The sequence below is a fragment of the Hyla sarda genome, chromosome 11, assembly GCF_029499605.1.
Source record: "Hyla sarda isolate aHylSar1 chromosome 11, aHylSar1.hap1, whole genome shotgun sequence".
Taxonomy (NCBI): Eukaryota; Metazoa; Chordata; class Amphibia; order Anura; family Hylidae; genus Hyla; species Hyla sarda.
Genome location: NC_079199.1, coordinates 31,507,405 through 31,634,943, shown reverse-complemented (window position 1 = coordinate 31,634,943; position 127,539 = coordinate 31,507,405). Strand labels below are relative to the sequence as shown.

The window sequence follows — 127,539 nt, the reverse complement described above, 5'->3', positions numbered from 1 at the left end:
TTGTTTTTATTCCTAGTCTAAGCATAAAGTTGCCCATATACTTTAGATGTCTGCAGCAATTCCTCCAAAATGGATCCAGAAATATACATGCAGTTTCTTTTTAAGAGGGGAAGAAGTTGTCGGACTCATCTGGCAGCTGTTTATCTCCCACAAGAATGAAGGATCAGGCATCTTAAAAATTCAAGTTGCCTGACACCAAAACTTCTCTGCCTTAAAGCAGTGGTCTCCAACCTGTGGACCTTCACTTGTTGCAAAACTACCACTCCCAACATGCCCGGACAGCCGTTGGCTGTCCGGGCATGTTGGGAGTTGTAGTATTGCAACAGCTGGAGATCCACAGTTTGGGAACCACTGCAGTGGAAAAAAACGTATAAGGTCTGATCACGGGTGTCCGACTGCTGGTGCCCCCTTGCGATCTTCTGTATGGGGCCCTGGCTCTGCCTCTCTAATGTGCGTATCTTACCCAGCACAGAAGCTGGTCGAAACGTGTCCCCTCCATTCATCTCTTCGCCTCTCCCATAGCGTTGAATGGAGGGGGCGTCTTTCGACCAGCCTCCATGCTGGGTGCAACACCTCATTACAGAAGCAGAGCAGGGGCCCCCATACGGAAGACTGCGATCAGACACTCATACATTTTTTCCGCTGCATATCTCTTTTAAAGGGGTACTCTGGTGGAAAACCTTATTTTATTATTTTTTTTTTTTTAAATCAACTGGTGCCAGAAAGTTAAACAGATTTGTAAATTACTTCTATTAAAAAAATCTTTATCCTTCCAGTACTTTTTATCAGCTGTATGCCACAGAGGAAATTCTTTTTCTTTTTTAACTTCTTTTTTGTCTTGTCCACAGTGCTCTCTGCTGACACCTGATGCCCGTATCAGGAACTGTCCAGAGCAGGAGAAAAATCCTCATAGCAAACCTATGCTGCTCTGGAAAGTTCCTGAGGTGTCAGCAGAGAGCACTGTGGACAAGACAAAAAAGAAATTCAACAAGCAAAGCATTTCCTCCGTAGCATACAGCTGCTTATAAGTACTGGAAGGATAAAAAAAAATTTAATAGAAGTAATTTCCAAATCTGTTTAACTTTCTGGCACCAGTTCATTAAAAAAAAAAAGTTTTCCACCGGAGTACCCCTTTAAGTTTACTGTCTAGGTAGAGTCATCAGACACTTATTTTTATAGACCATTGCCCTTATACATTCTACGGGAAAATTCTGTCTAATATACAGGATGAGATGAAGCATCTTTTTTGTGGACCCTCCATAATATAAAAGCAAATTAAATATTTTATCAGCACAGATTTAATATTAATAGTGGATTTTGTTTTGCACCAATGAAATTGGAGAGGATGGTTAGAAGAATTGCACCTAAGGCACATGCGTGTTGTCTGAATACATTTTCTTTTTATCACTTACGCTAGGTTCACACTGTTGAATTTCTGGGCAGAATTTCTGCCAGAGAACAAGCCGGCGGTACTAGGACCGCATTGCCGTCCCCATAGATATCAAAGCATTTCTGAGCAGATCTCCCAAAAGATCTACCCAGAAATGCATTGCCGTCTATGGGGACGGCAATTCAGTCCGTGCGGTCTTAGTGCCGCCGGCTAAATCTCCAGCAGAAATTCTGCCCAGAGATTCCGTAGTGTGCATTTTTAGGTTGTGTGTTTGTTTTTAGTCTTTTTTTGTTTTTTCATTTTTTTTATAATTTGCCTTTGATAAATGTTGTTAAAACTATATTTACAGCTTCATAACACCCAATTTTCTTAAAGGGGTATTCCAGGCAAAATATATATATATATATATTCAACTGGCTCCAGAAAGTTAAACAGATTTGTAAATTACTTCTATTAAAAAATCGTAATCCTTCCAATAGTTATTAGCTTCTGAAGTTTTCTGTCTAACTGCTCAATGATGATGTCACGTCCCAGGAGCTGTGCATGATGGGAGAATATCCCCATAGGAACTGCACAGCTCCCGGGACGTGAGTCATCAGAAAGCAGTTAGACAGGAAACAACAACTCAACTTCAGAAGCTAATAACTATTGGAAGGATTAACATTTTTTAATAGAAGTAATTTACAAATCTGTTTAACTTTCCGGAGCCAGTTGATATATAAAAAAAAGTTTTGGCCTGGAATACCCCTTTAACTTACTTTTTTTTTTTTCTTGGAGTAATAAATCTCTCTAAATGTTTCTTGTGACATTTGATGTGAAATTTCCACCCAAATCAGACATAACTATAAAAATAAAATGTGCGTCCATGGTTTATGCCAAGTGACAAGCTCTACTCCAGGATATCTTGTGTTTTAGTTTCTTCACCTATAGTTATGTACACAACTTACGCAGCGTATTTCATCGCCGGGCAATGCGCTGCGCATTCTCCGGAGACAGTCCTATGTGTTCAGTGATGTTTGGAGGCGGAGCCGCGCATCACATTCACACCGGCGCGCAGCTCCGCCTACATTCTTTACTGAAAAAATAGGGCTGCCGCCGGCTAGTAAGTCAGTGGGAAACGGATTATGCTGTATGGCATACAACAGCATCCATTTTAAGAATCTGTTCAACGTATCCATTTACGGTAATTATTATTATTATTATTATTATGATTTTTTTTTTTTAAACATTTTAACTCGATACAAAAAACATGGTGTGAACCTTCATTCTCATGGTATTTGTTTACAAAACAAGTCCAATTATTAACAATATTAATAAAGCTTAATATATTCTTCCACCTTTAAAACAGAATGTACAGTATAAATGGCTAATTTTTTTAATAAAGAATTTAAGGGAGGTTATCCCATATTAAAAAGATATGATTTATCCATAGGATAGGGCAGTGAGGGAGCTGTAGTTTTGCAACAGCTGGAGGCACGCTGGTTGGGATACACTAGGATAGGGGATACCTATCTGATCAATGGGGGTCCGACTGCAGGGACCCCGTCAATAACTGAGGTTAAAGGTAAAAGGTTTTTTTTAAATCAACTGGTGCCAGAAAGTTAAGAGATTTGTAAATTACTTCTATTAAAAAAATCTTAATCCTTCCAGTACTTATTAGCTGCTGAATATTACAGAGGAAATTCTTTTCTTTTTGGAACACAGTGCTCTCTGCTGACATATCTGTCCATTTGAACAGTGTGAACAGTGCAGCAGAGTCCCATTGAAATCAATAGGACTCTGCTGCAGCGGATTGTCCGTGTAGAATTTCCCTGTGGAATTCCGCACGGACATTCCGCCGTGTGAATAATACCCATAGAAGGAGATACCTGTTGCTGTGGACATGCTGAAACCTATTAATTCTCCATTATATTGGAGATTTTTAGTCTGCTCTTGTTTTCTATCTTGCAGTAGAGAAGTGCAAATGTTATCCTTTTTGGTCACTTGGGGGAGCATTACTAATTTATATGCACTGGTTACAGACAATGGGGTAGATTTGTTAAGATTTTTTTTTTTTTTTTTGGGCAATAAAGTTAATTGCGCCAAACTTTGGCACAAGCCTTTTCATATGTAACACATTTATTTTGTGTTTAAGATGCACTTGACAAGGCGGCATGGCTTGATAGGGAGGAAGTGGCTTACAATCCAACACACTGCGCCAACATTTTGACATAATTTTTATGCCACCCTCATAATTGGCATAAAGTTACTAGACAATTTTGCGCCAATTCTGCGCCAATTTGATGAAATAACCTAAGCCACTGTAATAAATTTTCCACATCCTTGGCCTGTCTGGTTTCAGTTTACACTGACTAAGGCAATGTTTTGCAAAACTACAACTCTCAGCATGCCCGGACAGCCGAAGGCTGTCCGGGCATGCTGGGAGTTGCAGTTTTGAAACAGCTGGAGGCACCCTGATTGGCGAACACTGGAATAAGGGTTAAACAGCATTAAAAGGGTTATCCAGGAATTAAAAAAAGACTTAATTTCTTTCAAAGAATCATTGGCCCAGATTTGTTAAAGGGGTTATCAAAAAACAGAGAATTTATTTCAAAGACGGCTCCCTCTCTGTCTCCACTTTGGATGTGGTTTTACAACTTGGCTCCATTCCCTTCAATGGAACTGAGCTGCAGAACCACACCCAACCTGGAGACAGAGAGGGAGCCGTCTTTGAAATAAATTCTGTTTTTTGATTTTTGGATAACCCCTTTAACAAATCTGGGCCAATGTTTCTTTGAAAGAAATTAGGTCTGTATTTTTTATTCCTGGATAACCCCTTTAATGCTGTTTAACCCTTATTCCAGTGTTCTCCAATCAGGGTGCCTCCAGCTGTTTCAAAACTGCAATGTATAAAAATTGAGTGTGTTAAAGGGGTGTCCCTAGGACTATGCACATGAATCCTACATCCTGTTACTTTTTTGGGAGGGTCGATATAAATAATACGACCAGTTCAGTTTATTAACCTGCTATAACATGGCTTTTATTTAACCCCTTTCATGCCTCCTTTCCTCACACCAGCACGGTGCCAGTCATATGAGTCATTTAAATGTAGTGTGTAACCTTGCAGAGTATGGACAGTGGTGGTCTTCATGAGACAACCCCTTCAAGCCTCTAAGATAGGTGATCGATGATACGCTTCATTATCAGTAGTGTTTTTCTCCCAGGTCCCAGAAAGATCTTAAATGGGCACTGTCAGATTGAAAAACATTTTATATGTTGTACATCTTGGCAAAACATAAACCTTTCTAATGTACTTCATAAGAAAATGTTATTTACATTTTATAAAAATCATGGCTTATGAATAAAAAATAAAATAAAAGACCCCATACCATCCAAAACATAATCCTGTCCGGGTGCAGCATCATCTTTGTCCAAGCTAAAGCACAGGCATGGACAAAGTCAAGTAAGTAAGGTTGGACTAGCACTCCTCTGTGCTCACTCCTGTCCTGTCAGACTGCAGCATGCAAAAAAAGGGTGGAGGGTTAAAGAGCAGCCTGCAGTGATTGGATGTAGTGACTCAGCAGGGAGGGAGATGAGTCATGCAAACTGAGGAAACACCCCCTCCAAAGCACAGAATGAAAACCAAGTGAGCAACAGATAGAAGGTATTTGTGAGAGAAATATAGGTGCTAGACACATAATTATATGTACATGATCAGGATTAGGTACTGGGTAACAATTTTTTTGTTTGTTTGTGGAATAAGATAGTACCCTTTAATCAGTATATATATCACTGATTATTACTTCAGTAAAATATTTAGCATTATTTGCTTTTTGCAGCTACATTTAAGACTATTTTCCAGTGTTCCCTGTGAAATCCTCTTACAGCGCCTAGTAGGATTAACAGGTGTCGTGTGTATAGGCAGGGAGTATTCCAGATGAAAATTATTGTCACTTTATGTCTTAGAGATAATCACTTCCGAGTCTTCTGTTCATCCCTCTGATTTACTCCTGATAATTCCTTTTATATGTCAGGGATAGAAAGTACGGTAAATCTTGATCTCACAATAGAAATGATTCTGTCTGACAAGCTGTAGTACAGTATATTTTGCCTAAAAAAGTCCTCTGTGATATACGGTACTGCAGAACATCTTCTATAGGAACATACTCTCTACGTACTGCAGTTATATATCCGAACTTTGTCATTTAAAGGGGTACTCTGCTGCTCGGCGTTTGGAACAAACTGTTCCGAGCACTGGTGCCGACACCAGGAGCTCGTAACGTTATAGCTCATGACGTCACACCCTGCCCCCTCAATGCAAGTCTATGGGAGGGGGCATGACAGACGTCATGCCCCCTCCCATAGACTAGCATTGAGGGGGCGTGACGTGACATGAGGGGGCGGGGCTATGACGTCATGAGCTCCCGGCTCCAGCGTTCAGAACAGTCGTCACGCCCCCTCCCATAGACATGACATGAGGGGGCGTGGCTATGACATCATAAGCTCCCGGCTTCAGCGTTCAGGACAGTCGTCACGCCCCCTCCCATAGACATGAATGGAGGGCGTGGCGTGACGACACGTCCCCAGTCCCGGAAACCTGGAGGTTTCCGAAACTGGAGATTCAGCACCCGCATAGAATGCGGGTGCTGCAGGGAGATTGTGGGGGGTCTCAGCAGCGGGCCCCCTGTGATCAGACATCTTATCTAGAGATGAGCGAACTTACAGTGATTCGATTCATCACAAACTTCTCGGCTCGGCAGTTGCTGACTTTATCTTGCATAAATTAGTTCAGCTTTCAGGTGCTCCGGTCGGCTGGAAAAGGTGGATACAGTCCCAGGAGAGAGTCTCCAGCCCACCGGAGCGCCTGAAAGCTGAACTAATTTATGCAGGCTAAAGTCAGCAACCGCCGAGCCGAGAAGTTTGTGACGAATCGAATCACTGTAAGTTCGCTCATCTCAAATGTTTTTGCCTGGAATACCCCTTTAAAGTACATACCCACCACATCCAGTGCAGCCACTCCAATCCTCCCTGCTTCATTTCTCTGTAGTAATAATGTTTTCTTATACCAATGTTACCGCTTCAGCCAATCGCCTGCCTCAGTGGCCCTGCGCCATATACCGGCGGCTGTATCGGTGACGTGGGTATACAGGCACATCATCACTACAGGGAAGTAAACAAAGACAGGAGAGGACCGGGGTGGCTGCACTGGACATGGCAGGTACTAAAGGGATTATCCAGGAAAAAACTATTTTTTATCTATCAACTGGCTCCAGAAAGTTAAACAGATTTGTAAATGACTTCTATTAAAAAATCTTAATCCTTTCAGTACTTATGAGCTTCTGAAGTTAAGGTTGTTCTTTTCTGTCTAAGTGCTCTCTGATGACACGTGTCTCGGGAACCGCCCAGTTTAGAAGAGGTTTGCTATGAGGATTTGCTTCTAAACTGGGCGGTTCCCGAGACACGTGTCATCAGAGAGCACTTAGACAGAAAAGAACAACCTTAACTTCAGAAGCTCATAAGTACTGGAAGGATTAAGATTATTATTTTTTTTTTTATGGAAGTAATTTACAAATCTGTTTAACTTTCTGGAGCCAGATGATATATACATTTTTTTTTCCTGGAATACCCCTTTAAACAGGTAAATATATTTAATAAAAATGAGATAACAATAGAATTTTTTGTCCTTCCGTCTATCACAAAAAGGTCTTTAGATGTTCTGTATTTATGTGGAGCTTCTGGCATAGAAGAGACTGTGCTTTATTTGAAGCTTTGCACAGCTGACTTATAAATAATACAGAGAGATAAGTGACTCCTTAGCTGGCCCAGTGGTTTCATAACAATTCAGTTTGTGGGAGTAAATGGGACGTGTATTACTGGTGATTTAGCAATACGGCGCAATGCTTTATATGGGTAATATCTGCTGTGCACATAAATTATACAGCACTGGAAAGTATCTGGTGTAAGAAGGATGCACCCTACAGTTACGCTTTATCTTGTGAAGAGTAAATTACATTATTTGTGTGCACGGATACTGCAGCTTCTGCATCATTTTATACCCTGCGTGAATCTATAGATTTGGCAAAGTCAGAATACAGATGATGTTGCCTTTTTTTGTGCGTTCATCGAAAAGCAATTCTTTACAATCCTTGCTTTATCCTAACAACCGGCATGAAATATATTTATAGGGCAGCAGTCAATAAAAGCTTGGCTGATGGTTTCACAACCCCATCTGTTATCCGTGTCTTCACTGGAGACCACAATTTGTAGAATAAAGCCAAAGGGTACGTAAAGTTTATCAAAATGAGACAGCATTTCAAGCATTGTGAGAAGGCTGCTTAAAGGGGTATTCCAGGAAAAAACTTAAATATATATATACACACACTGGCTCCAGAAAGTTAAACAGATTTGTAAATTACTTCTATTAAAAAAAATCTTAATCCTTCCAATAATTATCAGCTGCTGAAGTTGAGTTGTTGTTGTTGTTTTCTGTCTGACAACAGTGCTCTCTGCTGACACCTCTGCTTGTCTTGGGAACTGCACAGAGTAGAAGAGGTTTGGTATGGGGATTTGCTTCTAAACTGGGCGGTTCCCGAGACACGTGTCATCAGGGAGAACTTAGACAGAAAAGAACAACTCAACTTCAGCAGCTCATAAGTACTGAAAGGATTAAGATTTTTTTTTTTAATAGAAGTGATTTACAAATCTGTTTAACTTTCTGTCACCAGTTGATTTAAAAAAAAAAAAAAAAAAAATTCCATGGGAGTACCCCTTTAAGGGTAGGGTCATACACAGCGCATATGCAGCATATTTTACACTGCGCAGTGGGAAATATGGTAAATATCTTATCAGCGCTCACACAGGGCTACCCACAGCAGCCCTGTGTGTGCAGTGAGGTTTGGAGGCGGGGCCAGCGTGCCAACATAATTGTGACACTGGGGCCCGCCTTAAAACCCCACTGCACACAGGGAGAATGCGCAGTGTATTTCCTGCTGCAGATAGATTACGCTGCGTATGCGCTGTGTGTGACCCAACCCTAAACTGGATTCTACAACTGCACCCAGTGCATTGTCATTAGTAGGAAAGATGACATCTGATAGGTTTACTATGCAGGCATGGGGTATGCGCACTGCAATAGAGAAAACAGTGCATTATTTTAGCTCATAAGCCACTATATATTACACTGCATTACACCATCTATAGCAGTGGTCTCCAACCTGCAGACCTCCAGATGTTGCAAAACTACAACTCCCAGCATGCCCGGACAGCCAACGGCTGTCCGGGCATGCTGGGAGTTGTAGTTTTGCAACATCTGGAGGTCCGCAGGTTAAAGACCACTGATCTATACCCATATGGGCAGTTAAAGGGGTATTCTGGGATTTATTATCTTTAAAGGGGTTATCCAGGAGAAAACATTTTTTTATATATCAACTGGCTCCAGAAAGTTAAACAGATTTGTAAATTACTTCTATAAAAAAATCTTAATCCTTTCAGTACTTATGAGCTTCTGAAGTTAAGGTTGTTCTTTTCTGTCTAAGTCCTCTCTGATGACACGTGTCTCGGGAAACGCCCAGTTTAGAAGCAAATCTCCATGGCAAACCTCTTCTAAACTGGGCGGTTCCCGAGACATGTGTCATCAGAGAGCACTTAGACAGAAAAGAACAACCTTAACTTCAAGAGCTCATAAGTACTGAAAGGATTAAGATTTTTTAATAGAAGTGATTTACAAATCTATTTAACTTTCTGGAGCCAGTTGATATATAAAAAAAAGGTTTTTTTCCCGGATAACCCCTTATAACTCTGCATAACAGGCATAATAGTTTAGTCAGTCATACATTTGTTTTACCAATCTCCGATGGATCGTCCACTTTTTGATGTTTCTATGCCCCCCCCCCCCCCCAGGTTCAGCATTCTCGACGGTATAGATGACTGTTGTCTCGAGCCTTTCCCGCAATCCTGTTCGGCTCGAAACAACAGCTGATCACAGGGGGCTTGGCTTCTTTTTTCTTCCCTGACAAGCCAGCCCTCTGATGACGTGTGCGCTCCATCTGGACACCCCGAAGTGCCAGCGTCACATGATCTCCGCAGCCGGCAGAATACTGGGCCACTGTGAACGTGTCACGTCGGGACGTCCAGATGGAGCGCACAAGTCATCAGAGGGCTGGTTTTTCAGGAGAGACCAGAAGAAGCCAAGTGCTTCCGGTGATCAGACGTTGTCTGGAGCTGAACAGGATCACGGGAAAGGCTCGAGACAACAGTCATCTATACAGCCGCGAATGTTGAACCTGGGGGGACCATAGAAACATTGTGAAGTGACAACCGCCAGAGATCGGTAAAACAAGTAAATGTATAACTGCATAACGGGCATGATAGCTAAAGGTTAATAAATCCCGGAATACCTCTTTAGGGTACGTTCACACGTATGCAGAATTAATGCGCAGGATTTTCTGCTGCAGATTTCAATGTAAACTAAATGACTGAGATAATCGACAGCTACAAATCCTGCGCATCAAATCTGCGCAGGATCCGGTATGTGTGAATAGACCCTTAATGTGGCTTTATTGATGCATTCTATGGTGTTTTTATGGTGTTTGTGTCCCTGTTTAGGCTTCAGGGAAGTGTATTGGAATTGTAAACATCTGGAAAACACCCTACAAAAAAATATTTTATGTGTTAATGCTAAAATGCCATTATGTTACTTCAAGCTATAAACTGTTTATGAAGTTGGCACAGTCCTAGCGTACACGCAGTGTGAAATATCTCAGAATAAGTGAAACTATATCAAGTTACTGATGCTGCACCCAAAAGGATTTTTGCCTGGCTGGAGATCACAGCAAAGCTGGATACATCCCGCAAATGCTTAATGGGCTTAAAAATAAAACTGTTGGTACAGTGATCCCTCAACTTACAATGGCCTCAACATACAATAGTTTCAACATACAATGGTCTTTACTGGACCATTGTAAGTTGAAACCAGACTCAACATACAATGTACGACAGTCCAGATCTGTGAAACGTGTCAATACCCGGAAAAACTGACCAATCAGAATGGGCAATTTACTGGTAAAACCCCTGTATTACTGAAGCGTATGCACTGACTGATGTCTGGTAGCGCCCCCTAAAGTACAGAGAGGTATTACAGGGTTACCAGCTCCTTTGGACACCAGTTACTTTTTTAGGACATGTACTGTCCAGGACCCTGAAGAAGCTCCTGTCCTCTACATAGACCAGTGTTTCCCAAGCAGGGTGCCCCCCAGCTGTTGCAAAACTACAACTCCCAGCATGCCCGGACAGCCAAAGGCTGTCCGGGCATGCTGGGAGTTGTAGTTTTGCAACAGCTGGCTTGGAAAACACTGACATAGACAGTGATTACAACTCCCAGCAGATCTTTCTTACTTTTATATGTAAGGATTTGCTTTATCTATATTTGTTATCTACTTATTTTTCTTTAATTCTCACTTTTTCCTATTTTTGGATGACATTTTGGGGCTTTAGAAGCAATTACCAGGTTTCCATAGAGTTATGGTCTCAACATACAATGGTTTCAACATACAATGGTCGTCCTGGAACCAATTAATATTGTAACTCCAGAGACCACTGTATATGAATGTCAATAAATACAGTCCTTACCTACTGTTGACTCCTTCTTGGGGGTCATCGGATGAGCCTTACATCGTGGGGGCAGTCTAGATGACCATTTAGTGTACAGTCACAGAAAAATAACAGGAACATGTTTTTATAACTTTTTGAGAGTCCTTGGGCTGTGATCATTGTAATTACCTGAAAAACAATTGGTCATATTATATGAATATTTGCTTTCACTTTAATGTGTCCCTGTCATTTAAAGGAGTACTGCAGCCATAGAACACATCCCCTATCCGTAGGATACTGGATAAGTGTCTGTCTGTGGGGGGTTTGACCGCTACCATACATATTGGAGTCGGGCTTCGACAAACAGTTGCCAAATGTGTCCATACCTTACAGATCTTACATATAGGCCATCAATCACTAAGTCTTGGGAAAACCTCTTTAAAGGGGTACCATGTCCCTAGACATCTTATTCTTTATCCAAGGACCGCACGCGATCGCTGGGCTGCCACCTCGGCATTCTGAACATCATGTTAAGACCGCCGGCTTTGGGTGGCTGTGGTTGTGATGTCACTCACCCCCCCCCCCTCCATTTATGTCTATGGGAGGGGGGCGTGACGGCCGGGGTTGCCGACCAGACATCCTTTGGATAAGGAATAAGAAATTTAGGGGCAGAGTACCCCTTTTACATTATCCTATACAAACACTCATTTACTCTGAAAAAGCTGTTAGGTTCAGTTAACTTATATATGTTCTGAGGGCTGTTCTTTTCTGGTCTAAAAACATGGGGGATGTTTTTTAAGTTTGATTTAGGGACATTTCATCCCTGAGAAGTCTTGTACCCATTCTGCTGGCTTAGAAAAGGACGAAAACAAAAACCATAGTCACATCCGTCTTTACCTAGGCACAGGAAACATATTTTTTTTTAGTTTTTTTACTGCTATGGCGGGAGCAGATACAGCTGTTTCTACAACAAAGCAGTTTTGCTTAGGGCAGAGCCTGAGGGGGGTTTTGTGTGACTCAGGGATATGAAATACTGCTTGTGTCACGCAGCGCCCCCCAGGAAAGGCAGTAGGCATAACGTCTACTTTATTTATTTGATTTAGAACAGTGATCTCAAACTGTGGCCCTCCGGATGTTGCAACACTTCAATTCCCAGCATGCCCGGACAGCCAACGGCTGTCCGGGCATGCTGGGAGTTGAAGTTTTGCAACGTCCGGAGGGAAACATTTTGAGACCTCTGATTTAGAAGAAGGGATAATTAAATTCTACTCCTCTGCATCCGCCATGTACATTGCTCCTTGAAGAAACTGATGTCGGCCTCGCCATTTCAAGTTGTTACTTTAGATTTTCAATCTCTGTTATTAGTGCGACGCGTTTTTCTACCTCAGGCTTTCTGTTCCTATTTCTGGATTTTAATGAGTATGAACATCTATGTTAATGCCTTCCTGTGGCTAATACTGTTGTATTATTAAATAGAAGTTTATTTGGACTCTCAGCAGTGGATATACAAAGTACTACTTAAACCTTGGTTTGCCTTGATCATTATGCATTGACTGGATGTGCGGGGAAAACATTGTATTAGGCAGACAGAAACGGGGAAAATGTTAGTCGAAGGATGAAAGAGAACTGAATGCATATTGATTGAACTGCGTTTGTTTTATGATTTTTTTTTTTTTTTTTATCAGTTAGAATTGTCTACAATTCGCCATTTTTTTTTAGTGATGTTATAACTTCTATTCAGATATTTTATTTTTACTTTTGTTATAAGATCAGCACTGTAAATGCAAAACATGTTAAAAGTAAAAGGAGAACACCTTATTGATCTTGGCTGCTTATTTTGTTGTTTGCAAATTTGTTAAATATTTGTACATTTTATGCTCCCGCATCCAAAAACACAGGTGTATGAGCAGGTATATGGTCTTTTAAGGGAGCGTTCACATGCTATTACTAGCAGCGCGTTTCACGCTGCGGGAATCCAGCTGCGAGTTACGCAACCATTGATTTAAATGGGTCCACAGACAGTCCCCAATAGTATCCGATTTGTGGACTGTCCGCGGACCCATTGAAATGAATGGTAGCGTAACTCGCAGCGGGGAAACCCGCTGCTAGTTGCTAGCGTGTGAACGCACCCTAAAAAAGGGTTGTCCAACAATTTTACAGTTGCCTCAGGGTAACAAAAAAATACAAAAGAAAGTCCTACTCCCCATCCCTGATCCTCCGCCACTTGTTGCTGGTTCATGTGTTGCATCAACCCCACAGGAACTGCCTATTCAGCCAATCAGTGTTGATATGCTAAGCAAGCAGTTCCTGTGGGTTCTACGTGTCACAGGAGCCAAAACAACAACCAAAAATATGAAAAAATAAATAAATAAAAAAAGGGGGGATTGAAGGATGATATGAATGGTAAAGACTGACTGGGAGAGAGAAAATGAGCAAGGCGGTTGGGTCCGGATCGAAAGTTGGATTCTGAGGGGGAGAGGAGATAAATGTTATTTTTCTATTATGTTTAGTTCTAGCGATAGGAAGATTTATTTGGGTGGGGAGGTAGGTGGGGAAAAGGAGGACAGGTAGTATTAGATAAGATAAAAGGTATATTTAGAGGGCGAGGGTCGGAAAGGGCACTGGAACCGGATTGGAGAAATGTATAGGGGGGGGGGGGGGGTGGAGGAAAAAAAATTTCTGAAATATCGATAATAGACAAAGAAAAATGGAAATGCGATTTTATATATGGAATGTATAATTGCTGTTGAAATTTGGAGAAAAAAAGAGTAAGCCAGGAAGGCCAGGTGTGGGGGATTGGGGCAGGTGAGTATGACAATTTTTTTTTTTATATCACCATGAGCCAATTTAACATTATTTTGTTGGGACTGGACAACCCTCTTTAACAAAAAAAGCACCTTTTGTATACAAGAAATTACTCTTGCAAATGCACCACAAATCTGGCTTATGTGACTTGTATCACATTTATGAGACATGAGTTTATACATTACGTTGTACATTTCTCAACAAGGGGATGTGATTTACAGAACATGGGCGTAGCATGTGTGAGACAAGGTTGTGGCGGAACATTTTGGAACTTGTAAGACAACTAATAGTTGGTCTAAACTTAGACTAGACAATCTAAAGATATGCCAGATTCATCAAACAACCTGAGTCAATGTGGGAAATCCGGTGCATTTTTTTTGGACAGGCTATCCTAAGTTTGCACTTAGTAGTGTGCAGGTTAGGGCTCTGCACACTCCATATTTTGTGCTAGATGGGATTCTGCCGCTCAGTACATGTTATGGAAGTTCTGTACAGGAACTTCCGTCGCTGATCTAAATTCTAATGAAAGAATAAACATGGTCATACTTTTGGCGGAAAAGCCAAATGTCAATTGGGTTTAACTGAAAATTTCGTAACAAATTAACCCTGATTCTAAGGTGCGTGAATCCGCTGACTGAATTTAGCAAGGAAATTCCTCCCTGAATTTCCATAGTGTGCATGGGTCCTTAGATATAAGTAAATCTGGGCATGAATATAATTATGCTTTAAAAGGGGTTACCCCAAGATTAAAAGTTACCCACAGTATAGGGGACGGGGATCTGACCACTGGGATCTCCACAGATTACAACAATGGATGTCACTTGTCCCCCGAATGAATTAAGTAGCAGCGCCCATGCTCAGCTACTGCGCCTTTTATCCTCTATGGAGCTTATGAACATTGCCGAGCGCTGAAGTCCCATAAACTGCAGGATCTTTATAGAGAATAATGTGTACATAAGCTGCAGAGATCACGTGTCCAGATAATGTTTTATAAAGTTTCCTCTACCTAGAACAATGTCATAATCTGCAGCCTCACTGATAACATGTTCGGAATGTAGAAGAGTCAGAAAAATCTGATTCACTATATAGATTTGTTATGCTGTAAATATTTGGCCTTTAGATGTTTTTGTTGGAAAAATGGTGAAAAGGGATTACTGATTCAGCACACAGCAATACTATAGTATTGCAGTGTACTGTCAGATCTACTAGTACAGTCTGTCTGGAAGGCTGGAATAGTAGCTTTTACATGGCAACCACAGGGATTAGAGATGAGCAAAGTTACAGTGATTCGATTCGTAACGAACCTCGCGGCTCGGCGGTTGCTGACTTTAGCCTGCATAAATTAGTTCAGCTTTCAGGTGCTCCGGTGGGCTGGAAAAGGTGGATACAGTCCTAGGAGACTCTCTCACCGGAGCACCTGAAAGCTGAACTACCGTATTTTTCGCCCTATAGGACGCACCGGCATATAAGATGCACCGAATTTTAAAGGTGCAAAATCTAGAAAAAAAAAGATTCTGAACCCAACAGTGATCTTCAACCTGCGGACCTCTAGATGTTGCAAAACTACAACTCCCAGCAAGCCCGGACAGCCGTTGGCTGTCCGGGCATGCTGGGAGTTGTAGTTTTGCAACATCTGGGGGTCCGCAGATTGAAGACCACTGGAGGAGGTAATACTCACGTGTCACCACCGCTCCGTACCCATCATCGCTGCCCTGAATGTTGCTCCATCGCTGTCACCGCGTCCCCGTGGTGTCCCCGACGCTCCAGGATCCACGCTCTCCGTCACCGTCATGACGTCGCTACACACGGCGCTCCTATTGGATGACGGGACGGCGTGCATGACGACGTCGAAGCAGAGCGCCGGCCATGCAGGGGATCCCGGCACGGAGCAGACACCGAGGAGGCAGGTAAGGTCCCTCCCGGTGTCCTGTAAGCTGTTCGGGACGCCGTGATTTCACTGTGGTGGTCCCGAACAGCCCGACTGAGCAGCCGGGTTAGTGTCAATTTCCCTTCAGACGCAGCGGTCAGCTTTGATCGCCGCGTCTGAAGGGTTAATACAGGGCATCACCGCGATTGGTGATGTCCTGTATTAGCCGCGGGTCCCGTCCATTGATGGCCGCAGGGACCGCCGCGATAGCTGTGTGTATTCGCTGTATAAGACGCACCAATTTTTCCCCCCCAGTTTTGGGGAAGAAAAAGTGCATCTTATACGGCGAAAAATACGGTAATTTATGCAGGCTAAAGTCAGCAACTGCTGAGCCGAGAAGTTTGTGACAAATCGAATTACTGTAAGTTCGCTCATCTCTAAGGCTGGGTTCACACTACCATTTGAACTACGGTTCCCGTATACGGCTGGGAGGAGGGGTGGGCGGGGCTTAATCGTGGCACCAGCACTCAGCCGTATTCGGGAACCGTAGTTAATGTATGTCTATGAGCCGACCGGAGTGAACCGCAGCCTCCGGTCTGCTTCTTTTTCGGCTGTATGCGGTTTCCCGACCGCAGGCAAAAACGTGGTCGACCACGTTTTTGTCTGCGGTCGGGAAACCGCACACGGCCGAAAAAGCAGCCGACCGGAGGCTGCGGTTCACTCCGGTCGGCTCATAGACATACATTAACTACGGTTCCCAAATACGGCTGAGTGCTGGTGCCACGATTAAGCCCCGCCCACCCCTCCTCCCAGCCGTATACAGGAACCGTAGTTACAAACTGTAGTGTGAACCCAGCCTAACAGGGATCTTCAGAAGGCCTTTGTCTGCCACAACAAGACATCTCAAATGCCAGTCACTGCCCATGACCTGCATGTTTGGCGGGCATAGGGTGCTAACAGTTTAATATAACAATTCTGGGCCATCTTTTTCTTTTTACATTGTGTTATTACTCTTGGAAATGTATGAATATATTTTCAACTGGGCATTAACATTTCCCCGATAATACAATATTCTAATATTATTAAAATGGCTCCATGGTGAAGTCTTATGTAACAACTCGTCCTCTAAAATGGCCACTGTAGAAAGTAGAGATGAGCGAACTTACAGTAAATTTGATTCGTCACGAACTTCTCGGCTCGGCAGTTGATGACTTATCCTGCATAAATTAGTTCAGCTTTCAGGTGCTCCGGTGGGCTGGAAAAGGTGGATACAGTCTTAGGAAAGAGTCTCCTAGGACTGTATCCACCTTTTCCAGCCCACGGGAGCACCTGAAAGCTGAACTAATTTATGCAGGAAAAGTCATCAACTGCCGAGCCGGGAAGTTTGTGACGAATCAAATTTACTGCAAGTTCGCTCATCTCTAGTAGAAAGACTACTTTATATACTAAATAAGAAAATAAAACACAAGGAGACAGACATAAAATTACTTACAAAATGAAGCAGGACACAGGCGACACAATCTGTTGTTGCAGCAGCAACTCAGCCAATTTGTAAAATAAACTGTGATAAGTGTTATGCGGTAAAACAGACATTGTGAATAGTGACTGGAAGGACCATATGCCATGAATCTAATATTCTATATATATATATATATATATATATATATATATATATATTGTGCTGAATCTATGTGCGCTCCTTCCTAGGTGGTCGCACTAGAACTGGCACCAAATAAATAAATTCAGCAATGCAAAGAAAATTTACAAATATAGGAAGAAGGTGAGTTAAAGTTTATATTTGCAGCCCGGGCACAGGAATACAGAGTACAGTACAGCGCAGCGACTGATAATTAATTGGGGGAGGGGAGAAATAGCGCTCGCGGGTCACATATGATTGGGGGGGAGGGGGGAACTGTTAAATACCGTGGAACCGCCATAACTTACAAAAATACAGCGATACACGTTTTTTGGTCATACCGCCCAGCACTAGGATGGATGACTATGGGTGACAGATGCCACTGTATGGCGTCCATCATGGCCTGATGTATTTGTTAAATCAGACCATTGCACAAAGTGAACAGAGCCTTAGTTACAATATTACAAGCCAAACCACCAATGCCAGATATACATGTAATTAAAAAAGAAAAAAGGCAGAGCACCACATAGGGTAATATAGTTATAATACATAGATTTATTGCTACAAAAAAAAACAATATGGCCACTCACCTGGGTGAGCCACAACACCGTGCAGAGCCGATCAATCCCACTTTGGGGAAAACATGTACTCCAGAAGGAATACTATAATGCCGAGTCACAACCAATATAATAATGTTGGCACCCCTGAAATTTTTCTAGAAAATGAAGTATTTCTCACAGAAAAGGATTTCAGTAACATGTTTTGCTATACACATGTTTATTCCCTTTGTGTGTATTGGAACTAAACCAAAAAAGGGAGGAAAAAAAAAAACAAATTGGACATAATGTCACCAAACTCCAAAAATGGGCCGGACAAAATAATAGGCACCCTTTCAAAATTGTGCAAAAATAAGATTGTTTCAAGCATGTGATGCTCCATTAAACTCACCTGGGACAAGTAACAGGTGTGGGCAATATAAAAATCACACCTGAAAGCAGATAAAAAGGAGAGAAGTTCACTTAGTCTTTGCATTGTGTGTGTGTGTGTGCCACACTAAGCATGGACAACAGAAAGAGAAGAGAACTGTCTGAGGACTTGAGAACAAAAATTGTGGAAAAATATCAACAATCTCTAGGTTACAAGTCCATCTCCAGAGGAATAGATTGTTCTTTGTTCACAGTGCACAACATTATCAAGAAGTTTGCAACCCATGGTACTGTAGCTAATCTCCCTGGGCGTGGATGGAAGAGAAAAATTTATGAAAGGTGTCAACGCAGGATAGTCCGGATGGTGGATAAGCAGCCCCAAACAAGTTCCAAAGATATTCAAGCTGTCCTGCAGGCTCAGGGAGCATCAGTGTCAGCGCGAACTATCCATCGACATTTAAATGAAATGAAATGCTATGGCAGGAGACCCAGGAGGACCCCACTGCTGACACAGAGACAGAAAACAGCAAGACTACATTTTGCTAAAATGAACTTGAGTAAGTCAAAATCCTTCTGGGAAAACGTCTTGTGGACAGATGAGACCAAGATAGAGCTTTTTGGTAAAGCACAATATTCTACTAGCAGGTACAGAAGGAAAAAATAGATCAGCTCACCCCTTGAATATGGAGGCCCCAGACACAGGTAAATGGTGATATGGATGCAGGGATACGCCTATTCCCACAGCATACAGGCAGAAAAAGAAAGGAAAATCCAGCTTCCAAAGGTGCAAGTACAATAAATCTTAATGTTTACTTCATCCAATTAAAAATAAAGGATCATAGTGAAGGTGGGTATTGACAGGTTTACCGAAAACGCAATGAGGCCTACATGGTTACTGAAAACGTAATGAAAAGAACACAGTACCTACAGTGAAATATGGTGGAGGTCAATGATGTTTTGGGGTTGTTTTGCTGCCTCTGGCACTGGGTGCCTTGAATGTGTACAAGGCGTCATGAAATCTGAGGATTACCAACAGATTTTGGGTCGCACTGTACAGCTCAGTGTCAGAAAGCTGGGTTTGCGTCCGAGATCTCAGGTCTTCCAGCAGGACAATGACCCCAAACATACGTCAAAAATCCCCCAGAAATGGATGGCAACAAAACGCTGGAGAGTTCTGAAGTGGCCAGCAATGAGTCCAGATCTAAATCCCATTGAACACCTGTGGAGAGATCTTAAAATTGCTGTTGGGAAAAGGCGCCTTCCAATAAGAGAGACCTGGAGCAGTTTGCAAAGGAAGAGTGGTCCAACATTCCGGCTGAGAGGTGTAAGAAGCTTATTGATGGTTATAGGAAGCGAATGATTTCAGTTATTTTTTCCAAAGGATGTGCAACCAAATATTAAGTTAAGGGTGCTAATAATTTTGTACAGCCCATTTTTGGAGTTTGGTGTGACCTTATGTCCAATTTGCTTTTTTTCCTCCTTTTTTTGGTTTAGTTCCAATACAAACAAAGGGAATAAACATGTATATAGCAAAACATTTGTTACTGCAATCCTTTTCTGTGAGAAATACTTCATTTTCTAGAAAAATATCAGGGGTGCCAACATTTACGGTCATGACTGTATATAAAAAAGTACAGTTCACCAAAGATGTGTCTCGAGGCGCTTAAATGAATCTTATATCCGATTGAATATAGTAAGATTCGCTTTATTAGTCCAAAATACGAACGCGTTTTCGGAGTAAACCTCCTTATTCAAGTAAAAGGACACAAATGAGCTCACACTACATATGATTCCCATGCTTATATACACACTTAATCCACAGTAAAGTCACCTTTATATAATTATAGTAGGTACAAGCAAGTCGAACCAGCTCTACCCCAGGCTTCAGCGCACGGACAGGACCAGGACTGGATCCAGAGAAATGCAAAAGAAGAAGAATGTCCAGCACACACACGTATAAAACTGAGCTGCTTTATTGCATAGTTGCCATGGGAAACATCGGACACTCAGGTAACGTGACGCGTTTCGGCCAGCAAGGCCTTAGTCATACACATGTTACAAGCACTTAGATCGTTTATATATGCAGGGTGGTAGTGTCCTGGGCGGGGCTAAGCCCCGAATCATGTGACATCCCACCTGCACATATAATTACAAACAATGTTAAAACGTACGTATCAAATCTTTATTTCATCACATTTATGCTTTTCAGCTTTTCTTCTCCTGAAGCCAGTGAATTGGATTCGGGCGAGTGTGATACCAACCTCCATTCCACGATTCCGAATGCCGCATCTTCACCCCTGCTGACTCCCAGAAACCCCAGAGTGCAGAATAAACAGCAGTCAAAAAACGACGTGCGGGGAGGAAACACCGCACCAGAAAAAAGACTCACACGCCAGAACAAGAGGTAACCTGTATCCCTATATTCAATTTATCAGCTACCGTTATTACTCAGACTCAGTTATCTTTGCTTTCTCGGGGACTATCATTTTCACCTACCCACAGACTGGACTTTTTCCAAACTATGCTGGACGTGAATCGTTTTGTTAGAAATATTACTATACGTAAACACTTTTCATGCATAGAGAGTAATTGTATTTCCGATAATGTGTTGGATGTCTCTACACCATCGATAAATGATTTGCAGCAACAAGCTTTGCATGAGGGTGTTGATTATACTTACATTCCAACAGGTGTATGTGGGTCGGAGTTCAGGGATCTAGTAGTCAGTACGCAGCTACAGGAGTTATATGATGGTAATTCCGAATATAGGGTTCCTGAATTCCATACCTCCAACCCTGGCTTCTACCCCATTGCCTCACGCTCCCCGGTATTGGACTTGTTCCAGGAGTCCGTGGAGCGTGAGATACTGTTGGTTCTGTCTGATAACAAAAACATCCACCACAACCTAACCGCACAAGAACGTCTGGCTTTAACTGAACTACACAAATTAGACCAGATTGTGATTAGGCAGGCCGATAAGGGGGGGGGGGCTGTGGTGATTCTGGACAGTGGTCTGTATCATAAATTGAACATGCGAATGTTGGAAGATATTGATACATACAGACCCCTGTCCAGTAATCCCACAGCCCAATTCAAAAATCACCTTATGTCTCTTGTGCGCCTTGGGGTCGAGAGTGGATGTATGACTGAAAAGATTGCAGATTACATTATTATTCAGGATCCGGTCATACCTATATTCCACTCCCTCCCCAAGGTGCACAAGGACACTTTTCCTCCCCTGCTTAGGCCCATTGTGGCAGGCATCTCGTCATTGAACGAAAGATTATGTGAATGGGTTGATTCTCTGTTACAGCCCCTTATACCCATGATACCTGGCCATATTAAGGATACTAAACATCTCTTAAGCATGATGAATTCTATACAGTGGCGACCTGAGTGCAGATGGATCACAGCTGATGTGACCTCCCTGTACTCGGTCATTCCACATAGATTAGCCATCAGTGCACTTACATGGTTTCTAAACACTTATTCACAATATCCAGTCAACTTACGTGAATTCATAATTTTGGCCGTTGAATATCTCCTTGGTCACAATTTCTTTATGTTTGATTCTAAGTTCTTTCTGCAGGTGACAGGAGCGTCTATGGGGGCGAAGTTCTCCCCCTCTCTCGCTAACATTTATATGTGTTGGTGGGAGAGGGGGATTCTCTTCGCCCCCACTAACCCCTTCTCCCCTGGTTTGTTGTGGTATGGCCGCTACATCGATGACCTCCTGTTTATTTGGGGGTCCGATGTGGCGGTCATACAGGGGTTTGAAGAGTTTATGAACTCAAATGAGCTTAACCTCCATTTTACAATCGGCCTGGGGAGTAGTGTGGTAAATTTTTTGGATCTTACTTTGCGAGGTGACAGCGATACCGGCAATATCATTACATGCACATTTAGAAAATCTACTGCAGTAAATTCCATTCTGCATGCCGGTTCCTGTCACCCCTCACATGTAATCGAGAACTTACCCACAGGAGAAATGATCAGGGCACGCCGCAATTGCTCGCTCGATGAGGATTTTTCGAACAAAGTGGTTGCTATTAGCAACAGACTCAAGCAACGCGGCTACCCTGAATGGACTATTAAAAAGGCCCACAATATTGCCATTAAAAAGGGTCATTGTGATCTAATAAAAGAAAATACCCATAGCAAGAAAATCCATAGCCTTAGTTCACCTGTGGTCTTTTCTACTCAATACAGTACTGAGTTCAAAGCAATCAGCAACATCATTAAAAAGAATATGCCGATTATACACACAGATCCTGAGTTTCGGACGGCATTGAAGGGGGGCATTAGGTGTGTATCCAGGAGAGCCCCAACTTTGGGCCAGACTTTATCCCCCAGCCTCTTCTCTACCTCTCCGAAAAAAAACCTCTACTTGGCTTAATTGCCAAGGTACATACAAATGTGGATCTAGAAAGTGTATTTGTTGTAATTACATGAACAATTCAGTGTCATTTACATCTACTAGCAACAATAAGATATTTAACATCAGACAATACATCAATTGCAACACAGCTGGAGTTGTATATTTGTTTACTGCAATGTGCAATATGTGGGTTGCACTATCAACCCACTAAAAATTAGAGTACGAAAACATCTATCAGATATTGCACATTTTCAGGCACGGCACGTATCAATGGTCAGCAAGCATTGTGCTGAGGTACATGGTGGAAATACCTCTAGTCTGGTGGTACAAGGTATCGAGAGGGTGGACAAACCACTGAGAGGTGGCAACCTGAGACAGAAGGTGTTGGATCGTGAAATATACTGGATTCTCACCCTTGAGACTAGGATACCACTAGGTCTGAACAGGAGACTGGATACGATCTTGCACTATTAAATGAGTGGGTTGTTATGACCGTGGCACTATCATAATCCGAATACTACTATATATGTCTTAGTTGCTTCACGTTTTCCAGTCACCTGTTCAATATCTCTCTCCCCTTTTTTCATATTTACATAGGTGTAAAAAAATAATGATTAAAATAACCCCTTTTTTGTATCTGTTTCTGTCATGAGATTTAACAAACTGCATTCCTTGCTCTGTTAAATAACCGTTCTCCCAGTTCAGCATTATAATTCTTCAGGTCCTAGTGCTAGTTGTGTATCACCGTCTGATATATTCTTAAAAGGATGGAGTCTGGTTCTCTAGGTTTTGAACCAAACATATACAACTAGTGCATAATATTTATTTTAACAATGTCTTAAAAAATTTTTTAGACAATGAATTTTGTTATAAATGTGATGAAATAAAGATTTGATACGTACGTTTTAACATTGTTTGTAATTATATGTGCAGGTGGGATGTCACATGATTCGGGGCTTAGCCCCGCCCGGGACACTACCACCCTGCATATATAAACGATCTAAGTGCTTGTAACATGTGTATGACTAAGGCCTTGCTGGCCGAAACGCGTCACGTTACCTGAGTGTCCGATGTTTCCCATGGCAACTATGCAATAAAGCAGCTCAGTTTTATACGTGTGCGCGCTGGACATTCTTCTTCTTTTGCATTTATATAATTATAATTCAAAATCTATACAGAGATCATAATATACCTGGTTGAGCCGAGGTCACATGTTAAACATAAATGTACAAACCTTCACAGTCATATCAATCCATCATTAACCATATTAATAGAAGAAATCTACATGTTTATTATTTACTTACTCAGGTTCTGTATATGAGGACGCCATCATCTGGCCGGTCATCCGATGCGTCACTTTGTGGAACGTAGAGCGCAGTAGCGCTTGCATTCCCCTTTGGACGCATGCGTTCTATACTGAATTAGACTTCCCGCCGGCTTGTGTTCCACCTCCCAGTGGCGCAGCAGGAAGATCAGCCAGCTGATGGCGTCCTCATATACAGAACCTGTGTAAGTAAATAAGAAACATGTAGATTTCTTCTATTAATATGGTTAATGATGGATTGATATGACCGTGAAGGTTTGTACATTTATGTTTATCATATGTGAGCTCGGCTCAACCAGGTATATTATGAACTCTGTATAGATTTTGAATTATTTATATACAGGTGACTTAACTGTGGATATAAGCATGGGAATCATATGTAGTGTGAGCTCATTTATGTCCTTTTACTTGAAGAAGGTTTACTCCGAAAACACGTTCGTATTTTGGACTAATAATGCCAGCTAAAGATAGCTAAAATAAAAATAAATTATTATATAGGAATTATTATAAGAATGTATAAAACATTGCATTGTGTATATCTTACACACATGATGGAATAAACATAGAATGATACGATTTGGAAGAAATAGCCGCTGCATCCCATAGTGTAGTCCCTGACCTAAAACAACCCAGACTTCTAGCTGAGCATTCTCTGTGCTGCCTCTAGGCACAAACCTGCCCTACATAACTGGCTTAATACTGGACTGCTACTGCAGAGAGGTAGGAGACCTGAGGAGGCAAAAGAAATGTGTTACTGAAATAGTAAAGAGAAGTTTACAGAATAAAAGAAATACAAAGGGAGAAGGTTGTCAAAAATAACAAAAAATTGAGAAGTTACCCATAGGATTCAGATCCCAACTTAAAGTCTTTTTGACAAACTAAAGCAATGAATACACTTTGGCTTTGCATCATTTTTGATAAAAATCCCCAAATGTGTTTGAAAGTGAAGCCAATAACGACAGATCGTTACGACAAAGACAGGTCAATGGAGAGACACAAAGATACATAGACAAGCATAGAGAGACGTACGGTAAATAGAAGGGGTGCACTGGGGTTAAAAAGCAGCCCTGGCATGTGCAACCCGCCTGCCCACATACAATATCACCTTCTCCCAGATCATACAAAAAATGATGCAAAACGCAGGTTATGCTTTATTTATTCTAACCACTCCCTTAAAACATCAAAGTCATTTGAATAAACGATTTGTTCAGACAGGTGAAAAGTTTAGATAGCACCAGGTCTATCTCAAGACCAAGTGCGATCGCAAGTTAGATCTGGATGAAGTGCGAGGATCTCTTGACTCCCTCTTGGCTGTCACACAAGTCCAACCCTTTCGCTGCATAAGTCTATGGAGTAAAAGATAAAATGGAGCTGCCGGCCAGGGAGTAAAGAGCACTGCTGAGCACTTCACCGGGTTACAGCTTGCCAGACGATCTCAGGAGCAAGATATGTCTGGACAACATGTCCTTCCACAGCCAGTGATTGGCTGAGTGGCAGTATGACACTCTGGGCCCCAACATCCCGATTTCTGACGGGAAGAGGATCGCAGCCGGGAACCTGAGCGACAGCTATTCTGAATTTTTCAAGATGCCTTCTCCTTTTGATAAATGGTGACTAATGTTCACACGTGACCTGGAGCGCACGTCAGTAAGTCTGTTGCGTCTGTCTGTGTCTGGCCATTGTACACTGTGCCACTTTTGCAAAAGTCACACATCATAAATCAGTGTGTAAACTATGCGCCTAGAAAAAACATGCTACACTTCTACTGGATGCACTGGTGCAAAAAGTCTTATACGTATCATTAATGCAACACACACTGTGAGCCGAAACTTATATAGGCCGCTTTGGACTGTGATAAATGACACCTAAAGATGGCATAGGTAAATAGACACCAGATGGACCGGTACAGATAGTAAATAATCCTATAGACACCTGTAGTCTGTCTAAGACCAGGCAGTCTGAAGATATGCCAAATTTCCAAATTTATTTTGGTGTCCCGGTACCGTACATTGTACCATACCTTGTGTGCTAAGTCCCCAAAGTCAGAGTTCCTGCACACCGATAGGATCCTCCTAGTGGGATAACCCCTTGTCACCTCTTTCTTCTTTAATTTTATATGTTTGGTGTGTATAATTTGTATATCTGTATAGTACTTCCAGGACCTTAGGTCACATGACTACTAAGCCTACTGTTAGGTTAAGCTTAAGGACCTTCCAGGTCACGTGAGTGGGTCACATGATGTACCACAATGCTTTGTGAAAGGACTGACAGTTGGTGGGAACCAATAAGCTTTTAGCCTGCCCCTTTGCCATATAAGGGCGCTGTTACCCAAAAATCTCTCTCTTTGTTTCTGTACTGCAACTCTCTTGGGTTCCGGACTAGCAGATAGAGAGAAGCTCCGTGCATACCTTAAAGACAAATCTAGGCCTGAAACCTTCTTCAGCCGAATACAAAACCGTGAGTTCAACTAAACTCAATCCTAAATCTAAGTGACTACTGAACCTAAAACTAAACCCTAAATTCAGTGGAACAGCATAAAGCAAGCCTCAGAACTTATTCCCTACAAGGTCCCAACCAACTGTGAGGAACCTAATGTCCGATCCTCTGTAAAGACTGTTACTACTGTTAACCTGCATGAAAGTTGCAGTAAAGTTATTTCCAGTTTACTAAACCTCAGGTTGTGGACACCCTACCTAACTCATGCAAAAATTGTTGTTGAAAGCACTTTTTCTAGGCAAGCAAAATAATTGTGTAGGCTTACCTAAAAAAAAAGTCATGCATTGCGCAAAAATTAGTGCCTAAATATAAAAAGGATCAGATCTTAAATACATTACCACTGCAAAAAACACATACACCATGTGAAAAAGGTGAAAAACTTGTGAAAAAACTTTTTGTACACAATTTGCACCGAATATAGACAACATAAGTGCACTACTGCTAATGATAAATCCCCCCATTGTGTAGTGGTTGCACCAAGTTACTGCAGCACAGCTTTCATTCACTTCACTCAAAAGCTGTGCTGCAGTAACTTGCCGTGGCCACATACTATGTACGGAGCTGAGGGTTCCGGCTCCGTACATTGTTTGTTTACATTTTTATTGACCCCTTAAGGATGCAGATGATTTGACCTTTACTTTGTAATGACACCTTTCAATTTACCATAAAATGTAGAGACTCTCTCCTAGGACTGTATCCACCTTTTCCAGCCCACCAGAGCACCTGAAAGCTGAACTCATTTATGCAGGATAAGTCATCAACTGCCGAGCCGAGAAGTTTGTGACGAATCGAATCACTGTAACTTCGCTCATCTCTAGATCTGACTAAAAGCAGCAATTTTTGACTATTTTTTTTAAGTTACCTTTATGCTACTCACCATATGGGAACATTCATATTTTATTTTAATAGTTCAGACATTTACGCACGCGGCGATACCAAATATGTTGATTTTTTTGTTTAACATTTACGCCATTCACTGTACAGGATCAATAACATTTTATTTAAATAGTTGGGACATTTAGGCTGCATTCACACTACGTTCATGTCATACGGGGCTCGCATTTTCAGTCCGGCCAGAAAACCAGATAGGGGGCAAAAGTGAGCCGATCACTCACTATCTGACTCCGGTCGGCTCATTCAAATGGGGGCCAGGTCCGGCTGGGATACGGTAGAGCCCGGTTTTCCCATCCCCCAGCCGGATCTGGTCGCCGTATGGAAAAAACGTTGCGTGAACCCAGCCATACACACATGCTGATACCAAATATGTTGAAGAAGAGAGCAGCAGCTGGCTGGAGCAGGTGAGTGGAGCTTCGTTGGCCGTCTTAACACATCGGACCACCGTGTTTGCACCGCAAGGGTTATTGGCGCACATCAGCGCGATTACTCAGTGCTGCCTTTTCAGTGAAATGATGAGTCCTGCCCAGTATATAAGCTGGAGCCTGAACCGTGTGCCATCTATCCATAGGACTGGCAGCATTTGACCTTGAAATATCCTTTTCTAGAAAGCCAATTAAATGTCCTAAACCATAGCGCGAATCTAATTCAGTCTTTAGACCGATTACCAGCGGCAAAATGGAAAACCATGAAACTGGACTGTGATCCATCAGACGGAACTTGCCAAAAGGGATGTTGAGGAACAGAGAAAATATCCATCGAAATTGTAATTTTTCACTGTACAATATCTCATTTCTACATAACGGGTTGAATGTTAAAGGCAGTGATGTCAGATTTTATGCCCGAGATGGTGTCGGCCTGAAGGTATAATGATGCTGAGGGGTATCACAGTATACGCAGGGATTTGGGAGTGCATATTGACTGCTCCACATTATACGACATTTACAGAGACTGATTAATACTGAAAGAATGGTTGTCACAAGCTGACCGCTGCCTTTCATCCGGTAGTCAGAGGGGCCGCATTACCAACAATGACGTTATTGATGCTGACAGGTGATAGTTGCATTACAGCAGTGTTTTCCAAACAGTGTGTCTCCAGCTATTGCAAACTACAACTCCCAGCATGCCCGGACAGCCAAAGGCTGTCCGGGCATGCTGGGAGTTGTAGTTTTGCAACAGCTGCAGACACACTGTTTGGAAAACCCTGAATAACATACCTGTAGTTTCGGGATGAGCAATTTGACAGCCAAAAAAGTAACAACTCTGGAACCATCACTAAATAACGAAATCATCTCGAAATTTACTGTATACAGCTCTTACTATGGACTCAGTAATACATCTGTATACAATATGACCCCCCCCCCCTAGAAGCCAGCATGTTATCATTTAACTATATGGCCTATTCAATGTGCATTTTTGTATTAAAAGGGTATTAAAAGGGGCTTGTATTAAAGGGGTACTCCGGCGTACAAATCTTATCCCCTATCCAGAGGATAAGGGATAAGATGTTAGATTGCTGGGTCCTGCCGCTGGCAACCCTGACATCCGGGTCACAGAGCGAACGACGCTCCATGCCCGATGACTGGCAATGCAGACCGCCATGCCCCCTCCATTCAAGTCTATGGGAGGAGGCGTGACAGCTCAGTACTTGCGGTCACGCCCCCTCCCTTAGACATGCATGGAGGGGGCATGGCGTGATGTCACAAATGCGGAAGCTGCAAGTTTCCGTGTTCCGGATGCTATAGCTGCCGTCCCAGAAATTGCGGGGGTCCCCAGTGGTGGGACCTCCACGATCGAACATCTTATTCCCTATTCTTTGGATAGGGGATAAGATGTGGGCGCACAGTACCCCTTTAAGGCCTCCAATCTCAGACTCGCCTAGGGAATAGAAATCCAGATAAACATGATTACTATTTTTTATTATTATTCTTTATATAGCACCAACAGATACTGCAGCACTTTACAATTTTGAGGGCACAAATAAAGACAAAAATCTGAAATTAAAAATTTAGGGTAGGGTCACATGCGACGCATCCAAAGCGTATTTTACTACGAGCTACGGGAAACACGTTGCAGATTCTGCTATGAGCAGACACACGGGGTTTCCCTGCCGCAGCCCTGTGTGTGCAGTAAGGTTCAGAGGCGGGCCCACGCATCACACTGCCTGCCTCCAAACTTTACTGCACACACAGGGCTGCAGCAGGGTATCCCTGTGTGTCTGCTCATAGCAGAATCAGATGTGCTACATGTGACTTTACCCTTAAGTGTGTAATATTGTAAATAAGTGGAGAGAGGGCCCTGCTCAATCTATGAACTCCATGATGCAGTTTCATTTGGTCGTTATACTCAAACCGGGATTTGCAGCAGTAATAGGAGCGCGAAATTATCTCGATAATAAATAGAAGCCAAATATTTATATGGTGGCAAAAAAAAAAAGTTGAAATAAAGTGGACATGGCATCTGATTAGAACTTCTGACCCAGAGAAACGCTGCACCCAATTTGTAGTGAACGCAACATGGACGGCACTTTCAATTATTGTGTCCGCTTGCTACACAGCAGAGTAGTGATAATGCTTTACTGTGGATGTGCATTTTATGTTGTGTAAACTATGCCATACAATAATATCTATCTATATACATACATACAAGACCAAAAGTGATCAAGTTTGCCTCTATACTGCCATCTTAACTGGTACATGGAACAAATGCTCTAGCTAATAAATAGGTGCAGTACATTGCAGACAATGACTTCCTTAGTAGGAAAGGATCCAGCATTCGTGAGGATAATGACCACAATAATAAATAAAATGTTCTTTTTATTAGAAATCCATTAAACGTACAGGAACACTTCACCACATGGTTTAAAAAAGGTGTGTTAATGCTGAAACGTTTCTACCCTGCTGGTTATAGCATATCTAGAATCAGCAAAGGAATAGAGAGGGCGCAACCTAGCGCATTACCACTTACAAAATACAAGGGTGAACAGAGGTAAATACAATGCTCACCCAGGATGTTACACTCGCCAAGTGTAACAATGGAAAAAGGCTTGTGTGAAAGTATGCCGGCAGCCGGTCCACCTCAGAACAGATAGACAAAAAGCCAAGGAGCCTCAAAGGGAGCGGCGGACATCAACAGGCGCTGGACACACTTGTGGGGTAGAATACACTTTAATCACCCATCATGCAACGCGTTTCACAGATTATCTACTTCATGAGGCATACTCAGGTGAGTACAGGCATGCTATATATAGGGAGCTGGGTGGTTAACCCTCCAGGTGAGCCCATGAGGGAATTGACTGGTAGAGAGAAGATGATAAATGAGTGAGTATGGAAAAAATTATAAATAAAGACAGTAAAAAAATAAAATAAATAAATTATTATAAAAATGAAAATAAAAATAATAAATAAATATAAATAAAAATAAATATAAATAAAAAAAATTATAAAAATTGCATTTGCATTGAAAATTTATACCCTGCTGGTTACAGCATATGGTTCTGGGGCTTCTTTCCTATAGGAGAGACTGGTGCAATTCATAAAACAGATGGCATTAGAAGGAAGAAACATTATGTGGAGATATTGAAGCAACATCTCGAGACATTGGCCAGGAAGTTAAAGCTCTAACCGCATAGTGATCCCAAGAGTAATAGTGACATGCTATTGTCTTCCTTCTGACAATGTACTCTTATGGGCACATTTAATGTGTACAGGTAGTATGAAGGAAGACGAGCGCACTCACCACATCTGTTGTCTTCCTGCACATTTGACTCCATTCCTGATGCCGTGATAACAGATCAAGCAACATACCTGGTGAGTGCGCTCGTCTTCCTTCATACTACCTGTGAATATCGCTTTGTCCTCCTGCCAAGCCTGCACCACCGGAGTTGCCAGTACACGGAGCGGCTGCTTTAAGTGTCATAAGAAGGTATCCACATATGGTCTTATACGGTGCGGCAGTGCCGGGTTCTCTTTCCATTGAACTTCGTACATTTAATGGGTATAGTGCGAGTCTGCCAAATGTACAAGCTAAATGTTTAGAGCTTCTGATAAGGTGAGGTATGCATCATAGATCATCCCCATTCATCCCTATTAATGATAAACAAACGAATTTGTAGACACTGTGCTGAGTTTATACTTTGTTGCCTTATCATACACTTCCAACCAACACAATCAGACCTGCTGGACCCTACGGAGTTAAGGTATTTATGCCAGACGATGGATCAGGAGATGGTATTTTCAAGTCCTTGAGTCTAGTCTACAATAGGAAACCAGAACAAAGTATCCACAGAGTAATTCTTCTTATCTGAAAGGCCATACATCATAATATGTTTATGAGACAAGAAGAAATTTCTGGAATGTCTGCTTAAAATGAAAATGGCAAAGTAATAAAAGATTAAATGGACTTGTCCACTGTGAATATCCCTGAACGCATTTAAGTCAATGCAGTATGTTCTCTCCACCTGCCTTTTATTAATAAGAGGTCATTCATCTACAAGCACAGATTTTTGCAGTGGTCGGTGATTTTATCAACTGCGTCTTTGAGTGTTGGTGCAAAAATATTGCAACAATTTTTAAAAGTTTTGTGAAATCTCACACCAGCCTGGACCACACTCTACACTATTTAGCTATTTATGAAGAACGTACTTCTATTTGAAATGTCGGGGAAGTACACGACATACGCCAAAGGCAAATGGGAGGGGAAATAACTTACACAGACAATGATAAATTGCCCCTCCCCCACCTTTTTATACAACCATTTAGAAATGTTCACACCTAAAAGGGACTTTCAGGCTCTAGTTGCTATATAGCTACCCATAGGATATACAGTAGATGTATTACGACATGTGTTTGACAACTATACTATGGTTTATCTGTAGGGGCAGAGAAGTAAAACATGAAAGATGCAATCATCTATCTGTAACACATTTTGCTATTAAAGGGGTACTCCGGCGCTAAGACATCTTATCCCCTATTCAAAGGATAGGCGATAAGATGCCTGATCGTGAGGGTCCCGCCGCTGGGGACCACCGTGATCTTGCACGCAGAACCCCGTTAGAATCAGTCCCTGGAGCGTGTTCGCTCTGGGTCTGATTACTGGCGATCACAGGGGCGGAGCGTTGGGAAATCACGGCTCCGCCCCCTCAATGCAAGTCGATGGGAGGGGGCTTGAAAGCTGTCACTCCCCCTCCCATAGGCTTGCATTGAGGGGGCGGAGCATGATGTCACAAGGGGGCGGAGCCGTGACGTCACAACACTCCATCCCCGTGATCGCCAGTAATCAGACCCGGAGCAAACACGCTCTGGGGACTGATTTTAAAGGGGTGCTGCATGCAAAATCAAAACCTTTGGATAGGGGATAAGATGTCTTAGCGCCGGAGTACCCCTTTAAGGGTAGGGGCACACGTGCCGTATTTTGCTGCTGCGTATTTTCCTACCCATTGAAGTCAAAGGGTCGCAAAATATGCAGCAGATTTTGCTACTTATTGACTTTAATGGGTAGGAAAATACGCAGCAGCAAATATGCAATAAAATAGGCAAGTGTGACCCTACCTTGAGAGGGAAGGACAAGTTTACCAGTCCCTGTATACACTTCAGTGTGATGCTGGGGTCCGGAGTGACGTTGGGGCCCAGTCTGTCATACTGCCACTCACTGGCACAGGTGGAACATTGCTGCGGCCAGTGATTGGCTAAGCCCAAGTACGACACACTGGGCCAAGAGTGCAGGACACCGGAGGCAGTTTGGGATCATTGGAGGAAAGTAAAGGTTTATTTTTTTTATATACTGTAGAATGGGCATTGCTTTTAAAAAAAAAAACTTTACAAAAAACCCTTCTGCTAGATAACTCCTTTAAAGGGGTAGTCCAGAGGTGAAAAACTTATCCCCTATCTTAAGGATAGGGGATAAGTTTGAGATCGCGGGGGGTCCGACCGCTGGGGCCCCCTGCGGTCTCTCTGTACGGGGGCCCGGCTCTCCGCCGAGATAGCGGGTGTCGACCCCCGCACGAGGCGGCGGCCGACACACCCCCTCAATACATCTCTATGGCAGAGCCGGAGATTGCCGAAGGCAGCGCTTCGGCTCTGCCATAGAGTTGTATTGAGGGGGCGTGTCGGCCGCCGCCTCGTGCGGAGGTCGACACGCCCCCTTCCCGCGGGCTGTCGGGGCTCCGTACAGGAGATCGCAGGGGGCCCCAGCGGTCAGACCCCCCGCGATCTGCAACTTATCCCCTAGGGGGTAGGATAGGGGATAAGTTGCTCACCACTGAATCACCACTGGACTACTCCTTTAATTCTCTCTTCCCCATCCCTAAATGTTCTTATCCTTTTTCTCCAGCTATGGGGGGGGGGGGGGGTGTCTATAAACATAAACTCATGTACTGTCACTTAATCCCTTTCTCTGTTCCTGCAGTGATACGTTACAAATGCAGAATTTTATGCCTGAAATGAAAATTTCTTATTTATATCTTCCCTGGAAAAAAGCCCCCATGGCTACTGATTGTGTGAATATGCATGTTTCTGCAAGATAAGCCCCTGGCCAGTGATATTTCCCCGCTCAATGGCTTAAGCAGCTATTACAGTTGCACTAGCCAGGTGGAATGGATTTTTATCTATACTGCTCTGCATCTATTACAGTGTGGTTAATTACTGATATATTACTATTAATTACTTTGCACATTTTTCATATTAGACTGTGTCATTAAAATTAGCATCGATGAAAGTGAAGGGGCTAAATAGTCCTATTAAAAGGTCACATATGTGGGCAGAGGTGAAACGGTTGGGATGTGCAGTTTTTTGTGCACCGGAGACTCATGTAGTAGAGGTGGATGAATGTCGCATAAAACATCCTAGGTTTCCACACATCATTCAGTCACACTATCAAAAAAAATCGAGGGGGGTTTTGATTGCAATAAGTAATTCAGTTGCATTTCAGCAAAAATTACAAATCATAGACCCAATGGGATGGTTTATCATTTTGGTGGGATTTTTTTTTTTTTTTTAACTCTGTAACATATACGCTCCAAATAAAAAGCAAAGAGATTTTTTTGCGTAAAGTTATTAAGAAAATAGAGAAATGCAAAGAAGGCCAAAAAAACTTCCATAGAACAAATTACGTGGTCAGACCACGCTTCTATAATACTCTCTCTTGCTGAATCAGGTAATGCCTTTCCCACCTATTTATGGCGTGCAAATTCCTTTATTGTTCATCACCCAATATATTCTCAAAGCATTAAAAAAGGATATAGAGGCATTTTTTTTTATATAATAAATGATAGTGGGAAGTGAAAGAGAATACATTATGGAACACACATAAAGCATTTATAAGAGGGTCATTTATAAAATTGGGTCATCATCTTAAAAAAGCCAGAACGGTGGAAATTGATGGACTCCAGAAATGAAAAGAACTGGAGAAGCTAAATAATGAAAATGGGTCAGAAATAAAGAAGATTACGTAATAAGCTACTTGAATGCTTATATGAGGTACATGAGCGTCATCTTAGGAGAACAAAGGTCACCTATTAAGCACTTGATAACAGGTCAGGTAAAATACTTGCAGCAAAGCTTAAAAATAAAAACATTTAAAAACCAAAATACTATTTCTGTGGACATCTAATAAAAGAGGTAAATTGATATCTTCTAAAGATATGGGAAATAAGTTTAGGGAATTTTATTGTATATTATATAACTTACAACGAGATTGTGAAATATCCAAACCCGGGAAAGAGCCAGATGTCCCAGCCAATTTTATGCCCATATCTCTCCTGAATTTTTGCAAACGGTCTAGCTCCTATCATACCAAAATTAATATCTGGAGATCAAACAGGGTTTGCAAAAGGGAGGAATGGCTCCGATAACACCAGTAAGATACTTAACATCTTGTCGCATGAAGAAAGGAATAACATCCCTGCCCTTTTTCTAGCTTTGGAAGCCGAGAAGGCGTTTGACCGGATATTCTGGCCTTATGCCTTCTCGGCATTACAGAAAATGGGATTTTGGGCCCAGAGTTTAGGGCCCATCAAGGCCTTGTACTCTGCACCATCTGCTAAGGTATTTATTTATCAATGGGGTACTGTCAGATAAATTAGAAATTACCAATGGAACCCGCCAGGGTTGTCCCCTTTCCCCCCTTATTTTAATTTTAGCATTAGAACCATTGGCACAAGCCATAAGAACTCATCCACAGATCACGGGTATTAAAATAAGCTCTAATAGCCATACTATATCAATGTATACGAATGATATCATACTTACCTTGGCTGAACCATCTAAGCCATTAGATATAGTGCTTTATTAACTAAATTTAGGAATCCCTCTTACTACTCTCTTAATAAAACAAAGTCACAGGCCCTTCCCTTGAATCTGGAACCAACTATACTAGCCTCTTTAAAAGCTAAATATCATTTAGACTAGCAAACTAAACATTTTTATACTTAGGAATCTCCATTACTAGCACATTTAAAGCATTATACTCCACTAACTTTCTTTCATTTTTGGGGAAGATGCAAATAGATCCTGAAGGATTCGATAAGGTAGAGATGTCAGGGTTAGGTAGATTGGTGACCTTCAAGATGATGGTGCTTCCCAAACTTTTATATGTATTTTGTGTGTTGCCTATACAGATCCCGCTCTCCTTTTTTTGTGCAACAAGATCTATTATAGCCCGTTATATATGGCATAACTCTAAACCTAGAGTCTCATATTCGTTGATGAAAATGGAAGAAATAATAGCAATAGGGTCGGGATCGATAAGGGTCTTTTATCAAAAATGGGTAAACTGGATAAAATATATGTCAATAAGGGAAGGCATAAATACATAATATGGTTAAATATGTTTATGTATTAATCTCTTAATAGCAATATAGAGAGAAAGTAATATTACATTAATAAGGTCGGTAGGTGAAGGAGAATACTTATTTATGTATTTTATTTATTCTTGTTTCCTTTTTTCTTTCTTTTAATTTTTTATCTTTGTTTTTCAGTTATGTTTATAGATATATATATATATATATATATATATATATATATATATATATATATATGTATATATATGTGTGTGTGTGTTGTATTTGATAATTGGGATTAATAATTGACATCCTGATTATATTAATTGTAATCCATTAAAATACCAATAAAAATGCTATAAGCAAAGAAAAGCAATCTTACAATTTATGTGTATGGATAATGAAACGGTTCCTGAAATACCCTTTTTAAGTAGGTTACAAAAACATAATGCTCAATATGTACAGGATAAGCAAAAGATATAAAAACACATGTAAAGCAATTAAGGAAATGTTACCCTTATCACAACTTGATCTGTATCTGCATCTTCAGGACGCAGATCCAGCTGAAAAATATAGTAGTGGAGAGGGCCACTGGCTCCACACCCTTCAGCTTACTCTTGTAGGCCTGCAGCCTACGAGGTGTATTGTTCAACCATTTAGAACTGGGTAAGGAGGGCTGGAAATATGAGGGGCCAAAGATGAATGTCTGTGCAGCAAATTCTGCAGACAAGTTACATCTGGATAGATGTCTAGGTGGGATGGAAAAGAAAAGGGAAAGTCATCTGCTTCATATAGGGCATTGCCTACGATCACTTAATTTAACCCCTTAAGGACCAATACAAATAAACCTGTACGCCCCTGAAAGACCAGGCCTGTTTTTTCAAATCGGGGATATCGGACTTTATTAGAGAATAACTCTGGTAACATTTTGCCAATCACGATAATTCTGAAACTTTTTTGTCACAAATTGTCCTTCATGTACATAGTAAAATTAAGCCAATATCATTTGTAGTTTTTTTTGTTACAATGCAAAAAATCATGAAATAAAAAAATAATGATTTCTTGGTATTTTAACACTAATAGGTTGCATATATTTATACTTTCTGACCAAATAGTTTAGGAAACGTATACTTTCAGATGTCTACTTTATTTTGAAAGCATTTCTTTTTTTTTAATTAACATTTTAAATTAATTAGAAGCCTAACAATTTAACTTGAAATTTTGAAAAGTACATCTTTTTTTATGTGCTGCAAGGTTTGCAGAAATTTTAAAGGTGGTATAACATAGGACCCCCCCCCCCCTCCCACCAAATGACCCCATTATAAAAACTAGACCCGTCAAGGTATTTGCTAGGGGGTACAGTGAGTATTTTAACACCATAGTATTTTGGCAGGAATTATTAAAAAGTCAGTGTTAAAAATTCGAAATTTGCTTTTCTTTCACAAATGCGTCATTTGGGGGGGGGGGGGGCATATTTTTTGTACATCGCTTCTGATATTGACAGAAATGCACACTATATTTTATTAAGCTGCTCGGCCCGTGTTTAGAAATACCCCCACTTAGGCCATATTTGGTTCCTTGGCCGCGTAGTAGGACCCTGAAGGAGAGGAGCCCCATTTGGCTTTCAGGGCATCATTATATGAATAGTCCCCATTCATACTGCATTTCTGCAGTATAGGTGTCCGTTGTCATGCCAAAAAAGGGATGCCAATGTATACTGTAGCCATCTCATTCAGAAATGAATGGAGCTGCTACAGTATACGTCAGCATCACTTTTTTTGACGTGATGCTAACGGATTCCCCTAGCATACTGCGGAAACGGAGGGTCACAGAGCACATCCGCAGCATTTTTCACACCACGATTGCCCCCCCAGCAGTCACAAGGGTGAAATCACTGCTGCGGCTGGGTAGCTCAGTGTGTCAGCTCATAACTGCTAGTGGGAAATCTGCCGCTATGAGTGGACACACAAAGCTACCCAGCTGCAGCAGGGAGCTCATTATTGTGACTCCTGGTGGGCATCTGCAGCATGTAATATCCTGCGGATGTGCGCCATGTGATCCTACACATTAGGCATTTTTATTTTTCATTATATTTATTTAATAAACATATTTTTATTTAAAAAAATTTACACTTAAAAAAAATTTTACATTTTTATTTACACTTTTTTTTTTACACTTTTATTTTATATTATTTTTTTTCACTTTTTTTTTTTAATGCTTTGGAATACTTAGTATTCCAAACCATTGCAGTTATACGCTGCCTGCTAGTTTTACACAGGCAGGCAGCATATCAGGACATGCCTCTGGCAGGTCCTGACAGGCAATAAACGGGGCAGACCTGGGGGTCCTTGTAAAGAACCCCGGCTGCCCAGGTAATATGCAGCACCCTGTGATCGTTGCGGGGTGCTACAGGAGAGAGACAGAGGGAGCCCACTCCCTCTGTATACACGTCCATAGTCGTTCGGGGGTTAAAGGGGTATTCCGGCCATAGACATCTTATCCCCTATCCAAAGGATAGGGGATAAGATGACTGATCGTGGGGGACCTGTTGCTGGGACCCCCTGCGATCTCAGTGCAGCACCCACATTCTATGCTGGGCTGCTGCTCCAGTCTCGGAAACCTGTGTGTTTCCAGAACTGGAGACATGACTTCACGCTACACCCCCTCAATTCATTGCTATGGGAGGGGGCGTGATGGGCGCGATCAGACATCTTATCCCCTATCCTTTGGAAAGGGGATAAGATGTCTATGGCCGGCATACCCCTTTAAGTGTAACCACTGAATTGCTCAATGTGTAAGGTATATACCTATTATACCTGCTAATATACATATTTTTTGGCAAATAAAATTTTGTTCTGATAATACATAATTTCCATTTTTCAATGAAGCTATTTTTCCTAGCTCAATATGGTCTCCACCTGAAACTATTACCTTACAGATTGTACTTCCGGTCATGCTGGGAGTTGTAGTTTTGCAACAGCTGAAGGCACCCTGATTGGGAAACACTGCACCGGAGCCATGCTTTCTTTAGCTTGCACTGAAGATAACGGATGCACATTAGATAATGCATCTGAGGGTCTTAGACAGTTCCTCCTCCACATCTTAACAGTGACCAAGTGTTTCATTTCCTTGTACTGGACGCCGTCTTTTCTTCTTTCTTTCACAACAAGATTTGATTTCTAGGATAAAAGATGTCTGGAACATGGATTATCGCACTTCTAATCTCATTGACATTTTTCCTATATTCTACCTAGGGCCCATGGGATGACTATTGGGTTTCCCTAACTGATTGAGGTCTAATTTATGTTTTATTCCCATTTTGGTCGGACCCAAATTCCTTTTTTTTTTTATTTCTACCTTATTTCCTTGTTTATCCTGAATAACTGTTATTTACCTATTTTGAGGTTATTGATTATCCAGCCTTCCCTTCATCACCTCTGTTTTGACATGTCCTATGAGACCTTCTCTTACAATAGATCTTCTACTGCCCTATGAACCAGCCTTATTAGGGTATGTTAACAATGAGAAATTGGCAAGGAATTGACGAGAAATCATTTTGGTCAGGAAATTTAGCAAATCAGCCATTTTTTGCTTGGGGCAGAATTGGCACGGAATTTAATGCAAAATTTTTAGGAGGAAATCCGGAGGAGGATCAATTCTACAACCACCAATGGGGTGGCTCTAATTTCTCCTTTAAAAATTCAGCTTCAACTCCGCTTTTCTGCTCCAAACTCATTTAGTCACGAAAAATAAAGTCCCATTGACTTCAATAGTCTTTTACCCACAGATTACGCCAAAAGGATGAACATTGTAAACAGAGCAGCAGAAAAACCATTAAAGGAGTACTACCATTACTGGAGAAAACTAACTTATCCCCTATCCACAGGATAGGGGATAAGTAGCTGATTGCTGGGAGTCTGACCGCTCGGGCCCCCCGCAATCTCCAGGATGGGACACCCTGCTTTCTCAGTGAGGACCGTGTCATCTACTGGTAGACGGCATACGCTCCATTCAATGGAGCACATGCTGTCTGCAATACGTGCTCCTCACTGAGCGCCAGTTCTCGTCCCAGTGATCGCAGGAGGCCCCAGCAGTTGATGATGCCCTGTTGAGGGTATTCCAACAAATCCCCACAACAGGGACCATAAATGGGACCTTACAACAGCAGTTAGCTATGTTTGCATGGCTTCACGAGTGGTCCTAAAATGGTGAACATCCTTGTTTATGGAATATGTTATAAAAGTGGCGACATTACACATTCCTTACACATGTGCATCCCCATGACCATATAAGTAGCCATATCGTTGCAGGCGGCACAGATGAACACAGGACATGATTATCTTTACTATATATACAGAGCTATCTGACCCTCCAATTTTTGCTGATTTTATGCATCCTCTCTTCCAGCAGATATCTGTTCTTTTTCTTTTGAAAGATTTAGGAACGGCGGCTGTGGCAGCAGCGCTCCGGTTGTGTCCTCACAGAATGAAGGTCACTTATTGTGTTCATTTTCTGGTGCACCACCTCACTGGAGATAATGTCAGGAGAGACACAGCTGCCAGAGGCTTGATAAGAAGCCAGCCAGCAAGATCTCTCTGATGTCTGCATCTAAGAAACCAAGTAATTAATTAAGAAAAAGTCCCCAAAATACCTCAACGTGAGCCTTCTACTCCTCTGTGTCATACAGATTTCTTTTTCTTTTCTTCTGATGAGTCACGTTTTACTTTTTGATAGCGCATTCGGCATAATTCTGTGCAGCCTTAACACAGAATGTCAAGCAATAATTGATTTTAGCCAATTTTGGTTATATTAAACTATCTAAGAAAGACTATGTGGGTGTAAAAACAAAAATTAATATATTGCTACATTAATAACTCATTTCTGCAATAGCATGCACCAGTCCTCAATGTGGAACATTCAGCTATTTTACTGAACATAATATCCCTTGTAAATAAAATAATTTCTGAAAACCTGATCAGCTGCTATCACCAAGCATCATAAAATATATAGAATGTCACATATGGGCAGGGATACAGTGCTCTCTAGTTCTACCCAGAACCCCTGTCTCTGCCTATTGCGGAGTCGCCCTAAACGCCAATGCCACAACTTGAAGACAGCTCTGAATATGTGCTGGGCCATCACAGGTCAAAATAACAACCAACACGGTCAGGTCAGGGAAAGAACAGTCAGAACATGATAGGTAAACATGTACTATACACAATACACCCAGGGAGACAAATTAACAAAAAAGATTGTCAGAAAGCCAAGAGGACAGCAGATGTACAGAATAGAGTATCAAAACTCGATCAAAACCTGAGCAGAGGAAAAGTTGATTAGTTGCCCATAGCAACCAGAGCACTTCTTTCATTTTTAAAAAGAAGCATTATGATTGGTTACTATGGGCAACTAGTCAACTTTTACTCTACACAGATTTTGCTCAATCTCCCCCAAAAGTCTTTCCACAAGCAAGGTCAAATAGCAAACAGCAGGCTTAAATTGGCCAAAGAAACAAAACTCTGGATAGGCTAGGGTATAACCACAGCAACCACAAGCTCTGCACACAACCAGGGAAACTTAAAGAGATACAGAGACTGAATGTGCCATAGGGGTGCTGTTAGTGGTTCTCCTCCGTGGGTTATCGAAGGGAGCCCTCAGAGGGAAGACACTTTCTCAATAATGTCTATTCACCCCAATATAGCAAATAGAAAGGGGCTGTCCACTCAAAACCTGTCTACATACCCTGCTAGGTCTAATGAGCATAGAAGGGGGAACTGATTAAAAAAAGAGGTCTAGCCGCTGCAACACCAATATGCTATATCATCTATTTGCATGATTATGTATTAGTATTGTGGAGGTGCCAAGTCCTCTAGAGCAAAAAGTGACTCTTTACTATATATGGGACACACCTTTAGAGTGGTGTCCATATACCCAATTAGACCATATGGACATAATGGGGGGGGGGGTCTACTGTTCAGGGCTCCTTGGTATGAGCCACTATCGGCTCTAAATGACTAGCATGACCATGAAATACACCAGTGCTCGGAAAACAGTAGGCACCGGCAGCTTCCTCACAAAATATCAGCTTATTGGTAGGAGATAATGCAGGCAAACCTCTCTTTAAAGGGGCACTCCGGCCCTAGACATTTTATCCCCTATCCAAAGAATAGGGGATAAGATGTCTGACCGTGGGGGTACCGCCACTGGGGACCCCCGCAATTTCTCCTGCAGCCCCCCAGATCGCTTCGTGTCTGATGATTCACGATACAGGGGCCGTGGCGGCCGTCACACCCCCTCCCATAGGCTTGCATTGAGGGGGTGGGGTGTGACGTCACAAAAGGGCGGAGCCATGACATCATGATACTCCGGGCCCCTGCATCGTGAGTCATCAGACACGGCGATCTTCGCTCCGTGAGGCTGATGACAAGTGGGTACTGCAAAAGAGATTGCGGGGACCCCCGCGATCTGACATCTTATCCCCTATCCTTTGGATAGGGAATAAGATGTCTAGGGCTGGAGTACCCCTTTAAGCCAATGCCTACTTTCAGCTGCCTGTATACAAAAGATAGCTGGCAGCAACATGATATTTTTCCCCCCATTACCAGAGCTCACTATAAGAAGAGGAGGATAAGCTGATGCCAGACACCTCAGTGGGTCCTTATCCCCTAAGTACATAAAGGATTCAGGTATACTGAAATCCCCTGCATGATTTTCTTATATCATATTAAAAACACTAACAAGATATGAAAGCAAACAAATATGTATGTCCATCAGCCATAACGTGATGTTCAAACCCTCTGCCCAATATTGTATACCTTGACTCTTTACAAAAATTGTTCCAGAATTCTTTAACATGGAATATTAAAATGTGGCAGGGTAAATTATCCAAAAATCCACAGCCATTAGGAATACTGCTGCCAAGAAGGGGTAAACGTTATCTGAATAGGATTTTAGGTAGGTGGTATGTGTCACAGTAGCATCCACATGAATGCCAGGACCCAAGATTGCCCAGCAAAATATTGTCCACCAGTTTGCCTTCTTCTCATGATACATTCAGGTGCCCTCTCTTCCCCAGGTAAGTAACACACATGCCCCTGGCCATCCACATTATATAAAAGAAAATGTGGAAGAAAGGCCAATCACTCTGTTCCATGGAAATAAAAGTTGTACTTTTTTTTTTCCCTTAACCATAACATTGAGCAGAAAATATCTGACATGTTTTGGACCGGTGAAAAAGTTATAAGGATGAAGTGTCCGAAAGGCATCAGAGCTTTTTTTCACAAATGAAATTAAATGTTCGCTGAGTCCATCAGTCCTGGACTGGTACTGTTCTCTAACCTAAAGAGGGAGCTGAAAAACAAATTGGTCAACACCTTACATATAAAGTTCATATGGATGTTGAACCCACATTATGATATGCAACAGAAATAATACAAATTTGTGTTCTCACCCAATCCTGATGGTTCACGTGCAGCGATGTCCATTGAAATGCCTGATGAGTCATTGTTGACCAGGACTACTGTTCTTCAGACCATAACTGTATTTGATAAACTGATACAGTACAGACTACTGGACAGCACACTTTAAAGGGATAATCTGCTCCTAGACATCTTATCCCCTATCCAAAGGATGGGGGATAAAATGTCTAATCGCAGGGGTCTCGCAGCTGGTGACCCCACGATCTCACTGCTGCACCCGGCGTTCGTTTCGATCGTCGGGGGATAAAATGTCTAATCGCAGGGGTCCCGCAGCTGGTGACCCCGCGATCTCCCTGTTGCACCCGGCTTTCGTTTCGATCGTCGGGTGCAGTGCCAGAGACTCATGACATCACGGCCAAGCCCCGCTCGTGACATCACGGGCACGACTCCTCAATGCAAGTCGGTGGGAGGGGGCGTGGTGTCATGAGCCTCCGCACGCATCGCCAGTCATCCGGCATGGAGGGAAGTTTGCTCCACGCACCGGATTGTCTGGGTCTGCCGCAGCTGAGGGGATAAGATGTCTAGGGGTGGAGTACCCCTTTAAGTGTGATATTTCCAAGGGAGAAAGAAGGGGTCATTGATGCAAGAGACCTATTACAGTTCCTCCATGGGGAACAGAGGCTAGCACATGTAGTCTGATCTTACAGAAGGACCACTATAGGACAATCTAGCACCCCCTTATTTGGAATCCTACGCGTTTCTTTCACATTGTTGGATTCGTCAGGGGTTAAAAAGTTTGGGTGTGAACTAGTCTGGCAGAGAGAACAATTGGGGTGTGCTGTCTAATCTAATATATCATAATTTGAAATCTAGTGGTTGGCACTTCCATAGGTAGCGGTGGTGCTTGTGGAAAAACAGTCCAATGAAGAATAGTAAAGGCCCAGCCCTCACCAAGTAGCTGCAGCTCTGCAGAAAGGTGAATTTTATTCAAATCAGTGGTATAACCGGACGGGTTTCGGCAGGATACCTTCCTCTGCTGTCAGACAGCAGAGGAAGGCATCCCGCCGAAACATGTCCTGTTATCATACTCGACACATCTAGAATTTGTTTTGAACAGTTATGTAAAAATAAAAATTAAAAAACATTGACAGAAAATGTTAAGTATACAGATATAAAGGCAAAACTGCAGTGTTCTTCACGTCACTAGTGGTAATTGGATTGCATCAGACCAACTAATCCCACTGGTCTCCAAATGTATCAGATCTGCTTAAATATTCTCTACTTCTCTAGTTAATCCACTGGGAGAGATTGCGAGCAAGAAAACATTACGATTCTGGCTTCCATCCCAATATTTTTACATGAGATGATTGTTCCGATTTAGAACTTATTACATCAGATAAATACTAAATAAATATCACATTGTTCATCTGATTGAGAGGAAATCCTGTATACTTATACCCACAGTTATAATTATCCCATACTGGAAAAATAGTTTTCTAAATTATGAACAACCTACAGAGGTTGTAAAGGAATCAAACCTGCATCCTGAAGCTAGTCGCATATTTGCTGCAACATTGAATCCCGTGTTCTACTAAACTTTTAATGAACCTTGCATCTAGACCTGTGGTTGCAGCATCAGCATACCCCCATCTAGTGGTGGATTCAAGTCAATGTCATATACAAGTATGAGAATGGTCAACTTATAGACTAATATTATTAGACTTGCTAAGCTGTACAAATTGTAATACACTGTAGATCAGTGGGCTGTCCGGGCATGCTGGGAGTTGTCCACAATACAAGTATTTAAACACCAGGTACTGATATGATTGGCAAGTCTTTATTTATCAGACACTATTCCTTTAACAGAAGCCATTTGTTTGCTGTCAGGCTAATGGCGCTGCTCATCCGTAACAAAGACATTGGCCCTCATTTACTATTCTAAACCAGACTTCTTTTGTCGGGTTTTTTTGGCGCATCTTTGTCTGCGCCATGTCGCAGACATCGTGCGCCAGTCTGCGACACGATGCAACATTTTTTCCCGAGGGACCCGATGTGGATTCTCCCAAACCCGAAAAAGGGGCGTAACCCGACATTTCTGAGCTTTCCCACTTATTTATAAAGGTTTCCAACCGAATTTGTTGAATTGTTGTGGATTTTTTCCCGACAACTCAGAGGAGTTGGAAACCAAAACCCACGTGCGACAAACAGGATGCGACATATTAATAAATACCAGGGGAAAAATGCAGTCGGGTAAGAAAGCAACATAGACTTACAACCCGATTTTCTAAGTAAATGAAGGCCAATTTATAAGAATTACATCCAGAGTGAAATGAAATATGGGGCACTCACTGGTCTGAAGCTGTAACTTTGAGTCTAAAGACATCAAACACGAGGATGTGGGGGGGAGAGAGCAGGGGTTTCCATTACGACACTTCCTCGGGCCTATGTGTTCACGTGTTCTGGCTGACAATCCAGTTATAAATAAGTATACACAACTGGTATACAGGTGAAGAACCTTCTCTGTTCCAGAAGGCTGCCTTCTACTTCTCTTTAAGCATTGATGCAGGGCTGGTGAAGTGGCCACCATTATTTTATAAAGGAATGGATGTATTCATCTACTGCTGCTAAATCCTTTGTATACCTTTTAAAACAATACAATTTTTAGGGTCACAACTTTATGCCGATTTCTTTACACAACTCTGCAAATATCACAGTTCTATTTCCCCAATGCAGAGCTCCAAATCTCCTGCACAAACTACTACTTGTTTTAATAAAGAGATCATCACATAACTGCATATAACAAACAAACCTCCAAGAGCTGCGGGATCAAGACAGGCGCTGGGAGTCTTCAGCTAAGAACAAGTTTATTTACCCCATATTGCGACATGTTTTGTGGAAGTTCCGCTTTATCAGGGCTCATAACTGGGTGACGTTTGGCTTGTTTCACATATTTCCAACCTAAAACTCGCCAGAACTAATGACAACATTCATCAGTTGGCATCAGTTGTTTAGAATCTGGCGTTCAGAAATATTTCAGCAAGATGCTTTCCCCCCCCCCGCCCGCGTGGCATGTCCAACCATTCGGAGTCTAATTGAGATGCTGGATGAAGAAGGAGGAACTGACCCATCCGAATGAATAGAATCAGTTCTATCATGAGTTTCCTTCTGGCACAATTTCTACAACGCCGGAGGAAAACGCCACCCGACAATGGACATATGTGAAGGGGGCTTTAGTGCCAAAAGCCATTAAAAAAGATATATTAGCACAATATTATAAGACGTTTCATTTAAAAAATGGTGTTCGAGAATGGACATCAACTTTAAGGCTGGGTTTACACATAGTGTATTGGTCAATATATTTTTTTTAGCCAAAACTAGTGGAGCAAAAAAAAATAAATAAATAAACTGTAATACAAAGATTTGCATCTTTTTCTGCATTTGGACCCACTCTTTTGTTTTGGAAAAAATACTAACTGAAATACAATGGTAAAACTTATTTTCGACTGTCTAATAAAAACATATATTAGTAAAGTTATTTTACCGCTCCTCTATTCTTTATATTACCAACTTCCTGTCTGGATTACATACTGTAACTGATTTCCTGTTTCTGCAGTACACTCTAGCTAGGAATTCAGCCAATGCTATCTCCCAAAATGTGGAAGGTGTCTGTGGGTTTAGTAGGAAGGCTTATATTAAAGAATGTGTAGTGGAGGGGCGATATAGCTGGCCTAATTCAAAGCTAGAGTGTAATGCAGTGACAAGAAATCCATTTGAGGATGCCAGACAAAAAGAAAGAACAGAGCAGACAGTTTCTATCAAAAGCTGAAGGGAAGCATAAAAGACCACAAAAAGGTAGTAAAATCACCATTTATGTATGTATCTTTTTTCATTACACAGATGAAAATAGATTTCATCTTCAGGAAAAACCCCTTTACAAAGGATTTGTCAGTTGCCTGTGGAAGTTAATAACTAACATTAATAACTAGCATATTCTTCATAAAATTCTATAAATAGACCTATAAAAGACCATATAATTTCGCTTTTGACAATGTGATGGGTTCAAACAATGTCTGACACATTTTTTTCTCACCTCTTTCTTACAGACTGTAAAGAATAAGAATTAGAGCATAATCTTACTTTGCTTTGACTTTTCTTCTTTTACAAACTGTTTTAGTAATGGAAAAACATGTATTATACTTACATGTACAGGTAAGATATTTCTTGGGTACACAAATATTTACTAAAACGGGTTCAATAAAATGAATATTCCATATGTGCAATGCTCACATATATGTTACATTGGCTCACCTACTTGTTCGTTGTAGCTAAATGATACAATGCAACAACTTAAAAGGGGTTATCCAACATAAGGTGACTTTAGTACTTACCTACCAGACAGTAATGGACATATGCTTAGGAAGGATCCGTGCTTGTCTTGGGGCTAAATTGCTGTGTTGTGAGTCCACCATAATGCTGCTTTTTTTCTTTAATGAAATAGCTATTTCCTGTTTGAGTTCCCTGCCTCCAACTACAAGTCTCATGATCCCTTGTTTGTAAGTGTGAGGTCACTTTTCTCCCTTCCACACAGCCATGCCTCCATTACAGTACAGCTGAGCTGCCTTGCATGTTGTGCTTTGTTTGAAACTACAATTCCCTGCAACCCTGTGGAGTATGATCTCCTTCCCACAGGCTCCCTTTCAACAGCTGACTAGTGATGTAATGTCTTGGGCCGCACTGCAACCCGGGAAAACCAAAGACCACACATTCAGTATGTTGGTAAAAATGAACATCCAGAGCAAAGAACAACATAAGATTGCAAGACACCATCAAGCACAGGTACAGACACAATATTATGTGCTGCACTAACTTTACAACCCCTGTAGCACAATCAAATAAAAAAAAATCCTGGAATACCCCTTTAAAGGAAGCAAATACATTATTTTTTACTTTTTTTTTTTTTTAAAGCCCATACCTTGGCTGTAAAACCCAAAAAAATTAAAGACATATAAAGGAGTGTTTAACCATTTTATTTATGGTCTGTGTGCTCTAATATTCAGACCAGGCCTAGGGCAGCTCATCAGATATAAGAACATTTCCAGTTGCACCAAGCCGGCTTGGTAATCTTCATTTTAATATTAACATACAAACCAAAATAAAAATGAATCCCATTAACATCTGGCTCCAATTTAAATACTTTGACATACAATAATTTAATTTAAAAAATGAAGAAAAGAAAAAACAAAAAACAGTTTCCAAATAATAAAACAGGTTACACTCACAGTAAATTGGAAATAGTCAAAAGGAGGGGGAGGGAGGGGATGTTTGATGACAGACGAACAGTAGGATTTGCACAAATCTTAACCCCTTCTCTGCTGAAGAGGTTCCACTTTGTGGGCTAGAATCAATATATATTGTCAAATTGGCCAATATACAATGAAGGCCCAAGCTACATAGTCATGATGTATTATAAAAGCAGACCATCAACTTTTATAACATTTGTTTTTGTCATTTAGAATAGCGTTCTAACAGTTTGTGAGATTTCACAGCTAGCAAGCGTGCAAACTTGAAAATAATGAACAAAATATACATTATACATTCTGGAGATGTAAAAAAAAAAAAAAAAAAGCACAACCCATACAGTGCATACTGCCCTACTCCACACCCAAATAAATCCTGGATATGTTTGGTCAAAAGCTATAAATTCTGCATATAAAATGTCAGGGCCATGAAATAAAGCAGGATATTTAACCTGAGACTATGGAATCTATAAGCTTCTTCTCTAGCATCTATATAAAGGTGACTTTTTTTTGAGGCTCATCCCCCAAAGCATATCTATACAGCATATCAGTAACCCATCTTGGGCAGCACTTCAAAACTTTGTAAGAGAACCATAGAAGAAAACTGTGTGTCTTGAGAAATTACATATTTGGCTTTACAATTAGATTAGTCATGGAACCTCATCCTCCTTAATACTCAATACACCCCATATAAGAATAAGATACATGGCCTTTGTTAGAATCTACAGTTACCAAACAATTGTATAGATAGACTTCATCATCAAATGACAAAGACTTAGGCTGGGTTCACACCACATTTCTTTAAATAGGGTTCCCGTATACGGTTGGGAGGAGGGGGGGCGGAGCTTAATCACGGCACCTGCACTCAGCCGTATTCGGCAACCGTATTTAATGCATGTCTATGAGCCGACCGGAGTGGTCGACCACGTCTTTGCCTGCGGTCGGGAAACCGCATACGGCCGAAAACAAAGCCGACTGGAGGCTGCGGTTCACTCCGGTTGGCTCATAGACATGCATTAAATACGGTTCCCGAATACGGCTGAGTGCGGGCGCCGTGATTAAGCCCCGCCCCCTCCTCCCAGCCGTATACGAGAACCGTAGTAAACAAAACGTGGTGTGAACCCAGCCTTACAAAGAATAAATGCACCTTCAGGTCTTGTTCACACAATGCAGTTTAAGTGAAGTTTGTAAAAATTTATTTTTTAAGCGATTTTCCAGAATTGTTATCTTGATGACCGATCCATTGGATAGACCATCAATATCCAATCGGTGAGCATATGACTCCCGGTAAACCTGCTGATCGGCCTCTACGAGGCATCTACATTAATCATACAAGTGCTGCAGCCTCCTCACTGTCTGCCAGGCATGGTAGCGGCTATATTAGGTATTGCAAGTAAAGCTGCTATTGTAGAGCTGTGGCATGTAGAAAATGAAGATGTTCAATCAATCAGCTGATTGCCAGTGGGATTGCCAGGAGCGGGACCCCCAGATATTGGAAATAAAAGTTCTGGAAATGTATGCTTAACCCCGAAGTGGATCCAAAAGAAAGAAAGCATGTGTATGAAAAAATTAATCCTTTACTTTTTTGGCCTAGTCCAAATTTTGGCACAATAATTTCCACTAAAACGACTCTATGTGAACAAGACACAGAACAGTTTAAGTGACTTGAAGCTTTATAGAATATGAGGTCCTAAGCCAACCTGTGGGGCAACAGCAAGCCATAGAAAAAAATTGGCCCATTCAATGAAACTGTCCAGCTGCTCTATATAGACAAAATTACATGCTAAATACTGAACTGTATGGTCTATGCTCCAAGACGATAGACAAACATCAACTCATGACAAAACATATAAAAGGCAGCAGAGTACAGACAAATATCTACATAAACATACGAAACATTGACACAACAACACAGGCAGCTTCATTTTCCTCTTACAATGAAGAAAATTAGATTAAAAGAACATGAAGGATATCCAAAAAGTGGTGTCATATGAGAACATAGTAATACCTGCAAATTCACAAGCCACAATGATACCAATACAGTCAGTGCATAATAAACCTCTCAAAACACTTAAAATACAATTAATTTTCAGTAGGACACATTATAATCTAGAAATCCAACATAGCATCGGAGAAAACTAGTTTCTTGTTTTTTGGTGGTTTGTTTCTATCGGCTCAATAGCACTCAGAGAGGAGTCAAGATCTGATAAAGTTTGGTAGTTGCGGAAGTTTTCCACACTCACATATTTTAGGAATGTAGCACCATGGTACAGACTGTAACTTACTACTGTTAAGGGGGTTTCAGGTCAATAGTTACATTTGCCTGCACCCTGGAAAGGTCTCACAGGGCATATTAAAACAATACAAGTTTAAAGAATGAACACCAAATCTTAAAGCTGAATGATAGAAATATATTGAATTAAAAATTTTGCTAGTGGGTTCAACCAATTATTTATAGGGGCGTTCAGACCTCCAAATGGCAAAGAAGGACATAAATCAGACGACTTCTAAGTGAACTTATTCTTTACGCTATCATAGGGCAAAGTCCTTGTCATTTAAATGTAGGGCGTATTCTGATGAATATCGTTCCCAGTCACAATAAAGGCTTCCAAGGAACATATCAAGTCTCACACAAAAATGTTATTTCTAAGGGGAATTATTAAAGTTTTACAGTCTGTATTAGACTATGATTCAAGGAGTCAAGAGCTGTAATACCCAATCCTGATCCCGCTACTAAGCCCAAGAGTACAGGAACACTACAATGTATTTCAACTTTCATTGTTTGTTTGTAATCTCATGAAAAAAAATACTGCTATACAATGCTAAAATGCCAACACAAAAAGGTTGGTGTACAAAATTGTAAAATCCAAGAACCCAATCAAATCATACTGTATATTAGATATGCAGAGGCGCACAACCTAAAAACAGACAAATGAAGCCTCCAGGTTGTATCTTCAGACACCATTTTTGCAACAAAGTCTAAGGATAGTAGCTAAAAAAATCAAGACAATAATGAAGAAACAGAAAGGGAACAAGGCCTATTGTTAACATCTACCCTGCTCCAATGTCTGTAAGTAGTATAAATACACAGAGGTGACTCTACATGAGGACTTTCACACAAAATGTATTGGCAGCTTAAAAAAGGTTGTCCCATTAAGACCTTTTCCCTATCCACAGAATAGGGGATAATAGGGGAATTAGACTACTGGCCCCCCTGTGATCTTGAGATGAATGTCCCAAGTCTTCACCAAAATAGATGGCTGGTTCTTCATTGGATATTCATTCTGCCCTTAGGAGTCCAGTGGGTGGCTCTAATGAATGACTGACAGCTATATCTGAATGCATGCCTATATAGGAAAGCTTATTAATCACTGAATGAGACCACCTACTGTACTCCTAAACTCAGAATAGTAGGGATTAGGGATCGACCGATTATCGCTATGGCCGATATTATCGGCCGATAATCACGATTTTGGGCATTATCGGTATTGGCAATTACCTTGCCGATAAGCCGATAATGCCCGCCCCCCCCGCACCGCACCGCCCCCCCCCCCGACCCACCGCACCCCCCACCGTAGTGCTGGGCGGTATACCGGTATGAACCGGATACCGTTTTTTTTTCTCCCACGGTATGGATTTTTGCCCATACCGCTATACCGGTCGGGCCCCTCCCCCACCCTCCGAGTCAATAACAAAATTAAACTTACCTGTAATGGGGGTGGTCCGGGCCATCCATCCTTCCTGTAGTTTCCGGCGGCATTCCGGGTGGAGGGTGAACCGGTCCGGGCTGTCCTTCTCTTGGGGTCCTCTTCTCCACTCCGGGCAGGCTCCGGCCTAGTAACGCAGCATAGACGCCGCTGCGCAGTGACGCCCGTGCGCAGCGACGCACCTGACGTCACGGCGTAGCGGCGTCTATGCAGCGTACTAGGCCAGAGCCTGCCCGGAGTGGAGAAGAGGACCCCCGGAGAAGAAGGACAGCCCGGACCGGTTCACCCTCCACCCGGAATGCCACCGGACACTACAGGAAGAATGGATGGCCCAGACCACCCTGACAGGTAGGGGGAGAGAAGCGGGTGGTGGCGGCGGCGGCCTATGGCACCGCAAAAGCCACAGCAGTGCATTGATTTAAAGCGCCCACTTTAAATCAATGATCTGCAGCGGTGTCGCGGGGGGATAAATAGCCGATAACTTATACCGGAATATCGGTATAAGATATCAGCTATCGGCCCTAATCTCCACAGAACATCGGTATCGGCCCTAAAAAAAACATATCGGTCGATCCCTAGTAGGGATTTCCATTAACACATTTTATGAATTTTTTTTGTATCTTACCTATTTATTTATTTATTTATATTTTACACAAAACTATATAATTCTGCTCCTCCTGCTCTATAACATGATTTTGATAGACTGGACTGTATGCTCCCAGGTTTTTTCACAAAAGCAAATTATTGAGCATTACAGCATTTATAGTAGCTTTACTTCCAGAACAAAGTCAGTCATCTTTGTCAGGCAGAAGTATTTCAAGACCTAATGTTTCAAGCCAAAGGCCACCTGTGTTTAAATGACATTTTCTAAACCAAAACCATACATATGGTCTTTGGAATTTTCCTAAAATGTATGCAGGATTATAATGCATCCATTCACAGGTCTCTCTGTACTCTATTATAGCCTACAATTAAAATGTAAGTTTTTACTTTTCATGTTAAAACTTTTTTGGGTTACACAATTATATAATAGCCAACATAAACTAGATTTGATGAGCATATTGTACATGCAGCCTGACACGGCTCATCTTTTAGGAGCCCTCGTGCAAGATATAGTTCATAACAGTATATGAATATTATTCTAAAAACACAATGGTTGGTATAATTTCATCCATTAGGATACATATGGCAGGTGTTTGCATTTATTTAGGCAACAAACAGAATAGCTTGGATTATTGAGGGGCAGAGATAGAATGAAGGCTAATACACCATTCTGAATTGTAGTAATATCATATTGACAATTTACATGGATGTCTTTGTAGTAGGTAGAAAAATAAATAAATAAATAAATAGGGACATAGGTCTTTACAACCATGTTGCCTCTTCGTCCTGCAAACTCTGTCTTCCCATGTGATACAAGTTTAAAGGGGTACTCCGGCCCTAAGACATCTTATCCCAAATCCAAAGGATAGGGGATAAGATGTCTGACCGCGGGGGTCCCGCCGCTGGGGACCCCCCTGCAATCTTGCATTCGGCACCCACCTCTTTGAGCTGCCCGTCGCCCTGCCAGCTCACAAACTGCCGACCAGGGGGCCGGAGTATCATGACGACTTGACTATTCAAGTCTATGGGAGGGGGCATGACCCCCGCGGTCAGACATCTTATCCCCCTATCCTTTGGATAGAGAATAAGATGTCTTCGGGCCGGAGTACCCCTTTGACATGTCAAAGTTAAAATATTGATATATATGCATAGTAACTAAAAGATGGTCCTAGACTTGAATTAGACTAGAACAAACTTCACATTCTTTCAGACCGATAAAAACCCACTCCATCATTCCAAAAAAATATTTCAAAAAGTGGTTTGGTGTCTGTAATAAAGGACACAAAAGTCTAAACCAGAAATATACATGCTCCAGGCTCGGTGCAATTACTTGTTGGCAGTGCCACTGAGAATTACACATTATACAAGCTAGGGTAAGTATTACTCATTTCCATGCTGTACATCTGGATGATCCATCCTGAGCAGGCAAGGACAGGAGTGTTCAGATTTGTTCCATCATTATAAATCAATATACAACTATAAAGAAGTTTGGTTAAAGTTGTCAAGTTTAAAAGATACACTCAATGTTATACTTTTTAATGTTCTGTCATTTCAAACTGATCAATTCTAGAATCTCAGCATAAGGCAGCACTTAAGTAATGAGGGGTCTGCTGCATAGAATGGTGGTAAATGTAAATCCAGTGCTTTATCAAAAAGTTGTTCCATAAATAACTAAGGGCTAAGAACAACATGCAAGATACAAAGAGGGGCTCTTTAGGAGACTTTATTTTAGAATGAAGTGGTCTTTTGATAAATAAATGTTATTTGAACAACTCCAGAACAGATTATGGGGGCGCTAATAAGAATTAAGGATCTCTCACTGCTAAAGGTCTGATTTTTGTAAAAACCTTAAAAAAAAAAAAAAGAAGAAGAAGTGGTTAAAATAGAAATGTAGACTTTTTAAAAGTATCCACTGCACCTTCACGGAAAATGTAGATGAATGGCTGACCCCCACACTTCAGCATCTCCCTCCAGCATATTGTTGGGGATCCCAAACAAAGAAACCCAGAGTAATCCTAAATAGGATATCAGGTTTAAAAACCCATTTTGAAATAAGATATTGGAGGACAGTAAGGAAACAGGGGAGTCAGCCATCTATTAGAGTAAAAACAGGTTAAAAAAGAAGAATCTCTTGCATTGGAGGATCCAGTTTGTCCAAGCATTACATGGACAAACCACTCATTTCTGTGGAAATGGTCTAATATTTTAACCCCCCAGCGGTGGAACTGCAGAACCGAGAATTTCTTAATTTCTCTAGAGATTACCACAAGTCACAAAATGTCCCAGCAATAGAACACCCTGGGATCATTTTAACGTCAAAGAACCCTTCTAACTACGGCAGATCATCCAGAGAAGACAACCCTCGTAGGTTAGACTGGCTGCTAGAAACGCACCGCCTGACAATCCTTGGCTACAACTGTTATGCAGTATTATGCAGCAGACATCAGAAAAGATCCATCATTAAGATCTCAATATCTGATAAATACATGTTGGTGGATAATACTCTTTATGAGAAATCATAAGGTTGCAGACCCCCACAGAGCAGACAGTTTAGTTTTACACTTCTAAAAAAGAATTAAAAAACCGGCTAAAATTTGACAGCTTGAAAAACAATGGATATGTCAATACTATAATTAGAGTTGGGATTATGCTGTCACTGGAAAAAGAGAGGATTTAGAAAAAGATGAAGAAATATGCAGCAAGTTTGCAGAAACCAATCTAGAAATAATGGCCCACAGCAATAGATGAAGGGATATCTACTAGGATGCCGCTTTTCATTGCCTTGCTGGATAATTCAAGATAATTAAATTGTCGTAAATGGGATATTGATTGTTAAATTTTCATTCTGCAGTCAAAGGGAAAACATGATTTTAGAGTCTCAATAAGTAGAAGTTAATGTGATGGCTGATGACTTAAATCCAAACTTTTCTTCTGATGGAACACGGCCACAATCCATATTCTCTTAGTGATGCTCATCTGAGTCACTTTAGTGTAGGCTCACTTCTAAACAGAATTTTATATTTACTATACAAGTATAAATTTACATATTTTTCTTTATTATTTACCATATACTCATCCTAAATAAGTTTGTATTATTGCCTACTCTCATCCTCAACACCATGTGGAAGTTCGATGGCCCGCCGAGCCTAAATCCTCCAAGCAATCCCTACTTACTCTGTGTCTGTACTGATCTTGACCTACAGATTTGGCTTCTGCAGACTGAACATCAGGTACCTAAATTATTCTGGTCAAAGACAGAAAACATGAGTTGGGGAATGTTTCTGTTGGCAAATGGACTGGTTCGACAACTAGCAGAATTATGAATCCAGCTGTAGGCTATATATCAGGCTGTGCGTGTTTTCATACAGAACAGGCATAACCAGAATATAAAAGTACATATACGGTTTTAAAGGGTACATTGAAGGACCGCAATATTTGCGTCTTTTAGTTGCAATAACATCGAGCTTGACTAACTAAAGAGTTCAAAAGACCGGATGCTTCCATGAAGAACCATCTGAGGGTGCATTCACACCACGTGTTGGCAATACGGCAGCTGGATCCCAAACGTGGTGTGAATGCACCCTGACAGCACACGCATCCGCCTGTAATGGACCATGAAAAGACATCTCAAGAAGAAGTCTCCAGCAGCAGTTTAAGTCATTAGAACGTTGCTACTTAAATGGAAAGATACCAGCATTTATGACATCTATAATATATTCATTAAAGAGTTTCTAAAGGGATTAAAAAGATCCTTTCTGCCTAATAAAAAGGTAATTCTTAAATATAATGTAGAAGCTCTTGTCTATGCCCGTTTTAGTTGAAGTACCATTTTGTTTCATATTTTGCCTCTAATTTGGTTTGCCTAGTCCAGTCATAAGTGTGGCCCTGTAGCCTACATTTCATCTGGCTTTCTTATCACACTGTACTTGCTAATTTTTATCTAAGGGCATTAATAGCTACTGAGCTCTGTAGCAGATCTGCAGTGGACTCCTATCACATAGCTATGGCAGATAACAGAGACAGGCAGTGTGGGTCAGGGGAGGTGTATAACTCATACATGGATGAAATCACCTACTATATCACTACACCGCTGGTCCTTTAGGTAGGAAAGATATTATATCCCTAGGCACAAAAAAAAACATACAGAGAAACCAAAGAGAACCATGCATGGAGAGCTGTCAGGCAAACTTGATAGATGCCGATACTGTTGAGCTGTGTCCTTTACAGGAGGTACTCCACAAAGAGGAGAATGACTTTAAGGAAAGTAAGCACTTGGCTAATAGTCAAACAGGTATAACATGACACAGGTGCCCATAATGAAAAATATTCAAATTGTATTGATGCAACTGAGCTGGGATGACACATATTACACTGGTAAAAAAGCACTATTACCCAGATTTATCATTCTGTCTTAGATAAAAAAAAAGGATTTGTCCATAGCAAACAACCACAGCTCAGCTTATATATTTTTTTCTACAGCATGTTGATAAAACTGGAACAACACGTTAAAAGAAAATGCTGGAGTGCTTCTTTAAATAAGGACACCTTAAAAGATACTCATAAAAAAGAGACTGGAGGAAGGAGCTGGTTAAATTAGAAGCAGTTTTTTTTTTTTTTAGAAAAGAATATTTCTGAATGGTGCTAGGTCACTTAAAGCTTAATGCTGGCCAACTACGAGTAAACCCGAAATAAGATAAATAAGACACAAATATGTTCACCTTAACAGTGCAAGTATAGAAAACTATGCAAAGATGACAATGTGAGAAAAGTGCTTATTTCAACATTAGCCTCAAACATCTAAAAATAATTCAATGCATGAAATATTTTCCAGGGGAAAAGCCAAATTGGGTCAGTGTGGGCGACTATGACAAACATTTCTTAAGCCCTTATGTCAATTCAATCACACGTATGCTCTATAATTCACAGACTCCTGTAAAACTATGTTTAACAGTCAGGTCCAGCATTACAGAAATCCCAACCCCATCACTTATCTCTGTAGCATGCTGCTTACCACTATTCTACTCTATTAACTACATTAGAAAATTGGATAGGGACTGGTCAAGCGATATCTAAGCTTTCTCTTCAACACTTTGCTGGCAAGGCTATATGCAAACATTCTGTATTCTAGTAATAGCTTTGCACTGCAATTCTTTTCAGGAGTTCAGGGTTTACTTAGAAAGCCCAAACCCCCTCCCCCCAAAAAAACTAAATGGCACGTTCTGGTATTTAAACAATAGGAAAATCATGCAGATATGGAGAATAATTTTCAACAGCATTACGATACGTTTGCCAAAGACAAGCAATTTTGTCAAAGCCTCAGGCTACACAAAATGTAACAATTTTTTTTTTTGTTTTGCGTCAAAGTGTAGGTTTGATACTAAGATACAGCATTAGTATTGCCAATATAAAAAGGCATGGGAGGGTAATATACATACTGATGAACATTAGAGGTCACTTTCTCAGAAGTTTACCACAATAAATACATAGAAGGGCAAACATTTGCATATATCATTGAAGACATAAAACAATCCTTAACATGAAAAAGAATCAGGACAGTGTTTGACTGGAATGAATGGAGAAAAAAAAGTGGAATGTCAACAAAATAACGACAGACGGACAAAAAATAAAATAATTTTGGATACTTGTTTTAGATCTTTTTTCCATCTAGGGGAAGTTAAAATAAAATCCAAGAAAGGAGTGCTTGTTGGATTGTTGAAGTTTCTGAATATTAAAGTATTGCAAAGTCTTCGGGATGAAAAGGCGCATTTAAGGATAATCAGGGCGAGCAGCATAATGACTAAATTTCATATTGCCTTCCAGTGATCTTATGAATCCTCAAAGTGCATTCAGTGCAAGATACGCGATCAGGTCACGCTTCTGCTGGCTGCAGACAGACATGCCACTTTAAGACCAGAACTCATGTTTTTGTTCACAGGTTGTTGTTTTGTAGGTTTTATGTTTGGTTCTGCATAGCGGAACAGTGCTATCTTGACTCTGGCCTTCAACATCCACGTCTAGTAGTGTTCGTTCAGCTACAGGGTGCATCACATGAGCAGGGATGAAGCCAGAGAATCCTGGCCTCTCCTCCACTGTGCTCCCACTGCTACTAGCAAAGCAGGAGTCCATGTTACTTGGGGTTTCAGTGCATGAACTATTAGCGGGGGATTCCCCACGGTTTCTACTTGGGGATACAAACCACCATGAGTCGAGTCTTTGCCTGTTGGTGGAAGGTCGGGGTCTTGGAACAAACTCTAAAGTTTTGGGTCTTTCCAGTGTAGAATCTTGCTGAATGTTCCAGCGCCGTGGTGTTGGGGGGAACACCAAATTAGGATCAGGAAGACGGGGAACTTCATGTGGATCTCGGTTTGGGGACACAACACCTAAAGTAAGAGAAACCAGAATTTCTATTTGAACATATGGCGATATGTATTTATTAGATCATGAACTCCTGACAATGTTAGGCCACACATTTGGCTTGCGTTAGACTGATGGCTGTAAAGGCAAGAGTGTAAAAACTTAGCATTCTCAGGCATGGTTCAGTCGGTTTTACTACAGCTTTGTGTAGAAGGAGTCGATATAAAGTCATGGTCGTAAATGTTGGCACCCCTGAGATTTTTCAAGAAAATGAAGTATTTCTCACAGAAAAGGATTTCAGTAACGTTTTGCTATGCACATGTTTATTCCTTTTGTGTGTATTGGAACTAAACCAAGAAAAATGGAGGAAAAAAAGCAAATTGGACGTAATGTCACCAAACTCCAAAAATGGGCTGGACAAAATTATTGGCACCCTTAATATTTGATTGCACACCCTTTGGAAAAAATAACTGAAATCAGTAGCTTCCTAGAATCATCAATAAGCTTCTTACACCTCTCAGCCGGAATGTTGGACCACTCTTCCTTTGCAAACTGCTCCAGGTCTCTCTTATTGGAAGGCGTCTTTTCCCAACAGCAATTTTAAGATCTGTCCACAGGTGTTCAATGGGATTTAGATCTGGACTCATTGCTGCCACTTCAGAACTCTCCAGCGCTTTGTTGCCATCCATTTCTGGGTGCTTTTTGTCATATGTTTGGAGTCATTGTCCTGCTGGAAGACCCAAAATCTTGGATGCAAACTCAGCTTTCTGACAGCTGTACAGTGCGACCCAAAATCTTGGTAATCCTCAGATTTCATGATGTCTTTCACAAATTCAAGGCACCCAGTGCCAGAGGCAGCAAAATAACCCCAAAACATAATTGAACCTCCACTATATTCCACTCTAGGTACTGTGTTCTTTTCTTTGTAGGCCTCATTCCGTTTTCGGTAAACAGTAGAATGATGTGCTTTACCAAAAAGCTCTATCTTGATCTCATCTGTCCACAAGACGTTTTCCCAGAAGGATTTTGGCTTACTCAAGTACATTTTGGCAAAATGTAGTCTTGCTTTTTTATGTCTCTGTGTCAGCAGTGGGGTCCCCCTGGGTCTCCTGCCATAGCATTTCATTTCATTTAAATGTCGACGGATAGTTCACGCAATGATGCTCCCTGAGCCAGCAGAACAGCTTGAATATCTTTGGAACTTGTTTGGGGCTGCTTATCCACCATCCGGACTATCCTGCATTGACACATTTCATCAATTTTTCTCTTCCGTCCACGCCCAGGGAGATTAGCTACAGTGCCATGGGTTGCAAACATCTTGATAATGTTGCGCACTATGGACAAAGGCAAATCTAGATCTCTGCAGATTGACTTGTAACCTTGAGATTGTTGATATTTTTCCACAATTTTGGTTCTCAAGACCTCAGACAGTTCTCTTCTCCTCTTTCTGTTGTCCATGCTTAGTGTGGCGCACACAGACACACAATGCAAAGACTAAGTGAACTTCTCTCCTTTTTATCTGCTTTCAGATGTGATTTTATATTGCCCACACCTGTTACTTGCCCCAGGTTAGTTTAAAGGTGCATCACATGCTTGAAAAAAATCTTGTTTATCCACAATTTTGAAAGGGTGACAATAATTTTGTCCAGCCCATTTTTGGAATTCGGTGTGACATTATGTCCAATTTGCTTTATTTCCTCCCTTTTTTTGGTTTAGTTCCAATACACACAAAGGGAATAAACAAGTATATAGCAAAACATGTGTTACTGCAATCCTTTTCTTGAAAAATTTCAGGCATGCCAACATTTACGGCCATGACTGTAAAATTAATTTTAAATATCTCAAGTCCTTTAAAAATCCAAGTCTAGAAGTCAGCTATTTCTTTGCCTTCCCATCTCAGACATGACATAGCTACAGGATATGCTGCTCCCACCTCTGGTCACAATTTCAAAGTTACAAGAACCACAAAGTCCATTAGCATTTATAAGAATTATGTAAACTGCATAAAACAGCTTGTTCAGCTGTTTTCAGCATCGCAACCACCTCTGGCCACCATAATGAGGTTGGAAAGGACCCCCGTTCTTGAGAAAGGTGTGGGATCCAGAAAGGGGGGTGCATCTATCAGACATTAATGTTTAAGATGGGAATACCCCTACGACGAATGTGCAGCCACTTCTATATCTGGAATGAGATCGGTACCCCACTGGGCATGTGGGAAAGTTTGAAAGTCTTTCAATGGTTATAACATATACAGCATAATTAAATAAACACTAAGGGCCCGTTCACACTATGGAATTTCTGCCCAGAACCAGCAATTAAAGGGGTACTCCACTGCCCCAGTGTTCAGAACATTTGGTTCCAAAAGCCCATTTAGTTCCGCCAAGCCCCCTCAATGCAAGTCTATGGGAGGGGGCGTACGCCCCCTCCCATAGACTTGCATTGAGGTGGCGTGGTCGTGACATCACGACCACGCACCGAGCTTTGGGAACTAAAAGGTCTGAAAGCTCGGGCAGTGGAGTACCCCTTTAATCTCCCACTCACTACAGTATAGTGCCGGGACTTTTCTGGTGGATTCCATCAGTAGAGTCAGCATGTTCAATCTTCCAGCAGAATCAAATTCTGCAACAGAAGTTCCGTGACCAAACTTCAATTATGTGAACTGAACAGCAGAATCCTACTGAGATCAATGGGATTCTGTAGCAAGCAGATTTTCCTCAGGGAAATTCTGTGCTGAAATTCAATAGTGTGAACCAGTCCTAAATGTTAAAACTAATAGATCAAGTGATACAGCACTAGAGTATACACAAGGAGAAACTAGATAAGAACTAAATAATACATCAATAATATGCAAGTCTTTTCACATTCCTATACTACCAGGTCTCCCACATATAGCTAGATTCTAAACTTACATGTTGCTGATACAGTCTCCATTGATCTACAACAATTTTTAAAAATGGACCTAAGCTATTTCAAGATGCAAGATACATGAAAAAAAAAAAAAAAGTCAATATAACTTACTCGATCCTGAAGAGCTTACTAAGCAACTATTGGGTGAAGTCCCATTACTAATGATTGGCATGACTTTAATGGCACCATCGGAAGGGGTCCTTCTGTGTTCTTGGTGAGCTCGGGAGTTTAGAGTTACATGAGTTGGAGTAAGGGACTGATTGGGGTCCCGTTTAAAAGTTTCAATTTTAGTGTTCACCAATGGATTGCAGACAACTGGTGCCTGCTCTTCTATGGGAGTGCTTGGCATCTCATAAACTACTATTTCATCACTATCCGAGCGCAGTAGGGAACGAGTGGAATTACATTCAGAAATGGAAGACAGGGACTGCATCGTGATAGATGTTGTTGGCTCTGCCGGATGAGATGGAGAATCCTCTTTCCGAAAAAGTTTTTTAGATGGTGGGCTGGTGCTTCTCCTAGGACGGGCGGCACGCTGGAATAAGCTCTCCTTTTTCTTCTTCTCTTCTTTTGGTTCAGGTTCATCTTGACCTAAGTTGCATTTACCTGCTTCTAATAGGTCAAAGCCTAACCCAACAGTGGCAAGAAGAGCTCCACAGCCTAAGAGAACCATTGAACATCTCTTGTGCTGAGAGCCACGCTTGAGGCTATTGGTTGGAGTAAGCTGTGGAGTGCTCGTAGCAGAGTTCACAGGTGTGGGATTGTCACTGGTATCACTGAAAGGTCCCTCCACATCTTCTCCTTTGTGGAATGGTATGCAGAGGTAGGATTTGTTTGGAGTGGGTGTTTGGGAATCTTTGACATCCACCTGGTTCACAATTGGGTCAGCAGCATTTTCAGCTTCTGCTCAAAGCAAATACAAAACACATACAGACCATAATATTCACAATATTAAACAACAGTGAAAAAGTTAAAATTAGAGGGCACAGAGATGGCATCTGCACAGGGTGCTAAACTCTCTCAGCATTTACGGGATGCCACCTGGCCACCCTGCTATTCGATTTCCCTCCTACTATGTCCCTCTATCCCCTGCTCTAGTCTACACACTCAGGAGGACAGCAGTAGACAGCAACACACACTTGCAACTCCCAGACCCTATACAACATCAGCCCACTCCTGAAAGGTCCTCAGGGACTAACAGAATACCTATTTGTGCAGGAGTTTATACTTTCCTATGCGCCTAGATGAGTATGTGCATGTGCCTTAGGTGACAGCTTAACTCCCATTGAAAACAAAAGGACCTTGCTTGTTGTTGAAAACCAACTACCCCAACCCATATTTCCCCATTAGGTAAGAGGTGGGACACATCTTTACCCATTAGATTGTTGACATGCAATTAATTTGTATGGCCATCCTAAAGGAGTTATTCCAAGATTAAAAGTTCTGCCCTATTCACAGTATAGGGCAGTGGTCTTCAACCTGCGGACCTCCAGATGTTGCAAAACTACAACTCCCAGCATGCCCGGACAGCCATCGGCTGTCCGGGCATGCTGGGAGTTGTAGTTTTGAAACATCTGGAGGTCCGCAGGTTGAAGACTACTGGTATAGGGTATAACCCCTGTCTCTTGAGTGAATGGATTCATGGTATGCATGCCCAGCATTGAGCACACCTACCAGGACTTCCAGACACCGCCCAGTTCAGTGTTGATAAACTGCATAGAGAACAGGTCCAGCGGTGCTCAAGGATGTCTGCTGCTGCTCTATTTAGTCTTGGACAACTGAGCTCCATTCCCAGGATAGGTGGGGGGTCTCAGCAGGACTCCCCCCGCCTCCAACCAGTTAGTTATCTCCTGTCATGTGGACAGGGAATAAATTTTAAACTTCGGATCATTCCTCTAAGGCCAACCCTCATAAGACATCTCAGAATGATTTTCTCTACTTTCCCTTTCCCACCTTTATTGCAGAAGCAACAAAATATGTTACATATAATTCTAACTGAGCAGATCTCACCTTCTTCAAAAACTCTGTAGCCCTTACAGTCCTATAACATTATACATAATATGACTATGTAATTACTGTATAATATTCTCAAACTTGTAAGGAAGATGGGAGCCAAAGGCTGTGAGTAGAGATGAGCGAACTTACAGTAAATTCGATTCGTCACGAACTTCTCAGCTCGGCAGTTGATGACTTTTCCAGGCATAAATTAGTTCAGCTTTCAGGTGCTCCACCTTTTCCAGCCCACCGGAGCACCTGAAAGCTGAACTAATTTATGCAGGAAAAGTCATCAACTGCCGAGCCGAGAAGTTCGTGACGAATCGAATTTACTGTAAATTCGCTCATCTCTAGCTGTGAGCATAAGAGCCAACTACCTAAAAAGACCGGGCTAAATGTTGATAGTATTGTAAGTGTAGGTATGGATGCCAATGAAGAGAGTCTCACACAGGGTGCTTTGTAATAGCTATTCCTTCTGACTTGCCATGTGCATTCAGCTCAGCTGAGCGCGCATTAATAAAAAAAAATAAAGGAGTGGAATAAGTCATTGTTGAAATCTAACTGCCCAATCCTGCTTTACCCCAACATATGTCATTATGTTAATATCTGAACAGTTCCATGCACTTCAGATGGTCAGCAGGTTCGATATTAAAGGGGTTATCCAGTAATAGAAAAACAGAGCTAATTTTTCCCAACGGCACCACACCTGTCTGCAGGTTGTTTGTAGTATTACAACTTAGCTCCATTCACTTCAATGGAATGGAGCTGAAAACCCACACACAACCTGCAAACAAATGTGGTGTGGATATTTGCAGAAATCAGCTCTGTTTAAATGCTGGGTAATACCTTGAATTCTTCATTCCAGCCCAGAAAAACGTATAGACCTAGTGAGATTCTAGCTGTGTATGAAATGATAACAGTACTTGGAAAGGACCATTAAATAAGTATAGTGCTTAGATTGGCTAGAAGACACGAAATGTGTGAATCTCTTCTCTAAAATAGACAGAATAATAAATAGACATATACAACTCACTTCTCACCTGTCACATGATGGAATGAAAGACAAGTCTCATTTTGCATACCTGTCTCAGTCACAGTAGTGAACCCAGGTGCAGCAGAAGTTTTGATCGGCTTCCCATGGTTTGATGTACTTGAAGAGCAAGACTTTGAACTTTCTAGAGATATCCTGCAGATTAAGAAAAAAAATATGCTATCGTTTCTGTTTTACAGAGAATTCAAAGATTGCGAGAATAAATAGGTTCACACAAAAGCTAAGTGAATAGATAATGTTTACTTAAAAGGAGAACTCCGGAATAGGAAAATTATCGTCCATACTGCCGGTAGTAAAAAAATAAACAGGTACATACCTTGCTTCGCTCCACCCAATGCCTCCGGTAACAGGCTTAGGCCTTCGCCTCGATCCTCTTCCTTGTTGCCGATGGTCGGCGAGTCATACTGTACTCAGCCAATCACCGGCCGCAGCGAAGTCCTGACTCTGCCGGTGATAGGCTGAGCGGCAGGGTGACGTTTTCGGCCCCGGCACCTGCTGCTGGAGCCGAAAACGTCACACTGCCGCTCAGCCTATCGCCGGGCAACTCGGGACTTCGCTGCGGACGGTGATTGGCTGAGTGCAGTATGACTCACCGGCCACCGGCAACCAGGAAGAGGATAACGGTGGAGGCCGGAGCCAGTTACTGGAGGCCCTGGGGGAGCGAAGGAAGGTATGTACCTGTTTATTTTTTTACTGCCGGCAGTATGGACGATAATTTTCCTATTCCGGAGTACTCCTTTAACCCTGACCAGACAGATTTTTTTACATTTTTTTTTAGCATGTGCAGATTTAAAGAGTCTTCTCGTTTGAATATTTAAATCATTTTTATGCAATTTTTTTCTGTGATACATCAGGTTTTCTTTTTATGTTATCTATATTTTAGAAAATGTTAAATTGTTTTGTAATATTGGGAAGAAAATATAATAAACAAAGAGTGAGTAGTTAATTTTTTCTTAGTTAAAAGCACCAAATGACATTGAGCTAGAAATTTTCTGCAGAGCTGATCTGGAACCTCTAAGGAAAGGTTCACATGTTGAAATTTCTGAGCGGATTTCCGCAGGAATATTCTGCTTGGAAATTCTGCTGCAGCAGGGACCTATTAATTTCAATGGGATTCTGCTGCACTGTGCACGTGGTGGAATTGCGGAAATCCCAATTCTAGCATCCGCAGAAAGAATAGACATGTTTATTCTTTCTGCAGATGTTGATGGGAAATGCAGTGCTGTCTATGTGACAGCACATTTCCGAGCGGCCCTAACACTCACCAGAACATTCAAATGTGTGAAACGTCCACACATTTTCGGCCATTTGAACATGGCCGAAGACCCAGTAGCTCCTGTAGATAATAGACATTAACGAACATAACACTGTCCCTGCCTTCTTTTAGGCGTACCTGTCAGATCCCCTCCCAAAGAAAAAAAAAACTGTAATATGTTGCTCAGTACCTCATCCTGATCATGTACATCTAATTTCTACATGTCTACAACCTATATTTTTCTTAGAACTACCTTTATTTACTTGCCATCATTGCTCAGTGAGGTTTCTGTCAGTGCAGAGGCATGGGGCGTGTCCCTCTCTTCTCCTCACTGTGATGACTCCTCCCCCTCCCTCACTCTGCTCTGACTCACAGAGGGCCATGAACAAGCACAGCAGCTCTGGACCAGCCTGCAGCCCTGTCAGTACCTCATGGTGCCCATGACGTGTCAATGACCAATTGACACTGCAAGACTGGTATGTGTCCCAGGAGGCAGGGGGAACCCAAGTGACTACTTTTTTGACTGGCTTTTTCAGTATGAATTACTGAAAGCTTCCTTATAAAAGCAATTGCAAAACATCTTGTTTTGCATGCTTTATAACGTATCAAAAGTTATTGTATCTGACAGTGCCCATTTAAACCAGCCGTGTACTTAATTGCTGACCTCCTGGAAAAATAAAGTCGACAAGTGATAAAAATAAAGTCAAACATACAAAGACATAACCAGAAATAAAACAAAACTTACATTGCTATACAATAGTGGTTCCCAACCTTTATCGACTCAGGGAACCCCCTCGGAAGAAAAAAAAAATGGGGGGGCGCCGACGGTGCTTAAACAGCCGCAGTGTACAACATCAATTTATCTGTTGGCAATGTAGCTTGCAGTGCTGCTTTATACAGCAACTCACAAGTGACGTCTTCTTCTAAAATCAACGTCGTACCCTTCTCTTCTTTGGGTCGTCATAACGATTTCTTCCAGCCACAATTCTTCATTGTTAAACCTGTAAAACAAACCTATTAGGTTCTGCACTTTTCCTGCATCAGTCTCCAGATTCCCCTTTTACAAGTGAGGAGGAATACAGGGGCATATAGGTGTAAAGGGGTGACAGAGGGGCGTAGAAGAGTGTACATGGGTGACAGAGGGGCGCAGAATAGTGTACATGGGTGACAGAGGGGTGTAGAGGAGTGTACATGGGTGACAGAGGGGTGTAGAGGAGTGTACATGGGTGACAGAGGGGTGTAGAGGAGTGTACATGGGTGACAGAGGGGTGTAGAGGAGTGTACATGGGTGACAGAGGGGTGTAGAGGAGTGTACATGGGTGACAGAGGGGTGTAGAGGAGTGTACATGGGTGACAGAGGGGTGTAGAATAGTGTACTTGGGTAGAGGGGTGTAGAATAGTGTACATGGGTAGAGGGGTGTAGAATAGTGTACATGGGTAGAGGGGTGTAGAATAGTGTACTTGGGTAGAGGGGTGTAGAATAGTGTACATGGGTAGAGGGGTGTAGAATAGTGTACATGGGTAGAGGGGTGTAAAATAGTGTACGTGGGTGACAGAGGGGTGTAGAATAGTGTACATGGGTGACAGATGGTTGTAGAAAAGTGTACATGGGTGACAGATGGTTGTAGAGGAGTGTACATGGATGACAGAGGGGTGTACAATAATGTACATGGGTGACAGAGGGGTGTAGAATAATGTACATGGGTGACAGAGGGGTGTAGAGGCGTGTACATGGGTGACAGATGGCTGTAGAAAAGTGTACATGGGTGACAGATGGTTGTAGAGGAGTGTACATGGGTGACAGAGGGGTGTAGAATAGTGTACATGGGTGACAGAGCGGTGTTGAGGTGTGTACATGGGTGACAGATGGTTGTAGAGGAGTGTACATGGGTGACAGAGGGGTGTAGAGTAGTGTACATGGGTGACAGAGGGGTGTAGAATAGTGTACATGGGTGACAGAGCGGTGTTGAGGTGTGTACATGGGTGACAGATGGTTGTAGAGGAGTGTACATGGGTGACAGAGGGGTGTAGAATAGTGTACATGGGTGACAGGGGGGGCGTAGGGGGTGAAGAGGAGTGTACAGGAATGACAAGGAGGTAACAGAGGGGTGGTAAACATGGGTGACAGGGGCGGACAAGGTGGACATGGATGACAGGAAAGTGGACAAGGGTGAAAGGGGGTAACAGAGAGGTGACAAAGGGGGGTGGACAGGGGTGACAGAGGGGAGAGGGTGCATTACCTTAATTAAGCTGAGCTGTTTTTCAATGTCCTTCTGCAGGGGACTGGGAGGATGGATGGTCCTGGGGTCGGGAGGATGGATATCATGAGGCCGGGAGGATGGTCCAGTGGCCGGGAAGATGGTCCCGCACACCATCGCACACCATCCACATTACATATATCCCTTTCCCGGCACGCCTGTGACTCACTCATGGCGCCGCTGGGGGGAAGGGGACGCACGCAGGCTTCACTTCCCCCCTGCACCGCCGTGATTCACAGGAGGGCAGGCCGGGACGGGAGATTAAAAATAATAATAATAATTGCTGGATCGTCACAGTACCCCAGGCAGAGCCTGACGGGACCCTGTAACCTTGGTTGGAAATCACTGCTATACAACATGGATCTCACAGCAATCTGGATGTTGAATATCCATCAGCACATAACACCCCCTCCCCCAAGATTGCTGCAAGATTCTAGCTTTATTGCCAAGTATGCCTAGCTCTTAAATTTTTTTGTATCCTGTTGCTTGGAATTTGGTGCTATAAAATGAATCTACTCACTTAGCTGTTGTGTGTGATCCTATTTATTCTCACTATCTTTGAATCTACTGTAGAATAGTTTCCGTGAGACAAGTTTATCATCAAATTGTCAAGTAGCTTCAGCATTTACACCTCTGAAGTGTTCTCGGTACAAATCTCCCTTCTGGCTCAATATCTGCAGTGTTTGCTCTGATGATTTGTATTCTGGGAAGTATAATCTATATACCATGTCCTGTAATCTGATGTAGGGGAAAGCAGTCTCCCAACAAACAGCACTGAATCTTTTACATTTAGCAAACCTGTTCGCCCCATCCATCAGACAAGGCTATTTCTAAGTCACATTCCAAGGAACCATAACTTTTCCATTAACATAGTTATATTTTATCTTTTTTTTTTGTTCATGTTGCCAAATGAGGATTTTAGGATTTTATATATTTCCCCGAAAATAAGCCCTAGTTGTATTATCAGGGTTGGCTGCAATATAAGCCCTACCCCGAAAATAAGACCTAGGCCAGTGGTCTTCAACCTGCGGACCTCCAGATGTTGCAAAACTACAACTCCCAGCATGCCCGGACAGCCAACGGCTGTCCGGGCATGCTGGGAGGTGGAGTTTTGCAACACCTGGAGGTCCGCAGGTTGAAGACCACTGACCTAGGCAATGCCCGGGCTGCAAATATTAAAAAACACATTTTAACTAACCTTCGTCCTCCATTCCCCCGTTGCTAAGGAACCGGCCTCACTGTTCTCCGCTGCTCTTGCTGCTTCCTGGTGTTGGGCCATCTCAGAGCCTTAAATGTTGTTCAATGTACATATGGTACCGTAAATAAATAAGCCCTACCCTGAAAATAAGTCCTAGTGTGTTTTTGGTGACTAAAAATGAATATAAGACCCAGTCTTATTTTCGGAGAAACACGGTATAATTTACTTATATATCCATATTAGGATATATATATATATATATATATATATATATATATATATATATATAAAATTAACCCCAAGAGGGTACAGCACAATGCAATTGTGTCCACTATATAATGCTTTAGTAGAATCAGTGCCTGTTTGTAATGTATTGACAAAGCCACAGCCTAATAGGCAAACTACTAAGGCAGGCATGAGGTCCTTGTTAGGCCTCTAGCTGTCATGGCAGTTAACTGGCACCCTGAGAAAATTTTCTGGGCACCAATGGGGTGACAGAAGGAGCCCCTTCCTTACATCTACCCACCACGGTTGCTACCGACCACAGTTTCTAGGGGTTAAACAGCAGGGATTAGATCTCTAATGTCAGCTGATGCAGCAGGATGTCACTAGCTGCTAATAAAAAATGGACACAACTCTTCTACCACATCCATCCCTGCAACTTAAATATATATGTCTTGGTGCTAGAAATAAGTTCAAACTACGACTGTTACCTTATGGTGCACGAAGTTGTTAGGGATGTGTGCGACAACAAACTGTTGCAACTATACATTACGATAACTAAGGATAAAGTATGTACATTTTTTTAAATTAATGGATTCTTTATAGAAAGATGAAATAACCTAGAGACAATATATTGCGTTAGGGTTTTGCACAACACTTGCCTATCCTCGCCAGCGCTGGAGTCTTTACTACCCAGAGTGGCTGGGACCCAAGGACGAGACTTTTTCTTCGACTCTTTCTTCTCTTCGTCTTCACTTTCATCCTTTTGGCCCCCAGTGCTCCGGTTTCTGGATTTATTTGAGTCTCCTGGAGTCACTTCACAAGAAGAAAAATATTTGGTCAGATTAACTTAGGGCAAAACATGCTTGAAGACAACATTAAAATTATAAACTAACCTATGAAGATATTTCAATGTCTATGTTACTGTTACACACTACTGAGAGGGAAGAGTGTTCCCTTAAAGGGGTACTCCACCCCTGGCATCTTATCCCCCAATGCAAAGGATAGGGGATAAGATGTTAGATCGCCGCGGTCCGGCTGCTGGGGTGCCGCCATCATTACTGCACAGAGCGAGTTCGCTCTCTACGTAATGACGGGCGATACAGGCATGACATCATGACATCAAGGCCCGTCCCCTTAATGCAAGTCTATGGCAGGGGGGCGTGACGATCGCCACGCCCCCTCCCGTAGACTTGTATTGACGGGGGCGGGCCGTGACATCACGAGGGGCGGAGCCGTGACGTAACGATGCTCCGGCCCCTGTATTGCCCGTCATTATGTGCAGAGCAGTAATGATGGCGGGGTGCTGCAGATAGAGGATAAGATGTCTAGGGGCGGAGTACCCCTTTAAGGAGACTGCCATATTGGTGTATAGAGTCTTATAGGCAATGCAATGCTGCAAGCGAAAAAAGTATGCAATAAGTCTCTCCCCCAGAAGGAGAAAAAAAAGCATTTTTTTTTTAAAAGTCACATAAAAAGTTGCAGCTGTGGCTTTTTATGCGACTTTTTGCGCAGCTCCGCTCCCCGGCCACCCGCCCACTACTTGCTGCAACTACTTCTCCAAGCATGCCCTTACAGTGAGGACATGTTGGGAGTTGTAGTTTTGCAACAGCTGGAGAGTCATAGGTTGGGGGATTGTTGCCCTAACATGTGTCTCTCTATATGGTACACAACTACAACTCCCAGCACCCCCTGAGTTTAATAAATGTGAATAAGCTCCATTTTCTAAAAAAATAAAATAAATTACCCTATTTTCTCACTGTACAAATAAAAAATAAAAATAAAAAAAACAACGTAAAACTATTAAATATATAAACATATTTGGTATCTCCATGAGTGGAAATGTCTAAACTGTTAAAGTAAAATGTTGCGCTGAACGGTTTAAATGTGAAAATGTGAAAAAGTACAAAATTGCTGATTTTCTGGTCACATCACATCCCAAAATCACCACAAAAAAAGTGAAAAAAGTGAAAAATGTCACATACGCAAAAGTTATACCGCTAAAAAGTACAGATCATGGTGCAAAAAATGAGCCCTCATATAGACCCATGTACCCATGTATGGAAAGATAAGAAAATTACAGGGGTCCGCAGAGGGTCAACAATACAATACAGCAACACGCAGCACTTATCACAGACACTTTCGAAAGGGACGGTGCTGAGGTAATTTTTCTTACCGTATATACTCAAGTATAAGCCGACCCGAATATAAGCAGAGGCCCCTAATTTCACCCCAAAAACCCAGGAGTTATTGACTCGACTATAAGCCTCGACTATAACCCTTAAAGTTATTGACTCGACTATAAGCCTAGGGTGGGAAATACATCATCCCCCCCATGTCATCATCCAGACCCCCGTCATCATCCAGACCCCCGTCATCATCCAGACCCCCCTCCATCAGTGGTCTTCAACCTGCGGATCTCCAGATGTTGCAAAACTACAACTGCCAGCATGCCCGGACAGCCATTGTCCCTGTGCGTCGTCGTCAAGGTAACGTTACTAGTCCGGGGCCGGCCCGGAGCGCGGAGAAGAGGGCCCCCCGGGTGAAAATGGACAGCCTGGAACGACTAACCCTCCCCACCGGACGGTCTCTGGAGCATAGATGGCCCGGACCAGTTCACCCTTCCTTCCCACCGAGGGGAGGTGAGTAGAAAACAAAAGGGGGTGTCTGGATGATGACAAAAGCCGCAGTGGTCTTCAACCTGCGGACCTCCAGAGGTTTCAAAACTACAACTCCCAGCATGCCCGGACAGCCAATGGCTGTCCGGGCATGCTGGGAGTTGTAGTTTTGCAACATCTGTAGGTCCGCAGGTTGAAGACCACTGAGAAGGAATTGACAGGCGGAGAGAGCACTTGAGTATAAGCCAAGGGGGGGCATTTTCAGCACGAAAAATCGTGCTGAAAAACTCGGCTTATACTCGAGTATATACGGTAACTGTGTATTGTACAGACAGATTTATCATACACTCTGTGCCATGTCATAAATTTGACATATGTCAGCACTTTCACAGCTAAAAAGTATTGACTGTAAAACACGTCTACCACAGACAACAATGATAAATTTCCCCGTCTTTATATTCTCTGTCCTGTTCCTTCTAAAATGAGAAGCTAAGAATGAAAAATCCACCCAAAAAGCCTAGTGTACTGTTAGGAACAATCCAATAGATCATAGATTTTCTACATGGACAGATGATTTTTAAAGTGTTTAGTGTAGATCTCTCATAGACATAAAATAGCAGCGAGTTAAAACAAAGGATTTCTCCATTACCAGGCACACTCAAGGAATAAAGGGACACAAAGTAATAGCACCAAACAGGATAACTGCAGAGGTAAAGGAATGGTATGGAAATACCATATCATTTAGGTTTCACTGACAAAAAAAAAAACACTTTTTACCGTATATACTCGGGTATAAGCCGACCCGAATATAAGCCGAGGCCCTTAATTTCACCGCAAAAACCCCGGAAAAGTTATTGACTTGACTATAAGCTTAGGGTGGGAAATACATCATCCCCCCATGTCATCATCCCCCCCCTGTCATCCAATAGGAGCAGCGTGCGTAGCGACGTGATGGGGGCGACGGATAGAGAGGATGCCGGGGAAGCAGAGGCCTTGCCGGACCGTCGGGACAACCCGGGGACAAGGCGACAGCGATGGAAGGCGACATCCAGGGCAGCGGTGACGGTCCGGAGCGGCGGGGACAAGTGAGTATAACCTCCAATACCAGTGGTCTTCAACCTGCGGACCTCCAGATGTTGCAAAACTACAACTCCCAGCATGCCCAGACGGCCAACGGCTGTCCGGGCATGCTGGGTGTTGTAGTTTTGCAACATCTGGAGGTCCTTAGGTTGAAGACCACTGCGGCCTTTGTCATCATCCAAACCCCCCTTTAGTTTTCCACTCACCTCCCCTCGGTGGGAAGGAAGGGTGAGCTGGTCCGGGCCATCTATGCTGCAGGGACCGTCCGGTGGGGAGGGTTAGTCGTTCCGGGCTGTCCATCTTCACCTGAAGACCCACTTCTCCGCTCCGGGCCGGCCCCGGACTAGTGACGTTTCCTTGACGACAACGGAGGGACGTTCATGCGCAGGGACATCACGGACATCTGCTGCACACGGACGTCCCAGTGCGCCGTCGTCAAGGCAACGTCACTAGTCCGGGGCAGGTCTGGAGTGGAGAAGTGGGCCTCCCGGTGAAGATGGACAGCCCGAAGCATAGATGGCCCGGACCAGCTCACCCTTCCTTCCCACCGAGGGGAGGTGAGTAGAAAACTAAAGGGGGGTCTGGATGATGACGAAAGCCGCAGTGGTCTTCAACCTGCGGACTTCCAGATGTTTCAAAACTACAACTCCCAGCATGCCCGGACAGCCGATGGCTGTCCGGGCATGCTGGGAGTTGTAGTTTTGCAACATATGGAGGTCCGCAGGTTGAAGACCACTGAGAAGGGATTGACAGGCAGAGAGTTCACTCGAGTATAAGCCGAGAGGGGCGTTTTCAGCACGAAAAATCGTGCTGAAAAACTCGGCTTATACTCGAGTATATGCGGTAAATTGCTTATAAAGCCTCCACCCCACTACAAATTTTCCCTGCAACAGCCCCTATCTAAAAAATACTGGTCCTGACAGCTCCCCTTTGAAGAGAATATTCTCAATATGGAGTCTATTTACAAGCTTGCTCTTATTTTTAGTAACCAATTCTATTCAATGCAATTACCTGAACGCCTGAGGGGACATAGAGATAAAGAACTAAGTTAATATTTGCTGTCTATTGAAATGGGATTGGTCTGCGCTTACACTTGGTGGAGATAAGAAAGTATTTAACAGAGTGTGCATTTAAGTGTCATTTAACATGTCTTATTTCATTGCCTAGAGACCTGTCAAAAGTTTTGACGGGTTGGGAACAGAGTACTTCTCTCCCTGGCTCCCTGCAGGAGATGGGCTCCATAGACTTACTAGACAATCAATGTCATGCAGCAAAACAGGGAGAGAAACACTCAAGCAAGCGCTTCTTCTTTCTAGGGATCAGTGGGGTCTGAATACCAAGACCTCGACTTTTGACATATCTCTGTGACATTTGGTATGAAGGTTTAAAACTGATACAGATGTGATGGCAGAAAAATTACATAAAGAAATGCACCAAAAAAAAAAACAAAGTCTAGCCATATCTTAATACAGTGGTCCCTCAACATACGATGGTAATCCGTTCCAAATGGACCATTGTTTGTTGAAACCATAGTATGTTGAGGGATCCGTGCAATGTAAAGTATAGGACAGTGGTCTACAACCTGCGGACCTCCAGATGTTGCAAAACTACAACACCCAGCATGCCCGGACAGCCGTTGGCTGTCCGGGCATGCTGGGAGTTGTAGTTTTGCAACATCTGGAGGTCCGCAGGTTGAAGACCACTGGTATTGGAGGTTATACTCACCTGTCCCCGCCGCTCCGGACCGTCACCGCTGCCCTGGATGTCGCCTTCCATCGCTGTCGCCGCGTCCCCGGGGTGTCCCCGACGGTCCGGCAAGGCCTCTGCTTCCCCGGCATCCTCGCTATCCGTCGCCGCCATCACGTCGCTACGCACGCCGCTCCTATTGGATGACGGGACGGCGTGCGCAGCGACATGATGAAGACGATGGAGAGCGCCGCCGATGCAGGGGATCCCGAAGAGGACGCGCCGGAGCCCCAAGGACAGGTAAGTGATCGTCAGCGGACCACACGGGGCACCATAAACGGCTATCCGGCGGTAGCTGAAGCAGTCTGTGCTGCCGGATAGCCGTTTATGCGATGGCCCCGACATACAAAAGCATCGTATGTTGATGCTGCCTTCAACATGCGATAGCCTCTGAGAGGCCATGGTATGTTGAAATGATTGTATGTCGGGGCCATCGTAGGTTGGGGGGGATCACTGTAGTGACTACTCACAGTGTTAAAGGGTACTCCGCAGCTCAGCATTTGGAACAAACTGTTCCGAACACTGGAGTAGGGAGCTTGTGACATCATAACCCCGCCTCCTCATGATGTCATGCCTGGCCCCCTCAATGCAAGCCGTCACACCCCCTCCCATAGACTTGCATTGAGGGGACGGGGCGTGACGTCATGATGGGGGCGTGGTTATGACGTCACAAGCTCCCACCGCCGGCTCCAGCGTTCGGAACCGTTTACCCCTTTAACGAAGAATAAAATACAAATAGCTAACTAATAAGCTGTGATCCCATAGAACTCACTAAGTAAGAAGCATGTGATGAGCAGATCCAGAATTAAGAGCTGTAACAAGCAGTCTTTTGCATGGCTACTTACGCTGAATGGCTCGGAGCCGCGGGATAATGGTGGGACTTGCAGGAGGGCTGAACTTTGTGCTTATTAAGCTCTTTCTTTTATCCATGGTAGGGGAAGCCTGTACAGTGAACTTGTGTTGAAAATCTGTAAAGCATATCATAAAGCAGAGGAGTGCCGCTCAGCAAAAATACATGTCAATGGCTTTTTGTGGTCAATTAGTATAGGTGCACATTCAAAAATCCACCACCTATGGCGAAATCATATATAACATTGTAGATAAAAGCAGAACAATCCGCATAGTAGGATCCAAATTTAGGGTACGTTCAGACGAGCGGATTTTCGCAGCGGATTTCGCTGCGTATTCGCCGCTGAAGGACCTCCTATATGCTGGCTTTACATGTGCCTGCTCGGAGCGGCAATACGCCGCTAAGAGCAGACACAATGTGATGTGCGAGTCGCCGCGTGCATGCGCAGTATACTCGCACATCGCGGCAGCTCTTTCAGCAGGGGGAGCGACCGTGATGTGTGCACGAGTACACCCCGCATGCGCGCCGACTCGCACATCGTTTCAGTCTGCAGTCTGTCTGCACGTAGCGGCGTATTGCCGCTCCGAGCAGGCACATGTAAAGCCAGCATATAGGAGGTCCTTAAAGGGGTACTCCACTGGAAAACATTTTCTTTTTTAAATCAACTGGTGCCAGAAAGTTAAATAGATTTGTAAGTTACTTCTATTAAAAAAAATCTTAATCCTTCCAGTACTTATCAGCTGCTGTATGATCCACAGAGAAATTGATCTTTAACTACTATCAATATTCTACAGTTTCATAGATGAACAAAACAAATGCTTTAAATGTATCCTAGGGGGTCAGTTGGGTAAAAAAAACAGTTTAGGAGGCGCTGCACAGATAGTTGAGTAACGAAGCAAGACACAAGCAGCGCAGGACACATATTTTTTATTTTTTGATAATAGGGACAACGCGTTTTGGCATTCACTAATGCCTCCCTCAGGTCTGGACGTCCTGTCGGGTGGCTGTGCTGCTGCGGTCTGTCAGACCGCAGCAGCACAGCCACCCGACAGGACGTCCAGACCAGTAGACCTGAGAAAGGCATTAGTGAATGCAGAAACGCGTTGTCCCTATTATGAAAAAAATAAAATAATATTCGTTGCCCTGTGCTGCTTGTGTCTTGCCCCGTTACTCAACTATCTGTGCAGCGCCTCCTAAACAGTTTTTTTTTTCTAACCCCACTGACCCCCTATCATTATATATCATTCTCCAACCATGGAGCCCAATACCGGTTGGAGCGCAGTAGCCAGCACCTATACTCATCTCTGCCATTACCATTGTTGCACTATTTGGTGCAGCTACTACTACTAAGGTCGGTATATCACTTTGGTGTGGTGGAGGGTGCACGCCAGTGAATATATATCTACAGGGAGCGCCCCCTTGTGTTTTTTATATCTCTCCTTTCAGACTCTTAAATGTATCCTAGAAACTCCTTATGTGAAATGTCATGTAACCACATTATGAATAATATCCACTGAGCAGCACACAAAAGGACGCACCTGATGGCAGACTGATGATGTTTCCATCTTTTAACTTAAGACGGCTCTTCTTGAATTTGCCTTTGCGTTTCTTAACCTTGGGTTTCTCTTGACAGAGTTGGTGGATGATGATGTTTAGTTCTCGTTCCAAGATGTCAATTTCTCGCTCTGCCAACTCTTGTTCCCTTCTTCGAAGAAGTTCCTCATGGTTCTTCTGCTCAAGGGCTGCCCGGGACAGCTCCTCCTCCCAGCTCCGTAACTCCTATAAAGTAAAATAAGAATATTGCTACTTATATCTCTGCTCTGGTCCTATGGAGTATAAAAGCAATCACAGAGTGCTCTGCATGTAGAAAAGCACAAGTCACCCGTACCTTTTCCTTTGCCCTTAGCTGGTCAAACATTTCCTGGATCTCCTGCTTCCAGTCTTCTTGCAATGAATGGAAAGAATCCTTGGGCATCTCGAAGAACCCAGATTCCTCTATTGTGGTCAGCTGGAACAGGATGTTTGTAAATGAGGGGCGACAATGTGGATCTGGGTTCCAGCAATCTGTAAAAAAAAATGTAAAGAAAAAAATATTGCAGCAAGTTACTGACTGTTTTGAAGGCTATGGACAACTTTGCATAGTTTTTAGTACATGGTACGTATCATGTGTAATAAAACATTTCAGAAATAGTTCCTCCCAATTTCAGCAACTTGCATGAAGTACAATACACTGCAAGCTGCTGAAAAGATTCTAAAGATTAGCTTTAGTCTCAGTCCTGACATTTAGCAACCTGTCGGCTCAGACTCTGGCCCCTCTATCTTTTCTCATAAATGTACAAGCTCAAATGTGACTTAACATGACACAAAAAGAAAATGGTAACTGGGGACTGAACCAACAGGCGGCTGGCTGTCAGGACTGAGACTGAATGGAACCAAACAGCTTGCAATGTATTGTAATAAATGCAAGCTTCATAAGAAAACCAGAAAAAAAAAAAATAATAATAATAATAATTACCGTATATACGCGATAAGCCGACCCGAATATAAGCTGAGGCCCCTAAATTCACCCCAAAAGCCCAGGAAAAGTTATTGACTCGACTATAAGCCTAGGGTGGAAAATACATCATCCCCCCCATGTCATCATCCAGACCCAGTCATCATCCCCCCCCCCCCCCCTTCATCATCACCGCCTATCAATCCCTTCATCAGTGATCTTCATCCTGCGGACCTCCAGATGTTGCAAAGTTGTAGTTTTGAAACCTCTGGAGGTACGCAGGTTGAAAACCACTGCGACCTCCGTCATCATCCAGACCCCCCCCCCCCCCCCCACCTTTAGTTTTCTACTCACCTCCCCTCGGTGGGCAGGCTGCGAATGAACGTCCCTGTGAGTCGTCGTCAAGGCAACGTCACTAATCCGGGGCAGGCCCGGAATGTGGAGAAGAGGGCCCCCCCGGTGAAAATGGACAGCCCGGAACGAATAACCCTCCCCACCAGACGGTCCCTGCAGAATAGATGCCCCGGACCAGCTCACCCTAACTTCCCGCCGAGGGGAGGTGAGTAGAAAAATAAAGGGTGGGTCTGGATGATGACGAAGGCCGCAGTGGTCTTCAACCTGCGGACCTCCAGAGGTTTCAAAACTACAACTCCCAGCATGCCCGGACAGCCACCGGCTGTCCGGGCATGCTGGGAGTTGTAGTTTTGCTACATCTGTAGGTCCGCAGGTTGAAGACCACTGAGAAGGGATTGACAGGCGATGAGTTCACTCGAGTATAAGCCGAGGGGAGCGCTTTCAGCACTAAAAATCGTGTTGAAAATTTCAGCTTATACTCGAGTATATACGGTACAAAGAGGTTTTATTTCACATAACACACACAATGTAATAAAGGTGCAATATGTAAGGTGTCCCCAGCTTTAAATGACCTTTCAGCTTTAAAACCCATTTTAAAATATCCCACTAAAAGGTAATTAAACGGGATCCCTCTTTCAGGACCTTCATATTTTGTACCTATATAGAGTATTCAGTAGCTTAAAAGGAAGATTCTCTTTTTGGAGCACAGAATTTGCATGTGCCTGAACTATGTAGGTAGCCTACTGAATTTTTTGGGCACCTTCAAATATTTAATTTCCCTACGTTACTGTCGCAGGGTAAGTGAACACTTGTTATCGGAAAATAATTCCTGGTTAAGACCGAAGTAACCAAAGTCGAGCATCGAGTGAATAGGTGGTGGTGATGGTCAAGACACAATCCAATGCATTTGTAAAGAACGTTATGATCCTGAGGAAATGAATAGAAGAAAACTTCAAGATCTCCACATTATGTGGTTGGTGGAATATTGATCTTAACTTTTAATCTTTGGATAACCCCCTTAGGGTACAACTAGCTGACCGGTGAGAATCTGACTGCTGGGACCCCTCATTGATCTCTAAATGGAAGTCCGCAGAATGAATGGAGAAGCAATGTGTATGCTTAACTAGGGCTGGGCGGTATACCGGTTCATACCGAATACCGAAATTTTTGTGCTGCACAATATGAATTTTAACCCATACCGCAATACCGGTTTGGCCCTTCCCCCCCAGGAATGAATAAATCAGCCCAGCACAGCGCTGTCCCAACTAATCCTATGTGACCTGCGAGCGCTGTCCTGCCCCCCCCCCCCCAATTAATAATTAGCCCAGCCCAGTGCTGTCCCGATCAGGGTACTACTCACATGTCACCCGCATGCACTGCCCTCCTCGTCCTGTTTGTTGCGGCCGCTGGCGCTGACACTCTATACCAGTGGTCTCCAACCTGCGGACCTCCAGATGTTGCAAAACTACAACTCCCAGCATGCCCAGACAGACGTTGGCTGTGCGGGCATGCTGGGAGTTTTAGTTTTGCAACATCTGGAGGTCCGCAGGTTGGAGACCACTGCTCTATACTGTGCGCTATCCCTATGCCCGGGCTGCAAAAAACTAAATAAACTTTAACTCACCTCCCGTTGGTCCGGTACCGGCCTCACTTGTTTTCTGGGGACGGAACGTCGGACAGCCATCAGCCTATCACCAACCGCAGTGATGTTACACCTCGGCCGGTGATAGGCTGAGCCCACTGTCATGTAAGAAGCCCATTTCTTACATGACAGTGGGCTCGGCCTATCACCGGCCGAGGCGGAACATCGCTGCGGCCGGTGATAGGCTGATGGCTGTCCGACTTTCCCGTCCCCAGCGTAAGGCCGACGTAGGTGCGTTAAAGTTTTTTTTTTATTTACTATTTGCAGCCCGGGCATAGGGTTACCGCACAGTATAGAGTGCCAGCACCGGCGGCCGCAACAAACAGGACAAGGAGGGCAGCACTTGCGGGTGATATGTGAGTATTTACCCCAATGGGGCTGATAATTAATATGGGGGGGGGCTAGGAAATACTGTTATTTAGTGTGGAACCGCCAAAAATTTGGTCATACCGCCCAGCCCTATGCTTAACCACAGCTCCATTCTACATGGGACTTCCAAACATTGCAGAACAATAAACCTGGCTATGTTCAGGAGTTCCATAGGCAGTGAATGAAATGGTGACGGAGCATGCATGGTGCACTAAATTCATGCTTGTGACATCCATTTTCACGACTGGTGGAGGTCCAAGCAGTTGGACCCCCACCATTAAGCTACTCATGCCCATAGAATTACTAAAAAAAAACTAAAAAGCATTGTCCAATTGTTGAAAAATGATGAAGATGTCTTCTGCATATTAATGACTGGCATCCACCTTGTATGGGTCTGATGCTGCAAACAGTACCTTACCTTCCATAAGTCTTACAAAGGGTTCTGGACAGGTGGAAGGGATTGGAAGGGACAGCTTATTCATGGCAACTCCGTAAGCTACAGCCAATCCATCAATCCCCCGAAATGGGACTTCTCCAGTCAACAATTCCCATAGCAGGACACCATAACTGTAGTGAAGACAAGAAACCAAGTTACTTCAACCATCTGTAGGGCACAGGTCACACGTGGGTTACAGAATCCGTATGTACATAGCTAACAGACTGCTATATAGCTAATAAACATTGACAATAATAGAAAACAGACTAGAAAAAAAGACTTATAAATGTTTTTCTATCTTGCTAGTACTAGTACGGAACATCCTCTCTAGAACAGGGGGAAGTTGGAGCAGGCTTATTGTTTTTGACAGCAAAGTCAGTGATTTTAATGCACATTATGTAAAAACCTGAGGGGGTCACTTGTACAGTTTTCCCATACAAAAAATATATAAAATAAAAATTAAAAAAAAATTTAAAAAATAAAATGAAATTCTGCAGCTAAAAAACTGTTTCATACATCTGAATGGGGGCAACGTGGGCAGGGGTGTTTAAAAACCTAATTCAAAATGTATGAATCAACCAAACACATCTACAACATGACCTCTTCCGATCTCCTCCATAAACATGGACACTAAGTCGTCAGGAGGCCATCACCCACATTAGAGCAGTGTTTCCCAACCAGGGTGTCTCCAGCTGTTGCAAAACTACAACTATCAGCATGCCCGGACAGCCTTTGGCTGTCCGGGCATGCTGGAAGTTGTAGTTTTGCAACAGCTGGAGGCGCCCCAGTTGGGATACACTGTATTAGAGGATTGGCTGGTACCAGCAAAACAGGTAGTTTTTTGCCATCACATAACTAGTATGAATGCCTAGCTTAAATGGGTACCCCGTAGCTAGACATCTTATCCCCTATCCAAAGGATAGGGATAAGATGTCTGATCGCGGGGGTCCCGCCACGGTGATCTATGTGAAAACTAGAATCGCGCAGTTTGGAAGGCAGTGGTCGTGACATCACACCACACCCCTCGTGATGTTATGCCCCCTCCATTCATGTCTATGGGAAGGGGTGAGATGGCTGTCACGCCCCCTCCCATAAACATTAATGGAGGGGGCATGGCGTGACTTGACGACCGAGCATCCCAAACCCAGCGTTCTGAACATATGTTCAGAACGCCGGGTGTCTGCAGATCAGACACTGGATGGGGGATAAGATGTCTAGCAATGAAGTACCCCTTTAAAGATGCCCAAAACCGCCATAACTCCTGCCTCCCCTTGACAGATGTTGTCAGGGATGTTGGATTTCAACCAGATCCGCCCGATTATAAAGCAATGCTGGATAAACACACACAAATAAAAAAAAGAGTCAGCAACTGCTAAACTGGTTGTTGGTAACACATAAACACTGGACTTTACATATCTTTAAATCCTATTAACAGTGATCCCATAGATTATCTTATATTCTATATCTAAGGGCTCGTATACATTACCGTTGTGCTCCGCTATATGGAGCTGCGTCGGTAAGTCTATCGCAACAACAGGAGTTTAGCGCAGAAAAAAAATAGTGTACGCACAATTTTTTTATGATAAACCACAGGATCCCCGACAGACCCCATTCAAGTCAATGGGATCAGTTGGGACCCGGTGGTGTCAGTTGTGCTCCAACCCATTTTGGGGCCGTTCTGCGCAAAAATAAGAGCGGAATAAACCCAGAAAGGGGAAGAGCACAACGGCCATGTGAACCTAGCCGAACATTAGCATTACATAAAAGGTGGCAAAGAGATCATACCTCCATACATCACTGCCTTTCGAGAACATAGAGGAGCGGATCACCTCTGGAGCCATCCAGGCATACGTCCCTGCTGCACTCATCTTGGTGGTCCTGTGCCATTCCCTTGCAAGGCCAAAGTCTGTGATCTTCAAGACCTTGTTGCTGAGGTCGGCATTCTCCACCACTTCCAGAATTAAAACTGTGAAATAAAACAAAAAATGTTCAATGTCCCAACACAGAAACAGATGGTTGCCAGTCTAAATAGCATCAGCGGACATCGGTCAAATATAGTGAGGAAGAGGTTAACACCTGAAAGTATACACACAGGAAGCCAGGGCAAGTATCACATATAAATAGTCTGGGGACAACACTTCTGTAATAAAATAATAAAATCTTTAAAATAAATAAAATTTGGCAGAGTTAATGTTGCAGGGTGAAAGGTTTACAGCTGCATTGTGCATACAGGAATTCTACAATCCTTAGAGAAGTGTTTCCCAACCTTTTTCGGCTGGGGTCACCCCTCTGAGAATTTTTTTTTTTTTAACAGGGCACCCCTTTCGAAGTTGACGAGCAAAAAAAAAAAGGGAAAAAGCCGCAATGCACAATATCTATTTATCTGTGGGTATGTAGATTACAGTGATGCTTTAGACAGCAACTCACAAATGACGTCTTCTCTAATCCGCGTCGTTCCTTTTTCTTTTCCATCTGGTCCGGGCCATCATGAAGAGTGTACACGGGTGGAAGAGGGGTGTACATGGGTGACAGAGGGGTGTAGAGGGATGTACATGGGTGACAGAGGGGTGTAGAGGGATGTACATGGGTGACAGAGGGGTGTAGAGGGATGTACATGGGTGACAGAGGGGTGTAGAGGGATGTACATGGGTGGCAGGTGTGTAGAGGAGTGTACATGGGTGACAGGTGTGTAGAGGAGTGTACATGGGTGACAGGTGTGTAGAGGAGTCTACATGGGTGACAGGTGTGTAGAGGAGTCTACATGGGTGACAGGTGTGTAGAGGAGTCTACATGGGTGACAGGTGTGTAGAGGAGTCTACATGGGTGACAGGTGTGTAGAGGAGTCTACATGGGTGACAGGTGTGTAGAGGAGTCTACATGGGTGACAGGTGTGTAGAGGAGTCTACATGGGTGACAGGTGTGTAGAGGAGTCTACATGGGTGACAGGTGTGTAGAGGAGTCTACATGGGTGACAGGTGTGTAGAGGAGTCTACATGGGTGACAGGTGTGTAGAGGAGTCTACATGGGTGACAGGTGTGTAGAGGAGTCTACATGGGTGACAGGTGTGTAGAGGAGTCTACATGGGTGACAGGTGTGTAGAGGAGTCTACATGGGTGACAGGTGTGTAGAGGAGTCTACATGGGTGACAGGTGTGTAGAGGAGTCTACATGGGTGACAGGTGTGTAGAGGAGTCTACATGGGTGACAGGTGTGTAGAGGAGTCTACATGGGTGACAGGTGTGTAGAGGAGTCTACATGGGTGACAGGTGTGTAGAGGAGTCTACATGGGTGACAGGTGTGTAGAGGAGTCTACATGGGTGACAGGTGTGTAGAGGAGTCTACATGGGTGACAGGTGTGTAGAGGAGTCTACATGGGTGACAGGTGTGTAGAGGAGTCTACATGGGTGACAGGTGTGTAGAGGAGTCTACATGGGTGACAGGTGTGTAGAGGAGTCTACATGGGTGACAGGTGTGTAGAGGAGTCTACATGGGTGACAGGTGTGTAGAGGAGTCTACATGGGTGACAGGTGTGTAGAGGAGTCTACATGGGTGACAGGTGTGTAGAGGAGTCTACATGGGTGACAGGTGTGTAGAGGAGTCTACATGGGTGACAGGTGTGTAGAGGAGTCTACATGGGTGACAGGTGTGTAGAGGAGTCTACATGGGTGACAGGTGTGTAGAGGAGTCTACATGGGTGACAGGTGTGTAGAGGAGTCTACATGGGTGACAGGTGTGTAGAGGAGTCTACATGGGTGACAGGTGTGTAGAGGAGTCTACATGGGTGACAGGTGTGTAGAGGAGTCTACATGGGTGACAGGTGTGTAGAGGAGTCTACATGGGTGACAGGTGTGTAGAGGAGTCTACATGGGTGACAGGTGTGTAGAGGAGTCTACATGGGTGACAGGTGTGTAGAGGAGTCTACATGGGTGACAGGTGTGTAGAGGAGTCTACATGGGTGACAGGTGTGTAGAGGAGTCTACATGGGTGACAGGTGTGTAGAGGAGTCTACATGGGTGACAGGTGTGTAGAGGAGTCTACATGGGTGACAGGTGTGTAGAGGAGTCTACATGGGTGACAGGTGTGTAGAGGAGTCTACATGGGTGACAGGTGTGTAGAGGAGTCTACATGGGTGACAGGTGTGTAGAGGAGTCTACATGGGTGACAGGTGTGTAGAGGAGTCTACATGGGTGACAGGTGTGTAGAGGAGTCTACATGGGTGACAGGTGTGTAGAGGAGTCTACATGGGTGACAGGTGTGTAGAGGAGTCTACATGGGTGACAGGTGTGTAGAGGAGTCTACATGGGTGACAGGTGTGTAGAGGAGTCTACATGGGTGACAGGTGTGTAGAGGAGTCTACATGGGTGACAGGTGTGTAGAGGAGTCTACATGGGTGACAGGTGTGTAGAGGAGTCTACATGGGTGACAGGTGTGTAGAGGAGTCTACATGGGTGACAGGTGTGTAGAGGAGTCTACATGGGTGACAGGTGTGTAGAGGAGTCTACATGGGTGACAGGTGTGTAGAGGAGTCTACATGGGTGACAGGTGTGTAGAGGAGTCTACATGGGTGACAGGTGTGTAGAGGAGTCTACATGGGTGACAGGTGTGTAGAGGAGTCTACATGGGTGACAGGTGTGTAGAGGAGTCTACATGGGTGACAGGTGTGTAGAGGAGTCTACATGGGTGACAGGTGTGTAGAGGAGTCTACATGGGTGACAGGTGTGTAGAGGAGTCTACATGGGTGACAGGTGTGTAGAGGAGTCTACATGGGTGACAGGTGTGTAGAGGAGTCTACATGGGTGACAGGTGTGTAGAGGAGTCTACATGGGTGACAGGTGTGTAGAGGAGTCTACATGGGTGACAGGTGTGTAGAGGAGTCTACATGGGTGACAGGTGTGTAGAGGAGTCTACATGGGTGACAGGTGTGTAGAGGAGTCTACATGGGTGACAGGTGTGTAGAGGAGTCTACATGGGTGACAGGTGTGTAGAGGAGTCTACATGGGTGACAGGTGTGTAGAGGAGTCTACATGGGTGACAGGTGTGTAGAGGAGTCTACATGGGTGACCGGTGTGTAGAGGAGTCTACATGGGTGACCGGTGTGTAGAGGAGTCTACATGGGTGACCGGTGTGTAGAGGAGTCTACATGGGTGACCGGTGTGTAGAGGAGTCTACATGGGTGACCGGTGTGTAGAGGAGTCTACATGGGTGACCGGTGTGTAGAGGAGTCTACATGGGTGACCGGTGTGTAGAGGAGTCTACATGGGTGACCGGTGTGTAGAGGAGTCTACATGGGTGACCGGTGTGTAGAGGAGTCTACATGGGTGACCGGTGTGTAGAGGAGTCTACATGGGTGACCGGTGTGTAGAGGAGTCTACATGGGTGACCGGTGTGTAGAGGAGTCTACATGGGTGACCGGTGTGTAGAGGAGTCTACATGGGTGACCGGTGTGTAGAGGAGTCTACATGGGTGACCGGTGTGTAGAGGAGTCTACATGGGTGACCGGTGTGTAGAGGAGTCTACATGGGTGACCGGTGTGTAGAGGAGTCTACATGGGTGACCGGTGTGTAGAGGAGTCTACATGGGTGACCGGTGTGTAGAGGAGTCTACATGGGTGACCGGTGTGTAGAGGAGTCTACATGGGTGACCGGTGTGTAGAGGAGTCTACATGGGTGACCGGTGTGTAGAGGAGTCTACATGGGTGACCGGTGTGTAGAGGAGTCTACATGGGTGACCGGTGTGTAGAGGAGTCTACATGGGTGACCGGTGTGTAGAGGAGTCTACATGGGTGACAGGTGTGTAGAGGAGTCTACATGGGTGACAGGTGTGTAGAGGAGTCTACATGGGTGACAGGTGTGTAGAGGAGTCTACATGGGTGACAGGGGGACGTAGTGGGTGACAGAGGGTGTAGGGTGTGATAGATGGGTGTACATGGGTGATGGAGGGGTGTAGGGGGTGACAGAGGGGTAGAGGAGTGTACATGGGTGACAGAGGGGTGTAGAGGAGTGTACATGGGTGACAGAGGGGTGTAGAGGAGTGTACATGGGTGACAGAGGGGTGTAGAGGAGTGTACATGGGTGACAGAGGGGTGTAGAGGAGTGTACATGGGTGACAGAGGGGTGTAGAGGAGTGTACATAGGTGACAGAGGGGTGTAGAGGAGTGTACATGGGTGACAGGTGTGTAGAGGAGTGTACATGGGTGACAGGGGGACGTAGGAGGTGACAGAGGGTGTAGGGTGTGATAGATGGGTGTACATGGGTGACAGAGGGGTGTAGAGGGGTGTACATGGGTGACAGAGGGGTGTAGAGGAGTGTACATGGGTGACAGGTGTGTAGAGGAGTCTACATGGGTGACAGGTGTGTAGAGGAGTCTACATGGGTGACAGGTGTGTAGAGGAGTCTACATGGGTGACAGGTGTGTAGAGGAGTGTACATGGGTGACAGGGGGACGTAGTGGGTGACAGAGGGTGTAGGGTGTGATAGATGGGTGTACATGGGTGACGGAGGGGTGTAAGTGGGTGACAGAGGGGTGTACGTGGTGACAGAGGGGTGTAGGGGGTGACAGAGGGGTGTAGGGGGTGACAGAGGGGTGTAGGGGGTGACAGAGGGGTGTAGGGGGTGTAGAGGAGTGTACATGGGTGACAGAGGGGTGTAGAGGAGTGTACATGGGTGACAGAGGGGTGTAGAGGAGTGTACATGGGTGACAGAGGGGTGTAGAGGAGTGTACATGGGTGACAGAGGGGTGTAGAGGAGTGTACATGGGTGACAGAGGGGTGTAGAGGAGTGTACATGGGTGACAGAGGGGTGTAGAGGAGTGTACATGGGTGACAGAGGGGTGTAGAGGAGTGTACATGGGTGACAGAGGGGTGTAGAGGAGTGTACATGGGTGACAGGGGTGTAGAGGAGTGTACATGGGTGACAGGGGTGTAGAGGAGTGTACATGGGTGACAGGGGTGTAGAGGAGTGTACATGGGTGAAAGGGGTGTAGAGGAGTGTACATGGGTGACAGAGGGGTGTAGAGGAGTGTACATGGGTGACAGAGGGGTGTAGAGGAGTGTACACAGGGGTGTAGAGGAGTGTACACAGGGGTGTAGAGGAGTGTACATGGGTGACAGGGGTGTAGAGGAGTGTACATGGGTGACAGGGGTGTAGAGGAGTGTACATGGGTGACAGGGGTGTAGAGGAGTGTACATGGGTGACAGGGGTGTAGAGGAGTGTACATGGGTGAAAGGGGTGTAGAGGAGTGTACATGGGTGACAGAGGGGTGTAGAGGAGTGTACATGGGTGACAGAGGGGTGTAGAGGAGTGTACACAGGGGTGTAGAGGAGTGTACATGGGTGACAGAGGGGTGTAGAGTGTACATAAGTGACAGGGGGCATAGGGGGTGACAGAGGGTTGGACAGGCGTGACAGGGTGGTAACAGAGGGGTTGGCAGGGGTGAGAAAGGGACAGAGGGGTGAATAGGAGGTGGACATGAGTGACAAGGATGTGGTCAGAGGGGTGGACATGAGTGACACGGGGATGAAGCAGAAACGGCTGCATTGGGCAGAAAAAAACATGAAGACTAATTTTCAAACAGTCGTCACGCCCCCTCCCATAGACTTGCATTGAGGGGGCGGGGCTATGACGTCACAAGCTCCTGGCGCCGGCTCCAGTGTTCCAAACGCTGAGCAGTGGAGTACCCTTTTAATTAGTTTTTTTAATCTGAAATACCCAGGGGAAACGCATACAAGCATGGCATGATGAGAGTTGTAGTTTTTTTAACAACCGAAGAGCCACAGGTTGGGAAACACTGCTGTATACAGAAGAACTCCTATACTGAGGATTGCTCGTTCTGTATCCATGGGTATCAGTATTTCTCTTGGCTGTGGAGCGTGAGGCTCAGGAAGACAAAAGCTCAGTGTTGTTCTGGCCTTATCTTTCCCACGAGCCCAGCAGGCCAGGAGTACATGTGATCCGGGCTTTTGTTCTGCTGCCGCATATGGAATGTAAGGACCTGCTCTATTATAGGAGACAAGAGATGAGATTACTCCCAGGAATTGTGTGGGGTCTTGGAGCACATGACTGTACAGTCATCTATGAAGCTACAAGCAATGACCTGTGTCACATCCACCTAACACAAAAGCTTGAATAATGTGCACAGGACGCCTGGTGGATGAGCAGACAATCGGCACAAGAGGTTTTCCCATTTTATACAGTAATATCACAAAGTTACTATCCTTATATGATCAACGGGGGAGCTACCTCCCCAACCTACCCTCCCGATACTAAGAAAAAAGGATGGCAGCCCTGCTGTATCACTGATTCACCTTGGTGGGTTTATCTCCCGCATGGCGGCGTTTTTCGTTTTAACCCATTTATTTTTGTTTTTTTATTTTTTCCTCTCCGTCTTTTAAAAGGAAAACTGGTAGCGGGTTCACCCGCACTAAAAAACGTAATACACGGGGTTATAGTGCAGGTGTACCAGAATAAAATGATTTACTACTCACCTAAATCCATGGCCCGGTTCCAGAGATACATGCTATATTGGCCCCCAATGGTCCGCACTGGAGGAGGGAGCCGGGGTTCTGAGCTTCCCAGTCATTGTCCTGTCTGCTCCGACATGCCAACCCGCATAAGTATTAATAACATGGGCAGGCATATGGGACCACATAGCTCCCACCAACACTGTACAGTCAGGGTTAAATACCATATAGCCCTGTGTGTTGGGTTTAGCGCGGGAGAACCAGCTGACAGTTTCATTTAAAGAACCAAAACTAAAATTTTTCTATTTACTTCAAAAGAGAAACAAAAAGTTATACGGTATGTTAAAAGGGGTACTCCGCTGCTCAGCGTTTGGAACAAACCTTGTGACGTCATAGACCCGCCCCCTAATGACATAACGCCCTGCCCCCTCAATGCAAGTCTATGGGAGGGGGCGTGACGGATGTCACGCCCCCTCCCATAGACTTGCATTGAGGGGGCGGGGCGTGACTATGAAGTCACAAGCTCCAGGCACCGGCTCCAGCGTTCGGAACAGTTTGTTCCAAACGCTGAGCAGCTAAGTACCCCTTAAACTGTATTAATTAGATTGGTACAATTACAAAATTATGCGATTTGAATAATTTTTTTAAATCATGTTTTACTACTATAAATAAATACTAAATTTAATTATTTTTTTTTAACCCCTTTTTTTTTAAACATCTGCGACACTGTGAATACTGATTTTGAAACTACTTACCCCAAATCTGCAATATTTGCAACATAATTTGACATGTTTTCGGGTACATCCACACTACGAAATTTACATACTACACGTAAAAGAATGATTAGTGTTCATTGTTTTGGCAGAATCCACTTGGATACTCACTGCAGTCTATGGTGACGGTGCATTTCCGAGCTCGTGACATCATAGCCCCACCCACTCAATGAGAGTCTATGGGAGGGGGCATGACGGGTTTTAAAGGGGTACTCCGCTGCTCAGCGTTTGGAACAAACTGTTCCGAGGCTGGGAGCTCGTGACATCATAGCCCCGCCCCCTCAATGCAAGTCTATGGGAGGGGGCGTGACGGCTGTCACACCCCCTCCCATAGACTTGCATTGAGGGGGCTAAGTGACGTCATGAGGGGGCGGGGTGAGATGTTCCAAACGCTGAGCAGAGGAGTACCCCTTTAACCCCTTAGGACACAGACAATTTTCATTTTCTGAAGAGTGTATGTGATATAAATATAATATTTATATTAACCAGTCCTCTAAAGTACTATAGATGAAGAATAGATAGGAGATAAGAGATGAAATGTATATAAACAATTTATTAATTAATTAAGGTAATATATCACCCCACGCAAGGGCCCTGCTAGAACCAAAAAACTCAATTTTTCTATTTACAGAGCTATTTGTACTTCAAAATAGAAACAAAAAGTTATATGTTAAAAGGGGTATATATAGCAACCAATCAGATCGCTCAGCAGGGCCCTTGCGTGGGGTGAACGGCAGTATAACTTAGTATGAATGGGATATGATAAAAAATAAAATATTAGCAATAAAAGCAATAAGGTAATAAAATGCTCAAAAGTATCACAAAAGTATCACAATTTGTGTCACAATTTGTCAAGAAGTATCAGTTTGTCCATTGCACTTGATCCCCTAGTATTGTGGTTCACCAGTCTTTATATTGTACTATATCTGTAGGTGATACAGTTTATGTATTTGTATACTTTTTGTATACTTTGTATTCAGTTCATTGATGGTGCAGTTTTAGATACAGTTCACTGGTGTGCTAGTGCCAGGTAGCAGAATGTCTTAAACAGCGCGGTGTTACTGTAGCGCTTGTAATGATGGTCGGTGCACAGCACCACTCGCCCTCCGCAGGATATACTTCTGCCCGGGCTGGTACGGCTGTCGCGGCTGCGTCTTGTGTTCTGCCCCATCTGGGTGGAGGGTGAGCGGTTCTCCGGCAGTCTGTGGGTCCCGGGCTGACTGGCAGATGTCCGGCCTGTAGCGGTATTGACCGGGACTCACGCAGGTAAGCCGGGGCTGTGGAGGTGAATCGGAGCTGGGTCGGAGAAGGCGTTCCACGTGTGTGAACGCGGCACTATGTGCGCGCGTGCTGCAGTGGTCTCCAAAGCGGGGGTATCCAGCAGTTGCGAATGACGAGTGTCATAAGGTAATTTTGGCAGTCTGGGGGTTGTTGTGCAATAGTGTATAGCGTATATAGTATATATATAATATAATATACTATATACGCTATTGCACAACCCCACACAAGGGCCCTGCTGAAGGTGACGACATATTACCTTAATTAATTAATAAATTGTTTATATACATTTCATCTCTTATCTCCTATCTATTCTTCATCTATAGTACTTTAGAGGACTGGTTAATATAAATATTATATTTATATCACATACACTCTTCAGCTATAGGCCTTTTTGGGTGAAGGTAACACCGTTAACCTCAAGTACTTAGATCTTTATCTCAGGTGAGCTACACATACTATTCAATTTTCATTTTTTGCCTGTTGCCTTTTAAGAGCCATAACTCTTATTTTTCCATCGAAGTAGCCATATCATATCATATTAGGGCTTGTTTTTTGCAGGACCAATTGTACTTCGCAATGACATCTTTCATTTTACCATGAAATGTATGGTAAAGCCAGAAAAAAAACATTTCGGAGGGAAATTTGAATAAAAACCCATGCAATATATTTTTTTTACGTTTTTTTTACCCTAATTCTGTCAATACGAATAAAATGATACCTATGGTTACATGCTTGTCTATTATTGTGCTACTTTTAAAAACAGTCAAACCCACCGACAACTACGTTTTGCCTACAGATGCCATGATCGCTGATGTCCGCCATTAGCGGACAGGTCCCGGCTGCTGAAAGCTCATGGCACCATGATGAACATTAAAGGCGTTATCCAGGAAAAAACTTTTTTTTTTATATATCAACTGGCTCCAGAAAGTTAAACAGATTTGTAAATTACTTCTATTAAAAAAATCTTAATCCTTTCAGTACTTATGAGCTTCTGAAGTTCTTTTCTGTCTAAGTAATCTCTGATGACACGTGTCTCAGGAACCGCCCAGTTTAGAAGAGGTTTGCTATGGGAATTTGCTTCTAAACTGGGCGTTTCCCGAGACAGGTGTCATCAGAGATTACATCAGAGACAGAAAAGAACAACCTTAACTTAAGTACTCATAAGTACTGAAAGGATTAAGATTTTTCAATAGAAGTAATTTACAAATCTTATAAACACAATGGAGAGGCTCCTGTCTATCTGACCGTCACTAAAGACCCGAGCGACCCAACAAACACCTATACCCACGGTGTAAAAAATAGGGACAATATATTAAAACCAGATATCTTTGACCTTTGAGCCCCATTTACTTTTAATTTACAAATCTGTTTAACTTTCTGGAGCCAGTTGATATATATAAAAAAAAAAAAAAGTTTTTTCCTGGAATACCCTTTAACGTCATGGATACTCTAGGGGTTAAAGTAGATCAAATAAAAATCTAAGTGAATATATTTATTTTAAAAAAATGTTTTTTTCAAAATCTGTTTCTGGGGCGAACATGCTGATTAGTGGGGGTTGAACCGCTGATCACGGGAACAGAGGTGAAATGTCCTTCAGAATATAGTGCACTGAAATGGCATTTGGCAATGTTCAGAATCCCTGCAGCAAATAAATTGAGCGCTGCCAACGCACATGTGGTATGCTCTGTTCATTCTGGGGGAACATTTCAACTTCGGTCCCCTGGGATTTGAAAAGAGGACTTTTTCCATCTTGAAATAACCCCTCTAAAGTCAAAATCAATATCTCCCCCCCCCCCCCCCCGACAAAATAAATAAATAAAATAAATAAATAAATAAAATAATAATAATAAATATATATATATATATATATATATATATATATCTCAAGACGTTTCATTCTGAGTTTCAATGGGATTGTGACATTCTTTATAAATACATGGAATTCTGTCATAATGTCTAAGGAAATTTAAATGAAAATCATAATTTTGCAAATTTGGGGGGGGGGGTGGTCGTTTACACGCTGTACACTTTACATGTTTTCTTTATTCTCTGGGTCAATACGATAAAAATGATACCCATGATTACATACATTTCTATTATTGTACTGCTTTTAAAAAATCTCAAACCTTTTTTTTTTTTTTACAAAATCAGTATGTTTAAAATTGCCCTATTTTGACCACCTCTAACTTTCTTATTTTTCCCGTATTCAGAGATGTGTGAGGGTAAATTTTTTGTGGCATGATCTGTAGTTTGTTTTAGTACCATGTTTGCGCATTTGTGACTGTTTGATCGCTTTTTATTAAATTTATTTGCAGTTTGATGTGACAAAAAAAGCTGAAATTTTTGTCTTTTTTTTACGTTTACGCCGTTCGTCGTAGGGGATCGCTAACATTATATTTTTATAGTTCGGAAAAGGGGTGATTTAAAACTTTATTGGGGGAGGGGCTTTTTCACTTTTTTAAAACTCTTTTTTTTACAATTATTTTACACTATTCATACAATTTTACGTTTATTTTACACTATTTATAGCAATCAATAGCTTGCTAATACTCTTCAGTGCTATGCATTAGGCATAGCACTGATCAGCATTATCGGCGATCTTATGCTCTGGTCTGCTGGAAGGCAGATCAGTGCAGAAGACCCCAGGATACGAACGGAGGCAGGTGAGGGGACCTCTGTCCGCCATTTGGCTGATCTGATCCCCGCCATACAGTCCTAGGAGGGAGTCTCCTAAGACTGTATCCACCTTTTCCAGCCCACCGGAGCACCTGAAAGCTGAACTAATTTATGCAGGAAAAGTAATCAACTGCCGAGCTGAGAAGTTCGTGACGAATCGAATCACTGTAACTTCGCTCATCTCTAGTGGGGGGGGGGGGGGGGGGGGGGGCATTATCTTACAACCAGCATTCCTGACAATGTGTCAAATGACATTTTAAACCTTTTTCACTTAGCCTTCCGATTACGGTGACCAGACCCAAACGAATATGAACAAGACCTTTAAAGGGGTACTCCGCCCCAGACATCTTATCCCCTATCCAAAGGTTAGATAACATGTCTGATCGCGGGGATCCCGCCGCTGGAGACCCCGTCCACAACCCTGCTGTCATCACTACAGAGCAAACTGGCTCTGGGCGTGATGACGGGGCGATGCAGGGGACGGAGCATTGTGACGTCACGGCTCCGCCCCGCCCCCTCCCATAGGCTTGTATTGAGTCGGTGGGGCGTGACATCACGATGCTCCGTCCCCTGCATCGCGCACACGCACAGAGCCAGTTTGCTCTGTAGTGATGCCGGCGGGGTGCCGCTGCTGAGATTGCCGGGGTCTTCAGCAGCGGGACCCCGGCCATCAGACTTCTTATCCCCCTATCCTTTGGATAGGGGATAAGATGTCTGGGTCAGAATACCCATTTAAGGGGAAGGAAATCCTTGGAAGAGGTAAGGAATGAAGGAGTTAACAGCTGACACCGCAGATCATTCAGCCTCATGGACAGCACAGGAAAGCAGATAATTGGCTTCCTGCGGAAAAGCTGAAAACGTACTTGCATCCAGCGGTAAACCCCCCCCCCCCCCCATTTCATTTACACATCTGACTCCGTATACAGTGTATTCAGTCAGAATACATGCAGCTTGATGCATTACATATAGAAAAATACTACGAAAATTAGGAGTCAGTGAGTTCACTTGAGGCAGATTTGTTGCAGAAATTTTGGCAACTTTTGCTTGTTTGTCACTGATCGGGGGACCTATTAAACAAGGCAAAATTGGCCCATTCGGTCGATAGTTGTGCCATGTAATAGCGCCCTAATTTAAAGGAAGGACCCGCACCTATCAGCGATTGGCTGCAAAGAGTCTCTTGTACTGGAGTGCCCAAATTTATACATTTTACCCCATGAATTTTACCATAAATTGCTGCGATTTTTGCATACACAGTTTTCACAGGTGAGACATGTTTTACCTATAAAAACCACAAAGTAAAATCATGATAAACCATTGTAGAACGTGTGGTTTTTGCTGCAAAGTTTTCCACCATGTGGCAAACCCGCTCCGCTCGTGAATACTTCCTATGTTCTGGCTTGCAGTCTGTACTACACCACAGTTGCTCATCTGCTGGGAGCATTCAGCATTCACTAGGAACGTCCCCCTGATCCTCCATACCCATGCCTGGGACGTTATAAGCTGGCGCTGACCCCTGCATTAAATGGGTACTCCGCCCCTAGACTCAGCCCCCTGCGATCTCCCTGCCGCGACCCGAAGTTCGTTTAGAGTGTCGGGTGCAGCACCGGAGACTCGTGACATCACGGTCCGCACGTGACGTCACGGCCAAGCCCCCTCAATAATGTCTACGGGAGGGGGCATGACAGACGTCACGCCCCCTCCGATCGACTTGCATTGAAGGGGTGTGGCCATGATGTCACCATCGGGGCGTGACAGTGACGTCACGAGCCTCTGCCCCGCATCACCAGTCATCCGGCTGGATCAACGGATGTCTAAGGTGCCGCAGCAGAGACTGCGCGGATCCTCAGCGGTGGGACCCCCGGGATCAGACATCTGGCATTTGGATAGGGCAGCGTTTCCCAACCAGGGTTCCTCCAGCGGTTACAAAACTACAACTCCCAGCATGCCCGGACAGCCAAAGGCTGTCCGGGCATGCTGGGAGTTGTAGTTTTGTAACCGCAGCAGGCACCCCGGTTGGGAAACAGTGGAATAGGGGATAAGATTTCAAGGGGAGGAGTATCCTTTTAAATAATTCAGTGCTGCAAATTGTACCAAATCCTGCTGAATGTGCAGGAGTCATCACATCCTACACGATGAGCATCCATTACTGAACGTTAAACACCAGCCCATCTGTCAAGCATTACACGGCACACAACAAAGCTACCACTGTATGTGTGTGTGATATGGTGCCGGGCCGCCGCAGGTAATTGCAAATTGTCCTAGGGGGCCATATCGGCATATCGCAATTGCGATGTGATTGTGATATATCATGCAGCCCTATTGTCCATCCTTTCACATGATACACCCCATAGTCTAGCTCTTGAGCATTTCTGGATTAAATGGATCCTGTCTGCCGGAAGTGAAAACGCATCTTCATTCATAATAATACAGTACGGCAACACTCCCCAACCTGTGGCTCTCCAAATGTTACAAAACTGCAGCTCCAACAGCTAGAGAGAGCGCCATGTTGGGTGGTAGGTTGTGCATTTGCTTTTATAGGGGTCTAAGTTTTTTGTTTATAATGCATACAGATGTTGTGTTCACATTGGAGTACTCCCCAATGTATGACTCCAACATATGTCACTGTATAGCCATGCATTGGCACAGGTAGGCCAATTACCACAAAGACTTCTTCCATTGTGGCCTTTTTCGTGGTGTCCATTGTATTGTGTGTTGTCTTTTTGTGGTGGTTTATTGTATAGGAATGTGGAGTATACTGGGGCATACAACCTGAATGGAGGCAGAGAGGACACCTGTTTGCCCCCCTAAAACATCCTTTCAATACATTAAAAAAAAACAAAAAAAAAAAAAACTTTTGATTGGTCGGGATTTAGGTCTGCAGAATGGAGATTGCAGGAGTGAAGCATGCTAACCGTCACTCCTTTCACTGATCCAGTGTTTCCCAACCAGGTTGCCTCCAGCTGTTGGAATGGATGAGCTCTCTGCTACTCGCTTCACCCGATGCCACAACACATAAGGGGACAGAATAATGATGAGGCAGGGGAGCTGGGCGGGACAGCTCCCTGCCTCCAGTGCATTTTGGAGCGCAATGGTAATGGTTACCCTTTTCACAGCTATTCACCCACACTATAGCCAAGTAAATTGGTCAGATTCTCTTTCAATTTCTGTGCCTTGGACCAGTTTCATACAATCGTAATACAGACACATTTTGAGGTTTGTATTTTAGCTGCTGATATATTTGACCATGATGCTTTTAGTTTTGGTCATTAGACCTACATTTGCGAGGGGGTTTGCATCCATATGATGCTTGTCTGAAGTTGGTCTAACATCAGTTTTCTATTTCACTCTGCCATGTTCTTTGGGGTATTGGATCATTTCTAATTTATATTCTTCAGGGGGAATAAGAGCTTCCCAGTCCCAGCTATTTTTGCTCCATATAGAGATTTGTGCAGAAGCATTTGTTGCTCCAGGGCATTTTCCCCCTGAGTCTCCTAACCTTCCACAATGATGCAGTCAGTCCATAACAGAGAAGAATGAAGCATAGGATTTTATGACTATTCTCTGGTGCACCTTTAACCAAACTTAATTAAAAAGCTGTCAATGAGCTGTCACTTGTGTTTAATGGAGAACAGCTCAGACCCCACTATGAAGGAACAATACAATCCTGGATGCCAGTCTATAACACTGGTCTGCAGAGAAGTTGTAAATTACTTCAGGCTGCCCTATACAGAGTCATTGCAGGGGGGGGGGGGGGGGTTTATCAACTGGCGTGCACCTGCATTATTTTGCACATGGAGTTGCATCAAAATTATGATTTCGCACTATTTTTTTATTGTCTGCGATGGGTTTGTCATTTTTCTTGTTGTGCGCTTCCATGAGTTAGCAGATGCACTGGTTGATGTGCTGAACTTATAAATTGAGCAAATTTTATTTTTGCACAAATGTAGAACAGTGATCAGCAGGTGTACAAAAGTGTGTGCACTTTAAGTTTTTATTTTACAATATCTACATGTGCACCAAATAATACATTTTGTGCCGCAACTAGAAAATCACTTGTGCAACAGGTTTCTGCAAAAATCTGTGCTAGGGATAGTGACAGTAAAAAATCTATAGTGATAGTGAAAAATCTGCGCTAGTGATAGTGTATATATAGATATATATGGTAAACAATGGTTAACCCCTTCAGGACCAAGCCCATTTTGGCCTTAAGGACCAGAGCGTTTTTTGCACATCTGACCACTGTCACTTTAAACATTAATAACTCTGGAATGCTTTTAGTTATCATTCTGATTCCGAGATTGTTTTTTCGTGACATATTCTACTTTAACATGGTGGTAAATTTTTGTGGTAACTTGCATCCTTTCCTTGTGAAAAATCCTAAAATTTGATGAAAAATTTGAAAATTTAGCATTTTTCTAACTTTGAAGCTCTCTGCTTGTAAGGAAAATGTATATTACAAATAAAAAAAAATTTTATTCACATGTACAATATGTCTACTTTATGTCTGCATCATAAAAGTGACGAGTTTTTACTTTTGGAAGACACCAGAGGGCTTCAAAGTTCAGCAGCAATTTTCCAATTTTTCACAAAATTTTCAAACTCACTATTTTTCAGGGACCAGTTCAGGTTTGAAGTGGATTTGAAGGGTCTTCTTATTAGAAATACCCCACAAAAGACCCCATTATAAAAACTGCACCCCCCAAAGTATTCAAAATGACATTCAGTCATCATTTTAACCCTTTAGGTGTTTCACAGGAATAGAAGCAAAGTGAAGGAGAAAATTCACAATCTTCATTTTTTTACACTCGCATGTTCTTGTAGACCCAATTTTTGAAATTTTACAAGGGGTAAAAGGAGAAAATGTATACTTATATTTGTAGCCCAATTTCTCTTGAGTAAGCACATACCTTATATGTAAAGTGTTCGGCGGGCGCAGTAGAGGGCTCAGAAGGGAAAGAGCGATAAGGGGATTTTGGAGAGTACGTTTTTCTGAAATGGTTTTTGGGGGGCATGTTGCATTTAGGAAGCCCTTATGGTGCCAGAACAGCAAAAAACCCTCACATGGCATACCATTTTGGAAACTAGACCCCTTGAGGAACATAACAAGGAATAAAGTGAGCCTTAATACCCCACAGGTGTTTCACGACTTTTGCATATGTAAAAAAAAAATTATTTTTTCCACTAAAATGTGTGTTTCCCCCCAAATTTCAAATTTTTCCAAGGGTTAATAGCACGAAATACCCCTCAATATTTGTAACCCCTTCTCTTCTGAGTATGGAGGTACCCCATAAGTTGACCTGAAGTGCACTATGGGCGAACTACAATGCTCAGAAGAGAAGGAGTCATATTTGGCTTTTTGAGAGCAAATTTTGCTCGGGGGGCATGTCACATTTAGGAAGCCCCTATGGTGCCAGAACAGCAAAAAAAAAAACACATGGCATACCATTTTGGAAACTAGACCCCTTGAGGAATGTAATAAGGAATAAAGTAAGCCTTATTACCCCACAGGTGTTTCACGACTTTTGCATATGTAAAAAAAAACAAAAAAAAAAAAATTCCACTAAAATGTGTTTCCCCCCTAATTTCACCTTTTTGCAAGGGTTAATAGCAGAAAATACCCCCCAAAATTTGTAACCCCATCTCTTCTGAGTATGGAGGTACCCCATAAGTTGACCTGAAGTGCACTATGGGCGAACTACAATGCTCAGAAGAGAAGGAGTCATATTTGGCTTTTTGAGAGCAAATTTTGCTCGGGGAGCATGTCGCATTTAGGAAGCCCCTAAGGTGCCAGAACAGCAAAAAAAACACACATGGCATACCATTTTGGAAACTAGACCCCTTGATGAACGTAACAAGGGGTACAGTAAGCATTTGCCCCCCACTGGTGTCTGACAGATCTTTGGAACAGTGGGCTGTACAAGTTTTCATTTTCATGGACCACTGTTACAAAGATCCGTCAGACACATGTGGGGGGTAAATTCTCACTGCACCCCTCATTACATTCCGTGAGGGGTGTTGTTTCCGAAATGGGGTCACATGTGGTTTTTTTTTTTTTTTTTTCGTTTGTCAAAACCGCTGTAACAATCAGCCACCCCTGTGCAAATCACCTCAAATGTACATGGTGCGCTCTCCCTTCTGGGCCTTGTTGTGCGCCCCCAGAGTATTTTGCGCTCACATATGGGGTATCTCTGTAGTCGGGAGAAATTGCTTTACAAATTTTGGGGGGCTTTTTTCCCTTTTACCTCTTGTGAAAATGTAAAGTATAGGGCAACATCAGCATGTTAGTGTAAAAAAGAAAACATTTTTACACTAACATTCTGGTGTAGACCCCAACATTTCCTTTTCATGAAGGGTTAAAGAAGAAAAAGCCCCCCAAACCTTGTAACGCAATTTCTCCCGAGTACAGCGATACCCCATATGTGACCCTAAACTGTTGCCCTGAAATACGACAGGGCTCCAAAGTGAGAGCGCCATGTGCATTTGAGGCCTAAATTAGGGATTTGCATAGGGGTAGACATAGGGGTATTCTATGCCAGTGATTCCCAAACAGGGTGCCTCCAGCTGTTGCAAAACTCCCAGCATGCCTGGACAGTCAACGGCTGTCCGACAATACTGGGAGTTGTTGTTTTTCAACAGCTGGAGGCTCTGCTTTGGAAACAGTGGTGTACCGGACGTTCTTATTGGGGGAGGGGGGCTGTGTAGGGGTATGTGTATATGTAGTGTTTTTAACTTTTTATTTTATTTTGTGTTTGTGTAGTGTAGTGTTTTTAGGGTACAGTCACATGGGCGGGGGGTTACAGCGAGTTTCCCAGCGCAAAATTTGCTGCATCTCAAGATGCGAGAAACCCACTGTAAAAGCCTTGCCCATGTGAATGTACCCTGTACATTCACGGGGGTGGCGGGGCGGGGGGGGGGGGGCTTGGGGGGGTTGCATCAGCTGTTGCAAAACCACAACTCCCAGCATGCATGGTCTGTTAGTGCATGCTGGGAGTCATAGTTTTGCAACAGCTGGAGGCACACAGGTTAGGAAACACTGAGTTAGAAACAATGTTTCCCAACCAGTGTGTCTCCAGCTGTTGCAAAACTACAACTCCCAGCATGCCCAGACAGCTGAAGGGCATGCTGGGAGTTGTAGTTCGGCAACATCTGAAGGGCCAGATGTTGCTTAACTAAAACTCCCAGCATGCCTGGACAGTCAGTGCATGCTGGGAGTTGTAGTTTTGCAACAGCTGGAAGAGCACAGATTGGAGACCATTATACAATGGTCTCCAAACTGGGGCCCTCCAGATGTTGCAAAACTACAACTCCCAGCATGCCCAGACAGCCAAAGGCTGTCTAGGCATGCTGGGAGTTGTAGTTTTCAGACTCTTAGAAGCAGCAGTGAAGATCTTCACTGCTGCCTCTGAGGACCATGTACTTACCTGCCGGTCCCGTCGCTGCTCGTCCACGTGGCCGGTCCTGCCGCTGATCCTCGGTCCCGCCGCTGCTCCAGGTAAGTCCGCCGGTCCCCACCTGTTCCCCCCGTGTGCCGCAGGTCCCCGCGAGCCCCTGCAGCCTTCGTCCCCCGTTCTGCCCGACTTCCAGGGGCGGGCAGTGCGGGGGATCTGAACTTTCACCCCAGATCACTGTGATTGGTCCACAGGGACCAATCACAGTGATCGCTGACCAGGACCATCAATGGATGGTCCTGGGGGTGAAGCAGAAGTTGTCCCCTGCTGGAAACAGCGGGACTTCTGCCAGTTAACCCGTGCGATGCTGCGCATCGCCGGGTTAACTGAATGTCATTTATAAACGCCGGGATGCGCGAACGCACTGCACAACCCGGAGTTTATATATGACATTCTGCGGGAAGGGGTTAAAGAAGAAAAAAAAAAATCTTTAATCCAGCGAAGAGTGTCAAAATCCCAGTTTACCCTTGTTAATCTGGCGAAGGTTATACGTGAAAAAAGTTTTTAAGGCACAAAGTTGCGGTGCCATCTAGATAGTCCCTGACAGATTGTCCGTGCCCAGTTCAGATTGATTGACATGCCTATGGGAAAATACATTCTGTACCTCTCTGCTGTACCACAACCTCAAACAGCAATGATCATCTGCAATGTTAAAGTCAATACGTCAATTGAGTAGTCACATGTCACTGCTTAGATTTCAATGGGAGCCTAAAAGGGAATGTATGATCTAGATTTTTTTTCACCAATTAGAGGCAAATAATAAAACATGTTCTTATTTCTAATCTGTTTCTATTTTCCGTTAGAATTTTTTATTTTTTTTAAAAGGAAAACTGTCACTTATTTTCTCCCGCACTATCCACAGGTACTGGTGGATAGTGCGGTAGACACTGATTAAAATGAGCCCTTCCTTGTCCGGATCTGCGCCGCCGTCCTCCCGCAATTGTAGTTTTATTATCTGTTGAAATCTTCCTGTAACTGGCACGGGCGGGGCTTCGGCGCTTAACTGGCACGCACGTCAGCACCACTTATGAATATTCATCCCCCTTCCCTCCAGTTCTCCCTCTCTTAGCCGCTTCTAACTGGGGGGATGAATATTCATAAGCGGTGCTGACGTCAGTGCCAGTTAAGCGCCAAAGTAGTGTGCAAGCACCCCAGCTGAAATACTAATGCCACGTGGAACACACAATCCCTCTCCATATATTTCTTCATCATCCTTTTCCATCTGTTCAATGGATAAAACCAGCAGTTTGTGTATTTTATACATCCACGTGAATAGGCATTTAGAACATTAGCTCCATATTACGGACCACAAAATTTTTTATGTAATACAATGGCCTTCAGTCAGCACAACTGAAGACACGTTTAAAACACACCTTAATATAAATAAATAAAATATTTATTAAAAAGGGGTATTCCACAGGAAAACCTTTTTTTTTTTTCTATTTAAATCAACTGGTGCCAGACAGTTAAGTAATTTACAAATATGTTTGTTTTTAAAAATCTTAATCCTTCCAGTACTTATCAGCTGCAATATGCTCCACATGAAGTTATTTTCTTTTTGTCTGACCACAGTGCTCTCTGCTGACACCTCTGTCCATTTTAGGAAGTGTACAGTCTAGGAGCAAATCCCCATAGCAAACCTATCCTGCTCTGGACAGTTCCTAAAATGGACAGAGGTGTCAGCAGAGAGCACTGTGGTCAGACAGAAAGAAAAAAAAAAAAAAAAAAAGAAAAGAACTTCCTGTGGAGTATACAGCAGCTGATTAGTACTGGAAGGATTAAGATTTTTAAATTGAAGTAATTTACAAATGTGTTTAACTTTCTGGCACCAGTTTATTTAAAAAATAAAAAAAGTTTTCTAGGGGAGTACCCCTTTAATTTATACACATTATAATAGAAATAAAAAAATGTGTTTATTTAATTGCAAAATCAATAAAATTGATAGAAACTGTGCAGAATTCACACAAAATGATCTTAAAAATTCTGGATAAAAAAAAAAAAAAAAAAAAAAACAACATCAGTCCTGATATTCCAAAGTGATATCAATCAATGGGGGTGGGAGGGGGGAAGACTTCCCGGTCCAAGTCACAAGAATCATTTTCCTTTTAAAACTAAAGAGGAAATTGAGAATTTGTCCATTTCAGATTTTCCTGGTATGTATGTACACATTAGGGCTGGGCGGTATGACCAGATGTGTGTATCACGATATTTTTGTAACTTTTGGCGGTTCCATGGTATATAACGGTATTTCCTCCTCCCCCCCAAATTAATTATCAGCCCAGTGCTGCCCCCATCGGGGTAAAATACTCACATGTCACCCGCAAGCGCTGCCCTCCTCCTCCTGTTTGTTGCGGCCGCCGGTGCTGGCGCTCTCTATACTGTGCGGTATCCCTATGCCCGGGTTGCAAAAGGTAAATAAAATAAACCAACAGCATTTTCCTACGTCGGCCTTACGCTGGGGACGGGAATGTCGGACAGCCATCAGCCTATCACCGGCCGCAGCGATGTCCCGCCCCGGGTGGTGATAGGCTGAGCCCACTGTCATGTAAGGAGCTCTGGCCGGCTTCTTACACGACAGTGGGCTCAGCCTATCACTGGCCGGAGCGGGACATCGCTGCGGCCGGTGATAGGCTGACGGATTTCCGATGTTCCCGTCCCCAGGAAGCCGGTGAGGCCGGTACCGGACCAACAGGCGGTGAGTTAAAGTTTATTTTGTTTATTTTTTGCATAGGGATACAGCATAGGGATACCGCACAGTATAGAGTGTCAGCGAAAGCAGCCGCAACAAGCAGGAGGACAAGGAAGGCAGCACTTGCGGGTGATATGTGAGTATTTACTCCGATGGGGACAGTGCAGCGCTGGGCTGATAATTCATTCATTCCCGATTGGGAGGGGCCAAACCGGTATTGCAGTATGGGTTAAAATTCATATCGCAAAGCGCAAAAATGTTGGTATTCGGTATGAACCGGTATACCGCCAAGCCCTAGCACACATATAGCTGTATACCATGATACCAGCAAATCCCAGGAGCACAGTTCAGCCGGCTTTCACTGCATTATGAGCAACTCTCTCGCGCAAAAGCTGCATTCTGACTGTAGTATCAGATTCTCTTTTAAAAGGAGTAGTCCAGTGCTGAAAAACATATCCCCTATCCTAAGGATAGGGGATAAGTTTCAGATCGCGGGGTCCAACCGCTGGGGCCCCCACGATCTCCTGTGTGGGGCCCCGGCTCGCTGGCCAGATAGCGGGTGTCGACCACCGTACCAAGCAGTGGCCAACACGCCCCCTCAATACTGCGCTATGGCAGAGCCGGAGATTGCCTAAGGTAGCGCTCCGGCTCTGCCATAGAGTTGTATTGAGGGGGCGTGTCAGCCGGCGCTTTGTGCGGTGGTCAACAAGCCCCCTTCCCGCGGGCTGCCGGGGCCCCGTACAGGAGATCGAGGGGGGGGGGGCCCACGGTCGGACCCCCCCCCCATGATCTGAAACTTATCCCCTATCCTTAGGATAGGGGATACGGTTTTCAGCACTGGACTACTCCTTTAATCTAATGTGATAAAAATGGCTCTGTTCACACTAGAATGGAGCCAGAACCAGTGCACTCCCGTGAGGTCCGTCCGTTGGGATTCTTGGTATTTCTGTCAGCAAAAAAAGTGTTTCATACCATCCACAAACCCAAAAACCTAGACAGCACACATGTGAACAACACCTTATGTCAGTGCTTCCCAACCAGAGTGCCTGGAGGAAGTACTAAGAACACAGAGGACATCAGGGTAGCAAAGCAGCAAGATCACAGCTAGCAACAAAATCACATGACCACAAGTTATCCAATCACTGCTTGTATTATGTGACATACAGATCCCAGGTAGAGATGAGCGAACTTACAGTAAATTCGATTCATCACGAACTTCTCGGCTCGGCAGTTGATGACTTATCCTGCATAAATTAGTTCAGCTTTCAGGTGCTCCCGTGGGCTGGAAAAGGTGGATACAGTCCTAGGAGACTCTTTTCTAGGACTGTATCCACCTTTTCCAGCCCACCGGAGCACCTGAAGGCTGAACTAATTTAGGCAGGATAAGTCATCAACTGCCGAGCCGAGAAGTTCGTGACGAATCGAATTTACTGTAAGTTCGCTCATCTCTAATCCCAGGCAAAAAAAAGGGAGACAGCACAATGATGCCGCATCTTGGAGAGAAAAAGCTAAGAGCACAGAGGAACTACTAATCCCAGGAAGCATTCACAGATCCAATAAACTTTAAAAGCAAGCGGAGCAAAGCATTGATCAGTGGGATAACATCAGACAATGACCTCCTGTCACATGCATTACTGTATCCAGGTGGTGCACTACAAATCCCAGCCAGCAGTGTTACTACAGAACGAACGAGTCCATAAAATGTGTTCCATTACAATACCCAGCAAGCTGGGCAAAGCAGTGGGCTGACTTTTGGCTGTATTTTAACAAAACGCTTAAAAGGGGTACTCCACTGGAAAACATTTTTTTCTAAATCAACTGGTGCCAGAAAGTTAAACAGATTTGTAAATGACTTCTATTTAAAAATCTTAATCCTTCCAGCACTTATTAGCTGTTGTATGCTTCACAGGAAGTTCTTTTCTTTTTTGGGATTTCCTTTCTGTCTGACCACAGTGCTCTCTGCTGACACCTCTGTCCATTTTAGGAACTATCCAGAGTAGAAGCAAATCCCCATAGCAAACCTCTCCTTCTCTGGACAGTTCCTGACATGGACAGAGGTGTCAGCAGAGAGCACTGTGGTCAGACAGAAAGGAAATTCAAAAAGAAAAGAACTTCCTGTGGATCATACAGCAGCTGATAAGTACTGGAAGGATTACGATTTTTTTTTTTTTTTTAAATAGAAGTAATTTACAAATCTGTTTAACTTTCTGGCACCAGTTGATTTAAAAAAAAAAATGTTTTCCAGTGGAGTGTAGCAGAACTTCTGGTGAGCTATTGGATTCCGCCAGAAGATTGAACATGCAGATAGCCAATGACCTAAACCCGATTCCGGACAGCGCGGATCCAGTGAGGAAATTCATGGGAGAAAATTCCTTGCTGAACTTTCTCATTGTGAACTGTCCCTAATTGTCATGGACGGCCGCTTTAATTACCCACTATGCAGTGCACTATAACTCACAGTATGCAAAAGGGACAAAGCACTACAACTCCCAGTATGTAGAGATACAATGTATTAGAAGCCTTTTTGTCTTCTGTGCTGGAGGTTATGAGCTTGTAATGCATTGTATCTCTACATACTGGTGGTTGTAGTGCTGTGTGTCCCTTTTCATATTAGATTTACATACTGGGGGTTGTACTGCTTTGCCCATTTGCATATTAGAATCTGTAGTACAGACTCCAATATGTAAAGTGACAAAGCAGTACAACCCCCAGTATGTAAAGGTACAAAGCACTACAATTGTTTTGTACTTTTGTATACTGGAGGATTATCAGGAAAGACAGTAACTGCGGCTGATGAAGACTCCTCACTTCATGAAGGGCAGACAGGCGCGTAGTCCTCCACGGTGATGCTGCTGATAGGGTCATGTGACTAGCAGACGTGCATGGCTACCCTGGCAGCCCCTGCGCTGTACCCTGCTGGTGAGTGAGCCATCTTTGTTGTGGGGGGGAGAAATCGGAGGAGGGGCGGTGTTGCACTGCTGATACTTAGCCAGCGCTGTGTGGAGTGTGGACGAACTCCGGCGTGGAGGGGGGGGAAGAGTATGGGGGAGGGGATATTTGGGTAGATAGATGATGCTCTGTCGGAGGGAAGGTAAGAAGCTGGGCACTTAGGGGTACGTGCAGAGAAGGGCCGGGGCTCAAGCCCCGTTAGAACCATAAGTGTGCACCGTCCCTGCGCGGCGGGACTCAGGGTGTACAGGCGTGTTCTGGTGCACTAAGTCCCTGGCACCCAGGGCATAACTGTACGCCCTGTGTCATTTAGGCCATACACACCCCCCCGAAAGGGGTATTTTCGGCCGATAATTTTCGGAGGCCAAAATTTCGGTGGATCTCTAATAATTATTACGTGTTGGCAGCTGTATATGGGCATCCTCTGTGTACACATGATGGAAGACGGTGGTCATAAGATTTATTCACGTGACTACTTCCTTGGCTATAATGTCACATTGTTGCTAAAGCATTGAATAGTAGCTAAACATGTCCGACACATTCACAGATACAGAGAGCAGAATCGCCTGCATCAGTGCATGTTTTGGACATATCTAATTACTGTTACTGTTTTAATCTGCAGTACAGACGAAAAGTTATACTTTTTTATCAAGTGGCATTAGTTTACATGTAGCTTGTATCATACTTACTGTTGCTGGACTTCAGGTCCCGATGGATGACTGGGACAATGGCTTCATCATGCAAGTAGTTCATTCCTTGAGCGATCTGTACAGCCCAGTTTACAAGTATACTTGGTGGAATCTTCTTTCCGGAAAGCACCCTATTCAATGATCCGCCTCGGGCAAATTCCATGATCAAACATAAATTGGGCTCCTTCAGACAGACACCCCTCAAGGCAATGATGTTGGGGTGATTGAGCATTGCAAACAGTTTGGCCTCCTGCCGGACGTTCTCAATAGTCTGACTGATGTCCTCATCAGGGTCGTGGCGTGCAGCTTTAACAGCCACCTCCTCATCTCCCCAAATGGCACGGTATACTTTTCCAAAGCCTCCGATACCAATAATTTCTTCGAGTAACAGCTCATTGAAGTCAATCTCTTGTACTGGGGAAAGGTAAGATAAAATGGTATTAGGAGTATAGAAATAAAAATATTAAAAAACTAAAAAATAAATCATTATATATATATATTCACTTTTTTCAGATATTCATATGTTCCTAGGTCAAAATAAAACAAAAAAAAATCTATTTTTACCCCACCATTCTGCCCTCAACACTCCATAATGAGAATGTGAAAATAGAATTTTAAAAGGTTTGTTAAAAACTAAAATTTGGCATGGACCTAAGTATTCAGACCCTTAGCTAGTGCACTTGACATTTAGCTCTGGGGGCCTTTTATACCTCTTGATAATCTTTGAGATGTTTCTATACCCTGATTGGACATAATTTAGAAAGACACCACAGCCCTGTCTATATAAGGCCTCACAGCTGACAATGCATGTGAGAGCAAACACCAAGCCATGAGTGTGAAGGAACTGCCTGTAGAGCTCAGAACAGGCTTGTGAGACTGTGCATATTTGGAGAAGGATTAAGAATTCTGCTGCACTGAAAGTTCCCAAGACCACAGTGGCCTCCACAATTCTTAAAGGAGATATCCATTGATAACTACCTTATCTCGTATCTACTGAGAGAGCCGGGGTCCCAGCCTTCGGACCCCCCGCAATCAGCTACTTATCCCCTAAGCCTGTAGATAGGGGATAAGTTAATTTTCAGTGGATAACTCCTTTGAATGGAAGATGTTTGGAAGAATCAGGACTCTCTCTATAGCTGGTCGCCCCAGCAGACTAAGTATTTGGGGGAGAAGGCAAAGAGGAGGTGACCAAGAACCCAAGAGGCACTATTGTGTGTGCAGAAGAGAGAAACGTCCAAAAGTTCAACAATCACTGCAGCCTCCACCAATCTGTGTGAAGGAGTCAACGGAGACCCCATTCACAACAATGCTAAATAAGTACAGTGGAATTTCCGAGCAAAATTCTGCGAAAATATTCAGTAGTGTAAACAAACTCTTATGCGGTTTTGCCCCTTTAGACACTTGTCCTCTACTCATAGGATAGAGGGAAAGAGTTTGTTTCTCCTTTAACCCAGACATGAAAATAGAGGGGAAGCAGAAGTATTTGACATCAGACTGGTTAGAGAACACAGCTCACATACAGTGGGGCAGAAAAGTATTTAGTCAACCACCAATTGTGCAAGTTCTCCCACTTAAAAAGATTAGAGAGGCCTGTAATGTTCATCATAGGTAAACCTCAACTATGAGAGACAGAATGAGAAAAAAAAAAAATACATAAAATCCCATTGCCTGATTTTTAAAGAATGTATTTGCAAATTATGGTGGAAAATAAGTATTTGGTCACCTACAAACAAGCAGAATTTCTGGCTCTCACAGACCTCTAACTTCTTCTTTAAGAGTCTCCTCTGTCCCCCACTCGTTACCTGTATTAATGGCTCCTGTTTGAACCTCTCAGTATAAAAGACACCTGTCCACAACCTCAAACAGTCACACTCCAAACTCCACTATGGCCAAGACCAAAGAGCTGTCGAAGGACACCAGAAACAAAATTGTAGACCTGCACCAGGCTGGGAAGACTGAATCTGCGATAGGCAAGCAGCTTGGTGTGAAGAAATCAACTGTGGGAGCAATTATTAGAAAATAGAAGACATACAAGTTCACTGATAATCTCCCTCCATCTGGGGCTCCACGCAATATCTCACCCAGTGGTGTCAAAATGATCACAAGAACGGTGATCAAAAATCCCAGAACCACACGGGGGGACATAGTGAATGACCTGCAGAGAGCTGGGACCAAAGTTACAAAGGCTACCATCAGTAACACACTACGCCGCCAGGGGCTCAAATCATGCAGAGCAAGACGTACCCCCTGTTTAAGCCAGTACATGTTCAGGCCCGTCTGAAGTTTGCTAGAGAGCATTTGGATGATCCAGAAGAGGACTGGGAGAATGTCATATGGTCAGATGTAATCAAAGTAGAACTTTTTGGTAAAAACTCAACTCGTCGTGTTTGGAGGAGAAAGAATGCTGAATTGCATCCAAAGAACATCATACCTACTGTGAAGCATGAGGGTGGAAACATCTAGCTTTGGGGCTGTTTTTCTGCTAAGGGACCAGGACGACTGATCCATGTAAAGAAAAGAATGAATGGGGCCATGTATCTTGATATTTTGAGTGAAAACCTCCTTCCATCAGCAAGAGCATTGAAGATGAAACGTGGCTGGGTCTTTCAGCATGACAATTATCCCAAACACACCACCCGGGCAATGAAGGCGTGGCTTCGTAAGAAGAATTTCAAGGTCCTGGAGTGGCCTAGCCAGTCTCCAAATCTCAATCCCATAGAAAACCTTTGGAGGGACTGGAACGTCCGTGTTGCCCAGTGACAGCCCCAAACATCACTGCACAAGAGGAGATCTGCATGGAGGAATGGGCCAAAATACCAGCTATAGTGTGTGAAAACCTTGTGAAGACTTAAAGAAAACATTTGACCTCTGTCATTGCCAACAAAGGGTATATAACAAAGTATTGAGATTAACTTTTGTTATTGACCAAATACTATTTTCCATAATAATTTGTAAATAAATTCTTTAAAAATCAGACAGTGATTTTTATGGATTTTTTTTCTCATTATGTCTCTCATAGTTGAGGTATACCTATGATGAAAATTACAGGCCTCTCATCTTTTTAAGTGGGAGAACTTGCACAATTGGTGGCTAACTAAATACTTTTTTGCCCACTGTATCCAGTTCCGCAACAGAAAGAGCTTGCTGCTCACTGGCCAATATTAAGAAAAAAAAGGAAAAAAAATTGTGTAGAAATATGAGAAAGGAAAACCATCCAAAATGAGCAGATTACAATCATCATTTGTATAGAGATATTAGCATCAATAAGCCCAGGCGATCCCAGCTCTATCATTATGGATACAATAGTTGTGATTCCTGAATGGGAAAATAGACAAATAACGCACAAATATGCAAAACGTGTTTCAGCAAGAAAACATCTGCCACGTTGTGCACTTTGTTGCCAATACATACTGAACCCAATGTGCTGGCACAGCAGTGAGAAGCTTCCACTCCAGATTTTATTCTGACAGCGCTGATGATTGATGAAGCTCACAGACCGGCAGAATAATTTTAACATATTTTTGGATTTACCATTTCAGGAAAATGGCGCAGATTTTAATCAGATATGTGCAATATTGACAGGCAGTGCCCTCTATTTTTAGCTATGCCCACACAGAGAACGTATGGCCAAGTGGTTTTATTCAGAGTCAGAATGACTGGCTATCAAAATGTAAAAATATGGATGGCACAGATAAGAGGCACCTCCAGAGCTGAACATGATACGACACATCCCATGGTATCCACACCCTACGGATAAGAGATCAGTGCTCCACAATGTTCATATGAAAATGAACACTATCACCAGTGCCCCCTGCATATTCTACTTACAGGGACTGTCTCATGAAGACAACACCTGTCTGTAAGCTCCATGAGAACACAAGGAGGTCTTTATAGCCAATATGGCAGGCATGAGCTAACAGCCATTTCTGATATTGCAAATCCATCACAGAGATGATGATGTAGCCTACATTTCCTATAACTCCTCTGGCTTTGGGGGTGGTGTTTGATCACTGCACCTGGTCATCTAATCAGGCTGCTAGTGCTGAAGATCACCCAGGTGAACTCAGACTCATAAGTGGGCTGTGTCACTTCACACTACATGCCATTTTAAAGGGGTACTCCGCTGCTCAGCATTTGGAACAAAATGCTTAGCACTGGCGCCGGGGTCTCATGATATAAACACCCCGCCCCCTCAATGCAAGCCACGCCCCCTCCCACAAACTTGCATTGAGGGGGAGGGACGTGACGTCACAAGCCCCCAGCGCTGGCTCTTAGTGTTCGGAACATTTTGTTCCAAATGCTGAGCAGCGGAGTACCCCTTTTAAAAGGTACGCTCACACGAGCGGATTTCCTTTCAAAACTAGCAGGGGATTTCCCACTGCAAGTTTGAAAGGAGCGGGCTCTGTGCAGCAAATTTTCGCCAGCAGAATCTCTGTTGAGGAAAATTCGTCATAGACCCCATTTAAGTCAATCGGTTCTGCAGCAGATTTTCAATAGTGGAGATTCCGCTGCCGAAAATCTGCTGCAGATAGCACTTTCAAAGTTGTTCGCGCAATCGCTCTGCATTCTAAGCAGACAGAGCAGAGCAGTGACGCGAGCTGTCATTCAAGCCGTCAGGGCGGGGCCACGGCCGCAGCTAACAGAGCTGGTAAGTGGAAGTCCCCGCCCAGGGGTCTATTTGCCTGGCAGCTCGGGGGGGGGACGACTTTATAAACTTAATATCTTCACCATCCCTGGGGGCACAAATGTCTCCTGGGGATGGTGAGGATAATGATCTTAGCTGTTTGTGCAACTACCATTAAAGTCTATGTGACCTAGGCAGATTATTCCACTGCACTGCAAATAGACCGCAAGAGTGGAGAAAGGCGGAAGAAGTAAGCTGGGACAACTACTTTAAAAGGGTTTTACCCTAATCAAAACTTATACCCCATCACTGGGACACCTCCCATTCACAATAACAAAGGTCCTCTACCCCTTGCTTTAGTGGAGCGGTGGTCAAGCATATGCGCTGTTGTTCCAAGTCAGCAGAACTGCCAAAGATAGCCAAGGACAGCTCTCTCAGCAGTCCCTAGAATTTGAATGGAACAGCAGCGCAAATACTATGAATAGTCAGATGGGTGGGAGCCTTATTTTAAAAAATAAAATAAAAAAAGTTGTGTATGCTGGGCTCAGGGGAGCCTGCTAGGCTAATGAGCAGTAGACTATGTAACAATGAAATTGTGATATTAATGTATACTAAACTTAGCCTTTCTAACCTCATGGACCCATTCGGTGCAAGGTGTATCTCAGACATCACATCCTAATTGTTCAAGCCAAATGTGGTGTGAACGCGACCTTAGGGTGCGTTCACACGCTTTTTGTTTTTGCGGGTTTCTCGCTGCATATTTGAAAGGGTGTGGGCTCTTCTCGCTATCCGCAGCAGATTTTCAACGGAGGAATTTACGCTACGGAAAATCCGCCGCAAGCCCCATTGAAGTCAGTAGGGACTGCGGCGGTTTTTCCGCAGCGTCAATTCCGCCGCAATAATCTGCTATGGACAGCCGAGAAGAGCCTGCCCCTTTCAAATACACAGCGGAAAACCCGCAAAAACAAAGAGCATGTGAACGCACCCTTACACTGGGTCAATGAGGATTTTCATCCTTCCACCAAATTTAATGTACTGTACCAGGAAAGCAAACCTTCTAGAGGGGAGATTTAGCAAAACCTGTGCAGAGAAAAAGTGGTGCAATTGCCCATAGAAACCAACCAGATTGCTCATTGCTTATTTGTCAGAAGCTTTTTTTTTTTTTAATTAAAAGGAAAAAACTTTTTTATATATCAACTGGCTCCAGAAAGTTAAACAGATTTGTAAATTACATCTATTAAAAAATCTTAATCCTTTCAGTACTTATGAGCTTCTGAAGTTAAGGTTGTTCTTTTCTGTCTAAATCCTCTCTGATGACACCTGTCTCGGGAAACGCCCAGTTTAGAAGAGGTTTGCTATGGGGATTTGCTTCTAAACTGGGCGATTCCCGAGACAGGTGTCATCAGAGAGGATTTAGACAGAAAAGAACAACCTTAACTTCAGAAGCTCATAAGTACTGAAAGGATTAAGATTTTTTAATAGAAGTAATTTACAAATCTGTTTATCTTTCTGGAGCCAGTTGATATATATATATAAAAAAAGTTTTTTCCTGGAATACCCCTTTAAAGGAATACTCCACTGCCCCAGTGTTAGGAATATTTTGTCCCGAATGCTTGGAGTGGACGGAGGGGGTCGTGTCGTCACGGCTATGCCCCTCAATGCAAGTCTATGGGACTTGCATTGAGGGGGCGTAGCCGTGACTACATGATGGGGCGTGGCCGTGATCTCATGACTCCCATCGCCCGCACCTAGCGTTCTAAATAAACGCTGGGTGCTGCACAGAGATCGCAGGGATACCAGCTGCGGGGCCCCCGACATCTTATCTCCTATCCTTTGGATAGGGGGATCAGATGTCTAGGGGCGGAGTACCCCTTTAAAGAGACAATCTACTAGGTTGCTATGGGCAATTTATGACCGCAACTTGAAACTTATAACAGCAAATGGCTTCATCCACCATGACATGACATGCTGAAAAAGTGCTCACTGGGGGGGGGGGGGGGGGATTTATCATAACCTGTGCAGATGAAAAGTGTGCCCCACTTTTCATCTGCACAGGTTATGATAAATCCCCCCCCCCAGTGAGCACTTTTTCAGCATGTCATGGTGGATGAAACCATTTGCTGTTATAAGTTTCAAGTTGCGGTCATAAATTGTCCCAATATGTGATGTTTTCCTAATATGACATCTGTGATTGAGGGAGATAAAATCGGTAGCATTTTTCCTTTCCCAACTTTGATCAGCAAAATATGCGAAAACTCCCCTATCGGGCTTCAGGAATGAGACGTTCCTCTGATGTAGGCGCTAGGGTTAGAGCCTCAGTATGAACAGGAAACAATGCACACGCTGAACAAAGCCTGATCCCTATAGCATGAAAAGGGAGGAGGTTTCCTCCTGTTCGAGCCACAAGGTGTGGAAGCCATTTACAATGGGAGGCCGATAGGGTATAAAAAAAACAAAAAATAAAAAAACACAACACAGGGTGTGTATTCTTATGTGTGTCACCACGGCTGAAATTAATAGTCTCTAAACTTCTGATCATAACACATAAAAAAGAAAAAAAAAAAAAAACATTCCTTCTGTGACCAATCTGTAACCGAAATGCCCAGGAACATTGTTACAGCTTATTGTACATCTATTAAAAAGAACGTTCTATGAACTCGGTAATAGGGAACACGGAGGGCTGGAAATTGCTGCATTGATTTTAGAAATCTTAGCTGCAAAGAAACGAGTGAGAGTTGTTCAAAAGCACTACTTAGACAGAAAAGAACAACCTTAACTTCAGAAGGTTGATATATATAAAAAAGATTTTTTCCTGGAATACCCCTTTAGTGTATAGCTGAATTTGCAGTAACGTGGATTTTTGTCATTGTGAGCTAGATCTGTGGACTCGCCCTAAGGCCATTTTCACACGCTCGGAAATCGGTTTAGACGGGCAATCCATCTAAGATTGGTTTGGATATATGTGATGAATGTTCCTCAAGTTTTCCCTGCACATACACCACTTGGGAGCTTTAGGCCATGTTCACATGTCTGTTATTTCCATGCAGAATTCCACATTGGAATTCCGCCGTAGATTTCGCAGCAGCAGAGTCCCATTGTATTCATTGGGATTCTGTTGCGCTGTGCACACAGTGGAATTTCCGCACCAGATGTTTCTGGCACTGAAGTTTCGATTTCTATGTCCACAGAAAGAATGAACCTGTCCATTCTTTCTGCGGAATCTGCACAGAATAAACAAAGATTTTCCATAAGGACATTCCGAGCGTGTGAAAATGGCCTTAGGGCGAGTCCACAGATCTAGCTCACCATGACAAAATCCACGTTACTGCGAATTCAGCTATACACTTAAAGGGGTATTCCAGGAAAAAAATCTTTATATACATCAACCTTCTGAAGTTAAGGTTGTTCTTTTCTGTCTAAATCCTCTCTGATGACACCTGTCTCGGGAAACGCCCAGTTTAGAAGAGGTTTGCTATGGGAATTTGCTTCTAAACTGGGAGTTTCCCCGAGACAGGTGTAATCAGAGAGGATTTAGACAGAAAAGAACAACCTTAACTTCAGAAGCTCATAAGTACTGAAAAGGATTAAGATTTTTTTAATAGAAGGAATTTACAAATCTGTTTAACTTTCTGGAGCCAGTTGATATATATAAAAAAAAGTTTTTTCCTGGAATACCCCTTTAAGGGGGGAAATCCCCAGAGTCTATTTAAAACATAGGAGCCCTTTAAGATGAGCACCAATCTCTGATCAGCACTTGTTTGCTGAGCCTTCACAGGGCTCAAAAATCATGCACCATTATTAGCCACACATCCCCGGTTTACATAGGGAAACGTGCAGCCAATAATAATCACTTTATTGGTTGCATAAAAGATGCATTCAGCTGACCAACGAGCATTCCTTCTTTCGCTGGCTGATCACTGGCACTTTTAGGCCATGTTCACACAGCTGAAAATGTGCAAAATGTCTGTCGGAAAATGCAAGCGCACATTACATACATTTGATTGATTCGGCGACACTAGGACCACTTTGAAATGTGCTGTCTCCATAGACGGCAATGTATTTCCGAGCATAATCCGCAGAAACATTAAAAGGGTGTTATGTTTCTGTGGATGCCAGAATCGGGATTTCCACCAACATGTGCACAGTGCAGCAGAATCCCACTGAAATCAACAGGACACTGCTGTAGCAGAATATTCCGGCAGAATTCCACCGTGTGAACATAGCCTTAGGGTACGTGCACACGCGTGGATTTTCAGCGTATTTTACGCTGCAGATCCACTGGTGAAGGCCCGCTCTATGCTGGCTTTACATGTGACTGCTCGTAGTGGGAATACGCCGCTACCAGCAGGCACACTGCGATGTGCGAGACACAGTATACTCTCACATCGCGGGAGCTCTCTGACTAGCTCAGAGCAGGGAGAGCGGCCGCGATGTGCGAGTACGCCGCGCACATCGCTGCACTGTGTTTGCTCACAGCGGTGTATTGCCACTACGAGCAGGCACATGTAAAGCCAGCATAGAGCGGGGCCTTCACCAGCGGATACGCAGCTAAATACGCTGCGAAATTCCACACGTGTGAACGTACCATAAGGGTATGTTTACACGGCAGAATGTCCTTGCGGAATTTCAATGGAATTCTGCGGGACTGTTCACACAGTGAAATTTCCGAGTCCACAGAAAGAATAGACGTCTATTTTTTCTGTGGATTTCGCTCGGATATGCATTGCCATCTATGGAAAGGCGCATTTCCGAGCGGTCCTAGTGCCTGACTGATCGTGCAAATGTGCGGAATGTCCATCCCTGGACATTCGGCACATTTTACATTGTGTGAACATGGCCTTACAGGGACTAATAATCAAAAAAAAAAATATATGACATGACTGGGATTTTTTTTTTAACCGTTTTTAATCAGTTTACAGCCTGCTAGAACGAAACCCAAACGGGGGGGGGGGGGGGGGAAACGGGGACAGACGGCCGTGTGAATGCACCCCAAGACTGTCCCCATTTTAAGGTCAGCACATGCCTATGTATAATTCAGGCATCGCTCTCCCTATGGACAAAATGCTTCCTGTTCCCCTTGCACATGCTTATGCAGCAGCGGGTGAGGAATGCAGGTCAGTCTGGACATAGCTGTTGCAAAGCAACTTTTACGTGTAATTCAAGGGTGTCCAATCTGCTGCCCTCTAGCTGTTGCAAAACTACAACTCCCAGCATGCTCGGACAGCCGTAGCATGCTGGGAGTTGTAGTTGTGCAACAGCTGGTGGGGGGGGGGGGGGGCGCAAATTGTACACCCTTGAATTACACATAAAAGTTGTAGTTTTGCAACAGCTGGGGGGCAGCAGATTGGACACCCTTGAATAACACGTAAAAGTTGTAGTTTTGCAACAGCCGTAGTTGTAATTTTGCAACAGCTGGAGGGCCGCAGATTGGACGCCACAGGTGTAAGTAGTATGAATGGCTGAGCAAGAACATTATCATTGTGCTTCAATGGAAATAGGGTCCGACGAAAGTGTTGATCTCTGTACAGTGCTGCAAATATGATTTGTATCAGAAATAGTAAATTACTGTGATTCTGTCCCAAACATATGCATGGATTTTTTTCAAACCCCCTTTACAGCTGAAAGGGATAGAATTTTCTGCACATGGCAAGGCCAGGTCCAGACACCATGGATAATCTCTACTAGGCATCCACGGCTAATCCAAGAAAATCCAGTGTCTTCTGATGTCTGTGAAGAATTTTCCTGGTGGTACGTGTGGATTGGGAGGGGGGGGGGGGGGGGCTGAAAACTCTAAGCAGTTCTATTGGATTGTAACATGCTTAGGATTTGTATGGATCCGGCCTGAAGGTTTGTTTTTACAATTTAGTTATTATAAAAGTGATGGGAAGATCGGTAACTTATTCAACCATAGAGGTAACATTTTACTTTTCCATAATTGTATGTAATATAAGGCTACATTCACACATACAGGATTTGCTCCATATTTACTGCTGCTGATTTTGCTACCCATTGACTTAAATGCCAGTACAGTGGTCTCCAACCCGTGGGGCACAATTTCCAGCATGTGCAGACAGGCATGTTGGGAGTTGTAGTTTTGCAACAGCTGAACAGTTAGAAGTTGGAAATTACTTACTGAATGATGGGGGTCTGACTCTCCGAATCCCCACCAAGCCTCAGAATTTAAGGGCCACAGTGCTGCTTAAAGGGGTACTCCTCTGCCCTGCTTCCGGAGCTCCGCTACCCAGCATCCGGAAGTTTATTGTTCGGAACGCTGTGTGCGGGCTTCCGTGTTCACGCCCGCCCGCTCGCGACGAGGGGGCGGGCGTGACATCACAAGTGGCGGCCCTGAACACGGAAGCCCGCACACAGCATTCGGAACAATAAACTTTCGGACGCTGGGAAGCGGAGCTCCGGAAGCAGGGCAGCGGAGTACCCCTTTAGAGCGGTAGTTCAGTATCTCCTGGCCGGAGCCCCGGCTCTTTGCATGAATGGGGGAGTGTTGACCACCACACTAAACTGTGGCCGACGCGCCCCCTACGTGCATCTCTATGGAAGAGCTGGAGATACATAAATCTCTCATAGAGATGCAGAGGTGGCGTGTCTGACATAGCTTTGTGCTGTGGTCAACATTCGTGAAAAGAGCCGGGGGGCCAGGCAGAAGATCGGAGGGCCCCAGTGGTTAGACCCATGGATAGGGTAAAACATTTTGCTACTGTATAACTCCTTTAATGGCTGTACCCCCTTTACTGATTTTTACCTGCCCAGCTGTCCTTCTTGTGTCTGCTTTGCAGGGAACTAGCACATAGCTAGGACCCTGATTTTCTGTTGAGATGACATTCTGTTTTCTGAGTGATACAAGGTTATCCTTTGGAGGCGAAAAAGGTGAAGATCACAAAAGATTATAGAAGACTCCTATTCCGCAACTTCCTTTCATAAGACACGTAATGATTTGCTCCTTTGTTATTACACTTGGAAATATATGCACAAGATGAAATATCCTGACACTACAGCCTGATGATAAAAACTTATTCCCATTGTGGCAGCTCCAGAAAACCAATGTGATCAGCCGATTTAGCAGGAAGCTAAACATTTCCTGCAGGGGACATGTGCTGATTCAGAGCATGCTAAGGTACCTAGAACTCCTAAAGCCACATTCAGATGTGCAGATTTGATGTTGCTGATTTTTTTATGCATATTCTAATAAGAGTGGCAAGAATATATTCATTTAAGGCCACTTTTATATGCCGTATTTTTCAGTTATCGTTAGCTAGAAAAAGAAAAAAAAAATTTTTTTTTGTAGATCCTGATTGATTTTTTATCAAACTACAGCCTACAGGAAGACGTAGGCCAATATAAAAAGAAAAATATTTAGCAGAAAAAAAATAAAAAGAAAAATAGTAGCACTACAAAAAGTCTAAAAGCATTCGTTATAGACTAAATAAAAAAAAAAAAAATTGTCCCTCAACATACGATGGTAATCCGTTCCAAACGGACCATCGTTAGTTGAAACCATTGCATGTTGAGGGATCCGTGCAATGTAAGTATAGGACAGTGGTCTACAACCTGCGGACCTCCAGATGTTGCAAAACTACAACACCCAACATGCCCGGACAGCCGTTGGCTGTCCGGGCATGCTGGGTGTTGTAGTTTTGCAACATCTAGAGGTCGGCAGGTTGTAGACCACTGTTAGACGAAGTTGTACTCACCTGTCCCCGCCGTTCCGGACAGTCACCGCTGCCCTGGATGTCGCCGTCCATCGCTGTCGCCGCTTCCCCAACGCTCCGGTAAGGCCTCTGCTTCCCCGGCATCCGCGCTCTCCGTCGCCGCCATCACGTTGCTACGCACGCCGCTCCTATTGGATGACGGGACGGCGTGCGCAGCGACGTGATGACGACGATGGAGAGCGCGCGACGATGCTGGGGATCCCGAAGAGGATGCGCCGGAGCCCCGAGGACAGGTAAGTGACCATCACCGGAGCTCACGGGGCACCGTAAACGGCTATCCGGTGGCAGCTGAAGCAGTCTGCGCTGCCGGATAGCCGTTTATGCGATGGCCCCGACATACAAAAAAGCATCGTATGTTGATGCTGCCTTCAACACGCGACGGCCTCTGAGAGGCCATCGCATGTTGAAAATATCGTATGTCGGGGCCATCGTAGGTCGAGGGGTCACTGTATAGCCTTTATGCATATGAAGAACCAATGTGGCGACACATGACCGGACCGTTACTCAATACTGTAGTTTGGGATTCCCCACCCCCATTATGACCTCCATGTGGCCTAACATTTGCATTCCCTAAACAAGAAGTTATTGAATTGGAACAACAAAGAATAATTGGAATTCTTCCAATCAATGTCATCACCATAGAAACTAATATGACTGACTGATGTATGGCATGTCTATGGAAAAACTGGAAAAATCCTTGGAGCCTGGGATGTCTCCGAAAGTTGTTATTCCCCAGAAACCAACTACGAATTCTAAAAGGCAAGTTCACACTGGGCACTTTTTTTTCTCCAGAAGAAGCAGATGCAGTAGAAATTCAAAGCACACCCTTGGATTTCTGCCCTCTAGAATTTTTCACATGGAATGCACATAAACAAGTGACTTTAAAAAAAAAAAATAATAATAATTGCTGCAATTCATAGTGAATGCTACAGAACGTGTTCCCATTGAAAAGATGTGGATATCTCAGAATAGGAATAAAAAAAATAGGCTGTTTACAAAGCTTAAGGCTATGTTCAAACTGCAAATATTCCGCATAGATTTGTGAATTTCGCGGCTGCATTAATTTGGATGGAATTCCTCATCTTTCAATCATTTACAGGGGAAAAAAAAAAAAAAACCCCATTGACTTCAATGGGCTTCCGCAGCAGAGTTAGCAGATTCATTGGTTGGGGAGCTTATCAACTGCGCAAAAACCTACCCTAAAAGTAGATTTTGAAACTAATCTTGAAAGTAGAACTCCAGCCCTGGCCCAGATCATACATGGCAGACTTAGGCTAAGTTCACACGGCCGCTGTTCTCCAACCCATTTATTTTTTTTTCTTTCTTTGACGAACAAACCCTAAACTGGTCAGAGCACAACTGACACTGTTGGGTCCCATTGACATGAATGGGATTCATCGGGTGTTTGGTATTTTAGAGGAGTTAGGCGGAGAAAGAAAGACCGGACATACCGTAATTTTTTCTCCGCTCAACTACCAACTGAGCAACAGAGATAAGCTGCTGCCAGATTGGTTTGTAGTATCCCATATATAACTGTGAAGTTAAAAGTAATAGCTGTGAACTTACAGGGAGCTTTAGGGTGCGTTCACACTACGCAATTCCCACGTAATTACGCGCAGTGAACTTTTACATGAGTGTGAATGGGTTTCCACGAGATCCGTTCACACTGAGCAATTTCAGCGGCGGAAAATTCCGCCGTTGAAATTGTTCCGCACAGAGGATGAACATATTCATTTGTGGAATTCCACAAGCACTGCATAGCCGTCAATGGTGAAGGTACAGTGCCGCGGGGACCTACCGCCGCCGACGGCTGCCAAGATGAATCTCCGATCGCCGAATTCCGCGAGCGGAGATTCAGTGTTCATTCCGCAGTGTGAACGTACCCTTAGATTCACCAGTCTAGAAGTATTACCTTATCAAGATAATGGCAGATCACTAGGCTATACTATCACTTTATAAATTATATAATAATAAATATGTCCATTAAGTCCTGAGATATGTCCCCCAGCAGATCCTCTGCTGAATTAAGTGAATCGTGACTGTGTGCAATTCACTGAATTCAGCAGAGGATCTTCTGGGGGACATATCTCAGGACCTACTGGACATATTTAAGTTAGTGACCGCTCGTTAGACTCCTGTTCACCGACACTATAACCCAGTTCTTTTGGTTTAGTGTGGGTGAACAGGCTGACAGTTTTCCTTTAAATGAACCAGGTCCTAAATGGATTTAGGGTGATTGTCAAGTTCCAGTGCAACACTGTTGACTTACATCAGTAAGGGAGCACAACACAATCATCCATGTATCCTATTCCCTTCACAATGCTGCTCCTGGCCACCCCAATCCACTTGAATGAGGCTGCAGTGCAGTAATACTGCACAACAAAGGTGGCAAGGCCAGGGCACCATTAAATATTTCGATCGGTGAAGGTCCCATATGTCTGAACCCTTTCGTAAACTAAAGACTTGTGAGAGGTCAGTGCTCATGGGAATGGTGGACAAGGACAGACGAAGGCCTGAGTTCAGTAACAGTGTATAGACCCCCTTGACCCTTGTGACATGTCTATCTCTAACAATATCAGACTAAATGTTCAGATGATCTGTAAAGGTGAATCTACTCAGTAAGTGGTACACTAGCTCCACGTCTATGACATTGCCACCGATCGTTCTCTACTTGGCAGCGCAGGAAACAATCAATAAAACAGGCTCATGCCAAATTCACTGCAAAAAGACCATAAACCAAGCACTCTTACACTGTAGAGCAGAAGCCGGACAGCAGGGAAGCTCTTCCACTCGTTTTCCTTGTAGTTTACTGGAGAAACTCTGAGTTCTGGTCACGTAATTGCTAGGAAAGATGCCCACCCGGTCCTGGATCTTCCCAGTCCACCAGCCCTCATCTCCAGACACACGCGAGTCCTTGGACAGCACCTGCACCAAGTCACCCAGACGAAGGGTCAACTCATCCTCCGCGGAAGCCTCATAGTCAAACACTGCAGTCCAATACAATGGGTTAGATAGGGAGTCAGAAGGCTGTTCTCCAGAACCACCACCTCCTCCTCCTCCACCACCACCCCCATCGTACTCCTCCAAAAACTCCTGTCTAGTGGGAGTACTCTCTCTATCCTCCTGCTCTTCTTCATCATCGGCGACCAACGGCACTGGTAATACTGATGCATTGGCTATTCCTCTTGTGGCTCCGAAGGAGGCTTTGCTACTGCCAGGCAGGGAGAGCAGAGATCTGAGGGGCTCCATTGAAGCGATCCATAGGTGAAGCTTGGTGTATGGAGCCTCGTGCCCATGCACTGCAATTCATTGACCGATAGCAAGTCCGAGAAAGTGAGTACTCCTTGCAATACAGAATCCAGCACATGTACTATGGTCACCGTCAATTGTGGGGGTCCTCCGGAATCCGGAATTGTGGGGGTCCTCTGGAATCCGCCAGTGCTGCAATGCAGGCTACTACTCCTGCAGAAAACAAAGTTTGCAAAGGTCCTAAGGTATTACTCCGATCAGGTGCTGATCACTTGGACGTGTCCATTGAAGAACTGGGGGTGAACAGGGGCAGGTGAGGTGCAGTCCCATGCAAATGCTTAATGCAGGAGAAGAGTCCTGGATGGGGGGACCTGCAGGGGTCACAGTTACCAGCATAGGGGCCCCCACTCCACAGGGTCCACAGGGCCTAGTACTGTCAGGTGAGGAGATGCCCAAAGCTCCTTAGGAAGCAGAACTTGCAGCACAGGATACGGCCGTAAAGCGAGGCGCCTGGCCCAGTCCACTCCCACCTTTGCAGCCGAGTTCAGCTTCAGTTCACTTTAGGCACCAAGAGGCTGACCCGCAGCATCTCTCCTCTGCCCAGTGCCCGCTATCTGCTGCCCGCACCCATCCGCCCGGCACCCCCCACACCTCCTTCTTGTCAGGGAAAAGAGGGAAGGAAGCTGGCAGCCTGCGAGCCGCTCAGTCATTTCATTGGCCGCCGCCGCCGTCCATCAACCCCTCTTCCGTCTCTGATTGGCTACGACTACGCTCGCTTCAACCTATTGTTCACGCCTCCTCTCTTCAAACCTGCTGACCCTCAGTTCTTTTTTTTTTTTCCCCTAAACAAAACTTTAATAAGTTGTTAACATTGTATTTCAGGATACGAAGAGATGAAGTGAAAGTGTGCACCCAGCAAAATCTTGTTACTATGGAGATATTCGCCTCCCTGGGTGCTTTGCATAAGGATAAAAATATATATATATAGAATAAAACACAAATTTTTTTTTAAAGGTCAAACAGAAGTTGTTTTTTTCTTAGTTATTGACCAAAATATTTGTATAAAAAATAAAATTTAAAAGTGCAATTTCTTTTTTAGAGTTTTACAGTGGGGAAGATTTATCAAAACCTGTCCAGAGGAAAAGTTGCTGAGTTGCCGATAGCAACCAATCAGATCGCTGCTTTCATCTTTGATAAGGCCTGTGAAAAATCGAAGAAGCGATCTGATTGGTTGCTATGGGCAACTCAGCAACTTTTCCTTTGGACAGGTTTTGATAAATCTCCCCACCCCCCACCCGTGAGTCTCTGGCTGTTGCAAAACTACAACTCCCAGCATGCCACGGACAGCCGAAGGCTGGAAAACACTGGAGTAAGGTATTTTGGATTGTGTCCTTTTGGGGTTTTTACTGTTATGTTAATGAAATGGAGCAAAAACATAACCATTACAGAAACTGAACAGAATAATGTAATAATAAAATAAAAGAAGCGCTGCCATGTGTACACCAAACACAACGCTGCCTCAAACAGCGCACACATCACCCAGTTATCAGACAGGTCTGTTTATAAAACATACCACTCTAATAACAGGGATATGTCAGCAACCTTAGCAGTGGCGTAGTACATGAACCATAGGTACAGTACATAAATATTATATATATATATATATATATATATATACAGTACAGACCAAAAGTTTGGAAACACCTTCTCATTCAGAGTTTTCTTTATTTTCATGACTATGAAAATTGTAGATTCACATTGAAGGCATCAAAACTATGAAGTAACACATGTGTAATTATATACATAACAAAAAAATAGTGTAAAACAACTGAAAATATGTCATATTCTAGGTTCTTCAAAGTAGCCACCTTTAGCTTTGATTACTGCTTTGCACACTCTTGGCATTCTCTTGTTGAGATTCAAGAGGTAGTCACCTGAAATGGTTTTCACTTCACAGGTGTGCTGTGTGGAGGAGGAAGTGTGATGGTGTGGGGGGGGGGGGGGCTTTGCTGGTGACACTGTTGGTGATTTATTCAAAATTGAAGGCATACTGAACCAGCATGGCTACCACAGCATCTTGCAGCGGCATGCTATTCCATCCGGTTTGCGTTTAGTTGGACCATCATTTATTTTTCAACAGGACAATGACCCCAAACACACCTCCAAGCTGTGTAAGGGCTATTTGACCAAGAAGAAGAGTGATGGGGTGCTGCGCCAGATGACCTGGCCTCCACAGTCACCAGACCTGAACCCAATCCAGATGGTTTGGGGTGAGCTGGACCGTAGAGTGAAGGCAAAAAGGGCCAACAAGTGCTAAGCATCTCTGGGAATTCCTTCAAGACTGTTGGAAGACCATTTCAGGTGACTACCTCTTGAAGCTCATCAAGAGAATGAGTGTGCAAAGCAGTAATCAAAGCAAAAGGTGGCTAGAACCTAGAATATGACAGATTTTCACACTTTTTTGTTATGTCTATAATTCCACATGTGTTAATTCATAGTTTTGATGCCTTCAGTGTGAATCTACAATTTTTATAGTCATGAAAATAAAGAAAACTCTGAATGAGAAGGTGTTTCCAAACTTTTGGTCTGTACTGTATATATTTATTAAATAAAGGCGCTGTCCAGGATTAGAAGAAACATGGATGCTTTCTGCTCTAGAACCCTTCTAGCACCCTTGCCTATAGGTTGCATGTGATATTACAGCTCAGCTCTATTCAAGGCAATTGAGGGTAGGTCCACACTGACTTCCTGACCCCCAATTAGTCCTATCCATTAGCATCCCGCCTAAATCGAGATGCAGACGTATACTGTTATTAGGAGCAGTGGACCCCATTCACTTCTATTGTTGGACAGAGTCACGTAGTGACTTCTTTTGGAAAATATTCACTATTTTAAAAAGTGCAACAGGCCCAGTTTTTTTATCCACTTAAAATACGGGATACGTCCCGTATAGTGACTCCTTTCAGCCATAGAAGTGAATAGGGTGCGCTGCTCCTGTTAACAGCATTTGTCGGCAACCAGTTTCCAGCGCGGATGCCGACGGATACGATTAACGGGGGAGGGAACGCA

The 127,539-nt window shown here is 43.5% G+C and overlaps 1 protein-coding gene across 1 annotated transcript; it reads right to left on the bottom strand.

Annotated features, from left to right (window-relative positions):
* Nucleotides 1–52,762: 52,762 nt before the first annotated feature.
* MAP3K9 (mitogen-activated protein kinase kinase kinase 9) lies at nucleotides 52,763–125,147 on the bottom strand. The gene is made up of 11 exons (XM_056544898.1): nucleotides 123,972–125,147; nucleotides 108,874–109,287; nucleotides 83,696–83,876; nucleotides 81,893–82,041; nucleotides 78,504–78,679; nucleotides 78,154–78,394; nucleotides 76,611–76,733; nucleotides 70,984–71,137; nucleotides 65,420–65,523; nucleotides 62,454–63,245; nucleotides 52,763–59,461 (listed from the first exon to the last, which is right to left on the bottom strand). The coding sequence occupies exons 1-11, from the start codon at nucleotides 124,468–124,470 to the stop codon at nucleotides 58,986–58,988; spliced, it is 3,309 nt and encodes a 1,102-aa protein (XP_056400873.1). The 5' UTR covers nucleotides 124,471–125,147; the 3' UTR covers nucleotides 52,763–58,985.
* Between the last annotated feature and the right edge of the window lie 2,392 nt (nucleotides 125,148–127,539).

Bases quoted from the DNA above. Each gene is read 5' to 3' on its own strand.
- MAP3K9 (XM_056544898.1), bottom strand. From the start codon at position 124,470: ATGGAGCCCCTCAGATCTCTGCTCTCCCTGCCTGGCAGTAGCAAAGCC. The intron at 78,680-81,892 runs GTAAGGTACTGT...TTTTTTTTACAG, and splicing joins CTTTGTAAGACTTATGGAAG to ATTGCTGGAACCCAGATCCA. The intron at 63,246-65,419 runs GTATGCAAAATG...TGCTTTGAGCAG, and splicing joins CACTACTGTGACTGAGACAG to AAGCTGAAAATGCTGCTGAC.